Below are 144179 nucleotides of genomic sequence, written 5' to 3'. Positions count from 1 at the left end.
TCTGGCACCAGCCTACCTCGACATCTCTCACCACTTTTGCCCCACTTCTGCCCCACTTCCTCTTTCTGACTCCCCTCCAACCACCCTGATATTTTTCTTCTCAAAAACACCAAGCTCTTTTCTGACCTAGGTCCTTGGCATTTACTCTTCATTCTCAGTGGAACATGCTTCTCCCAGAACCCATCCCCAAGACTGCCGCCAACTCATCATTCCAATCTCAATGCAAATGCCATCTCCTCTGCTTGACGGCCCTAGTAGCATTCTCCTCTCACCATCCCTCTCTACCCTACTGCCCTACTTATCCTCTTCAGTTTTATATATTGCACTTAGTCTCTAAAACTATTCTGTTTGTTTACTTATTGTTTATTTCTTCGTCCTCCACTAAAATGCATGTTCTTTGAGACAGTGGTCAAGGTCATTCTCTTAAGGTCACTGCTATATCTCCAGTGTCTAGGATGGAGCCTGGCATCCAATGGACACTCAATGACTAGTTACTTAGTGATGCATAAATGACTCAATAAATGTATAAATCACTGCCCTCGAAAGTTAATGGGCCTGGTAAAATTAATAAGGAGTAGTATGACTCAGTCAAAAGAGCACTGGATCAAAAGTTTGAAAACTGAGAAATCTGCAGTAGATGATCACCTGCTTTAACATCTTTAATATTCATCTATCTATATTTAGTTGGGAGACTGGATAGATAGACATGAGAAGGACATAAACAATCCAAAACAGCAAAAAGCCCAAATAGAGACCTCAGAGAGAAAGCCATCAGGTCAGGCTGGTGTGGTCAGGGGACCCTGCAAAAGCTGTGAGATTTTCACTGGGCCTGGAAAGCTGGGTGGAAGCAATGGAAGTAGATTGAGGGGAACAGAAGGTCCTAAATAGCAAACTTGGGTCAGCAAATATGCAGAGGTGAAAAAACCCAAGGCATCACCAAGGGCTGGAGCAGATGAATATCACTCAAGAAGAGGGATGGTATTGAAGAGTGGGTCCCCACCAGTGTCCAAATTTCTTCTTCCTCATTTTTGAACACACCCAGCTCTTAGAAGAGGGATTAGCAATTACCAGTGAACCAACCATCTCCCAAAGAGAAACAGCTTGACTTATATAATGGGTTAGATGAACACTGACCTCCCTTGAAACCGCAGCCTGAAAGGTGATATGAATCAAATATCAGAAATTTGCTTTATTGCCTCTAGAAAGATATAAATTTAAATGTATTCCCTGTGTGGAAGTGAGAGGTTTGTATACAGAACCACCAACCTGTGGAAATACATTCTTTTATTCATTTGCCCTAATATTTTGGCTGTACTATAGAACTAATATTATTGTTTCTTTTTGAGAGTTAAAATGCTATCTCATTACCTTCAACCGCTATCATCAAGCCAGTCATAAAGTTTTAAAAAATATAATTAATTCTCAAACTATAAACTTTCCAAATAAATACTTTGATAGAGTAGGAATCATTTGATTAAACTGAGCATGTTGTCTAGGAATTGTGAAGTGTGTGTGTGTGTGTGTGTGTGTGTGTGTGTGTGTACAAAGCCAGAATATGATGAATAACACACTTGCCCAATAATTTATAGGTTAAAAAAAATTATTTAGAACCTAAATAAGTTCAAACTACTAGAAGTGGGATGCAAGCAGAGATGAAAAGGAAGCTCATTGATGCCAACTATTCCTTGTTTGAAAAGACTTTGGAGTTTGATCTGGAAAAAAGAAAGAAAGAAGACTTGATTCTATTGTTATTTTTTCAGAACTGATTAATTTCTTCTTACTGCACAGCTGGAAACACATGGAAATACGTAAGGGCTTCACTGCAGAAGGCTCAGTTGGAAGTAATTTGCCATTGAGCTAGTAAATTGTGAATTTCAGACTTCCAGTCCTCAAGTTGGGGCCTGAGATTGGTAATGGCCACCTTTTGGTTACAGAACCAAACAAAAGAATTCCAGTGGATCATTTCTCTGAGTATTCTCTCCTTGACTCCATAAGACTGGCAAAGTTGAGGCTGCTGTCAATAGGACCAATCTATTGGGTTAATCTGTGGTGCCTCTGGAGTCTGGTAGAAATTTCAGAATACTCTCAATGGGTAGAGCTACTGCCATTTACATCTGTACATCCTGATAATGCTCAAGAAAGTTCCAACTATCACAGGTCACAGATGACCACCACAGTACTAGGAAAAACACTAGGATATTCTTATTTAAAGAAGAAGGTCAAGGAAAGAGAAGGGGTAAAGAAGTTACTTTTCATTTATATGAAGTGGTAGAAAAACCTCAAACAAACCTCAGACAGATCTGGGTTAAATCCCAGATCCACTACTTACTAGATTCTCCTTTCAAATTCTGCTCTCACCATTTGTCTCAGGCTGTGTCTACACGCTTAGCAATGAAACACTGCTATTCCTAACTTTTACTTAAAATGATTGCTATGTGCATGTAATGTATGACATCAGTTCTCCAATCTGAATCAGTAGCTCTGCGATGATGATAAACTGACCTATCTGAAGGTTGCCCTTTAAAGGTTTTGCACTACCATTCAATCATTCTGAGCTGTCCAGCTCCAGAACAACAGCTACCTATTCAAAGCCAGTTCTCTTTCAGGGTTTTTTGTTTTTTTTGTTTTACTTTTAAGCCATCATAGTTTAGCTATTGTTCCCTGAAAACTCTGTGTAAATTCCCAACTCCAGGTCTTTGCTCAGCCCACTCACCCTCACACAATGCTCTCTCCTTGCCTGTGAAAGCACACTCCTCTGAGTCTGCATTCTTTGATCCATCCTTTTCCTCTTCCATTGGGCTTGTTGGTATCATTTAGGTCCTAGCATATGTTTCTTTTATTGTCAGTTATTTTTGTCCTTAATGGCAGAGACTATGGTTTTATGCTTTTTGATATTTTCATGACTGATGAGATACGCCATTCATAACGGGTGTTCAACATATTAATGGCAGCACTGAAAACAAACAAAAAAATTTGGGACTCAGATAGATCTGGGTCATATCCCAGATCCACTACTTACTAGATTCTCCCTTTCCCTGGCCTCCATATTCAATCATCAAGCCTTTTTCTTCTTCCAAAATGTATATTTAATCTAATTACTTCTCTTGTTACTGCCACTGTCTCTATTCATACCACCATCACCTCTTCAAGTTTTTTTTTTTTTTTTTTTGGCTGCATTGGGTCTTCGTTGCTGCATGCGGGCTTCCTCTAGTTGCGGCGAGCAGGGGCTACTCTTGGTTGCAGTGTGCGTGCTTCTCATTGCAGTGGCTTCTCTTGCTGCGGAGGGCTCCAGGCACATTGGCTCAGTAGTTGTGGTTCGAGGGCTCTGGAGCGCAGGCTCAGTAGTTGTGGTGCACTGGCTTAGTTGCTCTGCGGCATGTGGGATCTTCTTGGACCAGTGTTTGAACCCATGTCCCCTGAATTGGCAGGCAGATTCTTAACCTCTTCTCCACCAGGGAAGTCCCGCTTCAAGTATTTTTATGTCTCATTCCTCTTCCTTTTCAAGACCTCCAATAATATGCATGCTAGGCTGATTGCAGTTGTCCCACAGTTCACTGATGCTCTTTTCATTTTTTCTTGAGCTTTATTTCTCTGTGTTTCCTTTGGGATAGTTTCTATTGCTATGTCTTCAAGTTCATTTTTTCTTTTGTAATATCTAATGTGCTGTTAATCCCATCAAATGTTTTTTTGTGTTTTTTTTTGTTTTTTTTTTTCGTGGTATGCGGGCCTCTCACTGTTGTGGCCTCTCCCGTTGCGGAACACAGGCTCCGGACGCGCATGCTCAGCGGCCATGGCTCACGGGCCCAGCCGCTCCGCAGCATGTGGGATCTTCCCGGACCAGGGCACGAACCCGTGTACCCTGCATCGGCAGGCGGATTCTCAACCACTGCGCCACCAGGGAAGCCCTCAAATGTGTTTTTTATCTCAGGCATTATATTGTAGTTTTCATCTTTAAAAGTTTGATTTAGTTTTTTTTTTTTTTATATCTTCCATGTCTCCAGTTAACTTGTTCAATCTTTTTTCTAGCTTCTTAAACATAGGAAATATAGTTATAATAACTGTCTTTAATGTCCTGTCTGCTAATTCTAATACTATTGTCAGCTCTAGGTTGATTTTGATTAATTGATTTTCAACCCAGTTGGGTTATATATTCCTGTTTCTTTGCATGCCTGGTAATTTTTAATTGGATGCTAAGCATTGTGAATTTTATTTTGTTGGATGTTGGATATTCTTGAGTTCCCATAAATATTTTTGAACTTTGTCCTGAGATATTAAGTTATTTGGAAATTTTGGTCTATGCCTGACTTGCTTTTCAGCTTTGCTAGGTAGCCTTAGGTCTAGGGTTATTTTTTCCTCATTACTCTAACAAAAACCTTCTAAAATTCTACCCAATGACCAAAGAATTGTGAAGTTTTCCAGTTTGACTGGTGGAAACAATCACTATTCTTTGCCTTGTATGAGTGTCAGGTCCTGTTCTCTCTAATACTTCTGAGTGATTCTTTCTTCTTCCAGGGTAATTTCTTCATTCACATGTGCTGATTAGTACTCAGCTGAATATTCATTCAGAGAGTCCTCTCTCCTTGAGCCACAGACTGTAAACATTCTCAAGACTATAAGCTGTAGCAATTGTAGGGCTCAATTAAGTTTTTCTCATCTCTCAGGGATCTCTGTCCTTTGATGCCTGATGTCCAATGTGTTGATTTTTAATTATTTCAGAGGGAGACCATATCCAGTCTGTGTTACTCCATCTTGACTGGAAAAAGAAGTCCCAGAGTGCATGTGAACATTGCCTAATCCTCTCCCTCATAGAGATACTCTCTGGGGAACAGGTCTAAAGTATAATAAAATAGTAACAACAAGAAAAACATGAAAAAAAATAGAGAAAGAAGAAAATACAGTGAAATGCCACACCACAGTTATGCTGGAGTTGGATAGAAAAGAAAAGAGAAGGAAATTGCCTTTACTGATTACTACCTTATTTGGAGTATATGAAACAGGCCATGCTATATGAAATTCTTTTCTCTTTTGGTGGGGAGGAAAAAACCAAGGTAGAGTTAGTAAGGAAAAAGAAAGCCATTCTTCCAACCCATCCCTCCCTCTCACACCACACACACACACACACACACACACAGCCTCTTATCTCATTAAGCGATGTGACCCTCCTCACAAAGGAGGGTCATCAGCAAATACAGTGGCTTGTGAACACATCACGGGATGTGCTCATTATACCACAAAGACAGAGTAGGGACCAAGCAATCACAGGGCAACATAGAAAATTGTTTTATAAGCCGACTTTTACAAATTGATTTCAAAACTGGGGAGCAATTACCATTAAGCAAAATAATTTGCTGCCCCAAAGAGGGTAGGGCAAGGCAGTAGGTCCAAAGATAACCTAAACCATCATTAGAGAAATCCAGTTATTTAGTCAATTTTACTTATTTACAGGACTAAAGATTAATGAGTTCAGATACTCACTCAGACAGTAATTAGGTTTCAAAAACATACTATAACACAATCAATCATGGCTCTTGAACATAATGGCATTAGGGCAGAACCCTCTTTCAGCTCCAGTTATTAGCAAGTGATTGGTGAACACTGGGTGAAGCTGAGAGGTTACCCCAGGGCCCTGCAATAAAATGAAAGAAGACCCTTAAATAAGAAGAAAGTATATCTTTGATCCTTTGTCCTTCGCTTGGATATTCTGAAATATTGTGCTCAGGATGTGAGGTTTTATAACAGAACTTCAAGGATTGGTAGAATTTAAAAATACAGTTGGTGTTTCACTTGAAATATATCTTTACTTGATAATCCAGCTATTTACAGTCTTTTGAATATAATCTTTAGGGGTATTAACATTTTCAGATATTTTAAAAATTTACTTTCTCATGACTTTATGAGTAAAGATAACTCAAGAGTTTTATAAATACACTGGGACCTCATGGCACCAAAGAAAAAGCCAAAAAATAAAAAAACTAAAGAGCTTTAAATGAGGGAGAATTTTTTATTGTCTGCTTCTACTTAGCAAAGAACAGTTTCGCCTTTCATGAAACAGAGAAATTAAATAAAGGTACAAGTCCTACACCCATGGAATCTAGGATGAAGAATAGACAGGAGAGAAAAGAAAAAGCAGTAATAATTTGGAATAATTTTAGATTTATGGAAAAGTTGCAAAGATAATAGAGAGTTCCTATATACCTTTCACCTAGCTTCTCACAGTGTTAACATCTTACATGACCATGATATACTTGCCAAAACTAAGAAATCAACATTCGTACATTACTATTAACTAAATTCCACACTTCATTTGGATTTCACCAGTTTCTCCAATACTGTCCTTTTTTCCGTTCCAGAATTCAATCCAGGATACCATTGTGTATTAAGTCACACCTCCACAATCTTCTGGTTGGCAACACCCACTTAGTCTTTCCTTGTTTCCCATGACCTTGACCATTTTGAGGAATACATATTTTGTAGAACATTCCTCAGTTTGTCTCATGTTTCCTCATGACCAGACTGGGGTTGTGGATTTTTGGAAAGAATACCACAGAGCTCAAGTACCCTTCTCATTGCATCATATAAGAGGCTCTGTGGACATCAACATGATTTATTACTGCTGATATTCACCTTGCTCACTCTGTGAAGATGGGATCTGCCAGGTTTCTCTACTGTAAAGTCACTATTTTTTCCTTCCCATACTCTATTCTTTGGAAGCATGTCATTACATCCAACACCCACTTGAGAAGGAGGGGAATTAAGCTTTATCTCCTAGAGAGGGGGTAACTACTTACAGTATTTGGATTTCTTCTTTAAGGAAGATTTGTGCATTCTCTCCCACTTATTATTTATTCAATTTCTTTCCTCACTTATTTTAAATAAACATGCCCTCCTAGCTGCTTCTCTCTATATATTGGATTTTATGTCAAAATATAACAAGCACATTAGTTCATGCTGTATTGCAAAGACTCACCAGACCTCTTTGGAAGACACATCCTTGTCCTTCAAGAAGCCACTGTGCAGTTTATTAAATTTGTAATTTTATTCTTCAAATGCTTTTCTTGATTTTTTGAATGTAACGTTTATTTTTCTGTGGTTGTTTGTGCAGACTCCATGCATTTCCTTTTAGAATGTTAGGTCTATCTCTGAAGCAGTTAATTTTGTACACAGGCTATGGAATTAATCTAAGACTGTGTAAACTGCTGCTGTGTCTCCACAAGTTTCTAAGAACAGCTGAAAAAGAAAAAATATAACATTAGGATCATTCAATTCAGCAGTTGTTTGGTTTCCATAACAGCAAACAAAGGATTTGACTGACTTTGTCTAAACTAATCGTGTTTCTCTGTTTCAATTTGGATCTACAATTCTTTTTACCATGTGAATGCCCTCCAAAAAAAAAATGAAGAACTGACTTCTTTTCCTTTACATAGCTTCCTCTCCACTTAACTCTTCCCCAAGGGGAAAAAACCCTTTAAACCTTGAAATTTAGTCATGAAATAGACAACCTCAGAAGAGCATAGGGATTTGCATTTTATGTTTGGTTTATCTGAGTCCCGATCAACTGGTTTCCTGAGTGAGCCACACCAGATTCCTTGTGTCCTATGCCAGGCTCCTGTGAGTCACAAGTCCAACGCTGGTTTCTTACCAGCTTTTCCAGGGGAGAGTGACATGAGACCCATGGGTCCTCCTGCATTGCAGCTCCAAGAAAAAGTTCTGTCAACAAGACATTGATTTCAAATATGGGTAAAGGCACCCCCTCTGTGTGTCATCCTGCAGGAATATTACCAATGCTAACATGTGCTGTAAGCCAGCCTTTCCCTCATTCTGTCAACAATAAGAGCTTAAAGGAGGAACAGGAAAGGGTGCCTCCTTTAGGATGTAGGATGCCCGTCCAGTCCTTGGCCCCCAACTAGACGCGCTGAGTATAAAGAGGATGCAGACCCCTTTGTTCTTGTCCCTGCCCACTGATGTTCCTCCTGTCAAGAACCCCTTTCCTCTTCAGTTCTCAACCTCATTCATCTTTCAAGGCCAAAAACACTGGATCTCCTTTCAAAGTTTTCCATAGCTCATGGATTTCTATTCTTCAGAAGTTCTGAGTGTTCAAACATATGCCCTTTTTATTATATACTATCTCGCCTTTGCTCTTTCAAATGTGTTTCTTTTCAATCCAATCCAGCTTGTAAGCAATTTGAGGCTAAGGAAAAAAAAAAAAAACACAAAACCTCTTCCATGTTTTATCAGTTCTTTCTGCTAGAATGTAAACACCATGAAGAATCTTAAGATGTGTTTACTGCTGCGTTGGTTGCACTTTCCAAAGGACCTAGAAGATAATACGAGCTCAATAAATATTTTTGCAGGAGAAAAAAAAAACATGAAAGAATCTTCACAGTGCCTAGTGTATCTCCTGGACCCTATAGCCTATTGACTGTCTGATTAACTCATGCCTATGCTCAAGAGGATTAAGATCTAGAGTAGCAATAAGAGGACCATCTCATACATTTCCAGTAACCGGTAACTGAAAATATTTTATTTTATGTTTATAGAGCCATTGAAAGCCTTCTCTTCCAAAATGCTTTTTTATCTCATTCTCTGAGCAATTCTATGATATAGGTTTAGTGACTGATTTCTTAGCATTCTACCCTGGGAGAATAAATTGAACAACCCTCAATATTTTCGATCCATTGGCACTGACAACACCAAGCATTAGCCACAAAAGGGCTGGTTGAATAAGGAAAGTTAATTTCTGTATCTTTTCTTTTTTATTCTCGAAATGTGAAATCATAACAACAACAAAATCAGGAGTCTTTCTCAAGTGAATTTTTGGTTTAAAACACTAGCATTTTCTCTACATAAATTTTGTGTCTCCTACCACACACCTTGACTTGTTACCTGTCGGTAAGCAAGTTTTTGTTGATCATACCTTGTTTGCTGGGTTTTTTTGTTGGAGCCTTGTTCAAGCTTTCACATCTCCAGATGATCCAAGCATGGTCATTTTGTGAGCATTCAAAATTCTTCATATATTTAAATACATTTATATATTTATACTTTTAACCTGACAAAATGATTTTAAAGTGTAATGAAACTTCAAAGATATGTATTATATATTGCTACAGATACACATGGTTTCTTCTCAAAATGTGTTTCCCTAAAAAATGATTACAAAACCTCTCATTCAACCCTTCTGTGCAAGTGGAATTTCTGTGGATAAAGAAAACCAAAAAAATTTTTAATAGTTTATATAAGATTTGATCTGGTCAAAAGTTACATTAAAATTTAGAGTCTTGGGCTTCCCTAGTGGCGCAGTGGTTGAGAGTCCGCCTGCCGATGCAGGGGACACGGGTTCGTGCCCCGGTCCAGGAAGATCCCACATGCCGCGGAGCGGCTGGGCCCGTGAGCTGTGGCCGCTGAGCCTGCGAGTCCGGAGCCTGTGCTCCACAACAGGAGAGGCCACAACAGTGAGAGGCCCGCGTACCGCAAAAAAAAAAAAAAAAAAAAAAAAAAAAAATTTAGAGTCTCAAAGGTAATTTGGTGACAGTTAATTAACCTGTTAGGGTTTTGGCTGTGTGTTTATAGCCATAAATGCTTTACTGCATTTCCCTATTCGAGATTGTGGTTTATCACTTGACTTTCTCGTGTGTCCTTTCTCATTTCTTTTTAGCCTTCCCTTTTATCCCCCAACCTTACCCTACTCCTATATTCCTGGGATCTAGGACTTGTACCTTTACTGATTTACCTAAACCTCCACTTTAAATACATGTGTATTACATGGGGAGGATCTCCCAACCCTGTCCCATCACCACAAACTTATCAGAACAGCCAGCTGAATCTGGGAAGACCAGAGTATGAATATTTCTTTTTTTTTTTTTCGGTATGCGGGCCTCTCACTGTTGTGGCCCCTCCCGTTGCGGAGCACAGGCTCCGGACGCGCAGGCCCAGCGGCCATGGCTCACGGGCCCAGTCGCTCCGCGGCATGTGGGATCCTCCCGGACCAGGGCACGAACCCGTGTCTCCTGCATCGGCAGGCGGACTCTCAACCACTGCGCCACCAGGGAAGCCCCAGAGTATGAATATTTCGATGGATAATAGTGGTCAGGTCACCAGGATCAACCTCCTTCCAAAGTTAAGGGGACCAGCTGGCAGGCATGACAGGGGCAGAGGTACAGATCCCTGAACAGAGGCAGAAACTTACCTAGGAATCTTCGTGGTTCTATCTGGGTAGTCCCTGACTCCAAATTCCTCCCTGCTCCCCTTTCCATGCACAAAAAACTCAGATTCCAGGGCCAAATATGTTTTCCTTTGTGAAAAAAATTAACCCCTCCACCACCCCGGTGGATGCAAAGCCCGTTGACAAAGACAAATTAGTCGGGTGAGAATCCCAGCGTTTGGATTTCTCTCTGCTGAGGCCATTTGAAAGCCTTTCCAGACACAGCACTGACCCTTGGGCTGAAACTTATGGTCAGTCCTTCAGGTTATCTATTTGGTGACAACTAAGCCTGGGGCGGGGAGTGGAGGGGTGCCGGGGAAAGAGTGTAAGGAAGCGAAGGCTGAACTTTCATCTTCAAGGCATAAGAGATGAACTTCAGGCCACCAAATCCAAATCCACAACCTAATTGAGGCTGTGTCCTGGTTTGAGCTCTTACTCAATGTTCTACGCTTTCATATTTTAAGAAAAGTTTATTATGACAAGTCAATGACAGCACTTTTAGTAAGTCAATAAATCATAAAAGTATCATATCACAGAGATGACAGCTATGTAAAGCATCACAGGGAACCTGATATTATTTCAACAAAATAGCAACTAAAGCCTCTTGGCACTTACTGTAATTTGAAGTCAAGGTTTAAAAATATATTATTATTAATATTACTGAATGGGAAATTTTCTTGGATGGGGTACTGAGCAACAAAACAACTCATCGCAAAGTTTTGTGTGAGAGGGAATAAATTATTAAGTGGGGAAGGTTTCCAAAATGCTGCTTCTCATATTGATGTCCTGGTTATATTTTATAATTTGCTAATACCGGTGTGGGGGAGGGGAGAAACACAAACCAGATGAAAAACAGGATAAAAAGATTGTCGAGAGCTTTCCTTCATGGCCTCTTTCCAAGCATATGGAAAAAAGAAGAGATGTTAATTTTTTAATAAGGTTTGGATCATGGCAGAGTAGAGACTGGGGGCTGACCCAACCCTGTTTTGTTACTTTCAGAGTGGAAACTTCGAAGCAGCTGTCAGAGCTGGGGTGACAGATGTTAGCATGAAGGGTGCAAAGGCAACAACTTACTTCTCCTTCCAAACTGTGAAAATTATCCTGTGCCAACATTTTTTCTGTTCTTTGAGAGGAGAGGGCAGTGGAATGGCAGGATTAAGAAAGAATAATAAACCCTGATATTTGGATAGGACTTTCCCATTTCCAAAATGCTTTCATGTATTTTATTTCATTAGATCCTCAAATTAACTCTCTACAGGAAGCAGTTTGGGCTCGGCTCTAATTCTTTTCACAGAAGGCATAGGGAAATTAAGTAACTTTCCCCAAACTACACAACTGCCCATGGGAAAGGGACAATGCCCAGTCTCCCCACCATCAATTCACTGCTTTTCCCACTGTGCATGTTTATCTTATTTTCCGTCTGGTTTGTGTTTCTCTCCCTCCCTTACCCCGGTATTAGTAAACAATGAACCATAACCAGAACATCAATATGAGAAGCTGCGTTTGCGACCCCTTCCCTACTTAATCCTTCATTCCCTCTTACATTCAACTTTATGACAAGTTGTTTGTTTCCAAGCCTATGCTAGTCTCAGGTCACTATTTCTTTTAACCTCTGTTAACCTGGTAACACTGGGATTCAGTGATGCGGTGGCCATGGTGCCATCAATGGCTAGAGGGAGGGGTGGCCCCTCACGTGCCTCCTCCCCAGTCCCTGCCTCAGGGTTGGCTCTTCCGCTCCAGTTTTTGACCACAGAGGAGGGTGTTTCACAACAAGGAGGGCGTGGTGTCCAGAATAACATCCCGGCAAAGGAGGGCCTGCCTGCCCTTGGCTCCTGAGAGGTACTAAGAAAGTTTTCAGGGAGAGCCCTAGTTCATCTAACAGCCACCAAATTCAGGGAAGCCACTGATTTCCACAACTCTGAAGCGGAGATGCAGAAGGAAGTATCACGGAGTGAGATTTAGCCTATCAGTACACACTTAGACAAAAAGCCCCAATAATCAAAGTCAAGTAAGTCAAGCTGCTGTTCCCCCAAGTTATTCCTCCCTCAAGTTGCTTTTTGTGGCTTCTTTTCCCCTCCAAAACTACTCTAGAAAATCATTTCGTGGGGGCTTCCCTGGTGGCGCAGTGGTTGAGAATCCGCCTGCCGATGCAGGGGACACAGGTTCGTGCCCCGGTCCGGGAAGATCCCACATGCCGTGGAGCGGCTGGGCCCGTGAGCCATGGCCGTTGAGCCTGTGCTCCACAACGCGAGAGGCCACAACAGGGAGAGGCCCGCGTACCACAAAAACAATTAAAAAAAAAAAAAAAAAAAGAAAATCATTTCGTGTACATATATAAATCTATTTGAAACACACATCAGTCCAGAGCTGTCATCATCCCCGCCCCTGGAGGTGCTGACCCTTGAAGCACGGCATTCTCTGTTCTCTAGAATGTGCCTCCTAAAAACAATCAGAGTATCCTTTGCTTGATTTCCTTTTGTGGACCAGGCTTGGGGAACAACCTGAAATAATTCGGCATATAACTGTCAACAGCCCTGCCGGCCAAATCCGTGTCTTAACAGAAACAAACCCAAATTGGCAGAGAGGTGGGGAGCAGAGAGATGTGATTTCATCACAGCGTGATCCTCCCGAGAGATCTATAAAGAGGCAGCTCTATCGAGGTGAGGACTAACGAACCCAGACAGAAAGAGGCAGCAGGAAGAAGGGACAGGACACCAACACGCACACTAAACGAATCCCAGCAGCCAGTCTGAGACCAGCACTGAAGCCACCAAGGGGCTGGGTCTAGGACACGACAATTTTGGTGCTGGCACCACCCCTGGGCACCATGTCAGCTACACGATCCATTTTCCTTGTCTGTTTCTCTTTTTGCAGATCTGTGAAGTGAAAATGATAACATTGACGTCATAGCTTGTTGATTTCATATGATGGGAGGGCAGGACATAGCACAGTAGATATGAGAAAATGCTTTGAAGCCACCCGATGAGTTTTTGCTTCTACTTCTTAATAGCTCTGTGACTTTGGTTAAGTCTCATAAGCTCTCTCAGGCTCAGACTTCTCAAAAGGGGATAATAATGCCATATTCATGGGAACAGGGAGCAGATTAAACAAGATAATGAACATACAGCTGCTTAGCATAATGCCTAGCTTAGAGTCAGTGCTCAATAAATGGTTAAAAGTACAAGCACACTCACATATATCCTACATTTGGTCTGAGACCCCAAATAAGATTGAATATGGAGGAGCTTGGAATAATAGAAAATATTCTATTATTTTATAATTTACCATAAAAATTAATGTATGCTATTCTTATTAATATTTACCCTTTAAAAATCCAACCACTTTTTTAAGTGTCTTAGTCTTTGAGAATGTCCAATAGTTTTAATGTTATTTGATCAGAGCAGGCGGTATATATAATAATCGGCCCCAATCTCCTACAGTAGTATTAGTCACACCCTCAACATGGCCTCCTGGTCAACAAAATTCTCTTTCCCACCCCTTGACTTTGGGTTTTGCCATGTGACTTGCCTTGGCTTATTGGAGTTTACTAGAACAACTGGAAATTGGCTTGCTTAGCAGGCTTGCTCTCTTTATGTATGGCCATAAGATGAGCTTCCTGGAGCTGCAGGTTCCAGGATGACAGGAGACACATGAAGCAGACCTGAACCCAGATACAAATTAAGCCACAGCCAACCAAGCCTGGACCAGCCAACCAACACACATGTAGGCAAGAAATATTTTTTGTCTGCCACCAGGTTTTGCGGTAGTTTTTTATGGATGGTATTGAGGCAATAGCTGACTGATAAAAACAAAATAAAACAGCTCATCTTTAGAGGTAAGAAGGGAGATTGCTAGCCCTTCAAGATGTGTTGGCCCCATCTGAAACTTCTGTGCTGAGTGGCAGGAACAGAAGCGACTGGAGAAACAGGGTCCTCTGACCCCTTCCTGGTTGAGGGGGAGGGGAAAGCTCGGTTATTTTCTGATGATTCTCCCACAACACTCGACCCATCTCCACCAGTCTGCTCTGTGGATCTTGTCTCCACCTTAGTCAAAAAGTATAATATCATGGAATCTGAAGAATCAAGGGCTCTGCAAAGCAAATTAAGGCTTCTTAAAAGTAGCTTAGATCCCGTAAAATCTTTAAAAATCGTGAAGCACTATGTTGTACACCTGAAACTTATATAATAATGTAAATCAACTAAATCTTAATTTTTAAAAAAAGCAGCTGGGATCGAGTGATAAGAGGGACTGAGAAAATGCAAAAGGCAAAATTGTGAGGATGACAGAATCTGTTTTCAGGTCTCACTCCTACATTTCAGGAACCTAGGATGTCTCTAGATTAGCCAAATCTGCCCAGGAAAGAGTCCAGTATCACGTGTTTAAACCTTGATTTAAATGTAAATCTAGGGCTTCCCTGGTGGCGCAGTGGTTGAGAGTCTGCCTGCCGAGGCAGGGTACACGGGTTTGTGCCCGGGTCTGGGAAGATCCCACATGCCACGGAGCGGCTGGGCCTGTGAGCCACGGCCGCTGAGCCTGCACGTCCGGAGCCTGTGCTCCGCAACGAGAGAGGCCACAACAGTGAGAGGCCCACATAAAAAAAAAAAAAAAAAGTAAATCTATACTACTCTTCCTAGGGCTATTTTGATACCATCCTATATTTAATTGTGGAATAAAGTGTTTTTCTTATAAAAACAATATCAGGAACTACAATAAGGATGGGAACATTGTTTACTGGTTTTCCTAGGGAAGGAAAGGGAAAATTTCCCCCAAATCCCTGACAGTGTGCTACATATAGCCACCTTTGAGAACATGATCCAAGAATTAACAGTAAGAACATAGCATTGCATATACCCAAGGTATACTTTAAAGGTTAATAAATGATTCAGCATCATATTTCAAAGGTGATCATTTTGAGGGTGTGTAACTGAGACACAGAAAAAAGTGGAATGGTCATCAAATAAATTTTAAAGTCCCTGTCTTCTAGAACACTCTCTAAGATGTTAGGACAGGTAAATCTATCATCTCTGTATCATATGTTGGGAATTCCAGAGACTTCAGAGAGTAGAGCTTTTGAAGGACCAGTGATTGGAAATCTACCAGGCAAGGCTGTTAAATCTAACATCATAAGTGCAAATCTACTTAACCAGTAGTATTAACCAGTACTAGGCTCTTCCTTTCAATTGCTTCCTAGGGCCATGTCATATCACTCTCAAGGCATCACTGGGAGCCAGAGAGAATGAAAAACACTGCTCTTAAGACATATAAACTGAAAAGGAGACATCAACAGTTAAGTCATTTACCCCATGGTGACCTAGGCATGGAGCCCAGAGTATAACCCATGTCTGCTGATTTCTTTCCACAAGCAATGGATGCTCTAATGGCTACATAGGAAATCACAACTCAGGAAACCTCTGTCAACAGTAATCAAGTCAAGACCTAATAAACAGGTATGGACCACAGCCTTGGAAAAATTAGTTCTACCAAACTGTGTGAACACAGACTAGATCAAAGTGATGATATGCCCAGCGTTGTTCCTAACCTCAGAAAGTCTTTGGAGTGAAGAATGAATCAATGAATGAGTCAATCAGTCAATTAATTACAGAAGTGATCTCCATAACATACACCACACCAAAGTATATTTAGTGCCTATTTTTATTTTATATTTTTTATTTTTTTATTTTTTGCGGTACATGGGCCTCTCACTGTTGTGGCCTCTCTCACTGTGGAGCACAGGCTCCAGACGCGCAGGCCCAGCGGCCATGGCTCACGGGCCCAGCTGCTCCACAGCATGTGGGATCTTCCCGGATCGGGGCACAAACCCACGTCCCCTGCATCGGCAGGTGGACTCTCAACCACTGCGCCACCAGGGAAGCCCTAGTGCCTATTTTTAATTCCAAAGCAGTTCTATAACATCTCTGGAGAAGGATCAGGTCCTAGGGGACCCCATGCAGCTGCCACAACTGCTTACAATGCCCTGGCTTTGCACATAGGTGGCTGAGTTTGAGGCAATGTTACAGTATTACCACTGTAAGCACTGTAGAAAGTAGCCCTGCATCCACTCACACAAGACCCCAGAAACAGAATCCACTTAAATGAAATACACATTTTTGTTTCAATGTGAGCTTTGATTCATAAGTTAGAGTGAAAAAGAGCTTAAAGCCTATATCTATACTAGGATAACTCCTCTAGCCCATGAATTGAGGAAAGCAAACTAGGTCAACAACTCAAAATTGCCTTCCTTAAAAAAGAAGCACAGGCAGAGTTGGGCGTCAGGCTAGAAAAGTTGTGACACTCTATAATGTTGTTGAAAAGTCGAGTCTCTGTGAGAAGAAATATTCTGGAAGTAGAAAGTGAATTTTCATGAAAATATGCACTCCGTAGGGATTTTAACGTCTTGGACTTCCCAAGCTGTGCAGGGGAAGTGAAAACTTGTGAGGAGCAAAACATTGGGGAGTTTTTATTTGCAGCCATAAGTTATGCCATATGGTTGGAGAGTGATTTCTTATACGACGGGTAGGCACTTGAAATAACGTGGCTCTTTATTGCAAGAAGAAAGAAGAGACGAGTGGGCTGAATTTCTGTGTCATACTGCGCCTGCGGCAGAGGCAGCAGCAAGTCATCTCAAATCAGAAGAGTCAGAGGTGGCTGAAAAATTATGGCAAGAGTGACACTGGGATAAAGCAATAGGATGCAAGGGAGAAGAAATAATGGAAAAGCAGTGTAAGTGATTACTGGCCAATAGGCAGTGCATGGTAATAAATAAATAGGCAGTGCATGCAAGGGAGAGGGAGGAGATGAGGGGAGAGGAAGCTGGGGTCCGGAAGATCACTCAAAGGCAAAGAAGGGGCATTTAGGCAAGATATAAAATACAGGTGGAGGAGGTCCTTGACTGTTACAGAGGAAAATCAAGGCAGTGGAAAAAATGATAAGACAAGCAAAGGTGCAGAATGAACGCAAGATAAATTATAAAAGAGGTTGAAACAAACAAGACATTTTTAAGTACATAGGGAACAAAGGGTCAGGGAAATGGCAAGGGAAATTTACAGCCAGAAGAGGCAAAAAAAGAAAAAATTAAATGAATTCTCTGCCTGAGTGTTCATAGAGAACAAGGCAGATGCCAGAAACAGGAATAAATTTCCAGAAGAAAGAAGAAGAAATAGTTAAGGAAATCAAGGTCAATAGTAGAACCAGCCATCAAGAAATTGCCATGGTCCCAAGCCTCAAAAAACTCCAGAGACAGAAATGGCATCCAGCCCAGGGCCTGAAGGGAATGGTGGAAGAGAGCTCTGGAAACTTCTCACAGGGCTTTTGCAAAACTAGAAAGGGAATGGCAAGTGCAGTCCGGTGGAGGCGACTTGATAGCAACTGGGGATGACCCGCGATCCATTCTTGGGTGACCATGTGATGAGGACTAGTGCAGATTGGTGGGTGACACCCAACTCTTTCATGACTGGCATTTTCCCTTTGAAAAGCAGTTGTCAGTAAGTTCTGGTGTCAGTAATAAAATGGCTGGTATTTGGACACTCTAAAAAGGCCAGTTGTTGTCACCCCAGCTTTTAGCTATGGCACCAACAAACTGTTGACTAAGTGATCACAGTGCCTTTTGACCCTTGAGCTCTGGGAAGTCTTTTCTGATGTGCTTCCAGGGAGAACGATCACCAAGACAAGCAAGAGGAAAAAGCAAGGAGTCCCCAGGGAATTTGACTATGGCTGAGGTTGTGTACTAACCTCACTTCTCATTCACATCACATTTTCTAACCCAACTCTCCTCATGTCTCACTCTTAAATTTCTTTCTTTAATTCACTCTATTGTAAACATCTTTGCAAGCTGCCTTAAATGCTTTTTGAAAATAGCTGAGAATATAAAAAGGCTCAAAGAAAGAAGAGGAGAAAAGAGGAAATAGACAAAATGGGGACAGAGAGGGATGAGGGGCAAATTGTGAGTTCAATTCTTAGGAGAGATGATGTAGTGAAGAAACAAAAGCATTTTTATGAATGGGGAAGAAAAATGGGTTGGAAGCAAGAAAAAGATCTAAGAAGTCAAGAAATTAGGTAACAAGGTGAGGTTGAAAGACAGAAGAGTAAACTAAACTGTAAGAAATGAAGAAAGGATTTGAAGTATAGTCCTAAGTAGGAAGCATTCAGGGGAAGGAAGAAAAAGAAATATGATGGGAAGATGGCCTCTGATGGTTCAGAAGGAAAATTTGGAAGAGCAAAACTAGAGAGAAAGAAGTCAGTCATTAGCAGATTTGCACTTGGCTTTGAAGAGAGTCCTAGGAGACAAGTCACTAAGCTGGTGAGAGGGAAAATGAGCTAGGCATGAAACCAAAACAGCAAGCAAGGAGGAAGACAGAAATTAAGGATAATCGATTAGGGATAATCGCAAGAACTATATGCATCCCTGAAGGTGGGTGTCCTCTAATGAACTTTGGCCACAGCATTGAGTCTGTAAATATCAAAAGCTGCTTTCTGGGAAGACACACACACACACACACACACACACACACACACACACACACACACACCCCACACCACACCACACCATACCAGGAGCACATATGCATGCACAACCCACACAATGTGTGCACACACACACACATTTCCATCAAAATAAACCAATTTTGCCTCGCTTTCAGAAATAAAGATGGGTAATCTAAGAAAGTTGCTAGTGGGAGACACAGATTATTCTAATATTCTAGTTATTTGATTCCATAAAATTTAACATCCACAGTTATAAATTGTACACAGGAATGATTATAATTCTATATACATATAAATGATAATGGCTTTATTTACTAACTTGATCAAAAATACTTAGCTTAGACTAAGAGCTCACCAATAAGGAAAATAGTTCATAAATCCTAAGAAGTCAATTATTTGATTTCATAAAATTTCAAGGTTGAAAGTGAAGAATGATGGGGTCACTTAGGTCATTTCCCCATTAAAATACGCTCAGTTCCATAATATATGTCAGAATGGTATGCAGAGCTTTTATGTTGATTAAGTCAAATAATAGCCAGACAGTTATGTTTTTCCCCTCTTCTCCATGTGGTCCTGTTTTTGCACACTGCTCAGTCAGAAATGTCTGTACCTACTCCTTTATTTTCTAATCTTCAATGTGAAGTAAAGATCAGGAGGTTTTCACTCCTATTTTGTAATTAGGCAAATGGAATCCACGAATAAGGAACCATGTGAAATTCGAACAAGAAAAGAGTTGCCCCATAACCTAATGAAAAAGGAATCTGTTTACTCTAGCTGATGAAAATAAATTGAGTCTGGAAACAAGGTCCCTAAGATTTCTTCCTTGCCCTCTACTCTTACACATGCCCCAGGCCACACAAGAACACAGGATACTGGCTGCCATGGGTAACCCATGGCAAGATGTAGCCATAGATGCTTGTTTGCTTTTTGGACAGTGGAATTTTTAAATTTTTTATTCACAAGCCAACATTCCAAATCTCTCATTGAAGATGACCTACACTTTGTGAAAAATCAGAACTTCTGACAACACTATTCCCTCCGGTCAATTGCATAGGGCTGGCCACTTGAGACTGGACATGGGTCTCCAATTCCTCTCAGTCCCCATCCAGGCACACACCCATTTTGGTTGCCCACATGGCCGCTTGTAGTTCCTTGAGATTTTGACGTCTGAAGAAAGCATAAAGACCCCCAAACACATCACTCAGTCTTTCAAAATGAGGGTCAGCATTCTGATCTGCTTCTCTGAGAAGGCAGAGAACAGAAGACAGGTCAAAACTACCCAGCCATGCCTAGCGTTCCATATATATTTACAAACAACAGTAGAGCTACAGAACCAGATGACAGGGCTTAATTGGCCCCTGCCTCACTCTAAATTACAGAATAAAGTAGACTTCTGGTTTTTGACATTCCTTGACAAATGAGATTAAGAATTACATTATCCTTTGTTTTTTATAGTAATCTTTTTATTTATTCATTTATTTTTATATTTATTTTTGGCCGTGTTGGGTCTTCATTTCTGTGCGAGGACTTTCTCTAGTTGCGGCGAGCCGGGGCCACTCTTCATCGCAGTGTGCGGGTCTCTTCACTATGGTGGCCTCTCTTGTTGCAGAGCACAGGCTCCAGACGCGCAGGCTCAGTAGTTGTGGCTCACGGGCCTAGTGGCTCCATGGCATGTGGGATCTTCCCAGGCCAGGGCTCAAACCCGTGTCCCCTGCATTGGCAGGCAGATTCTCAACCACTGCACCGCCAGGGAAGCCCTATCCATTTTTATAACTTAACTACTTATTTTCTCCCCTTATTTTATTGTTATTTTTCTTCATTGTAGTATCTTAAACCTGATGTTGATAATCTTGCTAATAATTATAATTGCATTATGAAAAACTTACCTTCTAATGTCTTCTTTCAAATACTCAATATATATTTTAGTATGACTTTACTGAGGATTAAATGGATAAACTAATTTGTTACAATGCTAGCGTTTTTCAGCATTTACCTTGAAAAATAACACTGGGTCTTTTGAATGTAATGACCTGAAATTTCTAGAAGTAATTTGATGATCTATTTTAATTATTATCAAGTAGAAAGATGATAAACAAGTCTGAAACTCCTTACTTCATTAGGAAGTCTCATTCTGTACCCACAGGGAAAAAAACAGATGAAGCATCTGGGCCCTGACCCATGGTAACTTGACTGCCAGCAAGGCAAGCACTGGTTAGAAAAGGTCATACTTTGGAGTCTCGGGATCTATAAGCCAAAAATAGCACAAGGCACTGAGAAATGACTAGTCTTTTAACTCACAAAGGTGAGATACTGAATTCAGTGTAACCACATGCTTCCCATATAGTACAGATTCTTTTACTCAGAATTAAACACATATTCTTATACTAGAACAAGTTTTTATAAAAAAAAAAAAAATAGGCTGCAAACCAGAATGCGTCATAACTCCCTTACAAGTATAACTTTTCTACCCTACGCTCACCACAAACACACATATCCCAAACATGAGACAGGCAACATGATTTACAGGGCTTGGTGCAAAATGAAAATGTCAGACTACATGTTAAAAAAATTATTAAGAATTCAAGATGGTGAATGCAGAGCATTAACTCAGGGGAGGATCCCTTCTGAGCTCAGTGCCTTATACAATTGCCCAAGTCACCTGCCCTGAAACCAGCCCTGGTTGAAAGGAAGAAGTTTTGAAGGTTTTGAAAAAAAAGTAATTCTTCCTTTCATAGATATAAAACCATTTAGCCTTTCCTTCTGGATCCTCGGATCCAGCCTCTCTAGGACTAAAGTTCTACGATTTTCCTACCATTTTGCCTCTCATTGCCTTTATCCTTTCACTCCCTTCCTACAAAAACCCTCGGGCTGAGCTGAAGTCAAAGAGGAATCTTCCCCTTGGCCGTGAGTGGCGGTGATGGTGAGATGAGCAGAGCGATGGGCAAGTCCACCAGTTTTCAAGTGTTCCTGGAAATGCTGCTGGAAAGCCCGGCATCGTGGAATTTCCCCTGGCCTGTTTCAGTGGGTGTAACTGAACCCTCCCTCCTGTGAGAGCAGTTGTGATGGCCTCTGTCTCTGTACGGGAAAGGCCTAAATCTCTAATTACCTCTGCAGACAATAATACTAACACCAACGGCAAAACCATCACAAAGAAAAAATCTAGGACAAGGCAGAAGCAATAGCTAAGGCCTTGCGGAATCCATATAATTGATGTCCACTTCATGGCGCCAACTCACAAATGACCTCTCAGCTGGCAGTTACCTTCCCAGGCTTTTGTCTTCCACCTGCTTAGTGAGAAAACAGCCATAGATGACAGGAGTCCAGGATAAATCTGTCAACGAGACTTACAGGACAAAATCTCCCAAGAAAGGCTTGAGGAATCCAGAAAATAAATCTTTGTGTCCCAAACAGTAGCAAGGTTACCCAAGTTTATAATGTCTCCTTTTAACCCCTCTGGTATGGGTCTTATTGACTATAATTATCACCAACCTCAGATGACACCCAGCAGTAACACAAGGACTGCCCCCCACAGGCCTGCTTTCCAGGCAATGGCCACAAACATGCAGGTTTTAGACAAGGGGTTATGGTTATCTTCTACCTGACAGGTAAGTTGGATGCTTCAAATCTTTCAGGACGGTACTGGACATTGAAAATGGAAGTCAGGCATTTAGCACAAGCTGGAAAAGGATTTCAAGAGACTTAGAAGACAAGAGGGCAGCAGGGTCTCTGGCTACAAGATCACAGCATTTCCTTAGCTATCACCCAAGCATGCAGACTTGACCAGATACCCGCCAGTGATTCTAAAAGAAGTTTGAGGACACCCAGAAAGGTTCAACCCAGTCTCAGAATCCCCTTCAATTTCTTCCTTTGGACATCAAGGATGGTTCCAGCAATACCCAAGCTGCAAGAACAGTGAAAGTCAGCAGGAAGACAAGAGCCCCTCAAAAGGCTACAGCAGTTAGACAAGCACAGGAAAGGGTGGAAGAGTGTAGGATATTTAAGATTTCTCACTGCCTAGGAAATAAAGTTCCAGCTCCTACACCTGACACTCAAGGATCTACCCAACATAGCCAGTTTTCTCTTGACAACTGTGCCATGACGGCCACCCAGATGCAGCTCCAAAGTTACAGTTGCAGACACCAAGAGGACCTCAGAGTCAGTCCAAGGGGCCACAGATTCTGATACACTAAGGTTGTCTTACCCATAGCTGTCCATATATGTATATATATATATATATATATATATATATATATATATATATATATATATATGAAACTGCTAGAGTTTGTGTGAAACCCATATAGTAACAGTTCATTTAGAAATATTACTGAACTTTTCCTTGCCTTTAGTACTGAATGAGCAATTACTTTCTTAGAAACTTTTTTTTTTTAACATAAAAAAGTCCCTCTTGAGAAGTCGGGTCCTGTGGTCCACACAGACCCATTTCTTCAGCTAGGCCGTCTCTTCCCTGACATCGTTCTCTCTCCCAGTGCTGTCTGATAAAAATTTAATACAAGGGCTTCCCTGGTGGCGCAGTGGTTGAGAGTCTGCCTGCCGATGCAGGGGACACGGGTTCGTGCCCCGGTCCGGGAAGGTCCCACATGCCGCGGAGCGGCTGGGCCCGTGAGCCATGGCTGCTGAGCCTGCGCATCTAGAGCCTGTGCTCAGCAATGCAAGAGGCCACAACAGTGAGAGGCCCATGTACGGCAAAAAAAAAAAAAAAAAAAATTTAATGCAAACCACACATGGAATTTTTAACTTTCTAGTAGCCACTTTTTAAAACAAGAAACAGGAAAATTGATTTTAATAATATAATTTAATATATCCAGAATGTTATCATTTCAACATGTGATTAGTGTTTTCAAAATTATTAATGAGATATTTTACTTTTTTCATATTTTTAATTGAGGTATAGTTAATTTACAATGTTGTGTTAGTTTCGAGTGGACAGCAAAGTAATTAAGTTATACATATACATATATATATATGCTTTTTCAGACTCTTTCCCATTATAGGTTATTACAAGATACTGAGTATAGTTCCCTGTGCTATAGAGTAGATTCTTGTTGTTTACGTTTGTTTCATATTAAGACTTCAAAATCTCGTATGTATTTTATAGTGACAGGATATCTCAGTTTGAGCTAGCCATATTTTAAGCGCTCTGTAAGCACATATGGTTAATGGCTACCACATAGATATGCAATTCTATGCAGTTATACTTCAAGGTCTGGGTTCTTGCCGCTCCCATACCTTCCTACCGTCCACACTCTCCCTTCTACTCTCTCCCTTCCATACCTCTCTGCCTGCCTGCAACACAGCCATCCGTAATACGTAGTGTATGAACCATTGTATCCTGAGATCTCCAAGCCAATGGAGTTCTCCCAATCCTCATCTCTTCTAGCATTCAAGGTCTATGCCACACACTTACCCCAACAATTCTATCCAACCTGGTGTCATAAATCAACTGCTTCCTAAGTGTGGGTCATGTCTCCCCAAGAAGTTTGAAGCCCATCTGTGGATAGTAAATGTGCCTTTTATCTTTTTTTTTCTCCACAGCACTAAGCTGAATGTGGGACACACAGTCCCAATTGGCTCAACTGAATCATTTTCATTTTCTTAGACACTCTGCTCTATGTTACAGGAGAAGTAAGGTTTTTCTTTGCCAATGAAGAAAATATGGCAACAAAAAAACAAAGAGATGTGATACTCTTCCTTCAGGGGCCAATTTTCTCACTTTTGGATGGATACACTTTGTCATCAAGAATATCTTGTCCACCAGGACAAGTCCACCAGGACTTCCCTGGTGGCCTAGTGGTTAAGAATCCGCCTGCCAATACAGGGGACATGGGTTCAATTCCTTGTCCGGGAAGATCCCACATGCTGTGGAGCAATTAAGCCCGCGCGCCACAACTACTGAGCCTGCGCTCTAGAGACCAGGAGCCACAGCTACTGAAGCCCGTGTGCCTAGAGCCCGTGCTCCGTAACAAGAGAAGCCACCGCAGTGAGAAGCCCATGCACCGCAGCAAAGACCCAACGCAGCTAAAAAGAGAAAAAGAGGGGAAAAAAAAGGAATATCTTGAGACTTCCCCTGGCCTTCCTTTACACTACCTTAGGCCTCTCATCAGCATTCTCTGACTCCAGATTATGTATCACCAGAGTCTACTTTCAAAATACTTTCCAATGTGTGTTTCCATATGCCTTGTACTGCTTCTCCATTTTAGCCCCATTGAAATAGAGAAGACAGGGGCCACTTTGAGAAAAATGAGCAAATGGCAAGGAAAAAAAAAACTCTTTCCCCTTGGAGGTCTGAAGAAGAAAGGACATGGGGATGGAGAAGTAGGCAGTTATATGTGCCTGTGTCATAGACTTTGAATGTACAGCCATGGAGACCTTGCAGGAGTTAAGGTCTGTGGTGGATGGCCTGGTCCAGGAACCTTTGAGGACTTGACAGAGACTCACAGTGAATTACAGAAGCGGGAAGAATCAGGACCACGGGCTATGAAACATACCACAAATTCATCAGCTGCAGAATGCCTGGAGGAAGCAGCCAGCTAAATTAGATCTCAGCAGACACCAGTCAACACTCACCCAAGGAGAATCATGGGGCAACCCCTTCTCCCTGAACCTATGAAGATCTTTCTCCTTTACTCTGACATTTTAAGAGAGGATGAGGTGTAGGAAGGAATCTGAATAATAACTCAAAGAGATCATTTACCCTAGTGGACTAAGTTTTGAACCAGCCTACAAATTTGGAAACTATACTTTTTCTGCACATCTCAGTGTAGGCTGAGTGATTCTGTGACCCTGATATGGATGAAGTCATAGAATAGATGAACCTAAGATAACACAGTATGGAGTGCAGATGATGTGGCTGTGTAGGAGGTGAATGACTTTCAGACAATGCTCACATTCTCTAAAGACTTTGTAATCACAATGTTTACTTGAATGAAACAGCACTGGCTTTGAGCAAAATTCATTTTGGACATCACATTCAAATAGCGTTCACTGAGCACTCATGCTAATAAAACATGCTTCCAAGGCACCTACAGAAATCTGCTCTCAAGAAGGTTGTGGTGTTTGTCATGCAAACCTTGGTATAGATTAAATTAATGTGGTACCTCTCCATCATTTGTGGTTTGTTTGTGGCGGTGGTGACTGTTTACATTTTTAAGTCATTCTCGACTATAAAAGCAAAACTTTGATTTCTGCTAGAGCAACTTGCAAGCAATAGTAAACACCTAAGGAGCTATCTAGCTTTTCCTACCAGGTCTTCTTTCCTGAAATTAATTCAACAGATCCTAATGGTACTGATTCTGTTCTAGATCCAGAATTAAATGCTGGAAAGACATAGATGCCTTTCTGTTTGTTTTTTTTTTTTTGCGGTACACGGGCCTCTCACTGTTGTGGCCTCTCCCATTGCAGAGCACAGGCTCCAGAGGCGCAGGCTCAGCGGCCATGGCTCACGGGCCCAGCCGCTCTGCGGCATGTGGGATCTTCCCGGACCGGGACACGAACCCGTGTCCCCTGCATCGGCAGGCGGATTCTCAACCACTGCACCACCAGGGAAGCCCAGATGCCTTTCTGACATCTCTACTTGGAAGCCCCACAAGCATCTCAAATTGAATACATCCTAAGTAGAATCCACCCACACAAACCTGCCCAGAGAATAGCAGAGCCGGGTACCCAATGGGCTCAAATTGGAAACCCTGGCATAATCCAACTTCTCCCTTTTACCAGCACCACCCCACAGAAGAACAGAATAGTGCACACACACGGACACACATATCCACATGTGTACTGTGAAATTAATTTAACAAGGAGGCTATTAGACTCAGGGGGCTAATAATAATAATGCAGCTGCCGCCTATGCAGAATCTAAGCCTGTAAATACCTCAAGGTTACAAAATCAAAACCTAAGGATAACCAATTATAAACAACCAAGTAGGCTTTAAGCTGTAGTCAGTCAATAATTTTCTTGTTTTGCACCCGCCCTTTCTCTATAAATGTCTCTCCCCAGCTCCTGTCAGTGAAGCACGGCTGTTCACTTCCAGTTTGGTACTGCCTGATTCAAATCAATTTTTGCTCAAATAAACTCCTAAAAAATGTAATATGCTTCAGTGTATCTTTTAGCAGTACACACACACACACACACACACACACACACACACACACACACACACACGCGCGCGCGCGCGCGTGTGTCCAAGGAACCATTCCTTTTGGTCCTGTCTCCAAATCAGATCTTGTGTCTGTAGGAGAGTAAAAATAATTTTCCTTCCACCCTTCTGAGTTCTTGGCTGAGATGCCCTGTAATAAAAGATTAACGAGATGCAAAGCAATAGAAGTTTGTTAACATGTATACATCACGGATACATGGAAGATACCCAGGAACAATGAATAAACTCCCCAAGATGGTCCAAGCCACCAGTTTAAATATCATCTCGAGCTCCAGACAAAAGAAAGATGTTGTGGGAGAGGGGAAGCCAATTACATGAGAGGTGACCAGGAAAAGCAGAGTAAACAAGGCTGTGGTTGTTATGCAGATTTAAGTGGGTGCCTTCCGCAGGGATGTGTTTCTAGTGCTTTCAAGTCATTCTCTTCTTGGGACAGAGAGGGAGACAGCCTTATAAATGGAGATTTGCTTTATAAGCTGAGATTTTCCTTACAGAAGGGTAACTTCTACTGTTTTCCTAGCTTCTCCTGTGACTGCTGGCTCTCAAAAACAATCAGCTCAAAATAATTTGTATGTCAAGAGGCATATTTGGGGTGGAATACGCTGCCCCCCTTCTGTGCTGTCTTCTCTGTGCCATCTCTCAACCCGACCGCTCAGGTAGACCCTGGATGGCTTCTTGGACAGCTTCTGCTGCGTCCATGCTTGCTTCCTTCAGTGCATGCCCATCTCGGCACTCAAATGGGCAGTCAGATCATCTCACTTGCCTGCTTAAACCCTTACTGGTTTCCCAGGTCACCTGGAATACTATCCCAACTCTATCCCTGTCCTCCAAAGCTCTGCATCATGTACCCTGCTTACCTCCCCAGGGACTCTACTCTTTCCACCTTCCCAGCCTCACCTCTACTGTCCTTCTTCACCACCCTCATGTTCCAGTCATGTTGGTTTCAGGAGCTTCTCAGAACAGACCACATCCTTTCTACTTCCGGTCTTTTCCCTTGCTATCCCTTCTGCTTCAAAGGCGCTCCCCCTGTGGCATGACTGGGTCCTTCCCTTCCCACAGGTCTCAGGTTAAATATCATCTCCTCACAAACATCTTCCCTGACCTGCCTAGCTAAGTTTTAAACTATCACTAGCATTCTGTTTATTAAAAGCAAAATCACAGGTTGTAAAGAGTGGATTGAGTTACTGCTGACATATCATCATAGTTAAGAGCCTGGACTCTGCAGCCAGACTCTCTGGATTCAAATTCTGGCTCTGCCACTTCCAAGCTAGCTGTGTGGCCTTGGAAAAGTTACTTAACCTCTCTGTGCTTCCATTCCCTTACCTCTAAAATGTAAAAAAATGATAGTACCTGCCTCACAGAGTTGTTAGAGGATCAATGGGTCAATATACATGAAGTACTTCAGAGAATGATGGTCTGTAAGATGCATACTATGTCTATTTTTTCAAGAAATTTAAAAAATAAAATATGATGATGGCAAGAATCCTGTCTTTCTTTAAGACCTGTTACCGCCCCCCCCTCCAGGGCTTAGTCTCATGCCGAGCACAAAGCAGACATTCAATGAATACTCGTTAAATACATAAATAAATAAAAGAATGACGAGATGACATGATTTCTATCCCCCAAGAATTTTCAGGAGAGCCCAAGAGGTTACAAACTTGAACGTGCAAACAAATCACCTGAGCATCTTGTTAACATGTAGACTCTGACGCAGTCGGTCTGAGGGGAAGCCTGAGAGTCTGTCTGCATCTCTAAAACGCCAAGTGGTGCTGATCACAAACCGCACTTTGAATATCAAGGTTCTAGCTGACTGTCGGCTGACATAGGTCTAGAAACCAGCTTCTGAAAACTGGCTGCCAGAAACGCCTTCCTACTTCAATCCGTATATACCTACCTTAGAGTCACTTCCTCATAAGTCCACCCCAGAGTTAGCACCTTCTGGAAGTACTGATGGAGTCTCAGTGGACACTGCTTACGATACCACTCAGGTGTGGGGTCAATGATCATCCTACCTTTACTTCTGATCACCTGGGAAGGTCTGGAAAAGGTGTCCTTATGTATTTCCCCTTTATCATCCGCAGGCCATCGATATATTTCATCTGAAAAGACTCTTTTCTCTTTAAGGCTCTCTTTGGGGTCTTACAAGGTGTCGTAAATGTGTTCCCTTTACACCAGCATTTTCGGTAATTTATTCCAGATACTGGTCTTGTGTTATTTAACTCTTAAATGCTTTCAGATTTCAAATATGCTTTATATCAGAACATACAAACTATGTATGGTGACACTGGCATTTTAAGAACAAGAAGGTTAAAATTTCAAAAGCAACACCCTGATTTCTCGGACACGATGATGGTGTGATTTTTTTTTTTTTTTTTTTTTTCCGGGGCAGGGGGGTATGGGGCCAGAATTTCTCAGAACTGCTCAACGGTTGCCTCTCAAGGACTGCTTGAGTTTTAAATATTGCCCTTGCCTCTACTGTAGTGTGTGCTCCAGAAAGGCAGTCTTGCCCTTTTCCCAGCTCCCAACTGAAATAATCCCGGAGGCACTTTTGAAAGTAAGCATGATTTTCAGGCGACGAGACATTTCACAGAGCCACGGCTGAAGACTGCAACCTCATTGTATATCTTCTTTAAACAATCACAGCCTGCAGTGCCTAATTATCTGCTTCCAAAAGCATTTGGTTAGGCACACAACACATCTCAGTAATGGAAATGGACTTGGGTCTCCTAGAGCCAGTTCATAAAAGCAATGGAGTCGTTTTAATACTGTCGATTCCCTCTCGGCAGTATAGTCGAGTAATGTAGCAGAACTGTCTGATGGCCAAGGTAATAATCAGAAGAGATATAACAGATAGACACATCTACTGGCTGATATCATAGAATTAGCTCATTTATTCAGCTGGAGGAGTTTGGCTTGAGGACTCCCTGGTACTTGTTTCGCATGCCGCTCTCCCCTCCACAGCAACGGTTGGGCTATGCAGGATCAATGTCCAAATCCTTACCTGCTTCCCGGAACCATGACTCCACCTGTCATTGCAGCGAAATCTCGTTCTCTTGCCCACATGTACTCACAGCCTTTATTACTGAGCACCAATTGTTTTCATATTTGAGGATGCTAACTCTAGCTAAAAAAGAAAAAAAAGAAGCTGTTAGAATTTCCCTCCTTAGAGATTCTTCAGAACTGACAACCAAGAGTCCAGCTCAGCTGAGCAAGATAATGGGTTTTCCATTGTCAAGTCCTAAAGTCCTATCACGCCACCCTGCACTTTGGGAAGTTAGAAAACTCTGACGTACTGAAGCATATCTCACTCACTGACCTCCCACGGTCCTTGTTTTATCCCAAACAAACTTCCCTCCCAAACGAAACACGATGATTCATCATTGTTCTTACTGCTACTGGTTAATATCCATGTTAATTATTCATAGTTCCCTGTCAATAATCATGCCCCCAGGGAACCCGCTTCTCCTGGCTTCTATGCCTCTCCCTTAATCTAGAATTGAAAGAGATCAGCTACAACAGGAGGACTATACTAAAGTTTGATGTTTGTCCTGCCCCAGATTGTTAGGCATAAAAGGATAAACAGGGGTACCCTCCCCCTGTGCTCCTGAGTCTCGGGCCTGCTTTTACAACTACACAGGAAGAATCACGATGTCCATACTTCTCTAAAGCAAGCCAACAGATCACCCCCCAAGAGGGGAGTTAGGTGATTTTTTTTTCCTCAAACAAACATACTTTAAAATGGAGGTTACTGATTTTACAAGGAGAATGAGGACACAGCACACTCATCAGAGAGCCCCGGTTACAGCCCCAGCTCAGCATTTGCAAAGTATAATAGATATTGGTTGACAAAGATCACAAGCTGAAAGCCTGTGCATTTTGCGAAAGAATGAGCAAATATTCAGACTCAGTATTTGCTATCAATATTGCTTGGAAGTAAGAGGGAGACATCCTTGTTCAGAAGGTACTGGGCTCAGGGAAGTTTCTAGACAAGGCATCAGGTCATTAAGGCTAACTTCTTATAGCATCACTAGATAGCAGTGCATGGAACAGTCCCTAAAATAAAGAATTATCCTACCCAAAATGTCAGTAGGGCTGAGGTTGAGGAATCCTATCCTCTGGGATTATGGGAAGGAGAGAAAAGGATATTCTCACCCCATTCTCCACCTGGGACCACATTATCAGCATTTTTACTGGGACCTGGGTATAGCAACAAAGCCCGGCCTTGGGATTGGAAGATGAGCACTCACCCTGGCTGCTTTGCCACGGTGTGACCTCTGACAAATCAAAATTCCCAAGTCCTAATTTCAAGTGTTCTGTCTCTGTTGTCAAATATATCCTAGGCTGGGACTCCCAGACACGTTTACCATAACTCAAGCAATATCATAACGCATCTTCCATGTTTGTGAGTGAAAGAGGAGCTATTAATAATTATACTGGGTCAATAGGCATAAATCTGGATTGTCCTGGGCAAACTAGGACATCTGGCTGCCCTCCAGTGAGAAGAGAGCAGCAGAAACTAGCAAAGGAAAACCACTTTCTCTTGTGTTTCTCTGGTATTCTGTCCATTTCAGGAGACTTGCACGTTCACTAGCTTGTCTGGTTATTACATCCACTCCTTTACATAGAAAGTACCAGGATTGTTTTTACTCTAATTGAAGGGCAAGCAAACTGAAAAACAGACTGGGAAGCTGGGTGCCTATGTGTCCCTGGTCTCCTGATTTCTAGCCCAGTGTCCTACCTTCCGCAGAAGGGTCTGCCCTCCCCCAGCAGCGTGGCGATCTAAAGCAAGGAGTCGGGACGCCATGGTGGCAGATTTGTGGTCCATGCTTATTTCCTTAACGGCTTAACAAGCCTGTTATATGCATTAAGTATTGGCCGCATAAGAGAGCCTGTGACACCATCTTAATACTAACCAGGAGAGAAGCTGGTTAGCATTAAGCGCCAAGAGAGCCCTGAGCCAGGACAGACAGCCATATTTTCTTCATTAATGCTCAACTTCCTATAGCATCACTAGATAGCAAACCACATCCATCTTTACGAGCAGTTTAGGGAGAATAAAGGAAGAAAGACACGCATGGGTAATAGAGAACATCCTCACGCAGAAAACTGTCAAATCGGGTCACCTGATTTAGATCTGCTTTTCTTTCTTTTTTTCTCTGTATTTCATTTTATTTTATTTCATTTTTGCCATGTGGACAATAAATTTTTATTTTAATTTTATTTTTTTTTTAATGTGACTGTTCTTTTTTTTTTTCCTGATCTCACTTTATACTAGTTGCAAAACCTGATCTCTTAGACGCTGATCTAGAGCCATAGATTAGATTTTCCCCCTGCAGTTCAAAGTAACCTAAATGGATTATTCTCTTGATATGCCCTCCTGGCACAGAAGTCTCAGTGCTGGACCATATTCTAACTGCAGTGGCCACATAAAATGGTCTCACTCCTTTGTTTTAATATAGGGTTACCAGATAAAATACAGGATGACCAGTTACATTTGAATTTCAGATACATAACAAATAATATTTTAGTATAAGTATGTCCCAAATATTGCAGGGGACAATGTTTTGAAGTATGGTAATTTTCTCCTAATATAAAGGTGCCCTGACTTCCTCTGCAAAACTACTGTCCTCTGGCCTGGCATCATTTGAAATATGTTATAGTGCAGATGACCACAGACCCACTCAAAATTAGAGACCCTGAATTACGCAGAGCCATTCAAAAGAGGTTTTTCGAAAATATAGAGACCAAAGCTGGTGGTCATCGGTGTGAAATGGGGAATTTCTACTTTCCACTTGAAGTTATTAACCAAGTAATCATTGGTACTCTCAGGCTGACCTGAGGCTCAGGATTTCACCTAAGAGAAAAAAACGAGCTGAATGAAGAGACTCCATTTGCTGATTTGTAGTTAATGACCAAAGGCACCTTCCAGGGCTGGCCAGAGAGTTTGAAAAAAAAAATCTAGAAATAAAAAGAGAACAGTCCTGGTTCTGGCTTGGGTGGAAAAAAAAAAAATCTATCAACAGAGAAATCGTTGGTGATGTATTTGGGTGGGGAGTTAATGTTGTCTGTGGCAAAGGGCAAGCTTCAGGGGAGAGCCCCGTCTCCGCATGTAGGTGAAGGATGCAGTGAAATAGAGCGGTGAGAGAGGTACACGGGATGCTTTTTAAATTCTGGGTTACAGAGTTTGCAGGCAAACTGAAGTCTTTTGAAGTTTCCCCTCCTATACCTTGAGCAAATAGCTATCTCTCATGTCTAAGGAGAAATATGTATTTGTAAAAGCCTATAAATGGCTCATCTGGCTTTTCATACTTTTAAGAACACAAACAATATTTTAAATGTTTTAGTAGACTTGAATAAAAACCAGATGGGGCCTTTTTTTTTTTTTTTTTTTAAAGGTCTGAGCTTAAAAACATAGATAACATGGAGCCGTCGCCACACCCCTGCAGTAGAGGAGTAGACTGATTTCCAAACAGGGAAAGGGGATGGCTGGCAAATGAGACAAAAGTCCATCCTCCTTGTAATTAAATCACCCACAACTCACTTTAACAACGGACTCTTGATCCAATTCCGTTGTAGAACAACACGGGACCCGTGCTTCACTGATTTTCAAGGAAGTGCCTCCCCTGGCAGCCCCGGCCTCTCCAGGGTGGAGGGGCAGCCGATGGCCAGCCCTGGTCCCACACCACACTGTGTCCCTAGAGGTCTCCCACCTGCCACCACCAGGCCCAGGCCAGCTGAGGCAGTAGGACAGCCTGCTGCGGGTCCAGGGATGTGCCCGTTGCTCGCCTGTGTACGTTGGAAACCATCTCTGGCCACAGTCTTTGCAAACTGAAATCAACTCGGAACTTGAGCAGCCACTTACCTGATCCTGTTTGGAATCAAACTAGCTCCTCTTCTGTCAAAGACAACCCGAATTAAAATCAACCCAACAACATGAAACATGACATTTAAACAGAAACGAATCACCACCCACTCTCTCTCTCCTGCCTGGTTGAAGAACCCAGCTTCTTCAACACCAGTGGACAGCTGTCCCAAGGCAGCACTTCATTACCATTGTTTTATTTTTTTTTTTTATTATTATTTTTTTTTTTTGCGGTATGCGGGCCTCTCACTGTTGTGGCCTCTCCCGTTGCGGAGCACAGGCTCCGGACGCGCAGGCCTAGCGGCCATGGCTCACGGGCTTAGTTGCTCCGCGGCATGTGGGATCCTCCCAGACCAGGGCACGAACCCGTGTCTCCTACATCGGCAGGCGGATTCTCAACCACTGCGCCACCAGGGAAGCCCACTACCATTGTTTTATGATTCAGCCCCTTCCATCTTTCTGCCAGGGAAGGTTTGCCAGTCTGTATGTATGACGGGCACTCACATCATGGCAAGGCCCTCATCATCACCTGTGATTAAAGCTGAGAACCCCCTACGGTACATCTTTTAATGATGCTCTCAGAATTGTGATATCTGATCTTGCTTGTATGACATGTCAAAAGCGCTTTAATCTGCCCTGGGTTAAGGGCTCACACATCTATGCTGGTGTCTTTCCAGACAAACGGTGATTTTTCACTCCCTGCTCCAAATATTCATTCTTCTTTCTATTTGCCTCATAGCACAGAAATGAAAGAAGCAAAGAGAGTGTGTCCTCTGGAATCAGTTGTAACTATTGCTATTACACAGGTCATTTGGCCCAAATTGAGGCATCCTGCCTAGTTTCTCTATGGCTTGACTTTAAGGCAACAGAAAATGGAAAGAGGAGCTCACAAGAAAACAACGTGCTCTAGAGACATTTCCTCGGAGAGGTCACCAGTACAACCTGGCTATGTCAGGGCCAATTTTAGCCTATTGTTAACAGGCCCAGAGACAGAAACCTCCAATGCCACTTGCTTATTCAAAATGTCCTCCTGTTTTTAGTGTGGGGATGCTTCTCACAGCAGCAGTTGGGGACTAGGAGGTTAAGTGGCAGTTCTTTGCTGCATACCTGCTTGTGTTTTTTTAAATAAATGCATTCAATTGCAGGACTGGCGGTCAGCACACATCCCAATGTTTTTTTTGTATTGTTTTGTTTTGTTTTGTTTTGTTTTTTGCTGTATGCGGGCCTCTCACTGCTGTGGCCTCTCCCGTTGCAGAGCACAGGCTCCGGACGCGCAGGCTCAGCGGCCATGGCTCACGGGCTTAGTTGCTCCACGGCATGTGGGATCTTCCCGGACCAGGGCACGAACCCGTGACCCCTGCATCGGCAGGCGGACTCTCAACCACTGTGCCACCAGGGAAGCCCCCAATGTTTTATTTAGTAAAGGGAGACAGTATCACCAAGTTCTCCTCTCATCTGATTCCCACAAGCCATGTCACCCCGGGCAGAACAATTAAATCTTCTGATCCTCAATTTCCCCATCTGTCCAATGAGGAGGTGAAACTCCCATGATGTGATTGTTAAACATCAAGTTCTGATTCACTGGGGCTCCTGACCCACAATATTGCCTAAAGAACACAGAGAATGCCATAAGAGTATGTCTCATGCATGTCCTTTTTTTTTCTCAAAGACAGAGATAACCACATTTCCATCAGCACAAGTGGCCTAATGTGAAATATTTTTTAAACTATTAACCCCAGTCTATTTGTACTTCAGTTAGGTCCTATGGACATATCATAGTACAGGAATTACTCCAACAAGGAAGAGTGAAATCACTAAGCTAAAGATAGTGACTCAACTAATTAGACTCGACACCTGAGTTCCACAGAGAGAAACGTAGTATCATGTGTGTATTCCCCAAGTTCATCTAATAATTCACATAGAAGGGGGAACGTGTGAATAATCTGAAATGATATCACTAAGAGTCTGCACTCGGAGTTGTACTCATGAGGAGCTGTGATAGCAGAAATGCGGGTAACACAAGTGAGAGAATTTGGAGGTGAGCACTGCTGGAATTTAGTTTGCGGGAATAGACATAGAAACGTAGGATGACATTAATTCACTTAAAGCCCTCTACTTTCTCTAGAAAAACAATGTCCAGTAGGGACCTAAGTATTCTGAGAAGAAAAGAGCAAGGATCATTAAAATCCAAAGCACTATTTTTGCTTTTGCTCTGTTTGAAGTTCTTTTCCACAAGTTGTCACTGAATCTTAAATTGCATAGACTCATTTTCTGATACTGTGATTTCAAAAGGTGACTTACACAGTCTGAAAATTAGCAGATCTTTTAGAATAAACTGGCTTTCCAGATAAAATGCAAAATAACTATTGTAGTCAAATTATTTGTATGGACTAGAGTTTAGTCTCTGAAATTACAATAGGGTAATTGTACCTAAAAGTTGGAGAAGAATAAATTATTTAAATGAGTGAATACGTTAAGCTAATGTTATCAAATTTTAAAGTATGCAGTGGACTGAATGTTGGTGTCCCCCAAGAATTCATATGCTGGAATTGTAAGGGTATTTGGAGATGGGGCCTTTAAGAGGTATTTAGGTCATGAGAGTGGAGTCTTCATGAATGGGATTAGCACCCTTATAAGAAGAGACCAGGCAGCTTGCTAACTCTCTTTCCACTACGTAAGGATACAACAGATCTGATGAGAAGTGGGCAGTCGGTAAACTGGAAGAGACCCTCACCAGAACCCAACCACACTGGCACCCTGATCTCAGATTTCCAGCCTCCAAATCTGAGAAATAAATCTCTGTTGTTTATAAGCCACCCAATCTATGGTACTCTGTGATAGCAGCCTGCACTAAGATAGGGTGTATTTGAGTCTCTTGGCGATCTTGTCAAAATGCAGCTTCTGAGTCAGCAGGTCAGGGATAGGCCAGAGATTCCTCATTTCTAACGAGCTCCCAGAGGAGGCTGATGTCACTGCTTGTACCCAGACCACACTTTAAGTGACCCTAAGTGACCAATTTTTGAAGAATTTCACTGCAGCCATCTACACTCAGATTATTCTAAGGACAATTTGATATTTGTGGATTTGGAAGGGACTCAGCTGAATGCTGGGCTTCAGTTTCATCAGTAATTATTACAAGAAAACACTGCTATTCTTTCAGCTTTCTTGTTGTTTGGAATCAGGTCCTTAAAGTCTATAGTTGATGGAGATGAGAGAAAGGCAAGGCACATATGTGAAGAAGAGTTTTTATTTCCCCTACCCTTCTTCTTTCCCTCTAGCTTAACTGCACACATAAATTATGACTTGAGGAATCTGGCAGCATCGGACTGGGGGCAATAATGAAACATCAGGCTGCTGTCCTGAGAAATGTGTCTTAGGACCCCTCCCATCAGCCTCTGTGAGAAAAGAACTGAGACAGACCTATTGTTGAGGACCACAGCCAAGTCCCACTTGTGCACTCAGCTTTTAAAGTCATTGTCTGACTGAAGAAAGAAAGGGACCTTGGTCTGTAGGTGACCTGAAGATAAGTGAGATAATATAACTCTTATATTTAGAGACCATTTAATACCACCTTGGTTAGTTTCAGGTGTACAGCAAAGCAACTCATTTATATATATATATATATTTATTTATTTATATATGTTCTTTTTCAGATTCTTTTCCATTATATGTTATTATAAGATATTGAATATAGTTCCCTGTGCTATACAGTAGGTTTTTGTTGGTTATCTATTTTATATATAGTAGTGTATATCTATTAATCCCAAACTCTTAATTTATCCCTCCCCCACCCCCTTCCCCTTTGGTAACCATAAATTTGTTTTCTTTGTCTGTGAGTTTGTTTCTGTTTTGTAAATAAGTTCATTTGTATCATTTTTTTGTGATTCCACATATAGGTGATGTCATATGATATTTGTCGTCCTCTGTCTGACTTACTTCACTTAGTATGATAATCTTTTAGGTCCATCCATGTTTCAGCAAAAAGCTTTGAGTACCTACTATGTTCCAGATGCTTTTCTAGGAGCTGGGAACATAGCAGGAATCAAAAAAGACAGAAATTTTTGACCTTATATTCTAATGAGAGATACAAACCAAAAAACAAGTAAGTACTTAATTTAGAATAAAAGTAAAAAATACTATGGAGACAAATTATTAACAATAGCCAAAGGATAGAAGCAACCTAAGTATCCACTGATGGATGAATGGATAAACAAAATGTGGTATATAGGTGAAGTGGAATATTATTCAGCCTTACAAAGGAAGGAAATTCTGGCACATGGTACAACATGGATGAACCTTGAGGCCATTACATTAAGTGAAATAAACCAGTCATAAAAAGACAAATACTGTATGATTCCACACATATGAGGCACCTAGAGTAATCAAATTCATAGAGACAGAAAATAGAAGGCTAGCTGCCAGGGGCTGGTGGGAAGGGGAGAGGGGAGTTATTGTTTAATGGATATAGAGTTTCGGTTTTGCAAGATGAAAAAGTTGTGGAGATTGGCTGCACAACGATATGAATATACTTAACACTACTGAACGGTACACTTAGAAGTTCAGTTAAGTGGCTAAGTGATAAATTTTTTGTTACATGTGTTTTATGTTACGTCTATTTATTTAATGCTATGGAGAACAATTAAACAGAGAGGTGGGTTAGTTAGGCCCAGGGTGGTTTTAAATCAGGTGGTTTAAGAAAGGTCTCATTAATAAGGTGATCTTGGTGCAAAGACCTGAAGGAGGTGAGAGATTGGATCCCGTGAGAGAAGAGCCTTCTGGCAGAGAGATGGCAGGAATGACAAGGAGCCCAGGGCTCCCACCCTTTTGTCCCATCACCTTCACCAACTAGATGACTGACTTAGAGCCGCAATTTGCTCCCATCTAGATTGCAAGGCCGCTGATTGGTTCTGTTGGGAGACCTGCCAGCGAAGACCTGACAGGAGAAAGCAAGGATGCCATGAGGAACATCTACACTATTCTGTTGCTCAGGTAACACATCATTCCTTTTCAAGCTGTTTAATATTTAAGAGCTGAAGAGGGAGGGCCAGCAGAGTGCTATGCACTCTGGGTACCTAAGTCAGACTTTGATTAACTGGCGGACCAGAGACAAGGAGAGGACAGTGGAAGAGCTTGAGATCTGAACACAGCTCGGGCCCTGGGCAGAGAGAAGGTTCTAAGAAAAACCTGTTAGTCTAAAACTTAGGGATTACCTGGGAGACAGGAGGGTCTCGGAGAGAAGGACTGTCCCATTCTGGATGGATCACAGCCCTGCTCCAGCAGAGTACAACCAACAGGGTACAGGGTGACAGGCCTGGCACTGGAGCTTCTAGAAGTTCTCAGCCAGGAAAGGTACTCATACATAAGGCAAGGGTGAGGCACATGGCTTCAGACATCTAAAGGGAAGCGGAGAATCAGAAAGCCGTTGGTGAATATACCTGAGACATTCCTAGGGACTATTAGAAAGAATACAAGGAGGGCTAAAATCCCGTAAAATGTGGGTGCTACTTATGCTGGGACCTCTTTTATTGGTAAAAGCTCGGAAATTCAGTTTATTGAAGGAATTCATTTCAGGGTTTTTTGTGTGTGTGCTCAAAGACTAAGATTCCATGATCTATCTTCAAGTTCTTATCTTCACATATGGATCAGCTTTATTTTCAGTCAATTTCCTTATCCTGTGTGTGCTTCAATTTCTTCATAAGTAAAATGGGGTCAATGATACCTGGTCTCTTGGCATAGCTACAAGTGTCAAATAAAATAACGGAAGGAGGGACTTCCCTGGTGGCGCAGTGGTTAAGAATCCATCTGCCAATGCAGGGGACATGGAGTTCAAGCCCTGGTCCGTGGAGATCTCACATGCCGTGGAGCAACTAAGCCCGTGTGCCACAACTACTGAAGCCGGCGCGCCTAGAGTCTGCGCTCCGCAACAAGAGAAGCCGCTACAATGCGAAGCCCGCGCACTGCAACAAAGACATTTGCGGCAACTAGAGGAAGCCCGTGCACAGCAATGAAGACCCAACCCAGCCAAAAATAAATAAATAAGTAAATTTATTTTAAAAACTAATAATAAAAGAGGGAAAACTACTTGGGGTAACTAAACGTCCTAGCTCAATAAACAGTCATGATTATTATTATATTCTTTTCATTGTCATTTTGTTACAGAATTCTTCTTCCCCCCTCCACCCTGGAAAAAAAAAATCTGCCAAGAGTCTGAGCAAAGGAAGGCTGTAAAGTTATGTGTGCAGTTCATTTGTCAGGGACCTGCATGAGGAATTTAAAGCCTTTTGAAACATCTGTTGCATTTCAACACAGTAAGTGCAAATAACAGAGAAATAGTAGCATCTGGGTTAGAAATGAAAAATATCTGCTCCCATTTTAGAAGAGAGAGAGGGAGAAGAGAGAGAGAGGAGAGAAGAAATAAGATTGTTATATTTCGTAAGCTACAGACTGAGCAGGGGATCCCTAGGAATCTCGTTCACCTGCTGCTCTGGAAGCCGCATGATGAATGTGCCCTGTGCATCGCCAGCTGCTCCAGAGTCAGCTCTGGTCCCAGTGCACTTTGCTGGCTGGGTCAGCACTTTGCTCTGCGGGTGCTGAGAAGTTGACTTTCTCCGTTTTCTGCTCCCTCCCTCGTGCAAGCCTTTGCTCTAGGAAAGAAGGAGGAAATGGTCCATGAAGTTTCATTTGCCTTGAAACAAACAGAAACATCTTGGGAGATATTACAGGCCGTGGTGCCCACAGAGGGTAACAAAGAAAGGGCCTGTGGCCAGGCCAACCCACTGCCTTGAAGAAGCAGAGGAGGCTGATGGGCACACAGAGGAAATGGACCATTTGTGGGGAAGCAAACGCCTTAAAGAAAGAGAAGGACATCTCCTAAGTCTCGTAGGTTTTGTGTTCTTCCCCGCTTAAGAATGAGTTTCCTGGAGTTGTTTGGGGTCTGGCATGCAGGAGGTGGGCCCACAAGTAGAGGGCAGGCAGCCAACTCCCCACTTCTGTCCCTAGCCAGCCGTCGGCTCCAAGAACAAGACGTGAGGACAGGCAGCCGTCGTCGCAGGCAGAACTGAGCCTACAGCAGTGAGGCCAGAGACAGATGCTGATGTTGGTCTGGGAGCTCAACAGCAGGCACTGAGGTCTTTCCTGACCAGTCACAAACTCAGCTCACCCCAGAGTCCTTTTACCAGGCCCCTGTGAGACCTGACACATCCCTTCCCAACAGGCACAAGGACACCTTAATCATGGTTTTTGCTTCACAAGTTCTGCTTTGAAGCCACGCACTGTGCTGAACTTTTATGGTGGCTCTGGGAGTGGTTTCTGGTTATATTGGGGATTGTTTCTTTATTTTCTAAAGTTACCGCTGAATTTCCTTTCATTTCCTCAAAATAATTACTGACAAATGTGTATAAATGTAAAACTGGGTAAGTGATGGCACCGCCCCTTGAGTTTTCTCTCTCAAATGAAGTCCTCTGCTTTCCCATTCTCTTATTTCTGAAATGAGAGAGAGAGAGAGAGAGAGAGAGAGAGAGAGAGAGAGAGAGAGAAAGAAAGAAAGAAAGAAAGAAAGAAAGAAAGAAAGAAAGAAAGAAAGAAAGAAGGAAAGAAAGAAGGAAGGAAGGAAGGAAGGAAGGAAGGAAGGAAGGAAGGAGGAAGGAAGGAAGAAAGAAAGGGAGGAAGGGAAGAAAGGAAGAGAGAACGAAGGGAGGAAGGGAGAAGGAGAGAAAGAGAGAGGAAAAGTGAAGGGACAGTGAGAATACCTTTTTAAAAAGTCAGTCAACTAAATTCTTCCAATATTTAATGATGCTTTTTCTTCTGTGTAGGGATTGAAGGCTGAATTATGCCAAGGTGTGACAATTAGAAAAATTATGAGTCAGGGAAAGTTTACCTTAGCCTGATTTTATGCCTCTGATACATGCTTATATTCTAAGATCTGCATTTAGAAAGGGGTTGTGAGATATTAGACAAGAAGTTAGGGAAGCCACAAGACACATTTTTCTTTGAATCATATAAATGGCACTTATTTAACTCACAAAGGTGTCCATGTGAAATTCATGGAGGACTTACTAAGTACTACAGCATGGCAGCCACAGGGGTAGGTTTCATGGACTAGAAGAGAGAAGGGTCCACCTGAAAGACTCTGCAGGCCGCCAATCCATCTTCAGTACCTTCCTCCTCACCTTCATCCCTCCCCTGGACAAAGCTCAGGAGCCTCCCCCAACCACCCATGTCTCTGTGTCCTCACTTGCTTCTCTACAGTCCACTCCCCCACAAAAGTCAGCGATCTTTGAAACTACACATCAGAGGACATAACTCTCTTGCTCAAAACCCTCTGATAGGGCTTCCCTGGTGGCGCAGTGGTTGAGAGTCCACCTGCCGATGCAGGGGACACAGGTTCGTGCCCTGGTCCAGGAGGATCCCACATGCCGCGGAGTGGCTGGGCCCGTGAGCCATGGCCACTGAGCCTGTGCGTTCGGAGCCTGTGCTCCACAATGGGAGAGGCCACAACAGTGAGAGGCCCGCGTACCGCAAAAAAAAAAAAAAAAAGAAAAAGAAAAAAAACAGAAAAAAACCTCTGATACTGCTGCTGTTCAAGCTAGAAATAAAACCTGCACTCCTGGCCCAGGACCTGACCAGCTCCCACCTGAGTTCCCACCTGAGCTGCTCCCAGACTCTCTCCCCTCTTCCCAGGAAGAAAGGTGACCATGGTGCTTTTGGTTTCCTGTTCCTTCAGCAAACCTACCTTCTTCTGTCTTAGAGCAGTATCCTTCAGATACCTTGGAGATTCTTCTTGTAACTAAAAATGGGAAAACGATGCTGCTAGCCCAAGGTTTTGTCCACAGGATGAGGATGACTAGTGCAAGAGTCAGTTTCCAAAGGAACGATGGTAAGAAAAACCATGAACTCATATTCTGCTTGCCACCTTCTGAGTTCAGCTCATCGAAAGCACGAATCATGCACTTGCTGTTTGTGTCTCCCCTTTGCCAGAACGAAAGCCCCAGGGAACAGCAAGCTCACCTGTCTCGTATTCTCCCCACCTAGAACCATACTGGGGACGTAGTGGATACACCATAAATAGTTGAGTGAGTAAATGATAGGAAAAAAAGGACACTCGCCCATTACAATTTTACATACTTATTCACAGCTATTCCACAATTAGGTACAAGAATGAAGCATACAAATTCTAAGTTGGAAACACGTTTTCTCTCGCTTAAAAGATGCAGAAACAAAAATGGTGACCTTGGGCTTCCCTGGTGGCGCAGTGGTTGAGAGTCCGCCTGCCGATGCAGGAGACACGGGTTCGTGCCCCGGTCCGGGAGGATCCCACATGCCGCGGAGCGGCTGGGCCCGTGAGCCATGGCCGCTGAGCCTGCGCGTCTGGGGCCTGAGCTCAGCAACGGGAGAGGCCACAACAGTGAGAGGCCCGTGTACCAAAAAAAAAAAAAAAAAAAAAAATGGTGACCTTGCCAAGCCCTCATGAATCTACCAAGACAAGCCCAGCTTCTGGCACATCCTCTGGCCGAGGCATTTGGCGCACCCTAATTGACTACTCAAGGAACTGCTCACTTCCAAAGAAAATGCTTGACCGATGGCCTTGTCTTCATTCGAGGTAGTGATTTCGCTTTCTCAGAGGCATCCATTCACGGCAAGGCCACGTGGCCGAGTGGAAAGAGTTTTTCAGCAGAATCTGCAGTGGTGACTGTTGCTTGAGGAAAAAGCCTTTGAGTCTCAGGACCCATATCTGTCAATCTGCCTCAACTTCCCTCTTTAGCCTTTCTGGAGATGTTAGATGCCTATCCAACCCTGTGAGCTTGCCTGGGAGAAAAAGAAATGTAGCGTAGGTACAAAATGTACATAGCTTTTTCATGTTCTTATCTGTGTGATTAAGTTAATAGGTGATAGACTCTTATGGCAGCAACATGTCCTCTTCCTCTAGGAACATGATTTGATTATTATTCCCAGCCCACAGAAATCTGAGGTCTGAAAGTCAGTAAATCTGGGACAGAGACAGAGAGGAGCTTAGTTGAGGCTCTGGCCTTGTAGAAACGTAGCAGATAATTCCAGCCAAGAACCAGGTTGAAAATGTGGATTCAGTTTCCTCTCCTTGCTGAGTCACCTCTCCATGGTACAGCCTTGCAGTTTTGCTTGATTTGATACAAATTCTCGAAACATCTAATTCTTTCCTATTAAAAAGACCATGTAAAGAGAGACTACAGTGGTGTCCACGTGTCCCCCACTGTTGACATCATTTGAACCACCTCTTCCCTGTGATTGTGTGAGATAGCACAGTCGTCTAACACTTAGTCTCCTTCCACAATAAATCTTAAGTAGATGGTTGTGGCATCCCCTGCTCATTGCCCAACTGATAAGCATTGTTTTTTCCTTCATTGTTTACAAAACTCTGATTGTTTTCAAGCAGCAATATGCCCAGCTGCAAGTGAGATGCTCACTAGTGCAGCTTCTTGGAAGTTCAGGATGTTGATGTGATGCAGTTCTGGCTAATGGGATGAAAGTCAAAAGTCTATTGGGAGCCTCTGGAGCAGGTTTGCTTCTCCTGATGTGAAGGGGCAAATGCTGATGACTCAGTCCTTTTCTTCCTGTCTTGCACAGGAGGAGATAGATGTGGTGGCCACCTGGTGACCACCAGAAACAAGCATCAAGACAAGAACCCTGGTATGGAGGGCATAGCACAAAGGTAGAAAGAGCTCGAGTCCCTGATGACATCCCCGGGCAGCCAGATCCACACCAGAAAGTGCCTGCATCTGATCTTCTTGATATCTGAGAACAAGAAACATCTATTTGTTTATCATTAAAATTAATTCACTCAACAATCATCGTCAAAATCACTATGAAGTGATACGATGACCATATTATTTGAGAGTAGAGAAATTGTTCTGTAAATAGAAATAGCATCTTGGATCAATACAAATGAAGAGCCCTGAAACATCCCCTGCTTCCAGGGAAAATCATCTCCACCATTTAGTCTCTAGTCTTCCTGGTCTAAATACAGAGATCAGAATTATTCCTTAGACCCTGAATCCTTGACCCCTACGGCCTCACTTTTCCCCACTAGCCAATTCCTGCAGCTGTCCCACATCCACCCTTTATTATTTTTCCATCCATAAATCACTTGCTTTGTCCAGGTTTACAATTTTCCAAACTCTGCCCATTTCAATTAGTTGCCAGGGTCGCAGACATAACCCGGCAGCCGCGCCCTGTGGGCCGCTAACATCAGAGGCAGCTGGATTCCTGCAGGCTCTATTCCCATGTATGCCAACTTGAGTCCAGGACTAGATAATTTCACTCATCTAGAAAATTAAGGTGAATAAGAGAATAGAAAACTGGAATGGCATATGGTCTAGCTTCCTGAATTTGTGTGATTATCCATTATCAAATAGCAGGCACTGAGTTATTAAGTCTATTGACAGATGCAATGTAATTTTCTTCAAACAGATAACTGATCCTGGAGCTGATAAGGTCTGAATATGCAGTGCACGCTCCCTCATATTTGGATCATTCCTCACTTTCTTCTTTCAGTGCTCTATGTTATCAAATTACCGGTACCAATATATACACAGAAGTAAAGCAACATAGAATGCCTTTAATTTACACTCAGGGCTCTCATTTTCTTACTTTAGATTTTCTGACTCTGAGAAGCATTGCTTTCTAGTCTTAGGAGCAACAAAGATAAAAATAAGTGGGAAAATTACAACACGAAATGTTCGAAATTCTGGGTCTGGGAAAGGTTTGAAATAAATTGCACAGAAATGGGTGAGAAAGGGCTCTGAACTTAGACCAGTTTGAAGATTTCAAAGTTGAGAGTCAACACTGTTGTGATACTGCTAAATGTGCGAAGGGTTTGCCTTTTCCTTTTATAACCACTGGCAAGGATTTTCACATTCCAGTAATAAATCAACAGTGAAATGTAGCTCAAATTACAAAAGCAAAATAAAATCATTGGGACAATACCTGATACAAACCGACTGGAGAAGATATTTTGGAAACATTTGAAAAACACTGCTCTGAGTACACACAGTAGGCACTCAGAGGGCAGGCCGTTTTCCAGCATTTGGGAAAAACTTTCTAAGCTTGTGAAACAAATAAACGAAATCCTTCTTGTCTCACAATTTAGTCTCAGGCCCTAATTCAAAACTGTTGTATTTTTTTTCTGATAGTTCTTCCTGACTAACATGACTTTGTCAATGCTCTGGGTTCCGAAGAGCTAACAACAACAAAAAGAGAGTATCTAGGTGTTTGCTTAACAGATACACACTACTGTATATAAAATAGATAAACAACAAGGATCTACTGTATAGCACAGGGAACTATATTCAATATCTTATAATAACCTATAATGTAAAAGAATATGAAAAAGAATATATATATATTATATATAAACTGAATCACTTTGCTGTACACCTGAAACTAATACAACATTGTAAATTAACTGTACTTCAATTTTTTAAAAATGTGTGTATATAGTATACACATTATGATTAAGAACAAATACCGGAGATTACATGACCCCTTTGGGAGGAAATACGTGTTTTGGGGAGGGGGGAGTCTAGTTCTTCTTCGTTTGTGAAGATGTAGGTGAGACCCCATGCCTTCACTGTAGACACTGTAGATTGGGATTGAGTTCTTATGGGAAACCAAAATATTTTAGCAATTCAAACGTGTTGCCATTTGCTTGACAATAATTCACTGTGTACTGAACTCCAAAATAATTCATCAGTTATATCTGACTGTAAGAATATACTCAGATATAAGATCTGATAAGAGCCTTATTTAATAAACATAGTAATCATGATCTTGGGATTTCAGATATTCAGATTTCATCGCACCTTCGGAAGACACTCTCCAGGTATCCTCTTTGTTTTCCTAGCTACAAGCCTTTGATATTTGTTTGAGGATTTAGTTAAGATTTCCCCTTTTTGAAACCTACGAGGGAAACATTCTATTTCTTCCTGGCTGGTCATTTTCAAAGATGAAAGCAGTTAGGGGCTATTCATTTTCCCCAATGAGTTGAGTCTTTATTCTGTAGGAGTGGTGTTCCAGAGCACACTTCAGTTCTCAAACTTCTTCATGAAGTGTTGTTAGTGTAAAATAGCTTTTGGAATGACTTTGCTTGTTTCAGAATTCCTCTTCCCTCTTGAAGGGCCACATTCAGATGTGAGTTCGATGGAAGGAGAAAATAAAAATATTAATTACCCAGAGCTGCCTGAATCCTAACAGCCATGCTGAATCTGTGGGACACTGGTGGAGGATTCCAAGGAACATCAATATTTATTGTGAAGATATGTGTATTGATTGAGCTGTAAAATGATTCAAAGTAATATATGCCATCCCAATAATTGAACTCCATTCAAAAGAACACCAATGTAGCTAGCCACTATGAAAATTGAAAGAGATGATTTTGATTTATTAAGTTACTCTATGCAGCCACAAGATATTGAACAAAGAGAGGAAAAGTTAATATAAAACTATGGTCCCGCTGCCTTGCTGTTAGAAAGAAGGACCAGAGGCATATTGGGCATCATGAGTAAGAGGACTGAAACTGAGCAGGGGGGCTTCCCTGGTGGCGCACTGGATAAGAATCTGCCTGCCAATGCTGGGGACATGGGTTCGAGCCCTGGTCCCAGAAGATCCCACATGCCGCAGAGCAACTAAGCCCGTGCGCCCCAGCACTCTAGAGCCCGTGAGCCACAACTACTGAGCCCGTGTGCTGCAACTACTGAAGCCTGCGCACCTAGAGCCCGTGCTCCGCAACAACAGAAGCCACTGCAATGAGAAGCCCTCGCACCGCAACAAAGAGTAGCTCCCGCTTGCCGCAAGTAGAGAAAGCCCAAGTGCAGCAATGAAGACCCAATGCAGCCAAAAATAAAAATTAAATTAAAAGAAAGAAACTGAGCAAGACCCTGTGGGGGTCCGGGGCATGGAAGCCCTTCTGTCCCCCTCCAGACTCCAGGACCTTCCCTGAGTTCCAAAAGGTAGATTTGAACAGTTGCTAATCAGGGAAGGGCCGGGATACAGCGACAAGAGAAGAGCAGTCAAGAAACAATAGTGCAACCTCGGGGCAGGTTGTATGTGTGTATCCATCTCAAGGGATACACATAACAATGCCTTTAAGCCCTTTGTAGAATTAAAACCCAACAAATGGAGGATGTCACCATTCTTCATACCAGAGAAGACCACCTGAGATCACCTGAGGCCAGACTAAAGGAACCAGACAAGTTCATCAAGAAGATTATTTGAGACCAGATTAGAGGAGTACAGACCCTGCCCACACCCTGATCTCATCAGCGAGCCCACCCTTGAACTGTTGCCGTAAGACTCCTCAACAAACTCCCTTGGGTTGGGACACATAGTTTTCAAAGGCATGAGTCCGCTCTGTCCACTTTTGCCTGGCAAAGCAATAAAGCTATTCTTTTCTATTTCACCCAAAGCTCTGTCTCGGAGATTCAATTTGGCACCGGTGTACAGAATCTGATGTTTTGGCATCAGGATCTGGCCACACATTTTTAGAGAATGAGTGTTTTTTTGAATGAGCATTTGGTGGCCCTGAAGCTGACTGCAAGGCCACACCTTCTCTCTTGAATAGCCTTTCCCCTTCTCATGTCACCTCTCCCACAAGGGAGAGGTCACTCCAAATTTGTTTATCTCCTCTCTGTAGGTGGATATGGGTATAAGGGTAGGTAACAGGGATGAAATTCACATTTAAGGAAACTCTTCATACTCAAAATCATCAACTAGCCAGAATCCCTCCATACACTCCGTTTAAACACAGGACAAAGCCCATTTATCTCACACGCATTCAGGGAGGACATGAGGTCAGTTGGCATGTTTTAAAGGACTTTAAGAGTCTATATTGTAGTCAATAAGCGCATCTCAGCTTTTTCCATTCTCTCTATCTTCAGTTAATAGTGCAAATTCATATTCAGATGAGGAAAGCTGCCTGTGATATTACAGAGATAACTATTATTAAAGAAACATATAATCAACTTCATAATACTATCATTACTAAGATGTGAAAGTAAACAGAAAAGGTTTTCAACACAGATCAAAACAGAGATTTTATGAAACTGTCAACCAAAAATGTTAACCTCCCTAACATACCCCCATCTTATTATTTTTGTTAATTGGGGGTGTATGGGTTGAATGGTGGCCCCCCAAAATATATATCCACCAGGAACCTGTAAATACAACCTTATTTGGAAAAAAGGGTAGCTGCAGATGTAAATAAGTTAAGGATTTTGAGATGAAATCATCCATCTCGAGGTTATCCAAGTGGACTCAAAATCTAATAACAAGGATCCTTATGAGAAGAGAAGAAGAATTTGTAGAGACATGGATGGACCTAGAGACTGTCACACAGAGTGAAGTAAGTCAGAAAGAGAAAAACAAATATCGTATATTAACGTATATGTGTGGAATCTAGAAAAATAGTACAGATGAACTTGTTTGCAAGGCAGAAATAGAGACACAGATGTAGAGGACAAATGTATGGACACTAAGAGGGGAAAGCAGGACGGGGGTGCGCCAGATAAGTTGGGAGATTGGGATTGACATATACACACTAATATGTATAAAATAGATAACTAATAGGAATCTGCTGTATAAAATATAAATAAAGTAAATTTTTTTTTTTTTAATGAAAAAAAAAAGAAGAGAAAACACAGAGACAGAGAAAAAAGCCTTGTGAAGACAGAAGTGGAGTTTGGAAGTATGAGGCCACAAGCTAAGGAGCTCTGAAGCCACCAAAAGCTGGAAGAAGCAAGGAAGCACCTTCCTCTAAAGCTTTCAGAGGGAGCTTGGTCTTGCTGACACCTTGATTTCAGATTTCAGTCCCCCAGAGCTGTGAGAGAATAAAGCCACCACATTTGTAGTAATTTGCTGTGGCAGCCCTAAGAAACTCATACATGGTGCTTTATTCTATTTGATTAATTGCCACTCAATAAATGCAAATAAAGTATAATTAAAGATAAAGACTCTTCAATAAGTCATTTAACAAACACACATTAAGTGTTACCATGTGCCAGGCACTGTGTAAGACTCTGCAGATACAGTAAAAATTTTAAAAGATATTCCACTACAAGACCTTCATGGACCTTACAGTGAAATCTGAAAAGGTGTTTTTTCCCCAGTCTTTGTAGAACGAGGGAAAGAAATATCAGAGATTTTAAAGAGGAGAATATTAACTGGGGTGGGTGGATGGAGTTCTTTTGATATAAAAGTTCTGAAGGCAATTTTAATGTACAGAAAAGATAGTGTCACTAAAGAACTGTACAAAGACTTAGAGACATTCAGTTCAAACTTGGAGTTTATCAGTCCCCAAAGATGCAACTGTTTTCTACATTCCCTGTTAATTACGAAGGAAAGAGCAGTAAACCCAGACAAGACCTGAACCCTTTCCTAGGTAACTGTCCTAATGAAGCAGATCTTTTCCAACATCATATTCAAAGTATTAGAAAGTAAAAGTGGCTTCGAGTCTTCTGTTGTTTTTCTACATTTTCCAGATGATATTTTGCATTATGATGTGTCATCCCATGTTGTATCAATCACATTACAATATGTCACTTAATGTAACATACGGCAATATGATTGACACAATCTACTAGGGCTTGTCACAACATTGCATATCAACCGGGACATTTTTATGGGTTTTGTAAAGAAAAAAAAATTCAGCATATTTCACAGAACATTGCATCCAAGGTGTAGGGAGCAGGGGAGAAAAGTCTTCTTTGAAGATTTGTGCAACATTCCCATGGCGGGAACTGATAAACATCTGCTAAGCAAATGGAGTCAAATATCGTCCTTATACCCATATCAAATGGGTGCGATAAACTATTGCCAGCCTGTCTCAGGTTCGTGGTCACTCTTCCTGCTCCCTGTTCCTGCTTGCTGCATTTAATCTAAGACACCTTATAAGATCACCTTTAACAGAAGGAACAGAACTATCAAATGGAAGGCTCACATCTGAGCCAAAGGAGGCAGTAAAGGTAGGCATGACTTGGGAATGTTCTAGAAGCCATTACTGGTGCACGTGTGGCTGCAGGTAACAACACAAAATGACTTAATCAAAAAGGGGGGGCGGTTATTATAAGGACATGGGGAATTCTCAAGGAACAGGGGGTAGGATAGAACTAGATCTTGAAAGCCCTAGAAGAAATAAATACAAATTAATCAGTATTCTCTTCACACCCCTGTTTCTGCTTCTCTGTCCCACCTGCTTTCTTTTAATTTAATTAAAAGAAATTAAATTAAAGAAATAAATAAAAGAAATTAAATTTAAAAGAAATTAAATTAATTAATTTAATTCTTTTGGTCATTCTACTGCTCCCATTTGGTAGAATTCACTCCCCCCATGACAACCAGTTTTACAAATTAGAGTCCCAACCACAAGGAAGATGTTAGTGCGTATTTGTTGATTTCCTCTGTGGGATGTAGTTCCCCGCTCCTGACATTATTCCAATTCCCCAGCAGTGCAGTGGGTGAAGGATGGACCTTACCCCCACTCTAGAGGGAAACTCAAATTGGCTTCAGTCAACCAGTGGCTTCCATTTCCACAGCCAGTGACTGGTTCAGGGAAAGACACAGGCCTAAGTAGCTGCAGTTAGAGTGAATCCAGGGAAGATTTGTCTAGAAAGCTAGGACACAATCTCACTCTTCTCCTCCGTGTCTATCTGAGTGAGAACATGAGTTTGGGGCTGCTGTAAACTGCAACCATGAGGGGAGCCAGCTAGAGGGTTGAGCCAACTCAAAGGAAAGGAAGCCAAGACTTAGATGACATCATTTTTGAGTCCTCCATCAAATCACTCCAATAGCCCAAGTCTCTCCTTGAACAGTTTGGGTATGTGAGTCAACAAAATACCTTTATGCCTAAGGTGGTATAAGTCAAGTTTTCTATTCCTTGAAACCAAAGAAATACCAGCTATGTGAAAGACCAACTTACTATCTTCAGGAAAATCTCTAGCCAACCTAGCTTGAGCCAGCCAATCTAATCAGCACAGCAGGCGTACAGCCATAGCTGCTAGGTGCCAATGCTCATGGACCAGGTGGGAGAGCAGTTCTCAGAAAAGGCGGTGGGGTGACATCTTGAACAAAATCTATTACCAGTGAAGATATCCATTTACTGGGTGAGTGAGTCTGGATACGCAGCCCTCTGTGCTTTGGTTCTTTTCATTTTTAAGCTGGTTCGTCGCGTCTCTGCACTTTAAATCCTTCCTGACACGCCGATGAGGGATGAATTGGCTACTCGCTCTGAATAGGCTTCATACCTCGCAGATAGGTTCTCATAAGAACAATACATTCAGATGGCTTTTGACATTTTTCACAACTCTTTTCCTTCTCTCCCTCTGCTGCTGCTGTTTGTGCGTGGAGGAAAACAAGGAAAAAAATTTAGATTCTTCAATTTTATGATTCTACATTCCCTCCCCAACCCTCAGCCCAAGTTTCTATGGAAATACTCGTCTAAGGACATCCTTTTTCAGGGGTGGTCATGTGGCTCATCCATGCTGGTGGGAGTGCAAGTGGCTTAGCTTCTCTGGCCTTTCTGGGTGAATCTTTGATATGAGGTAACAAGATAATTAAAACTGCTCATACCCTTTATTGAAAGAACTCCTCTTGGAATTTAATAGGAAGCAAAAATCAGAGCAATGCATACAGATTTATGTTCACTGTACATACAGAGTTATGTTCATTCAAATGTTTTGCTTTTCTATTTTATTTTTTAATTGAAATATAGTTGATGTACAATATATAAATTACAGGTGAACAATATAGTAATTCACAATTTTTTAAAGGTTATACTCCATTTATAGTTATTATAAAGTATTGACAATATTCCCTGAGTGTTTTGCTTTCTTCAAATAATGTTTAAAGCCTGGCTCTGTTGCACATTGGATAGCTCATTGGTTTTCTAAAATAATAATTAAAAATTGGAAACAATTGAATGTTAAAAAACACTGACCTTGTTAAATAAAGTATCATTTTCCATGTGACAGGTTTCTATGAAAATGGAAAAATGCATGCGAAACATAAGTGAAAGAGGCAGTTACCAGGGTGTATATATAACATGACCACCATCAACCCACACACTCATACTCTAACTGGAAGAAAACTAGTCTTGACTGTGATTACCTTAAGGTTCTCAAAATAGTAGAATTATGAATGGATTTTTTTTACACACTTTTCCACATTTTCCAAATGAATCCACAGTGAATAGTATCACTTTTATAATTGGGGGGGGTATTAAGAGCTTATCCTATTTTTGTAGATGTGAAATATAGTTTATTCTCTGAATTTCAGTTTTAGAGACAGTAAAATGTGTCGACATAAAATAGTTTTGAGACAACGTCCATGCTCTGTACTCAATCATATTGAAGAAAATGTAAGAAAATAACTTGAAAAAAGACAACAAAAACAGACATTACCCACATAACTAAGGAGAGGTATTCTGTTGTTGTTTTTGTATTTCCTAGTTGAAGAATTTTATTTCTAGCAGAAGAACAAAGTGTTCACTTTAATTTCTACCTTTCAAACTCCTCCAAATAAAAGGTCAGAACAACTTCCTTTCTGCATCACTGTATTGTGGCAGCCGTATGATTTATAACTCTGATTATATTTTTGTCTCCTCCAATATGCTAAAGTGAGTGAGGTCAGAGATTCTGCTTTCACTCAGTTTCCTTGTTTTGGTGGCTTGAAGTCAAATTATTCATATTACTTTAATGCAGTTTTGTTTAGCTTAATTATATACTGAAAGTCTGGTACACATAATTAATCAATGTATTGCTAGTGACTGTTGAACAACCCGTATCTGTTGGAAATTTTATTATAAAATACCGGATGTTAGGGGAAGGAAGACAGGAACAGATGAGAGAGAAAAACCATGCCATCTTTTCCTCAGACCAGGGCTATCAAAGTGGTCATGTGTGTTGAGAGAAATCAATTTAGTTTTACAGATTTGTCCTCACTCTGGAAAATCCAACATATATCTTCCGTTCTTTTTTACATCTTTATTGTAGTATAATTGCTTTACAATGTTGTTAGTTTCTGCTGTATAACAAAGTGAATCAGCTATATATATACATATATCCCCATATCCCATCCTACTTGTGTCTCCCTCCCACCCTCCCTATCCCACCCCTCTAGGTCGTTACAAAGCATCAAGCTGATCTCTCCGTGCTATGCGGCTGCTTCCCACTAGCTAGCTATTTTACATTTGGTAGTGTATATATGTCCATGCCACTCTCTCACTTCGTCCCAGCTTACCCTTCCCCCTCCCCATGTCTTCAAGTCTGGTCTCTACACCTGTGTCTTTATTCCTGCCATGCCACTAGCTTCATCAGTACCATTTTTTTAGATTCCATATATATGCGTTAGCATACGGTATTTGTTTTTCTCTTTCTGACTTACTTTACTCTGTATGACAGACTCTACGTCCATCCACCTTATTACAAATAACTCAACTTCACTCCTTTTTATGGCTGAGTAGTATTCCACTGTATATATGTGCCACATCTTCTTTATCCATTCATCTGTCAATGGGCACTTAAGTTGCTTCCATGTCCAGGCTATTGTAAATAGTGCTGCAATGAACATTGTGGTACATGTATCTTTGTTCTTCCACCTGCCAGGCAAACACACCAAAAAGACCTGCCTCAAATACTTTTACATCCCTTTATACAGCTAAAAAGATGCTTTGTTTTGCAGGTCACACAGGAATACTGGGTATAACTGATGTGATTATATAATCCAGGGTTTTCCCAAAGCCTTCATCTTTGCCCCAGTATTCAATCATTACTCTTATACCTTCTCCATCATTTCATATGAGAAAGCAGGGGGGAGAAATGGCACCCCCAAATTTTTTCCCAGTAAAGGTCTTTTATTTTTTTGTTTCCTTAGACTTCATGGACTTTAAAAAAAAATTTATAACATCTTTATTGGAGTATAATTGCTTTACAATGGTGTGTTAGTTTCTGCTTTATAACAGAGTGAATCAGCTATACATATACAAATATCCCCATATCGCCTTCCTCTTGCATCTCCCTCCCATCCATGGACTTTTAGAGAACTCTATTTTAAGAATGTGAAAATTGACTTAAAATTTTTAAAATTTGTTTCACCATACATTGCCATGAGGAGCTGATAGACGTTAGCTTCTAGTGCCTTCTGAGCACCACTTTTAATGGTAGAGTTCAATTCATCCATCATTTGACTGCTTTTACTGGGAGCCAGTCACTGCGCTGGGCTCTAAGTTTCATTCGATACAAGATGAGGATCATTGTTTCTACCCTAAAGGAAATAACAGGCAAGTGGTGGAATAGCCAAATAAACCCAGGGCTACATGTAGTGAGATAAGTGCTCTCACCAAGGAGGAGAGGGGGCCATTCAGCCCCCCAGTGGTCCAGGAAGGCTTCCCTGAGGAGGTGACACGACAGCATTTCAAAAGATAGATACCAGGCAAACGCGAAGTTAAGTGCCTTAGTGAAAGTGCAGTCTTTTCATCTCCTGGTTCCTCAGTGATTCTAACAGCATTATTAACTCCATTCTAAAAATAAGAATCCTAAGTTGCAGAGAGGTTAAATGATGAACAGTGTCACATACCCAGAGGGTAAAAAGTCTGGCTGCAAACCAGTGTCCTGCAGACCAACTTTTGCCCTTCCCAAAGAGGCAAAACAAAGGACCCATCGTTTTGCTAGGGTGTGCAATGCCCACACAAATGCACTTCCCAGAAAGTGCATTATTTGTAAATAAAGATCTTTATTACCTCCCAGAGACAACAAGAAAACTTAAAGAACTGCTTCCTCCAAGCACTTTCCTCAGCGAAAACCAATGCAGCACACGTTAAATACCTGGCCCAAGACGATGATAACAGAGAAATTGGGTATCCCAAGGCACATGTTCTTTTCATTCCCCTGAAATGCTCATCAGTGTATGATGGGCTCCTGGGCACTGACCTGGTTATTTCTCCATTTTGCATAACCCCAACCTTGCACCTATGACGAAGTCCCTTTTCTCTTCTGTTTCATTGTTATGATCACAGCCACTGTTGAGTGAAAAATAAAATAGCTCTATGCTTACTTGTCACTTTATTTTGTTCTGTTCATTAAACAGGAAAGGGAGAAAGAGAGAGAGCAGAACTGAAGGCAGCAAAAAATAATTCTGTTAGGCAAAAGGCAACAAAATTACAAAAGTGGTCAGATTCCACAGAAGCCAACCCCAAAACGAAGAAACTGGGATCCGAATATGCTTCTAATAGAACCATTGGCTTTAAGCAGTGGCTGTGGCCAGAATGATTCACTGTCCCAAGTCCCGGACACATTTCAGCAACTTCAAGAAATAGAGACAGGAGCCGTAGTAGGATGCCTGGATTTGGTCACCAGGGCGGTGGTGATTCCCTGTCATTATTGAGCTGGGTGTTGAAGGTGAAGAACCCATCAAAAATGGAGCACATGCAGCAGAATGGGAGGTCCTGATGCTCTCAGCAGCACATAGAGGATGTCTGGAGTCTACTTCTGGGCTCCCCATAAGTCAGAAATAATCCAGTCTCAACCTCATCTGGTCCCACCTTCAAAAAGACTACAGGAAAAAGTAGCAGTATATTAAAAAGGTTTTTTTAAAATAAAAATGGTGATATCTGGCAAAGAAAAAAGAGTTTCCAGAGACCAAGAATAACATCTATATTGAGGCAATTGGCTTCCATTGTCTCCCCAATACAAATTTCATCTCATAGCTGTTGTTTGTAGCAACTTTACCGTCAAAAAATTTTAAGCAAATATAATTGAGTCAAACTGCACTTTGAACACAATCAGTTAGAAATGAATATGAACAAGATCTCTCAAATATTTGTCTTATTAAACAATTTGTGTTTGGAAAAACAAAACAAAACAGGAGAGGATTATTTACCAGAAAAGCATTCCCTGTATGTTGGAGAACCACAGCTCTGCCATCCAACACTGTTAAACATGAATACACTGCCGTGTAAACCAATGAAGAGACACTCTGCCCCATCTTTGTGGTGTCATTCATAGTTCTTGCTCAGCACCCAGACACTGTTTACTTCACTGGATGATGCTGTGTCTTTAGCCAAGACATTTTTACCCTTAACTTATTGGGCATCATTTATAATATGCTGATGTTTTATAATCCCTCTCGTAAGAGTTGAAATGCAACTGAAGCTTAGAAAAATGGAATATCATTCACTAGCTCTATCCATCCCAGAATAAACCCACACCTGAATAAAGAAGGAAGTGATCTTACTTACAAAACGGAAGTAGACTCAGACAGAGAAGACAAACTTATGGTTACCAAAGGGGAAACGTGCAGGGGAGGGATAAATTAGGAGTTTGGGATTAACATATACACACTACTATATTTAAAATAGATAAGCTAAACAACCAGGTCCTACTGCATAGCACAGGGAACTATATTCAATATCCTGTGATAAACTATAATGGAAAATAATATTTTAAAAGTATATATGTATGTAAAACCAAGTCACTTTGCTGTATAACAGAAATTAATGCAACATTGTAAATCAACTATATTTCAATAAAATAATTTTTTTAAAAAATAGATAACCAACAAGGACCTAATGTATAGCTCAGGGAACTACACTCAATATTTTGTAATACTCCATAATGGAGGGCTTCCCTGGTGGCGCAGTGGTTGAGAATCCGCCTGCCAATGCAGGGGACACGGGTTCGTGCCCCGGTCCGGGAAGATCCCACGTGCCGTGCAGCGGCTGGGCCCGTGAGCCATGGCAACTGAGCCTGCGCTCCGCAACGGGAGAAGCCACAATAGTGAGAGGCCCGCATACCGCAAAAAAAATAATAATAATAATAATCCATAATGGAAAAGAATCTGAAAAAGAATAAGTTTATATATATATATATATGATTCACTTTGCTGTACACCTGAAACTAACACAACATTGTAAATCAACTATATTTCAATTAAGAAAGGAAGGAAGGAGGGAGGGAAGAATGGAAGGAAGGAAGAAAGAGAGAGAGAAAGAGAGAAAGAAAGAAAGAAAAGAGGACAATAGCAGAAAGATATTTGGGGCCATAATGGGAATGGGGGAGGGGCGTGCACACGCATGCCCACGCGTACAAACGCTCCCTCCTTCGTGCATGTGTTAATCCTGACCCCTGGTCCTGGGGAAAGATAAAACATGATCCTCACTCATTTACAGTTAATCTCAAAGGTTAATTTTGTTGCCTCTACGCTGTAAACAAAGAAGAGATTTCTTTCCTGTCACAGGGCCTTTTGCCATCAGCGAAACAGAGAAGAAAGTCAGTGCGTCCTGAGGATTAAGGAGAGGTCGGGAGATCCGAAGGACCTGGTGCTGACAGATCTGCTTATTAAAAAGAGAGCTCTGGTGGCCGGGCTGCCGCTGACGGCCTGACACGGCCGGACTTCAGAGGACCAGCACACAATCAGCGGACTGTGCTGCTCTGAGGACAGCGGGCACGGGGGAGCCTTTTCTAATTTGTCAAAGTTGTATCTAATTCCACAGAACAAAGTTGGCAAAGAGAGATGAGCAGAATCCACAAATTATTGTTCATTCACGGAGCCCGAGATGGAGAGATAGAAGCCCCGCACAGCTAGGGTTTTGTCAAGTAACTCGACCCCTGCCAGGAGGCTTTGGGTAATTCCGCCTTGTGGGCATAACAGTTTCCCTTGTTTTTTGTTTAATAGGATTATTTCTCAGAATATTAAAAAGATAGCATCAACATCTTTCAGTGGCCCCATAAACTATTTCTGGAAATATAAAAAGAATGATTCAGGTGGTTTCGTTACTCCTGATAGGACTTTTGTTCTCTCATAAACTCAGAGGTGAAGAATGTGGTTTGGGGCGGGGTGTGCCTGCAGCAAACAAAACAAAATGGGAAGTTTTCTAGAAAGGTAACATTGTGCAAACTTACGTTGCCCGTTGAAACTCTTGCTTGCAAGTTTGGAAAATGAGGCTGACTTTCAAACGAAGACTTAGAAGTTCAAACTCTGAAAATTGAGGGGTTGTTCAGGGGGAAAACAGAGACGTCTTAGTGTCCTTCTAAGTTTCCGCCATTTTCTGGAATGGTGACCAAAAGAAGACACATTCTCCTGAAGAAAATATATTGAACAATCTGGAAGTCTCCAAAAAAATATGGCCTTCTTGATGGTAAGGGGCAGTACGTCTGAGTAGGAAAAGACACAGATCTGCCAGGGGCTCTGTTGACCCAAGTCTTTCCAGGAACCAGGGTGGTGAAGGCAAATGGTGGCCAGATCCACCCAAGTCAGTGGCTTTTCCATAGCAATACCTGAAGGGTTCTTATAACTCAGTGTTTTATAAGGATAACAAAAGGAAGGGATGGGGAGACTAAACTCACACGATGTAATACACCACATACCACCACTAAACAGTTCACCTGCACAAAAAATACAATTTGCAGATGGGTAGAACCAGAGTCTAAGTCAGGTTTAGATACCCATCCCTCCTCATCAGCTGCATAGACCCATGAAAGTACAGCCATGTCAGCAAAGGTGACTCTCTTCCAACACCGCGGGCCCAGCTGACTGCTGTTGCAGAATTTTTTCAACCAAACCCCTTTCCCAACTGTGAAGAGATTGACATTCAGGATCATCCTAGTTTTAGACAAGAAAAAGACAAACCTCCAGATGAAACATACCTGAAAAACAGTTCTTACTTAGAAACCCTTGGCTTTCTCCTACCTTCCTCCATCAAGCAATCCTTTGGATACAGGGCCAGAGGTTAAAGGAGAACCTTGCTTATTGCACTCGAGAGGTTGGGCCTTGGGAAAGCAGCCTGAAATAGAGGACAGGATGTGAGATTTTTTAATTAAAATCTATTTTAAATCCTGACTAGGGCATTTCCTTTCTATGAGACCTGGAGCTTGACTCCAACCCTACCTGAGCCTGTTTCCTCATATAAAATGGAGCTGAAAATAATGCTTCTTCATTTTCTGGGCTGATGTGAAAAATAAATGAGCTAGGATATATGAGGATACCTTGTAAAATATTCTATAAATGTTAGCTGCTGTGTTTGCTTGGTTGTTTGGCTTTGTTGTATCATTATTATTAACTGTTTGGGTTCATTAGCAAGTTATGTCCCTATGAGGTCAGCTTACATCACAGCAAGACCCCTTCCCCATTGCAATTAAACAGCATGTGAAGGTGGGACTTTCACATCCCATTCTTTGAAAACATAAAATAAATGTTTATATAAAAATCTACTTTGCCATTTTGACTGGATTTTTGGTCAAATAAAAAAATGTTTCAAACCAGGTGTGGAGTAGAACTGGTCGTAAGACTTGTTTATAAGAAAAACCACCTGCGTGGTAGTGTTTTGTGGTATTTACTTACCTTTCTCTCCTCCAGCTTATAAAAGGGTTTTGAGAAAGCTTAAAATATAAGACACAAATATCATAAAACTGAAAAATCATTAAAATGAGTAAAGAGACATAAGGAAAATAAAAAGCCAGTCTATGTTAAAGCAAATTTCTGCAGCTAAGCACAAAACTTAACAGTGGGGTTACTGACAGTCAAAATAAAATGGGAGTGAAGTGGCTTTCCTTTTTGTTAGAAAGCCTCAGAGGGAGAAAGGCATTTCCTAACTCTAATTCCAGAAGAGATTTTTCACAGGAACCTTCCCATGACTGATTTCAAACAACATAACAGTCTCCATAAGAGGTTTTCCAAACATGGTTATCTGCCCTACTGAGAGGGGCCCTGAGTTTGGAAACCCAATTTGGAAAAGGAAGTTAGCTATTTGCAATAAACAAACACTATTAACTCTTGATTCATTATATATCTTACTGTAATTTATATTTTCAGTAATGATGAACTTATACAAGTTTTACAATGAATTTATTTTGTGTGTTAAAATTAGCTAAGATACATTGAGTTCTCATTATGAGCCAGGCAAATGCTAAGCCCTTTATCTGCAATGTCTCATTTAACGCTCCCCAAAATCCTATGATACAGGGATTATTATTTCACTGATTTTACACAGGAGAAAATTGAGACCTACGGAGGTAAAGAATCTTGCCCAAGGTTACACAACGTGCAAGTCATCGTGGAGTCTGAACTTGAAGCCATCTCAAGGGTAATCTGCCAGACCCCTCACCACTGTGCAAGCCTACCTCACACACATTCAGATAGTCCTTACGAGGACTTTAACTAACCATCAAATGAATGCAAAAGTGTATTGGATTTGATCGGAAAAGCGAGTCGCCAGTCCACACAGATTCTATATTGTACATTAAGAATTTATTGGAGGTAAGTTTATGGAGAAAGAAAGGGATGTTATTTCTGGCCTGCCAGTGGCTGAGACTGAACAGCTGATCAGGGCACCTTAGGAGAAATGTAAGCACTTCATTTGAAAGTTGGTTCAGAAGTCCCCTGGACGTCCATTTTGCTTCCCTAGAAAGTCAAGTAGACCTTCTCCCCCTTGCTACAAAGTTTCCTTCCAGAGTTAGAGCCCTGTAATAAGATGTGTGATCTTTGCTTCCTGGTCCTTGCCTACAGTGGGGTCATAGCAGCAAGCTGGTGAGCAACATTCTGCCTCTCTCCGTGTACGTTGATCACCTCTAGTAAACAAATATGTGATGATTTTAACTGACTCTTCGTCTCAGTTCCCTCACCTAAAAAAATAAAAAATTATTATGAATGAGAACTATATCACGGCTCTTTAAAATTCTAAAATTGTATGATTCTATGACCCAGTCTTTTCTCCCCGGCAAACTCTTATCGAGACTTATTTTGGCCAAGAGATTAAGTGCAAAGGCTCTGGGTACCACTCACTTATAACTGTGTGTCTTGGCAAGTTATTTCAGTGTAATGCCTCAGTTTATTCATCTGTAAAATGAATGTAATAATAAGATCTACTTAATAAGGTTGTTATTAACTTCAAATGAGCTCGTAGCTATAATGTGCTTAGAGCCATGTGGATTTGCAACATAGTAAATGCTCAGTAAATCACCGTCCTTAGCCATCTGACTGGAATTCAACCCTTCCGCCTCTCCTCCCAAGACGTTATGCTTATTGTACACATTTTCCCATCTCCCATTTTCTAGGAGCTGTGACTTATCCCAACCTGACGCACAAATCATTCCCACCACATCCACAGCCCACCAAGCCATCTTGGAAGAAAAAAATGTTTTATGAGATTTTTTTTCCAGATATTAGCATTTCAGATGTTTAACTCCTCCGGATTTTTAATTCACCACGTCTCCTCCACCCCCTTCACTCGCTGCAAATACATTCACTCTTCATATGTGTCGCATGCACAGCACTTATTTTAGAAGGTACCTATTTGCAGACAGGGCTTGAGGCCAGTAGATTGTTATCCTTTGGGGTAGCCTCTAGTTTTTCTATTCACTTATGAGGACATTCGATAAATCAATATCCCAAAGTGTGAAGAAAACCAGAGTATGTTGTCTAGAATGAGAGGGAAAAAATTATACATTTTATCTGAACAAGGAGCAAAATGTGTGTCTATTATTCCATCATTCAAAGGTACTGTCTTTAAAATGCAAAAGTCATCTTTGACTTTTCTAACTGTCTAACTCCCTGGATCTAATTATGCTAAGTCCTAAGAAACTCTTCCTTCCTAAATCTCTCTCTCAGATGCACTCAGAGCCTGTGCGTCCTCTGACTCTCCCCAGCATCTCTCGCAGTCTGTTTCATATTAAAGTTACTTATGCACGTGCCTGTCTTCATACTAGATCTTTTGGGCTGGGACACCCTGGAGCCTGACTTGTCTTTGTATCTCCAGCAGCATCTAGCACACAATGTCTATACCACCCTGCACTTCCCCCTACGTGCACACACACACACACACACACACACAGACACACACATGCAAGTGCACACACAGAGCTGGTTTCCTCGTCCAAGCATTTTTATTCCTGTTTCTTTCACCCCCAATGCCCTTACCTCCTACCTTTTCTACATGGTGAAACCCTTCTTATCCTTCCAGCCCAACTCCTCTTCTCTACTCCTGCTCACACTTCTCCTGCAGGATTCCGTTGTCTGTATGACAGCACAGTGAGTATCTCACGCTACCAGACTTTTTCCAGACCCTACTGTCCTCCCTACCAGATTGTAAAGTCCTTGAGGGACAGAACCATATCTTCTTGATCCTTCTAGTCCTAACAGCACCTGCTACAGTGCTGTGGACCCTCAAAAGTACTTGTGAAATTGAACTAACTTGAATCGCAAGGACCAACTTCAAGAGTAAATGCTCCCTTTAAGCAATTATCCTGAATTTCTCAGGTCAATTGCCAGAAGAGTAGTTAGGACCCTTTGCCTATTTGTATATGTCACCCAATGGCTTGGACACATGAACGCTGAGCTGAGGACAAAGCATGGGCATGAATCAACAGGAAACTCATTCCAAGAAATCTGACTCCACTCTGGGTTGCACAGCCCAGTGGCAACATGAGAGAAGAAGGAAAAAGACCAAGCTCATAGAAATTCAAAATCAGAAACTTAAGAAATACCACAAGATGATAGCTAGTGAGAAGCAGCCGCATAGCAGAGGGAGATCAGCTCGGTGCTTTGTGACCACCTAGAGGGGTGGGATAGGGAGGGTGGGAGGGAGGGAGACCCAAGAGGGAAGAGATATGGGAACATGTGTATATGTATAACTGATTCACTTTGTTGTAAAGCAGAAATTAACACCCCATTGTAAAGCAATTATACTCCAATAAAGATGTTAAAAACAAAAAAAAGAAATACCACAAGATGAGCCACATGTTGGTTTCCAGTAAATCATCGGCAACTCTGCTGGGAGGAGCCCAAGATGCTGCTCCATGGCAGGACATCAGAGGGGCTCAGATACCCTAAAGAATATGTTCTGTGTCCTCATTAATGACATGGAACCTCCTGAAACACTGGCTCCTCTGCCCCTCAGGTAGCTTCAACCCTCATTTCTGAAACGTCTTCAGGAAGAAGGATATGACTCATCCCCCAAGAACAGAAGCCGTTCCCCTGCTCTCCAAAACATGATATTAATCTTCCATTTCTCTGTGCACTACAATTTAAAAAATCTGCCCCAGAGACATTTGACAGCTGGACAGCTGATTCTGTAATTCGTTACTCAGATGAAAAGAAAAGGTTGTGCGAAGTCTTCGGGTGGAATTTCCACCACTTCCCTTTTTATTTTATCGGATTAAAATGGTTTCAGTGTTTTTAGAGAGGGTTCCTCTTAAGAACATGCAAATTTATACTATCTTTCTGTGTTCTTAGGATCACATGCTCTGCTAAAAATCCACACTCCACTTCAGTAACACACATATAATTCTTCTTGACCTAGATGGAGCGGAATACTCACAGCAAATTGAGAATTCAGATTGGCTTGAAAGCCAAGCAAAGAAATCTAATGGCCTGCATGTCATTCCCACGTACAGGATTCTTGGGGACTTTTTTTTTAATTGTGCCTTCTTTTCAAAAGAAAATATGCTGCTCTTTCATTTCTTATTAGAGTCTAGGAAAGATCAGCTCCTAAAGGGAGAGACACATGTGGAAATCGCTTCCATGATGGCAATTTCCTGAACTGTTTTCAAAAGCTCTTTTTTGGCTTAAAGAAGCCCTTTTAACATTTTATACAAAGAAACTGATCAGTTCCATCATGTCATGATGAAATTAGAGCCCATATTGCTTAGCGGGACAGACCTTGCACACAGTAGCTCTCCTTCTCTTAGAGATGGGGTGTAATTGTCTTGGGGGAAAATCACCTCCCCAAGAGGATTTCAAAGAGGCAGGGAGGGCATGGAGTGAGAACAGAGACCTGAACCTCCCTTGTAGTAATTCAAAGATTCGAACAGAATATTGACTGTCTTACTGTGAGCCCTGCTTTGATTCCCACATTCGGGGAAGTCTTTTCGATGAGGGAATGTCTCGTTTTCTCTCTCCTTGTTTAATAGGAGCGAAATACAATTGTATTCCCTGAGGCTGAGGGGCTGAGGACTCAATGCATGGTGGGTCCTGGATTACCAATATAACTCTCCATTTGACAAAACCCCTCAGACTTTACCCAATCCCAAGACTTTTTTGACCTGATGGCAAATAAATCCCAGATCACTTCTCTGGTCACAGGATATCAAGGACAAACAGAAGTAGGTAAGAGACTTCCCTGCATTGAGAGGCTGGGTCTCCTTACCTACACCTGCCTCCCTGACATGAAGACATTTTATTTTGGTGACTGTCACCAAGTGCCCTTGCTCAGAAGTCACCAGGTTTCAGCAGTTCTGCTTATCTGTAGGGAATTTCCTTCCTGGTTCATGAAAGAAGATGGGAACTTCTGTTTAAAATGGTGATACGGGGGCTTCCCTGGTGGTCCAGTGGTCAAGACTCCGCATTCCCAATGCAGGGGGCATAGGTTTGATCCCTGTTCGGGGAACTAAGATCCTGCATGTCGCACTGTGTGGCCAATCGATAGATAGTAAGTAAGTAAGTAAGTAAGTAAATAAATAAATAAAGTGTAAAATGGAGATATGTGCATTAGCCGCTGAAATTTTCAAGACCATGGTCATGAGGTCATGGCCAATTATAACCTTCATGGGTCATACAAGCACTTTTGTCTTCATGGCCCCTTCCTCCGTGGGCAAAAATATTAAAAATTATAGTTTGCAACTGCATTGTTATAAAAATGCATATATTGCTATTAGATATTAAAACATTTTCTTCTATCTTCAATGTTTTTTCTTCTAATTTAATAAAAAGAAAGTAAGATATTTTCATGGGCCCTTAAAAATATTGTGAAATCCAGGCCCTGTACCTACTGGGTAAGTCAGCTCTGATAGCAAATACTTTTCACCACTTGGATGGTTCTGATTCTCAGATGCCATACCTGGACTTGGCTGAGTGGGGCCTCAATTTCTTTCAGTGTCAGATGACAGGACTTGGACCTCCTAACCTATGTTATCTCCTTGACTGTCCCCCTATCCCAGTGGAGTAAGTATTATTATTACCATTTTCCACAGACTCAGAGATTTTTAAGTGATTTTCCCAAGTTGCCTCATCTGGGCATTGATGGTGTTTCTTGGGAAAGTGAAGGGAACTTCACCTTCCCAAGCACCAACAATTCCCTGTTACCCTGTATTAGGTGTTTCACACACTATCCACCATTCGATTCCCAAGAGCCGGGAGGTGATCTCTGAATGGCCCATCCAAGCCGGCCAGTTGATGGAGAGCCTGGCCAGGGGTGAGGACATAGGTGTCACTAGGAAATGTTGGGAAAACCTAAGTCCAAAGGATAGAAGCAGGGCTCCAAGCAAGAGACCGAGTCAAGGACCTCAAGATAGAAATGGCATGAAATAGGAGCCTGGGGGAAATGGGAAGACTGGTGACCTATAGCTGCAAACAGGCCAGCATGTCCAAGGACCCACTTGTCAGAAAGATATGAAGGGGAGGCAAGATCATATCCCTCCCATTTTGCAGCTGTAAAAACTGAAGCACAAGGGGCTTTAGTTGTCTCAGGTCACACAGCTAAGTGGCAGATCTGCATTTGACTCCTAATGCCACGTTCACTCACAGGGCAGACATCTATAGGGACTCCAAATCTCCATCCTGAGCGTTGCCAGTGGCCTCCTGAGAATCTATCCCATCCAGCAATCTCACTCCTGGGCATATATCCAGAAAAGACGAAAACTTTAATTCGAAAAGATACATGCACCCTAATGTTCACAGAAGCACTATTTACAATAGCCAAGACATGGAAGCAACTTAAATGTCCATGGAGAGAGGAATGGATAAAGAAGATGTTGTACATATATACTATGGAATACTACTCAGCTATAAAAAAAGAATGAAATAATGCCATTTGCAGCAACATGGATGGACCTGCAGATCATCATACTAAGTGAAGTAAGTCAGAGAGAGAAAAACAAATATGTTATGATATCACTTGCATGTGGAATCTAAAAAAGTGATACAAATGAACTTATTTACAAAACAGACTCACAGACAGAAAACAGACTTCCAATTACTAACAGGGAAAGGTGTGGGGAAGGATAAATTAGGAGTTTGGGATTAACAGATACACACTACTATATATAAAATAGATAAACAAGGACCTCCTGTATAGCACAGGGAACTATATTCAATATCTTGTAATAACCTATAATGGAAAAAATCAGAAAAATATATATATATCGGAATCACTTTGCTGTACACCTAAAACTAACACAACATTGTAAATACTTCAATTTAAAAAAAAAAGATGTCCCATTCTTGGACATTTCCAACAGGAGTAAAGCCATTGCCTGAAAATGTGCCAGACTGGCCTCCACTAACTTGAATAATTGTGCATATATTCCCAAGACAATACTTGTGAATCAAACTTGTAAAGAAACCCATAGCCCTTGCCAGCATTCTATGCTCAATGGATACACAGAAACAATGGAGAAAGGTACAATTTCCCCTTTACATCTTTTCAAAGAAAAAGATGGGAGAAAGTGGAGAGGAAGAGGCAGAGAAACCTGACCATTCATTCTGCAGTAAAAAGAGAAAAAGGGGCCCTGGGCATTTTAAGTTATCTATATATTATGTGTTTGATATTTCCCAATCACTGGAAGCCTGCAGGATCCCTGTTTCTGTGGAAGGAGCTAGCTCTAATACTGGCTGGAGGGAAGCTGTCTGAATGAGAGTCCATTTCACCTGCCTCCCTCCAACCAGCTTTTCTGAATCTGGGTGGCCTGCCACCTGCCTGCAGCCCAACGGACAAAGCGCTACAGGAGTGGTCATTAGGATGGGCCGGCCAGACATGATGGCCACACAGAGCCGCACCTCAAACATTAACCCCATAAGGTCTCTTCCACTCCTGCCAAAAACCGATTTTAGAAATGAAATCCAGTTCACTAGGTTTGTTTCTGAAAAATCTGAATTTCTGTCATAGAATTTAAAATATGCATTTCCCCAAATGCTCTCTCTGTGTGTGTACCTATTTTTTCATACAGTTTTCCTAAGGGTCACTCACATATCTGGCACGATGTTCATTCTAGTTTCGTAACCATCCAGAACGCATCACCTGATTAATTCAGTCATTTAACTGCAAACCCAAGCAGGGAGAGGCCTTTCATCAATTGTCTACCCACTCTAACTCAGCTAACATGCTAAGTGATCTAGCTGAATCACTTGAGAGCTATGTCACATCTGGAAATACACAAATGCAGTTTTCACAAGTCAGACAAATCCCTGGAGCCTGGTAAGAACTATTTAAGAACCGAGAGGAGACACACAGCCCCATTCTCTACTGCTTTCAGGAAGAGAGGTGGGTTCTAGCCTGTGTCAGAGCGCTTTTCCTTGCACGATTGCCTGTTGCATACCGTTCCTGGAGAAAGCTAGCAGGAGGATGGGTGCATGGCCATTACAACGCTAACTATGAGAGTTTGAGAGCTCCCTCTTGGAAGACCCCACAAGACTTTGCAAAGTTAATCCTGGCTCAATCCCCGTATCCATGCCAAACAGAACCTAAGTGGTCCTGCAAACCAGACTTTTCAGCTCCCCTGAAATCTGATGTTCACTTGCTTAAGTATTTATTATACATCTGCTAGCATATGTAAATCTCAGCTTTGGCACTGGATCACGAATACAGGCTGGGAACACTTAATGCACTAACATCCACATAAAATAGGAAGGCGTCCACCACCAAGACGATCTACACAGAATCTTCTCAAGGCAGTTGGCCCACAGATGCTCAGCCTGCCCTGACACTGTGTTTACTTGATGTTCTAGTTGGGATCCAAATTCTAACAGGCCATCCAATGCCACATTAACTTTTCATAAGGAAAGCTTGTGTGTGTGTGTGTATGTGTGGATAAGGAGAGGGAATTGAAGTCATAGTTGACAACATCTGAAACCTTGGGTTGTGTCACAGCTGTTCCAATTGGCAGTCATTCCCTCAGCAATGAATTCTCGAACATCACATTTTTAAGGAGTCCATTTTCACCGTGCACTCCAGCATCTTACCATGCTCTCTTGGAAAGCAAAGTCAATCCTAGGTCACCATTTCAATGTAGTTTCCTTTGTACTAAATCCTACTTTCAAGAAAATTCTTGCCATGGTTCACTGGTGTTTAACCTATCATATAATATCCAGGTTTACTGTGTTAGAAGAAGCAGAACAGTATTAAGCTTTTTCCCACAAGCCTGGGATTGCATTTGACCTAGTAACCTGTATTAGATTAACATTTATTCTACAACCGCACAGCAAGCCCTGCACCTTGGTGAGCTACAGTTTATAGAGGACACTAACCATTTTTACAAGTGGAGCAGGAAAAGGGAATTGAATCTGAGGGAGTAATTCCAGGCAAGTATGTTGCTGCAGCAGTTAAATTGTTTATACGAGGAGTAGGGGAATTACTTCTGACTGACCTCTCTTTTTATCTGCTTAAAAGACAAAGTGCAGGTCTCCATCACTGGGGCAAACTCTGGGGAATGTAGCTTTAAAATGTATAGGAGCCATAGGGCCCCACCAATCCACCAATGAGAAGCAGCTTCAACGACAAAACAGATCAGGAATGTAAACAAAATAGAGTCTCTGGGATTAGGATGTTTTAACAGTAGCCAGGGTTCAAATGTTCTCCCATCCCCCCCTCGCAGGCCCTCCAGCTCAGGTGGGACACAAGTGAAACACAAGTTCGCAATGGGAATAGGCTTTCCCATCACAGATATTTTGATGGGATGGCCTCTTGATTTGCCTTGGCCCCAGCTCAGTGTGTGGCAGATTCATTAAGGAACAAGCCAGGCTTTGAGGGAGGCTGAAAATGGCAACGAGGGATCGGTGGAGGCATCTGTTTGGGACCAAAAAGGGGGGGGGGCTGAATCCATGAGGAAGCAATTACCAGGAAATAAAAATCAGAACTGTCTAAGCATCCACCCAACATAACAATGGGAGGAAGTCATCCCACATTATACAGTATCATATAATGAAATCCAATTTACTCTTTCAGTGAATGTCGGATTCATCAACATATCTGGGATGATGGCTGGGGAGTGTCCCTCCTAACGGAGTCCAAGGGAAGCTGTATCTACATGATGAGCTCCTCCAAGAAAGTCCAGGTGTTCGCTGAAATGAAGCAAGCAACCCAGCAATAAAAAAAGAGCAATGTCCTTACGCTTGAAAATGACACAGAGTGCTAATGCATCCCTCATTGCGTATCTCCTGTGGAAAAAGATGCACCGGGAGTATTTCACAATTCCAGCATTTCTTTGTCCACTTAACTTGGTAACTTCATCTCTCAGTTTGCAATGGAACCCACCATAAGTTTCTGGGTATTCGTGTATGCTCATTAGAAGTGCCTAAAAAAAGGGTTTATTAAACATTGTCTGGCCTCCTCCCCAGACACTGAAACAGAGTCGGCCAGAATGATGCACCACCTTCTGTACCTTTAACCTCTCCCACAGGGGAGTCTGATGAATGCTCTCAGCTGAGGACCAAAGTTCTAGAACCCAGGGAATGTGAAAAATCTACCAAATGAGGGTCTATTGAAGAGGCGTCAATCAGAGCTTAGTCACAACTACTTAGACCCAGCAGCACAGCCAAAGCTGACCCTGTTCTATTTAGGAATCAGCTCAATTAAAGGCTGATGAAGCATTGGCTTCTACACCGCAATCAATAGGTGCAATTCTGCAGCTGTCAATGTCATGTGGTAACTTAGTTCCGGGGCTGCCCGCCCTCCAAGATTTCCCTTCCCATCATCCGTGAAGGGAGGTGGGTCCTCGAGTCTTCATGTGTAAAGCTGTCACTCCTTGGGCCCCTCTCACCCAGCAATTTGGGATTTGGCAGGCCTTTTCAAGCTATTTCATTCAGAACAACAGGAAAGTATTTCTTGAGTTCTCAACCAGAAGCATGGATGACTTCTATCACCAGACACGCCAGAAGGGCTTGCTTTGTTGTTTTGTTTTCTTTTCTTTTCTGAGGGGCTAGGAAAGAATAAGGACAGGTAAGGGGGGGCTTCAAGGCAGGTGAGAAGGGAGAAATAAACAAGGTGCACCTGGGAATTTTAAAAAGCAGCAGTGAATTCTGAGGCTGGGACAAGAATGGAATCTGCCCTCGGAATGCCACCTACAAACAGGCCTGAACACAGAGCGAAAACGGTTCAGCTGAAGCGATACCTGTCAATAAGATGAGCACTGGGGTGAAAAATCCGTGTGTGCAAGTGCCCTACTTTTAAGCCCCTCTTCTCCCATAGATGAACGGGGAAGATTCCAGACAGCCAAAGGAGCCGGCTAAATGTACCGGATGGAATGTGATCCCCGGACTGTCCCTCACCTGCCGCCACAAGAGCCTTAGCCTTATTCTCCCGCCTGGGGTGTTCAGAGCAAGAGAATGACACCAAAGAAGGTGCTTTTAGGGACAGATAATCCTGCAGCCAATGTGCTAAAGGAGCTTTCACCGAAGTTCACCTTAATCCCAGGTGTTTTAATTCAATAGGTAACCTCACTCCTACTAGTTTACCCTTTGGGGAAAAGAATGGGAGAAGGATTGAAAACCCTGAACATTGCTAGTAGAAATAGAAACTTCCTTGGGCAGACATCGCTAAGGTGGTGTCATTTCAAAGTCACCACACGACTGCCTCCTAAGTACACATATGTGCCACAAACAGGCAAAGGTAGGTAAATGTTCACCCCCTTCTGTATTTATACCTGCAAACTCCCACCCAGATATACCCACATTTACACAATTACAAGGTAGATAAGTGAAAACGGTAGTAGAGCAAGGAAGTGCAGGGAATCTCAGAATTTAAACCAGAAAAGAAATATCCAGTTCAGAAAAAATGGTCCAATTCAACCCCTTCTTTTTTTCTTTTTTTTTTTTTTTGCAGTACATGGGCTTCTCACTGTTGTGGCCTCTCCCGTTGCGGAGCACAGGCTCCGGACGCACAGGCTCAGTGGCCATGGCTCACGGGCCCAGCCACTCCACGGCATGTGGGATCTTCCCGGACCAGGTCACGAACCCGTGTCCCCTGCATCTGCAGGTAGATTCTCAACACTGCACCACCAGGGAAGCCCCCAACCCCTTCATTTTAAAGATGAGGAAATTAAGCCTAGGAGAAGCAGAAAGTAACTTGCCCAAGGTCACACATCACCTCCTAGTAACTGAGTCTGGGCTGTAACCCCCTCTCCTTTCTTCTTGTTTGGTGTTCTTCCTGCAATACCACACCAACTCCATGAGGAAAAGGGACGGAGAACGTGACCTCAGACGTCGCCCTGTCAGTATTAGGGCAGGTCATAAAGCATCCGGAGCAGCCTCTCTGTGTGGTGTGCAGAATGTCAAGTTGTCGGCTGTGTGTAATGTGTCCATTTACCCAGAGTCTCTAGTCTTAATTACCTCTGCAAGATACAATATGGCATCACGCAGTTTTGGAATCTGTATCCTTCATTAACCGTTTCCCCATTAACCTTGACTGGAATCACATTCCCCTTCTAACCGGTAAGTTGTGTTCTATGTGTAAGCATTCCCATTTTCTCTTTGAAATCATTCTCATATTCTTATTTCATTGTAAATGGTCCTCCTTGCAATAAAGTGCCATTAAATGTATTTACTATTTGCTGCTTAATTTTGTCCTCTTGGAAGGAGATCAATGTCAGCTCCAACATTAGTTAATATACCTTTGAGCATACACTGTGACCTTTCTCCTGATCATGCCTGACTTCATTCTTAGATCTCATTAGACAGCAGAAATTATCTTTGGAAAGAGCAAAACCAGAAATTGTGCAGGTTTTGTGCTCAGCTATAGAGAAGAATTTGATTTAAATAGCCCCACGATGGCATGCGTACAGAAAATAAAAGAGGATGAAACTTCCAGCTAAAACGGACTGTTCTCTCTACCAGCAAGGCAGTATTACATGCACTGACCTGGACGTGGAGAGGATTTGAATGATTTTGTGTACCTGACTGTCTTACCTTGTATATTACAATATGCGAAGACTTCCATCAATACACACACAAGCTTGTGAGTTGTGAAGCTTGCCTGACCACACCCCAAACCAGGTTTACATCAGTCAAGGACTTATCAAGAAAGTGATGAAACAAAGTAATGATCCTTTAGGATTTATCAACCCCCTAAAGAGCCCTGAGAAAGTGGGGCAGAGGAAAGGAATTTTTTTTTTTTTTTTTTTGATGATTAGAAGAAGGTTAAAGTTTGGAATGGTTGAAGGATAGAGTCAGCTCTTAAGTAAAGCAGATCTGGGTAAGAAAAGAGGTCCTGAGTTATGTGGTTCCCCAAACCCCAGCAGTGAGGACACGTAACCCTAAAAACAAATAATGAAAACCAAAGACAGAGACATGTTGGGAGAGGAGGGTAAACCAAAGAGAAGTTGACGGAGAGACAGCCTAGCCCCTGGACAGTGACCCTGTGCTAAGGGGAGAGAATAGGGCCAGAGATGTGGCCCAGAGTAAGTAAAATACCCAAGCTCTTCCAAGCTCTATCAACCTTGCAGTTTTAGGCTCTGACTCACTCAGTTCCTCCCACCACAGACTCTGCTACCATTCTATAGTGACTTGGATGTAGGTGATTCTTCTAAGACTCTGGCCTCTTGGTCCCTTGACCTCTGGTTGCTAAGGACAATTTTCCTCTTTCCACCCCAGCCAACCACTCCTGTGCTCACACCCTGAACTAGTGATTCTCAACACTGCCACACATCTGAATTATTCGAGACAATTTTTTTAAATTACAATTCCTAGGTCCTACACTGTAGTCAGAACCTCTGGAGGGGAAGCCAGTCATTAGTATTTTTACCAGCTCCCCTGGCAATGTTGATATAGAGCCAGGACTGAGAACTAATGACACGGCTATTGTTATTATCAATAACTGCATCAATCATAAATTTTCTATTTTAAGCACTCACTCTACTCTCTCAGACTGGTCCCCAATTTTCAGCTGCCTTATGCCACCTCCAAAATCCTTTGACCCCACGGGGACTTCCCAACAACAGACTCCAACCTTCTTTGCAGTCTATCCAGCCTGTTCGTGCACCCATTTCTCTCTTTCCTCAGCTTGGAGTCCTTTTTCCATCATCATCTCTCTCGCTCATATTCACAAATACCCTGCTCCTTCTCCTCTGTGAAGCCTGCCTGACCACACTGCAAACCAGGTTTGCATCAGTCAGGGACTTACCAAGAAAGTGATTTAAAAAAGGGAGCATATGGAGAGAGTTTAGTAAAGGTATTGTTTCTAAAGATGTAGGCAGATAAAGGGAAAACAATAAAAGAGTGAGGAAGCATGACAAATCTAACAGCAGTGGGAAGCAGTTACCAACCCTACCCTTGAAAGAATAAGAAGAGGGAGTGATTTCCAAGACCTAAAAAGAACCCCAGCCATGAGAGGGCCGCCCCGTAGGAGCTGGGGCCTTCATAGAGGGATGTAGCCAGGCCTACCACAGGCCACTGGGGAGAGAGTAGAGAAGTAATACAAGCACCTCACTGCTTCCTGCCTGCCGGTCTCGTTTTGTGCCTGCCGCCATTGGCCAAACCCAATCCAGAGACCAAGGAATCCAGTGAGTTCTTCCTAAACAGCAGCCTCCCAGACACCAAGCCAAATGAAAAAGGATGGAGAATGGGTCCAAACAGCCAAATGGAGAATGCCCAGCACATGGTTAAGTTCACCTTTCTGCTTACATCTCCCTGGCATCCAGGCATAGCTGGAAAAATTACATAGTCACATTGATCAGTCTCACCTAAGACTAAGATGGCAGATGTCAAGTGGGCCCACAACACTGCCCAGTAGCCCTTCTATGTTAGCTAGTAAATTCGCGTTCTTACCACCCTGGAGGACCGTGAGTCCCTTCCCCTCCTTATACTCACCTCACTGTCTTCACCTGATATTTTACTAACAAAATAGAACCAACCAGAAAAGAAATAATTCATTTTCCTACCAAATCTACCACCCCTTCCACATCTGTTCTCATCTTCTCTACCTTCCCTCCCATCCCAAAGATGACCTGTCCCTCCTCCTGGCCAAGGCCAACCTCCACACTTATACAGAGAATCCATCCTCTCGACTACTCAGAAATTTTGCTTCTGGAAATTAGCTCCCTTTTCTCTCTCTTACATCATAAAAGAAAACAAAATAATCCTTTAAAAAAGCCCTTGCTTACACCCCCAGCCCCACTAGTCACCTTGTAATCCCATGACTGCCGAGCATACTAATTATGTATCTACTCTCCCATCATCTTGGGGAGCTCTTTCTCAAGATACCTGCATGGCTCACCCCTTCCCCTCATTCAGGTCTCTACTCATATGTAACTCAACCTCCCGACCACCCAACTAAAATAGACTCTCTGCTCCCACCCTGCCCTTCTCATCCTGTTAGCCTGATTAAGTTCTCTTTATAGCAATTATCACTATGTGAAAATACTCCATGTGTTTAGTTATGTTTTCATTTTTTGTAGCTTCCATTAGAGTCTATTTTTTAATGTTTTTTTTTTGATTGAAGTATAGTCGATTTACAATGTTGTGTTAGTTTCAGGTGTACAGCAAAATGATTCAGATATAGATAGATATAGATATATAGATGTAGAGACTTCCCTGGTGGTCCAGTGGTAAAGAATCTGCCTTCCAATGCAGGGGGATGCAGGTTCGATCCCTGGTCAGGGAACTAAGATCCCACATGCCTCAGGACAACTAAGCCACGACTACTGAGCCCACAACTACTGAGCGTGCCACAGCTACAGAGCCCACGCTCCTCAGCTAGAGAGCCCAAGTGCCACAAACTACAGAGCCCACACTCTCTGGAGCCTGCTCCACAAATAGAGAGAGAAAAAACCCTCATGTCACAACTAGAAAGAAGCCCATGCGCCACAACAAAAGATCCCAGATGCCACAACAAAGATGCCACATGCAGCAACTAAGACCCAATGCAGCCAAAAATAAATAAATAATTTTAAAAATATAGATGTAGATATATAGATTCAGATATATATATAGTCCATTTCAGATTATTTTCCATTATAGGTTATTATAAGATATTGAATATAATTCTCTGTGCTATACAGTAGGAGCATGTTATTTACCTATTTTATATATAGTAGTGTGCATCTGTTAATCCCAAACTCCTAATTTATACCTCCCTGTTTCCCCTTTGGTAACCATAAGTTTGTTTTCTATGTCTGCGAGTCTATTTCTCTTTTGTAAATAAGTTCATTTGTATCACTTTTTTAGATTCCACATGCAAGTGATATCATATGATATTTGTCTTTCTCTGACTTACTTCACTTAGTATGATAATCTCTGGTTTCATCCATGTTGTTGCAAATGGGACTATTTCATTCTTTTTTATGACTGAGTATTATTCCATTGTATATATGTACCACATCTTCTTTATCCACTTGTCTGTTGATGGACATTTAGGTTGCTTCCCTGTCTTGGCTTTTGTAAATAGTGCTGCTATGAACACTGGGGTGCATGTATCTTTTCAAATTAGAGTTTTCGTCTTTTCCAGATATATGCCTATGAGTGGGATTGCTGGATCATATGATAACTCTATTTTTAGTTTTTTAATGAATCGCCATACTGTTCTGCATAGTGGCTGCACCAATTTACATTCCCACCAACAGTGTAGGAGGGTTCATTTTTATCCACACCCTCTCCAGCATTTATTATTCATAGACTTTTTGATGATGGCCATTCTGACTGGTGTGAGGTGATACCTCATTATAGTTTTGAATCTCATGTCTCTAATAATTAGCCATGTTAAGCATCTTTTCATGTGTCTGTTGGCCATCTATACGTCTTCTTTGGAGAAATGTCTATTTAGGTCTTCTGTCCATTTTTTGATTGGGTTTTCTCTTTTTTTGATACTGAGTTGTATGAGCTATTTGTATATTTTGGAAATTAATCCCATGTCAATCAATAAATAAGTTCCATGAAGATCTTGTAGGTCTTGATTACTACTATATCTCTACTACCTGAGATAGTATCTGATATATGATAGGCTTTTGATGGGATCTGAGAAGGAAAAAGGAAAGGAGGGAGGAAAGATAAGAGGACTCAAGCACAGAGGCGAGTTGGTGAGACTATTTTCTTGCTGCTTCTGCAGAAACCAGGCTCCCAATGTGAAATGGCTCAGGTCTCAGTATCTTAGGGATGGGTCTTTTTACCCTAGTGATGGGTGTAAGCAAATACAGGGAAATGGATGTGTATAGTGAAGATTCCAAAGTCCTATGTTTGATCCTGTTTATAGCACTTCTTTTTTTAATTTATTTTTTATTTTATTTTATTTTATATGTATTTTTTATTGAAATATAGTTGATTCACAATATTGTGTTAGTTTCAGGTGTACAGCACAGTGATTCAGATATATATGTATATATATTCTTTTTCAGATTCTTTTCCCTTACAGGTTATTACAAAATATTGAGTATAGTTCCCTGTGCTATACTGTATGTCCTTGTTGGTTATCTATTTTATATATAGTAGCTGTTACTAGCACTTCTTAAGTGTATCACTTTGGGCAAGGTCACTTTACCTCTCTGTGCTTCTATTTCTTTATCTGTAAATGAAGAAGGATCAGGGAGGGAATAAATGCTGCAATGTTTCTGTGAATTTTAAAGCATTATGTAATTGCTTCTTCCAAACTATAGGATCCTGTTGACAGGATCCTATAGTTTTTCAACTCTGGCATTTTCCTCGTATTTTCAAATTAAACTGTTTCCTTGAAAAATATATGGCCAAGGCCATCACCCATCATATAGGAAAATCACCCAGTAGAGTCTCAGTATTTAACATATCTCTTCTTTCATAATTATGAGCATTTTGATTCTGATGGTCTAGCAGAAGTGTAAAAGCTATACTTTTTAGCCCCAAATCTTATATAGATAAACAAAGAGATAAAAACATACATAGAGTAAGGCACTATGGTGGGACTGCCTAGTGGGGCATGGAATCTAGGTTATAGAGTCCTTGTTTTCCATCAGCTTCCAGAACTCTAAGGAATCCTGGGGCTCTCAGGACATGGTTTGGAATCCTCTGGTCTACACACTATCCATTTGGGTGCTTTGAACTCTAGGTCAGCCCTTTACAACCTGATATTTTCAAGGGATGCAGAGGTCAGTGGAAACTGGAATTTCCCATATCTTAGAAAAATAAATACTAATAAAGGGAGTATCAAAGTGCCAACCATTAGACTGGGGGCTGCCAGGCTTTCCCCTCTGGACACTGTGCTGCCCAGGCTCAGCCATTTACCCCTGTAATAGAAATGTGTTTGCTGAACCCCAACTAGTAGCATATGGTTTCATAATTCATTAAACACCTTACAGTTAGTTGTACTCCAATATTCATTCTTCCTTTATTTTTCAAAACAATAGAACCCAATATTTTTATCTAGATACATGGCATAAAGGAGAAACTGTATTTCCAGCCTCCCTTGCAGCTATGCATGGCCATATAACCAAATTCTGGACCACAGAACGTGAGTGGAAGTGATGTATTTAATGTCCAGGCTGTGGTCTTAAATGATGATCACCCTCTTCCCTCTTTCCTCCACCTGCTTACCTGGATAATCAAGGTAGGGAACCATTTGGGATCATTCATATAAGGACAACACCCTAAAGATGGAGGAAAACAAATAGGAGTTAGGTCTTCGGACAATCTTGCAGAAGAGAGCTCTATGACAGCCCTGGACCTCCTGCTTCCAGACTATTATATAAAAGAAAAATAAAGTCTGTCTTATGTAAGTCCCTTTTGTTTAGGATCTCTATTTTATGTAGGTGAATGTTTATCCTAATTAATACAATAACCAAGGTCAGAATCAGGAGAGCATCACCTCAATCCAACGAGTCCTCCAGCCAAAAAAATTTCAGTTCTGAGATCAGTCACGCAGCAGGTAATTGTAGGCCTGAGGCAACCCCTGGGAGCTACCACCCTCTAGCATTCAAAATCTACCCCCTACTTCTCACCTTAAGGAGAGGAGTCACTGGAAAATGCAGGTGCAGAAAAATGTGCAACCCCAGGTCCCCTCTGTTCTATCTCTGCATGTTTTGCAGGGCCTGTGGAGGCTGTCCACTTCCAGGGCCAGTGGTCACGGCCAGGTCACAGTGCCCTACACTTGGGGAAGACCTTGGAATACGCTAAGCTCTGGTGAGAGAGACTTCTAAAGGTAGCAGCTGAAACAAACCAGGGCCCCTGTTTCTAACTATGTACAACCCCTCTGCCAGCAAAAGGAGGGCTGTATCACTCCCCACTGCTGAGCTTACCCACCCACCCCCAGCTCCAGCCCCGCGTCCCACTCCTCCAATACATCCTATCAGATCCTGCCTCCAGAAGAGATTTGTTTCAGACAGGAGGTGACCAGGGTAATACAATACATTTTCATGAAATTTTAGCAAGTTTCAAAATAATTATGGCCTGTGAAAAGAATAGTTTTAAAAATCTTTGTAGCATTCTTTGATAACTTCTTATGTACCACGTGGTTTTCCCAGGATTCTCCATTTGTACATTTGAAATCTCAACCAGATGCCATGCCTTAGAAGGATGGAAGGTGGAATGAAGCTCCCAAGCTGAACACAGAGACTGGTGACCAGACACCTTTCCCTGCCTTGACTCACCCCTCCCTGCACCCCACTCATTCCTCCCTATACCTTGTTCACCCTGGAAGATTACAGGGTGTTAGAACTACAGGGAATCTTGAAGGTCATCTGATCTAGTGGTTTTCCTTGCAGGAAAGTTACTCTTGATACAAATTTAATCTTATGTGGAATATTAAAGTTTAAGACAAATAAAAGCAGAAATTCACTAGAATATATTTATTTCATGAGTTTAAATATGCTATACATATATGGTATATACACCTTGTGTATATATATAGTGTAAAGTATATCTCTGAAAACTCTGAGACTGATTTGATGAATGTAAAAATTTGGAATAACCACAATCATATTGTCCTTAGCATCTGATTTTTATTTTATTTTGGTTCAGTTGCACAACACAAAGAATACTGATTCATCTGGCTAAGTAGTTGCAAGTGGTAATAGGTTTTGTATTGTTTTGTTTTAAATCAACTTGCCTTACAGCTTGGGTTTCTGCTCAACTAAATTCATCCAGAAGCTTACAGGAAAAGTAGTAGGAAATATCTGTTTCAAAGTTGAATTGTTAGTAACACCTAATAAATTCTTGAGTTTCTAATGGTAAAGTCAGAAAGGAAGCATTCGTTCTAGTTCTAATGTGATGTTTTCAAGATGCGAGAGAGTCAGTGGTGAGTGCACAAACAAGGTTTAAGCCATGGGGAGAACCAATGCAAATAAGCTTGAGCTGGCACTTAACAGAGTAGGTGCAAATGTACTGTGGTCATGAATGCACTTGTGCAATTTTATGTCAGTGTAGACATGTAGCAGTCATGTCAGAACTTAAGAGAGACAGACAGACCAGTGCAGAATATCAACATCCCTCACCAAATATGTACATCACCAGGCAAGGTTTTATTCTGATGTTCATTCCAGATAAGTTAACCTAGCAACATATTTTTATATGCTGATGGTCTTAGATAAATTAAAATGTGAAATAAAACACATCTGAATGCATGCTATTTTACTGCAGTGTTTTAAAACAGTTAAAATGTATTCTACAGGGGAAATTCAAATGAAAAGTTTGCAGAACTACTAAAATCCTTCCATGGAACCCTGGTCTGAAAACCACTTATGAGGCCCACATAAGTATTCTAAGTCCAAACAGGTAAATTTAGTTCCCTGAGTCATTGTGGCAGGATCAAGACTAAGGCCTGGGTCTTTGACTCCCATTCTAGTGCTCTTTCCACCAGACTGCTCTATGCCCATCACATCTCCCATCCAAGGGCATGTTCCAGACATGAGATCTAAATCCTGGTGGCCCAATGCAGGAAACCCATTTAGATGGGTGTGTGCCCAGGAATGCCTAACTATGACTATGAACTCTAAGGCTTTTACATTCTCTAAAATTGGGGAAATTATAAACCCAAAATGTATGGCTTGGAATTGGGCCTTCTCTTCATTTATGAGGCACTGGACATGAGATGAGTAGGGTGAGACCGCATAGCTCAGTGCAGGTGTTTTTTAGTCCATGGCTTCCTATGTTAGAATTTGATTTCCAAGCCAGTTGGTGAAGGTTATGGTACTTTCCATAAGGCATTGTATTCGTTTCCTAGGCCTTCCATAACAAAGTATTGAATACCACAGACTGGATGGCTTAAACAATAGAAATTTACTTTCACACAGTTCTGGAGGCTGGAAGTCCCAGATCAAGGTATGTGCAGGGGTGGTTTCTTCTGAGGCCTCTCTCATTGGCTTGCAGATGGCTGCCTTCTGCCTCTGTCCTCACAGGGTCTTTCCTCTTTGCATGTATATCTCCTAATCTCTTCCTATAAGGACACCAATTATATTGAACTAGGACCTACCCATATGGCCTCATTTTACCTTAATTACATCTTTAAAAGTCCCATCTCCAAATACAGTCACATTCTGAGGTATGGGGAGTTAGGGCTTCAACATGTGAATTTGGGGGGATACAATTCAGCCCATAACAGCCATAATGGTCAGTTGGGGTTGTCAAGTTCCATTAAGGGGATCAGAGTATGAGAACCAAGAGGGAAAAATCTGCCAGAGATTTGATCTCTCAATATTCCTCCTTTACCTAAATCTGGGCATGACCTTAGATGCTCCAAAGGAAAGGCTGAAACTGTGTTCAAACACCTCCTGAGTTTCTATTTCCGTGCAGATTCAAAGACACACAGATTTGAAAATCTCAGGATATATTTTTGGTACTTTTACTTTCCTAATTTAGCACTCTAGACTTAAATATTTTTAAAAAAGAAAGGGTTGAAGATTAAAGAAAGGTAGATTTTGGAGATTTCTAAACATCCAGAATACCTGCAGCTTGGAGAGTATGATAATCCATATAAACTTTACAATCTATGAAAATTTAGTCTTCTAAAATCAGTTTTGATGAACAAAACCTAATTTTGTTATTAAACAAAGGGCTTTTATAAGTGAATAAAAAGGACAAAGGATCCCATTATTAAAATAGGCAGAGGGCAATAACAGGTGTATATATAAAAAGAAATATGAATGGCTAATTTATACATAAATGGTGTTCAAGATCACTCGTTAATGAAATGCAAATGAGATTAAAATAAGATTCCATTTTCTACCCATCATTGACAGAAAGATTAAAATGTTTGATAATATGCAGTATTAAAGAAGGTATGAGAAAGTACACACTGTTGATAGATACATAATTTGGTAGGGAAATTTTTGCTGCATTTTTAATCCAGAATCAGCAGAAAAACTTATAGCATTTTCTGCATCAAAGAAAAGGTTTGTGTCTGAACTGCTAAGATGTGCCTGACCAGGGCTCCAGAATCATCTATCATTCAAAACCTGTCTCCCCTCACAAGTTTGGTCTTGATAGTTGACCATAAAAGAGAATTGTTGTGGCTGAGTATATTTATTTATAACATACTTCCTCCAAACTTTTAGATGTTCTTAGTGCCAAGTCAATAAAAAGAATCTTAGCTCTCCTATACTCATCCATAACCAAGTCTGGCATGTCTTCGTTTAAAATTCCTCCAGGACGAACCATCCCCATGTCCACTGCTCCATTCCCACTGATTCACAGTGGTCCATTTTACACCAAGCTCTACTCTCCACCAATATAGCTGCCACTAACTCCCCTCTCTACCCGCTGTACCTCAGGTTATTTCCTGCTTAAGAACTTTCAATAGTTACCCATTACCTATTTCATCTCTTTCAAAAATTCTCGGCTTCCCTGGTGGCGCAGTGGTTGAGAGTCCGTCTGCCGATGCAGGGGACGCGGGTTCGTGGCCCGGTCCGGGAGGATCCCACATGCCGCGGAGTGGCTGGGCCCGTGAGCCATGGCCACTGAGCCTGTGCGTCCGGAGCCTGTGCTCCGCAATGGGAGAGGCCACAACAGTGAGAGGCCCGCGTACCGAAAAAAAAAAAATTCTCAAGGGATTCAATTCAGTGATATGAGCCCTCCAAATATTATTTCCTATCATTTCTTTCAATAAACCTTCCAATCTAATTAGTCATATGTCCTCTTTATCCCAAACTCATACTCCTCTTCATTTCTGTGCCTTTGTCCCTATGGTTACCCCCACCTGTAATTTCTTCTCTCCTGCCTTCCTAAAGGCTATTTTTCTTCCAATGTCTAAAAATGAATTGTTTGATTTTACTGAGTATTATTTAGTGTTTTTATGATCCATGATTTCCCATGGCAAAGATCACAAAGTCTTCCATTCAATCAAACATTCACTAAATTTTTCTCTCACTTGGACACCTGTGATATACTAAACGTTCTGATAGGAACTTGTGATACAGAGATCAACTCAATGCAACGCAGACAGACAAAGTGGAAGGAAGGCACTCCAGGCAGGAGGAACAGCACGAACAAAGGCACGCAGCTATGGGTGTGGCTTATGCAGAAAATAACATCTGATGAAGATTCATGGTGGAGTGGGTCAGAGGAAGATGACTCCATTCTTACATGGAGTCTGTACATGTTCCTCAAGTTGCTGCAATAGGCATACTGGCACACATCAGAGGAAAAACCTTTAATGAAAGTGTGAGATCCCAGGATTAGGCACTCAGAAGATTCCTCCAGCGCCATCTTTCCGTGGTTTCAGTTGGGAAGGGTACTTATAGATTTCCTTCAATCATTAATGTGGCTCTAAGATTTAATTTTTTTAAAAAAAATCGGGAGTTATTTATATGAAGGGTAAGACTCTCGCAAGGCAGGACCAATCACGAGCTGGGACTGAGGATGGGGAAGGCAGGGGAGGGCTGGGAGGCAGAGTCAGCAGTGACCCGAGCACCAGGTGAGGTGTGCTCTCACCTTGGGAAAGAAGCCAGGCAGATGTGGGACAGAGGTTTTATTCTGTGTGGTGCCTTCCTTCAGGAGGTTTCAAAGCTTTATGCAGGCGCTATTGCTGTGTAATTTGCCAATTCCTATGTCCCTGCCCTGAAGCAGGCCCCCAAAGTGCCGGTCCAACCTGCTGTGGCCTCTGATCCAGGGCTTAGAAGATGCAGAAAGGGATAAGATTATTAAGAGTCACTGGGTCCGATCCATTCCACCCAGATGTGTAGAAATGTAATTTACATTTCCACGTACATCTTTGCCCTCCAGGGCCAAGAAAATTCCAATTCTGCCTTCCCCAAAGCTAGGTCTTCAATGTCCCAAATACGACAGTTTATAAAGTAATCACCATGCTTTTTTTTTTTCTCATTCTATCTGTTTTGCCTTTAAATTTAGGCTCTATGACTTCAAAACTATCAGTTCCATCTTCCTCTCCTTTTAGCTGGCCTTGGTCATTTTTTCCTGTCTTAACTGTTAAAAATCATATTTTCAGGGTCACTGAAAGGCTTGGTAATATATTTCAACCACATAATTCACAGAAACATCTGCCAGGCAACTTGAATTTTCAACAACCCAAACTAACCCAAGTTTACATTTTAGAAGAACATTAAACTACTAGACAAAATGTTCTCTCTACACTGAGTTTTTCAGATGTTTTCTAAAGCCATGCATCCAAGACGATGTGCAAACCTAGACTAGTCCCTTCTTTCATTGGAGATCTTCTCCTAAATAGCAAACGCCATTAATAATGCTTCTCACTGGGATAAATAAGAACATCTTTTCCACTATGACACAAATCTCTGAAACTAGAAATATTCAAACCTCAATAACAACAAAAGATTTCCCAACTTCATATTTCCTTTTTTTTTCTATTGTTGTTCCTGGTAGTAAAACAAAACAAACACACAAACAACACTTGTTTTTTGACTACATTTGACTACAAATGACTACATTTGTTTTCTTCCTGAAAGCATTCTTCCAGAGACATATGTGTTCCTGTTGTCACTGTCCTTTTTCCTGACTGCAGCCTGGTGTCTGGATAAATAATGACAAAAAAGGAGCTAGAGAAATTGCAGAGTATCTGCTCAACATGGTCTAAGCCCTTGGCAGCTGTTGCCTGATTGGCCTTGGATGGAGTGGGGGACTCAATCCCTACCTCATTTCCGTTTTTAGTGAAATTCTTTGGATAAGGACAAAAAAATCAAGTGACACAGCAGATTGGAGACAGGCTAGAGCAGGAATGGAGCATTCCCATACTAGAGCATATTTACACTCTAGGGAGAAAAGAGACCCAGACAACATAAATTCAGAAATCCATGAGCCCTGGGAATCAATCTCACGGTCATTGGCCTCTCCACTGTCTTTGAGTCAGTAGTAGCTGCAATCTACAAGACGTCTTTTAAAGCTGCACCTAATCCAGCTCTCCTGAGGTTTGGGGCTCACAGTTTACTCTTGGAGGAATCAAAGACCTTTAGATGGCTAAGGCGAAATAGATGATCGCTGCCCTCCAGCTCTGTGGGGTAGCCAAGCACCCTGCTCTGAACTTTATTAAAGCATTCATCACACCGTTGTAATTAATGTTTACATCTCTCTCTCCCACTGGACTGTGTGCTCCCCAAGGGCAGGAATCATTTCTCATCCATCTGTCTATTCACAGTGCCTAGCTCTGTTCCTGACACAAAGAAGACTCCCTACAAATGTTTGCTAGTGGACGGATGGCTGGCTGGATGGATGGATGGATGGAAGGAAGGATAGATGGATAGTTGAAGTAAGTCGTCCTGGAGTTTTTTTTTTTTTTTTTTTTTTTTTTTTTTTGCGGTACGCGGGCCTCTCACTGTTGTGGCCTCTCCCGCAGCGGAGCACAGGCTCCGGACGCGCAGGCTCAGCGGCCACGGCTCACGGGCCCAGCCGCTCTGCGGCATGTGGGATCTTCCCAGACCGGGACACGAACCCGTGTCTGCTGCATCCGCAGGCGGACTCTCAACCACTGCGCCACCAGGGAAGCCCGGTCCTGGAGTTTTTTGAAAAAAAAAAAAAAAAAGCAAACCCTGAAACAAACATACAAGAACAAAAAACAAACAAAAAACACTATCCCCTATCTTTGCTTGTAAAAGGAAATCCTTGCACTACGCTAAAATCTGTATTGAAGGACATTTTCTTGGGTAGCTTTTTCACATACTATTCAAATAATGTCACTCCAAATCATTCTGCTTTCTCTTTAGAGGAAAATTACTTTGATTAATTGTCCAACATGTTCCAAATATTTCCATACAAGATTCTGGGTGATCAGCGATTATTGGAAAGGCAGAAATCATTTCCCCCTTCAGTGTCAGGATGGCCAACAGCATCCAGCAAACATGAAGAAGGAGGCAGCAAAGTGAATGGGGGAGAGGACAATCTTGGGGTTTAGTTGGTTAGTCTCTGTGACAGTTACCACCATCCCACCCCTGACACCGTGCCTCAAGGGAGTTCCCCAGGCTCTATCAACTCTGATCTGCCTTCCCCACCCAGTAATTTATACAAACAACTCTTTACCCCATGAGAATAAAGCTGTAGGAAAGTCTAAGCACCTTTAAAAACCATATGGCAATCCTGCTTTAAACCAAAGATAATGATTTAACCTAAAGTAGATCCAGAACTTATTTCTGGTCACTACTAGTTTAATCCCTAGTGGACACTTTTTCCTGTATCCTCTTTTCTTTCCTAAGTATCTACCTCTTCCTTTCCCTTCAACCCATCTGCTTCATTCCTTCCCCCATGACCTATACTTCAACCCTGTCATTGGAACCTACAGTCTCCATAGACCTTATTTAACCCCGCTAATGGCCCTGAGAACTAAAAAGAGTTCTGACCTTTGGTCTAGGCACATAAATATTCATTGCTATTTATTTCCACTGCACTTTTATAAAGGGTTTCTCATGTTTCACTGTAGCCAGATATATTCCATGAATCCCAAGAAACCCAAGAGACATGAACCCAGATGGGCCAAAATATCAACACAGCTCCCCAAATCCTCCCAAAGCCTACGTTCATCACCTCCCAACCCTTGCACAGGGACCCTCAGGTACCATAATTTAGAGGGAAAATGTGGTTCCTATTAAAGACAATTGTGTCTCATATTTTGGAAACTTGTTTTTCCTTCTTCCTTTTTCCCCATTTCAAATTAAATATGCACTTTTGTGGAAAAAAAACAAGGCCCTTTCCATGTGAGGAGAGAAGAAGAACACGGTGGCTTTATTAGCCTGCCTGTGAGCTCACCCATCATCTGCATGACCTCATGGTTAATGGGAAGGGGACAGGGGACATGGGAGGTCTCATTGTGCTTTATTAGAAACACATCTGGGGCTTCCCTGGTGGCGCAGTGGTTGAGAGTCCGGCTGCCAATGCAGGGGACGCGGGTTCGAGCCCTGGTCCGGGAGCTGGGCCCGTGAGCCATGGCCGCTGAGCCTGCGCGTCCGGAGCCTGTGCTCCGCAACGGGAGAGGCCACAACAGTGAGAGGCCCGTGTACCGCAAAAAAAAAAAAAAAAAAAACAGAAACACATCTGTGCAAATGGTAAGCTGGGAACATGTCTTCTATCTCCTCTGCTGGGAAAATAGAAAAGGAACTCCCCATGCTCTCATTTAAGTTTCATGTATATCTTAGAAAATTATGGATCTTTTGATAACTAAAGTATAAAAAATGGAAACTGAAGAGACAGCCTGGACTTATAGGAGGCTGTTATTTTTATGATTGCTGAGTGTTATCTATTCAAATTTCCAGTGAATAAGGTTTCCATCACAGCATCAAGGGTGACAGTCTCCCCCATCAGCTTCTGTCTCAGGACATTTTGTGTTTCCTCTCTGGAGTCTGATTTGTAATCAAACAACCAGTAATACAGGCAGATAGAAGGGAAAAAATTGAGAGGGGAGGGAAGGGGAATATCAACGTTTTCTAACGTTTCTAAGCTAAATAAAGTTCCAAGCTACCCAGGAAACCTTTTCAACCGCTTCATGAAATCAGACTCCTTCTGCACTAAAGCCAGTTCAACACCATTTAGCATTTAATTGTTCTCTAAGTGCTTGGCATCTGGGTGCCTTATCTTCCCAACCAAACGGAAGGCTCACTCAGGATGGAGACCATGTTTACATTTCCAGCAGAGAGCTTGTGCGACCCAGCACAAGGTCAAGGCATGTCTGTTGATTGATGGCAAACTGTGCCTCTTTTGACTTCACTTAGTAAAACAAGATTGGCCAGAAATGATCACAGCAATGTATCTTATATTCAAGATCAAATTCCAGTGCTCATACTAAATAAGAAGTTTAATGAGAAAGTGCATATTGGAAGACCACAAGGGAATATGACCGTCAGAAAACTAGGTTTTTGAATAGATCGTATAGTCCCTTTGAGCTCTTATATTTTTCTGTGTACTGTCAACATTTGAGAATTTAATATTGTTCAGAGTTGTCATGTTATTTCATTTATGTTTCGCCAGATTATAACTTGATCCCCAACTTGAAACCTGAAATCATACTTTGGGATAAATGCATTTGGGATGATTTTGGAACAGGACCAAGAATGCTGGAATTATATGCACACAAATCAGAAAAATAACCAGAGGAGTTTTAAGCCACTGGCCTTTCCTTCTGATTCAGCTTTAAACGTTAGTCAGAACATGGTGGGGGATTTAGACCCCAAGAGCCCATAGGTGACTGCATAGAGTGGATGTAAAAGGATCAGTGGCTAGAAAAGCTGCCCATTTGTAGCACCTTTACCTCCTCACACCACACCTAGCAGAGACTTAGTGGAGAGCTACATGCACATATAGGGACAGACCCAAGAAAGAGCCAGGTAGAAAGCAGAGTCTAAGTTTTACAGCACAAAGACTAATACCTCTGGAGAGATTGAGAAGAAATCAAGTTGAAATCAAAAAATTAATGATTGCTAGTGGTGACAGCAAGCCAAGGGTCTGAAACCAAAGGAGTAGAAAGATACTGTATTAGTTTGCTAGGGCTGCTGTAACTAAGCACTACAAACTGTGTGGCTTATACAACAGAAATGTATTGCCTCTCAGTTCTGGAGGCCGAAGATCAAGGTGAAGTCTGAGACCAAGGTTGGCTCCTTCCGAGGGCTGTGAGAGAGAATCCGGTTTGTGCCTATTTCCTAGCTTCTGGTGGTTTGCTGGTGAACTTTGATGTTTCTCGGCTTGTAGAAACATCATTCTGATCTCTGCTTTCATCTGTGCATGACGGTCTTCCTAGGTATCTGTCATCCTTGTGTCCAGATTTCCCCCTTTTATAAGGATATCAGTTGGATTGAGTTACGGCTCACCTGATGACGTCATTTTAATTTGATTATGTCAGTAAAGATCTCATCTCTAAATAAGGTCACATTCTGAGGTACTGGAGTTAGGACTATAACATATATTTTGGCGGAGAGTGGGGAATGGAGAAAGATACAGTTCAACCCATAACTGACAGAAATTAAAAAGCAACGATCAGCGGTCAGCAGGACATTGGTCTAGAGCCCAGGAGCTCTGGTAGAAAAACATCAGAACCAATAATAATTGAAACCATGGTCTGGAACTATGCAAGAGTTCCTTAAATGTTCTTCCTGTCTTCAGTCTCTCTCCCTTTCCATCTACCTTCAGTAATGCCGCCAGGTTTCTTACTGTGCATAGATATGATCGTGGCCACCCCTACACCCAGAACCACCCATGGCTACCCACTGTTGCTGTTAAAGTATAGAATGTAAGTCGATTTGAAGGGCGAGCTCTCCTCATTGGCACCTTAGAAAGTTCAGGCCCAGAAAGAACAAAAGACTTGGCCAATCTCTCATTTGCCAAACGAGGGATCACTCAAATCTCAACTTGTGCCCCTAGTCTGCCCTGCTCCTTGAGTCCTAATGAAAATGAAACTCTAACTCAGATTGGTCAAACTCACACAGCGAAATTAAGTAATCACAGAGAAGACTATGTCTCCTCTTCCGTCCAGAAATATCCCCTAGATTGGAGCTAGGCAATGTGGAACAAACAAAACTGCAGCAGCCAGAAACCCTCTTCCTGGCCTCAGGAAGAACTATACCAACTATACGTTAGTAGTTACATTTCCCTCTGGGCAACTGCCTCCAGGGGGGCTTCCCAGGCTGGACAAGAGCAGGTGAGACACAGATGCGCAGAAGCGGGGAATGACACTGGTGGAGTCAGTCAGGTCAACAGGATGTCCCTGCTGGGCCCTAAGTGAAAATCCTCACCAAGAGAATCACCACCCTTTGGATGGGGCTAAACGTACACACCTTGCACCAAGATCCAAGCCAAGGCTGGTCCCATTCGTGTTTTTGCCCCGGCCTCCCCAGAGCATTTACCTCAGTGTCCCACACTCAGGGAGGAGAGTCTTGATAAAATACTGGTTGCTTTTCTTCCTTGGCCCCCTCACCTCTCCTTTCACATTTTCTTTCTCTGTCTTTGCCTCCACCTGTCATATTTCTTGAAGCAAATATCAGGACACTCAGTCTGGTTAGCATTATTTCTGATGAGTTGATTCATTCCCACCAAAAATCTCACTCAAGTGGAGGTTTTCACCACACTTAATGAACATAACTAGTGGCTTGACCTTGATGACGAGAAAAGAGAAAAACAATCAGAAGCTGAGAAGGAGTCTGGTTTCAAGGATGGATGCCATTTTCTTGTATGTACAAGGAAGTGTCCTGAACCCAAAGTACAGCCTTAAAATGTAGACAGTGCACTAGCAGGACCAGTCCAGAGTAAACTCCAGGACAGCTGCCAGTGCCTACAATGCTTTAGGGTGAAAGCCAGCCAAAGGTCCATAAATGTATCTGTTTTCAATTCATATTCACCGTGAAGGGGAAGGCATCACGGAAGACAAAGGCGACTCCATCCCGCAGGCTGCGCTCTGACGCGGTCCCCATTTGGAGGCTGATAATTAGGCTGGCTAAATCTTTTAATCTCAAAATTGGAAAACATGACTTTGCATGGCTCTGTAAATGTTAATGACCAGTAAAACCAGCTGTAGCACCACATTTGGTTCTGTTTATTAATGTGCTATTTTAGATGAGCTGAAGTAAAAAGAGATTCCATTATCCAACTTGAGACGCCTCCCCTGTGTGCAGCCACTTAGACAATGATTTTACCCTACCAGAAACCCAGATTCTCAATCTGCCCTTTTCCTTTTAGGGCTAAGTTTTGTTGTTGTTTCGTTTTGGTTTGGTTGGTTGGTTTTGGGCTGTGCGCATGTATGTGCGTGTGTGTGTGTGTGTGTGTGTGTGTAGCATCATTTTGGCTAAGAAGCAATTAAGTAAAGATGAGCAGTCCTGGGCTTCCCTGGTGGCGCAGTGGTTGAGAGTCCGCCTGCCGATGCAGGGGACGCGGGTTCGTGCCCCGGTCCGGGAAGATCCCACATGCTGCGGAGAGGCTGGGCCCGTGAGCCATGGCCGCTGAGCCTGCACGTCCGGAGCCTGTGCTCTGCAACGGGAGAGGCCACAACAGTGAGAGACCCGCGTACCGCAAAAAAAAAAAAAAAAGCAGTCCTTAGGGGCCAAGATAACTGCAGCTCATCTCCAACCCCCTCAATCAATCCTCCTTTACTTCTTGCTCAAAGATCTACATTTTTCAATCATGAAGATCAATCCTGTACTAGTGGGCTTGACCCACGGCAGAAACAAATACCTGTCCCACTAACAGACATCCAGGGACTGCACATTTAAAAGCCCAATCAAAGGTTGCCTCAGCAAACGCTTAGGAAGCACATACTCTGTCAGGCATGGGGTACAGAGCAATTCAATGAAGTAAGAACAATCCATCTATGCTTTCATTCAGCAACTACCTAAAGCCCTACTATATGCCAGGCACTGCTCCAGATGCTGGAGATACGGAGCAAAACAAGTCAGACCACCCTCTGCCCCCACAGAGCTTATTTTCAGTCAGTGAGACAGATCACAGATAAACACATAAACACTTAATAGAATGTTAGGTGGTAGGAGGTGCCATGCAAAACATAATAAAACCAGATGAGAAGGTAGACAGCGATGGGATTGCTACTGTAGATGGGAAAGCTGAGAAATGGACTAGAGTAAAGCCATGTTCTTGCAGAGGGAAAACATACAAGAGGCAAGGGGTGAGCGTTGTCAGCAAACGACAACAGGGCCATATTGATAAGGCCCTTGTAGGCCACTGAAGAGTTTGAGAGAGAAGAGTTGTATGATCTGATTTATACTATAAAAGAACCACTTGGCTGCTGGCTGGAAAAAGGACCACTGGAATTCAAGAGGGGAGAGGATGAAGGGACAGGAATAGAAGCAGGCAGACCAATTAAGAAGCTACCACGATCATCTCTAGACAAGAGACATGATGGCGGCTTAGCCAAGGTTGGAAGTGAGGGAGGGGGTCCTAAATGGCTGGATTCAGGATACCTTCCCATCAGTGGGATCTGATGATGGATTTGAAATAGGAATTTTTTTAAAAAAAGAGACAAGGGTGATTTCAGGTTTAGCAATGATAGAGGGACTTTTAGTTCATAAGACACTTTCACATATATTATCTCATTTAAGATTCGCAAGGACCTTGCTTCTCAAAGTGTGACAAGCAGACGAGCATCATCAACATCGCCTGGGAGCCTGTTAGAAACGCAGAATCTCAGGCTCACTTCAGATCTAGAGTAATCCATATACGCGTTAAAATTTGCAAAGCACTGATCTGAGTGGCGGAAATGATGGTGATGATGGAGGTGTTGAGGAGGAGGAAGAGGATAAAGCAGGCTCCTAGAGATTAAATAATTTACTAAAGACACACAGGATTGTAGGATTATGACTGCAAACCCTGTGCTCTTCCCATCACTCCATGTTTTTGAGATGTAAGTCCTTCCCTCGGAGGAATTCACATGCACTGTGAATGTGGGTGTGAACGTGGGAGGGCTTACAGCCTATCAGGGAACCAGAACCCACGCTAGGTAAAAATTATTGTCTGAAACATCATAGTTTCATTGGAGGTCATGGTTTAGGGATCACAGGACAGGCTTCAGAGAGGAGACTGAATCACCTGGGTTGTAAAAGTGAGTAGAATTTAGATAAGGAAGAGAGCAGAGAATGTGTGTGTGTGTGTGTGTGTGTGTGTGTGTGTGTGTGTGTGTGTATAGGGGGGAGTCACCGTGAAGAGGAGAGCCACTTGAACAAAGAGCAGAGCTCCTCCTGACACTGAAAAATTGCCCTCCCCATCACTTTCTGCCTACCAGACATATTGATCCTGAACTAATCAAGTAGAAAGAGTCATTGGGGAAAAAATAACAGGCTTAAAAAAATAACTCCCCCTCACATGATTACTGCTCCAGGAAGAGTGAGCTCTGCCCAGCTGATGGCAAATTTGCCAAAGGGCACGGTGGCCACACAGGGCAGGAGGGAGGGGCGAGGGTGTAGGAGGGCGAGCACCCACCGGAGAGAACCGGGTGCCTACCGCTGCTTGGTTTTAACCTGCATCCACTGTGCGTCTCCAGTGTAACATCTGGGCTCAGTGCAGACCTGATTTAATAATGTGTTGGGAGTTGGCATTTGCTGCAATCCCACAGCAGCAGTACATAGTGGCAGGGAAGATGTGTACGAGACCTATGCTGCCCCCCTTTTTCTACTTAGAAAGGCACATTAATATTTAATAGAAGAAAAATAATTCATGCAGATTTGAAAGCAAAATCCATGAAAAGGCACATTTAAAAAGCTGGGGGGAAATGGGTCTGTTTCAGGAACGCTGAATTCTCCCCCTAAATGAAAGAAAGGCTGGTGATTTATGCCCACAGAGGCAACCTAGACAAATTTCGCCCACCTGCTTCCTCCTGTATTTTGGTTCTATGGCTATAAACATCTCCTAACTTCCCACCCAGGCCTTGTGTTTCCGCCTCCTTAGTCTAGCGCTGGAAATTCACCAGCAAAGGCAGGACCTGATGATCAGCGTATGGGCCGGGGAGTTGGGGAGGAGCTGAGACTTCCTGTGTCATAAACATTTCTTAGGACAATTTTGGGGCCTGGGCTTAGGGGCCCCATTTCTTTTAACTACAGAACAGGTGTAAGAAAGCAGTTTTCTTGGGGTCCCTTAAGAAAGAACTGTATACAGTGGTACTGATCTGGGCGGGAAACAACATAACTCCATCCAAGGCAGCTGAGAGAGAGAGAGCACAAGGCTCATACCATTCGCATCCTCCTTCGGGTAGCGTTCTTCCTGAGGATTCCAGGCGGCCAGTGCCCTCTTGCTGTGCTTTCAACCTGCCCTTGACATTGTGACAGCTCATAGAAAGAAGAGCTATGCCTAGGGCTTTCCCATCCTCCCTGCACTTGTCAAAACTTACCAGTTTTATATCTTCTCACTGCAAAAGCCTGCTCTTGGCATCCCAGACTGACGGTTGCCAACTGATCCATCCTGTGTGTTCATCAGCTTATTGGTGTCACATCCAAGGAAGCACATTGGTACTTTACCAAGAGTCCTTTAGAAGTCAGGCCTTACTTTTAAATACTGGCCCTACATATATCTGGACAAAAATATAATTCAAAATGATACATGCACCCCTATGTTCATAGCAACGCCATTCACAATAGCCAGGACATGGAAACAACCTAAATGTCCACCAACAGATGAATGGATAAAGAAGATGTGGTGTATATATACAATGGAATATTACTCAGCAATAAAGAAAGAACAAAATAATGCCATTTGCAGCAACAGGATGGACCTAGAGATGATCATACTAAGTGAAGTAAGTCAGAAAGAGAGAGACAAATATCTTATGATATCACTTACATGTGGAATCTAGAAAAATGATACAAATGAACTCACCTATGAAACAGAAACAGACTCACAGACATAGAGAACAGACATGTGGTTGCCAAGGGGGAGGTGGGTGGGAGAGGAAAGGATTGAGAGTTTGGGATTATCAGATGCAAACTATTCTATATAGAATGGATAAACAAACAAGTTCCCACTGTATAGTACAGGGAACTTTATTCAATATCCTGTGATAAACCATAATGGAAAAGAATATAAAAAAGAATATATATATATATATATATATATATATATATATGGATTGGAATCACTTTGCTGTACAGCAGAAATTAACACAACATTATAAATCAACTGTACGTCAATTTAAAAATATTAAAAAAAAAAAAAGACTGGCCCTAAAAGGGTGACTTGCAGGTGTAGTAGCACGTTGGCAGGGGCATGTGTCAGAGCTTTTGTGTCCCTTAAATTACACCATGTAGAGGGGCCTGGCCCTGCTTCCTTGAACCATGTCCTATAATACGCTGAGGTGAATTTCAACCAAGGACCCCCCACCCAATCATCTCTCATTTCACAGTAGCCAACAGGGTGGGTTCTGGCCCCTCTGCCACACCAGTGTCTCTTCTCTCTGCATCCTATAAATTACTTCCAACAGAACTTCCACTTCTACTTCTTGGGCCTTAACGCCCCTCAGCCCATGACATGTGCCAACTTGCTTTGATGATGAGAGGAAAGGGAATTTTGGAAGCAGACAGGTGGGTCTGGCCTGCCCCTTTGAGACAGAGAGAAAATCCCCCAAGCAGAGGGCGAAAACAGCCCCATGGGCACGGGCGATGTAATGGTTAGTCCTTTCCCAAGCCCATAGCGGTAATTCCCAAGCCACATCACAGGTTTTCATTTAGCCCAAATTTGCCTCATTTCCTCTAAAATCATTACCACCATGATTTAATGTTCAGGGCTGAGACCAACACATCTTCTCCTCTCTCTCTTTCTTACCACGAGCTGCCCTCCCTTGAGGATGTAATGGAGACTTCAGCATGGCAGTCCAGTGCCATTTAATAAATGCAAAGCATTTACAGGGCAAATATGTGATGACATTTTTTTCCATGTTAAAGTAATTTTTGTGAGGAAGGGACCTTGGACCTTTTTTTTCTATGAATAGGCCCATTATAAGCTGCACCTGACCAAGAATCATTTTAGAATTGTTCTTCCCTGAGCTTTCTACTTAGCAAATATTTCCTGTTGCTAAATCACCCTAAGCTACATTTTTTGTCACTGTTAATTTGTTCAGAATAACTTCTATCCACTTCCTTGGATTCTACTTGGAAAGGTCCCTCAGCAAAGATTTTGGCTGTTGAAGAGATTTTTCTTGTTTGTTGATGTTGATGTTGTTGTTTTACATCTAGGAAGATGTTGAGGGAAATGACTTGGGGAGGTAGGGTAGGGTTTAGAAAAAGAAGGAAAAGTCAGTATCCCTAGGAGTTTTTGCCACTAAAGCAAAACTTATTTAAAATTTGCTTATTTTCTTAAAACCAACAGGAAAGAAAGAACTGTGCTCAGAGGGTGGGCTGTTCTCCAGCTAGAGCCTCAGTGGAACAATTTGCAGAGAGACTGGGTCAGCTCAGCCTGTCTCTGCCTCCAAGAAAAATACTCAGGGGAAAGCTCCTGCTTCTCTAGGGGGCCATATCAGCAGGTAACCACGGATGGAAACAAGAGTATTAATTATCCCTTCCTGTGTTTTATATTTTCCTATTTAACAACCATTGGAAAGCCAGACATTGATAAAAATGACTGGGGCTATTCTTAGTCAATTAAATCGCCACAATGTCAGGCCTAACATCTGTTCTATGAACCCCACAGAAATATGTGGCATTAATATTTAATTTTAAAAAAATAGCCCTGGTTTGGACTCAACAGCCATTTCACACTGTTCTCCCAGGACAATCACTTCAGATCTTATAACCTTACAGAATTTAAATACATATGGCTCTCCCCAGCCGTCCTTCTCCTCAGCATTCAAAGGGATGCTCAGAGGAAGCTTTGCTTTTCCTCTTACTGGACCACACACCTTCCAGTCCTACTGCGTTCCCCATTGGTTTCTGCTCAATGAAGGCAGCTGTCACAGGCCTGACCTTGGACCACATTCACCTAAACGGAAATACATCACATGAGGAGATAGCAAGCTCTGTATTCTAGAGCTCAGCCCCACCAGCTGCCCCTTGTCCCTGTGGGCCCCAGGGCTCAGTTGTCCCCCTCTGTGAAAGGCTGAGTTCACCAGGATATCTCTTCAGCTGCCATTTTCTTCTCTATCCAAGCCAACAGGAAGTGGCCTCCAAATGGTTCCAATGTACCTGGGCACCTGTCACCAATGTGCTTTCCCTGCTCTAGGGAATCTCCATTGCCATTCCCTTCAGTATCTATAGTACCTTAAGTGGGGTCCTAAGAAAAACCCATTGTGTAGACTCTTACCCCTCTCCTTCAACACTGCCATCACCTTTTCCTTTTTTCTTTCTTACCTGGAGTTTTATATACAGTGGGTGACAATAGTGTCAGCCCCTTGTTACTCATGGCAGCCCCAGGATTTTCAGATGAAAAACCTCACTTCCCAGAATGAGTACAAGTATCCACCCTTTTTCCCAACAGGCCTGTAGGGAAATCGCTTTCTCCAGAAACTGTAGTTTTTTCTCCCTTTCCAGTCAATCCTATTTGCTAGAAGCTCCTCCATAGACTCAACCCAAGTTTAGGAGAGTGGGATGGGAATTGTCAAGGCCATCCTTTTGGAACAAAAACAAAGCTTCTTTACACAAAGCCTGCCCGGGCAGAGAGAAGGAGGGGCAAGGTCCACACCTGGCTGGAGGTTAGAGCAGCTGAGGAGATGGAAACAACGCTACCCTAGGTTCAGATCTCGCAAGAGGATTTGTGGTCATGGCCTAAGTCTCGCTCCTCTTCCCTCCTGGGTTCTCAGCAACTGAATCAATCTACTCACGGATCATAAGTGAAAGGGGATACCAAGGCATTCGTTTTATTAATATCCAAACAAATGCTGAATCAGCCCCAAAGACTGGGTTGTCTGATAAAGCTTGTGGGGAGAGCCAGCTTCCTTCTCCAACTTCAAATCTAGTCCTTGGCACCTGTCTGTAAGAACAGTCTAGAGAACCTATCCTAACACATGGCCCAGTGGTAGGCAGAGATGCCAAAGTCTAGAGTGAAGATCTTGTTTAGTCTGATGGTCACGTGGAGACAGGAAGTACGTGTACCCACTGGCTCTGGACACAGGCAGAGACACCAAGCCACACTGAGCAATGACCTTTCATATACTCCCATGGATGGCAGCCTCTCAGCAACCCAATTAACGACCTCAACCCTCGGGGAGGAGAAAATGGAGTGGGGGAAATCCAAAGTGTTCACTCTCAAACTCCCTGTTTATACAGAATGGGGAAGAAGTCTCTTTATGAGAAATGTGAGGAGGAGGAGAAGAGCCCTACTTAGATATGATTTAAAGAAAGACAGATAGCTGGTGGGAAGCAGCTGCATAGCACAGGGAGATCAGCTCAGCTCGGTGCTTTGCGACCACCTAGAGGGGTGGGATAGGGAGGGTGGGAGGGAAATGCAAAAGGGAGGGGATATAGGATATATGTATATGTATAGCTGATTCACTTTGTTATACAGCAGAAACTAACATACCATTGTAAAGCAATTATACTCCAATAAAGATGTTAATAAATAAATAAATAAATAAAAATAAAAGAATACTGTAAACAAAAAAAAACAAAAAAAAAAGAAAAGAAAGAAAGGCCCCAGAATTCCCAGGGTCGATTAAGCCTTGGTTAGAAGGAGAGAGGCTCTCCAAGTCTTGGTATGACACTGGGGGAACAGTCCCAAGGAGAAGAAACCAGTCTCTGTACAATCTAAGAGAATTCTGGAGCCATAATCCACTTTATTTGAAAGAGAAAGAGAGAGGAGGCGCTGAGAGAAGCCACACTCTAGAATGGACCTGCCCCCAACCCTGCCTCTTTCTGCAAGCCCTCTGCTAGTGAGGAAGCGTCGGGCAAAGGAGAGGATCACGGGAATCCTTCATCTTCATTCCAAGAGTGGTAACAACATTTGGGAAGTACAATGAAAGCCTAATTCTAGCCACAGTTCAGGAAGATTCTAGTGATGGAGAGAGCACCCCAGAAAATAGAATAAACTCTTTCCTTTCACACAAAAATCAAAAAACAGGCTCTAGGATAAAAGGATAAAATGTATTCTGAGCTTATATAGTACATGGGATTACAACTCACTTTATTATACTGTACCGATAAATGAAAATTAGCCAAACAACTGTCAAGTGCAGAAAAGTGTTTGCTTCAGTTATCTGAATTTTGACAAATAACTTTTCAGAGTCACCATTTATAAGTGGCATCTTTCTGCAGTGATAGGATGGTATTATAATGAAAACAAAGCATCAGTGGAAATAAACATTATTTGAAAGTCTTAAAACCCTTGACAGTCTCAGTCTACTCTTTGGGATACTCCGATGTTGACGTCTCATGCATTCTTTTGTCTTGTCCCATAAAATGGGGAGTATCTAGATTTAAGAGGATTTTGCTCTCTCCCTCATATTTCAACACAACAATAGAAAATCCATCCCAAATTATGCCAAAAAGTCAAGTAGGTACAGAGCTGCCAACACAAGGGCTTGGCATCTTAATGTAGGTCTGGCACCAATTTGTAGCAGATGAGTTTCTGAAGTTAACATCAAAATCAGCTTTGTCAAGTTCCATTTTCCCATTGTCGTAAAGTATTTAACACCAATAATGCTTTATCTTAGTTTCAGTTTTTATTTTCCATAGGGTCCTAAATCTCTAACCTCAAGTTCTCCAGCCACAGCCTCTCCCAACCAAGGAGTTAAGGATCCTTAGACACTCGTAATAGCTGACATTACTGAGTATTCATTGGGTCTGAGTCATTTTACCTCATTCATTTAATACCCTGTCTGATGAAGGCACAGGTATTGTTCCCATTTTGCAGATGAGGAAAGACAAGTAGAAGGAAAAGATGCCTGCCTGATATCACAACAGCAAGCAATAGTAGAGTCAGGAATAGAACGCAGATGCCCCCCTCCATCACAGGACACGTGCTCTAGCCTAAAGCAACACGCGATCCTGTGTCCATCAACACTTGCAGAGGAGTCATGCTGCTATGCCCCAGGTAATCATCAGCTCAGCCTACAGAGGCTTTCAAGTCTCAACAATCAGGTTTGGTTTGCTCGGAAACTATACCCAGGTGCTCAGCAGGACCTGGGAGAAACTTGAAAGGGACTCAAAATGTACCCCTTTTCCAAAGGATAAAAAATCAAAGGGAAAAATGTTAGCAGAGACTCAGTTCTATTTTTTCACTCCTTGAGGAGAAACTAATGGCTGTCCATAAAAATGTTCCACTTCACAGGTGAGGACAAGATTGAACAGGAAGAAAGCAGTTTCTCCTGCAGTCATGCCAATGCAATATGCACCTCCCAGAATTCCTTGCTAGTGACAAGAGAGAAAGAGCTAGTTTCCATGTGGTTGGTTGTCTACCCCAGCGTCAATATGGTAACTCCTCACATTTGCATAGCATTTTGCCCTTTCAAAGCAGCTTCACGTTTCATCTCTACAGCCTTCCTTTTGAATGTACAGCAGGAACATTCAACTCATTTTACAGATGAGAGAATGCAAAGTCAAGATGTTGATTGGCTCAAGGTCCCCTCTCAGGGAAGATTATGACAGGATGTAAGAAGTCTCTGAAAAAAAGGTAAAAGAATTTTCTCTTTCCTAACTTTTCCCATGCCTCCTTTCTTGGTATCAAGGACCACTTCAGGCAAATGTTAAAAGAGAGTTTATTGTTGATAAAAAATTTCTTTCTGACATCTTCCACTTCTTTATACCTTTACTAGTGTCCCTCTCCTCTGGGGTCTCTGGCCTCAAGGTGCCCTCAGCCCCCATGCAGGAATCTGCCCAGGTCTGTTTGACTCTGACAGTGCTCCACGATCCAAAGTTCTCTTACTGCCTTCCCATCAATCAAAATAATAAGTTCTTCAGAGACAAGGGAGCCAAGCTAGGTTTTCAGAGGAAAGGAACCTAAAAGAATTAGTTCACAGTAAGGCATGGATGTTTGTTAGCCTCTAACATTTTCAAAAGTTGTGGCATTTTTTCGAAGATGAAATTGGTTAGCCCTCATGAATCTCCATTGCTCAACTAACTGAAATTCTCTACAGTAAAATGAAGAGACTCAGGCAATAAGTTGACACTCCTGGGTAAATGGCTACCTCATACAGGGTAAACTTCCTAGAAGTCTAAACTAGGAAATGATCATAGGATACATCGAGCTTCTTTCATGAGTTCTTCCTTTTCCTCCCCACTTCTGGACTTAGATATGTTAAAAGCTCGAAATTACAACCCGCATGAGGGTAGCGCCATAGCATTGGTAGAGGCCAGGACTCACAAAGGATGACTTATGGATGCCAGTTTCAGAGTTTATAAACCAGAGACTGCTCTTCAGAACTCCTTGGGACAGAGTAAAGTGATTATAGATTATCATAGTGATAGATTATCATAGTGATAGATTATCATAGTGATAGCTAAATGTCCCCCAAAAAATGGAGAGGAAAAAAATATATATAGTATATGCATTTCTGTACTTCAATAAGGAGAAAATAGACACCTAAAACATTTTCTAAATAATACCCTTGATTATTAAATAATTCTTATTTCTAAACAGGCTGTCTATATTTTTCAATCTTACACTTTCACAGAATTTCCATCTCAACTAGTCTACCAAAAACTAATTCAGCTGACCAAGAGATTAGCTGCTAAAACAAAAGCTGGATCATTTTTAAGGTTAATACTATGCAGATAGATATGTTTTTTTTCCTCCAAGGCTCAGAAACCACCTTAGGATGTTAGAATAGGAAAACAAAATGAAAGAAAACAGACTGACCCACCCAGATAGACTGAGAAGAAAAGTAACTAAACCAGGGGAGTAGCAATTACGGCTTCCATTTATTGAATGACACCATATGCCATGTGTTGAATATGTATATCTCATCAAATCATCCCAATATTTCATAAGAAGTATTATGTCCACTTTACAACAAATAAACAGGGACTCAGTCAGGGTAAGTCATCTGCCCAAGGTTATACGACGACCTCAAGATTAGAATCCAGGTTTGTCTGATTCCAAAGGCCCAAATTCAAATATTGTACTAATTAGAAGTCCATAAACTCTTAGTTCTTTGGACATATTCTCAAAGGTCCAAAATAATGATCCATGAAAATTTTGTTCTCTTTTACTAGAAAGATGATAGGCTTTGGGGCACGCCTAACTCAGAAGAGCCTTGCTCTGGCACTCTGGACAAACCCACTGCAAGCAGATTCACTGGGTGGATCCTGAATTCCTGTGAACTGCTTAAAAATGCTGATTAGCAAGAAACCATAGCAAATACACAACAAATACTTACTCTGTCCTAATTCAAACAATAATTGGATTAGATATCCACTTAATGCAGGTTTAACTAACAATGCAGTACTAACCTTTCCCTCTAATGAATGAGAAAGCTAATGGAATGAGTAGGAGATGCCTCATTGAAATAGGCATTTGAGGATTGCCTCCAGGCAGAGTTTGGGCTAAGAGAAAAGTCCAATTATCCTGAGCTAGCAAAGAAGGGCCTGAAGTTTTTAAAGCAATTTTCTACAGCATTCTTATGCAATCAGGCTTTCTCTGCATAAAAGTCATTTTAGTCAACACAGAGCAACAAATAATATGTAAAATTGAACTTGACATTGTATTTCTCAACTACTAAAGATAATGCACATGCTTTTATTTCAACACAAATGTTATCAATTACAAAATGAATTGATTTAACCTTTCTATATGATTTTTAATTTGGGGGGCAGAGAGTGTTAGATTTACATAAAAGCTATAAGCATAAGAATTTTTCCTTAATTTTATGTATGTACTTACCTAAAACAATTATTAGATAAAATGGTCCAAGAGGCTTTTTCTTTTTTCCTTTGAGAAGTGTTCTGTACATTCTCAAGTTTGGGAAACACAGGTGTCATATTCTCCTCAACTATATTCATAAAGAGAAAGGGAAGTATTTATTACTCAGTGTTGGGGAGGAAGAAATTTTCCTCTACTCTTCTAGATTATTCTGGCTGGTCCAAGAATTAAATTGACATGAGACAGATTAACAGGAGAAAATCAAACAGAAGTTTAATAACCTGTATCCATGGGAGAGACCAGGAAAACCGATTCACTCACCAAAATGGCTGAAGCCATCACCTTAAATACCATCTTCAGTTAGAGACAAAATTCTTAGAATAAATTTCTAATCATGAAATTTCAGGAATCTGACGATCAAGATAAAGTAGAATCTGAAGAGACAGAGATGGTCTTCCTGGAAAATGCTAAGTCAGTGAAGGACCTGCAAACCACCTTCTCTAGAATCACCTGGGAAGCTTGATATACTGCTAAGCTCAGTCCTACAGTTAACAAATCAAGATCTCAGAGAGATTGAACTGTATAGGCAATATTTGTATCAACTGAAATTTGAGGACCAATGCCTAAAATCATGTTATGTGAGCTACTATCTACTCTTCAGAATAGATCAGAGGTGACTAAACCTACCTGTTCACGGAAATAATTTAGTTTTGTTTGGGTTGTTTGTTTGTTTGTTTTTAGATATGGACTCCTGGTTTCCATCCTTATGGATGTTGATTTTACTCATCTGGTAGTGGGCATTTGTATTTTTAAAAGCTCCCCATCAAGTGATTTTAATGTGAAACAATTATGTTCTCAATTCATTAAGACAGTCTCTGCTTTCAGAATCAACTCTCATTTCTGTAGTAATTTCATCATTTGCATGAACCAATTAACAGTGTTACAGGGCTTCCCTGGTGGCGCAGTGGTTGAGAATCCGCCTGCCGATGCAGGAGTCACGGGTTCGTGCCCCGGTCCGCGAAGATCCCACATGCCGCAGAGCGGCTGGGCCCGTGAGCCACGGTCGCTGAGCCTGTGCGTCCGGAGCCTGTGCTCCGCAACGGGAGAGGCCACAACAGTGAGAGGCCCGCGCAACGCAAAAAAAAAAAAAAAAAAAAAAAAAAAAAAAAAAAAACACCACAAAAAAACAAACAAAAAAAGAAACAGTGTTACAGCATCCAACTTCAACACGTAACTGTGTGAATCCAACTCTGAGGCAGTAAAATCAGCTAAAATCCACTCAAAGAAAAAACAATTAGTAAATTCACAGGTTGTGGATTTTTAATTAGCTTTATCTTCACAGGTTTATTAATTTCATCAGGAACTATAGCTGATATTTACTTTTTAAAGAATATCTTCCGAAACGTAAACAATGAACACAGGCATTTGTTTCTGTACCTTCCCCAAAACCAAGCTAAAAATATAGTAAAGGAATAATTCACAGGGAAAAAGAAAAAGGGAGAAGAGAGTAGTGGGTAAAAGATGTCAAAAATATTTTTGGAAAATGTTAAGAGCATGGATAAATTAACTGAGAAATCAGAGTACCAAGTGCCCGTGGATGGAGAAGAAAGAGAAGTATCACACAGTAACTCAGAGACATTTAGCTATGTAGTCCACTTTACATACAGAAGAGAGACTGTGTCAAATAATAAAGGCAAAAATAGAATTTATAAGAGAGAGAAGAGAGAAGAAGGAAAAAATATACTGCAGACTGTCTAGGAACAGTGAATCTTGTTGGCACATTTTGGGGGTAAACTGATAGCTGGCAACTAGAAAAGAGGTAAAGCAGGATCAGACCCACTAAATTACTAAATTTAGTCACTTAGATTTTGTATCCTAGGGTGATTAGGATATTAAAGAAAACAACTACAGTTGGTAGGAGCTCTTCAGAAATTCTTGAGCTTTAGCTTTGTTACTGACTGTCTCTGATGGATGCCTCAAACATAGCTTTACCACCTTAGTTAGATTAGATCTGCCTCACTCTCCTCCTTCTAATTTCCCAGAAGTAAGTCAATTGACTCTGCAGAGCTAAGAAAGGAAAGGAAGAGTCTTGACTCTGAACAAAACAGGTACCAAACTTATAGGTGCAATTACACTCCCAGATCCTCCTCATCAGCCTCTGTATCCAGGCAACTATCCCTCCCCATTCTCTGAAAACATTTCCCAGAGAGACTCTAGACTCAAAGACAGAAGTGAAGTCCCTTCCATCACTCTCTGGTAAGAATGCTAGCAATCAGTCCCACACCACCACCTCCTCTTGAAGAAGATTGATGGATTCTCCTCTAGAGAAACTTACCCATAAATAAAACCAATACATACTGGCAATTGGCATTCCTCTAACAAAATGACCAGGTCTACCTGATCATTCAAGGGTGAAAACCACTAGCTGACAAAAAAAAAAAAAAAAAAAAAAGGAAGAAAGAAAGACACCAAACATCCAATCAACTTGGCACTAACTCACTTAAATATGACTAGACACCAAAACACCATGTTGATTTGAAACAAATAGACTGCTAGATGAAATATCAGTAGAGAATTGCAATTCAGGGTCTGCAACCTGGCAAGCCATGCGCAAGTCCCCCAACAGCAACGGAAGGAGACTGCTTTTATAGAAAGGAAAAGGAAGTGAGGAGGGCTATAGTAAACGTAGAGTCCATGCCTTTTCATTGGCTGAGTCTTTGCCAGGAAAGAAGACGTCTTTCTTCCTCCCGTTGGGCTCTGCTATTGTGGCAGGGTGTGAGAGGGCTCCCTGCTAGTCTCCCAACTCTATTTAACTGAAGTTTATGTTTATTAATTTTTTATATTAATATGCTTAAGAAAAGTCTCTAAAATGAAAAACAGAATAAACATGAACAAACCGAATATCAGGAATAATATAAGGGGCAGGAGAAAACTGAAAACAAGGACTATAATTGATATCCTCAGAGAAATGAGTTATGTTGCATCCCTATGTAAAAAAAGATGCTATAAAAAGGAACAATCAGAGAATAAACACAAGCACTTAAAAGTTTAAAATAATAGCAGAAAATTTAAAAATCCAGTAAAAGTGGTGGAAAAAAAGGCAAAAAATGGAAGAGGAAAGCCAAGAAAATTAGACAACTGGGTCAGAATTCCTAACAGTAAAATAATAGAAGCAACAGAAGGAGAGAACAGAGAAAATGAAAGGAAGAAATTATTAAATAAATAAAGGGAAAATTACCAGACCAAAAGATCATGAATTTCTATATGGAAAGAGCCCAGTGAGTGTTTAAAATAGGTGAAAATAGACCCACATTAAATCATATCATCATGAACTAACATTAAGGACAAGAAAAGATAGTAGACTATTTCATGGGCAACAGCAGGGGAGGGGGAATTAGGACAGAGCATGGCAGTAGATTTTCCAGTCATGATACTAGAAGTATAGACAATAAAGCATTTCTTAGGGAAAATTATTGCAGATACTTGCAAGCAAGCAAAATGTACCAGTTATCAATTTATTGCCTCTCAGCTCCAAACCCAGCCTTCTTTGCCCTATTTTGTGATAATGGAGATGAACCCTGAAACATATTTCCTCCAACACCCACTCAGTCAGGCTTCATCAATAAAGGGTGCTAGAGAGACATTGCCAGGGAGCAAATGAAGAGGCTTCTCTTGTGCCCAGTGTGAATTGTCTTCATTCAATGACAAAGCTTCCAGGAGCATGCAGAAGGCCCACTGTCACTTGCCCTTCAGCAAGTCTTCTCAGCATCCCAATGGATAGCATCCCAATGGATACCAACTGCACCCCATGGCACCCCGTAAGCTTTTCTGCCACCAGAAGCCAAGCCACAGTCTCTCCAGTGAGCTCTGAATCTCAGCCTTGGGGAAGGGGGTACCCTTCTCAGTTTGTTCCTCCTTTGGGTGCTCTCCTTCAGCCCTAGAGGTAGTAGCTACTCCCTAAATTTGCTATTCCTACATTCTTTAGAGTCCTCTCTTACCTTCTACTTGTTAATCATTCTCACTATCAAACTTTCCCTGTTTGATTTACTGATGTGGTTTCGGTCTCCAGACTAGACCCAGGCTGATAACATAGTCTCAACTATTTCCTTTCATGCATCCTTTCTTAGGAAGCACCTAGAAGATACAGGCCACAAACACCAGATAGAAAATCACAAAAGAAAAAGAGAGCAGATTCAGGAAGCAGAGGATCTAACACAGGAGAAAAGTCAAGGGAATTCTCAGGATGAGGCCTAGGGAGCCACCAGCCTGGAGTGTAGCGGAAGGACAGAACACCTGAGGATTTATGTCTCCAGGGAAGGAAAAATGGAACTGATACATCACCTGATGTGTTTGAAATAAGTATTAATTCCAGGAAACTGTACACTTTATGGTTTAGTAGTATAGACTGTTTACATGGTCAAAATAACGTAAACATTACTGTGATATACAATGTTGATTTATAATTTTTATTTATTTTAAATTTAAGTTAAATAAATTAAAAATAAAATATTAAAGTAAAATTAAATAAAGTGTTTTAAATTCTATATAAATTTGTGTTTGTGATACTGTGATTTATAATAAGAAATATATATTTGGTTTTCATTTCCATTTCTGGCACAGAGCTCCTAAAACCATAGGAACGTCCTAAGTGAAGAAAAGGGTTGATAAAGGTATGTTGTTGCGTTAATGTGGTGGCTTTGGAAAGCCCTGGGTAACCTAAGGATGAGGTCTGGTTGCTCGAGGAACCAACCTTGTGATTAGAGGGTTGCGACTTTCAGTCCCACTCTCTGACCTCCAGGGAGAGAAAAGGGGCTGGAGATTGTGTTCAATCACCACTGGCCAATGATTTAATCAATCATGCTCACATAATGTAGCCTCCATAAAAACCCAGAAGGATAGGTTCCAAGAGCTTCTGAGTTGGTGGACACATGGAGGTGCTGGGAGATGGCATGGATGCTCCGTGTCCCTTCCCCATACCTTCCCTTTGCATCTCTTCTATCTGTCTGTTTCTGGGTTCTGTCCTTTTATAATAAATTTGTAATCTAGTGAGTAAATGTTTCTCTGAGTTCTGTCAGACACTAGCAAATTACTTGAACCCAGGGAGGGGGTCATGGGAACCTCTGATTTATAGGCAGTTGTTCAGAAGCACAAGTAACAACCTGGACTCACAACGGGTTTCTGAAGTGTTGGGTGTTGGGGGAGGGAGGGAAGCAGCCTTGTAAGACTGAGCCCTTAACTTGTGGAATCTGACACTATCTCCATGTACATAGTCAGAACTGAGTTGAATTGTAGGACATCCAGCTGGTGGTGAAGACTTGTTTGGTAATATAGGGAAGTCTCCACATACACACTGGAATTGAAGTCAGGATTTTTGTATTTATATATGAATTTTGATTTATAATAAAAGGTACTGGTGGGAGAGGAAGTGTGAGCGTGTGTGAGTGTGTCGGAAAGGGCAGAGGGGCTGTGAGAGACCTAAATCCCTACCTAGTAAGAAGTCAACAGGTAATGTCTACATTTGGTAAATCAAAAATAGCACATAAAATATCATTTACGAATACGGTAATAAATACCAGCAGTGACAGCTAGAACAGTCGAAAGCAGTTTCCTCTGAGAAAACTGACTTGATGATAGGCCTAGCGGGGGGATCTGCTGCTTATTATCATAAGTCTTGTATGACTACTTGATTTTTAAAATTATGTACATGCTTTGCTTTGATTTAAAAACAGGAGAGATTGAAGCATATCTCTAAATCTTGACAGTGGCTACTTTGAGGTAAGGGATGATTTTTTTTTCTATGGGCATTCTGTATTCCTCAAGTATGTATTATTTTTGTAATTAGAAAATAATCAGTACATGTTAATATTTTAAAATAGTTTAACCAAATAAAGTTAAAACATGACCATGCATGCCCGGTACATGTGTGTGCTTGTATGTATTATGTGTGCGGACATATATGTGTACATATACAGGTGTATATGTACACATATGTTTATTTGTCATATACAAATACTTTAGATTCTTTCTCTCTCATGTGTCCAAATGTTCATTAAAACAAATTTTAAGCTTGGGGATATTTGCCCAAAGAAGTCCATTTTCTTTTCATGTTTCTCCTGGCCTTCCAAGATGTGTGCAAAGGGGGGAGTGTCAGAAGCAAGTTCCCCTCCTGGAGGTGATGCCTTGTCCCTCACTCCGGCTCAACTCACAACTGCCCTAGCAGTGGCCAACTGTGAATTCCCTCCTCTCTCCCCATCATCTCATTAAGACAGGTACTTCAAAGACTCCTTGGTGCCTAAATAAGTGGGTCAGGAGGGAACCACGGGAAATCGAAAGCTTTGAAATGAGGCCCTTAAGTGTCCTATTCAAAGGTGCTTAGAATAAGGTTGATAGAGAGATACATACATACATACATGGATAATAGAGAGATACGTAGATAATTGCAAGATAGATGGATTGATAGATAGATAGATACAGAGGTATGCCCACCTCTGCCTGAGAATCGATCCTATAGGTGTTTTCCATAGGTCCTGCAGAACAGAAAAGTCATGATTTGGTTTTTCTTTTTCAAGTGTGTCTGGCTCTACGTGAGAGGTATCGATCATCTTACTGAAGTCATAAGCAGCCTTCTCGGAGGTGGCTGGAGGGTGTGAGTGGTTTGGAACTGGTCTCAACCATCATCATTTCCCAAAGCAGTCACCCCCCACCCCACTCCCCGGTCCTGAGGAGAAAAGTGCCACGCTCCTCACCCACCATGCAACGTGTTGTCTGGACTGAACAACCGGCCATACAAGAATTTCTTCCAACATTGATCAGAACAGAGCACGGAGAAGTCAGGGAGATGGTCTCTGGTTTTGCAGGGCCACTGAAAGCTCAAGATAAGTCACTGTAGTGTGCTGTTCAGGTACATGCTCGGGGCTGCCTTCAGTGAACCCCAGCACCTGCTTTCATCAGCTGAACAATCTCAGCTGTTTTAAGTCCAGTTTCTCCATCTGTCAAACTTGTCAGTGGAATTGTTTCAGGATTGAAAGAGCAAATGTACTTGAAGTGTCTAATTAACGCCTGACAGGTCAAACATGTTCTGCAGATGTTTGCTATAATTTGTGATTATCTTTTATATACTCTATATAATTGCCAGAGTTGTCACAGCATCTACAGGAGCTCTGCGTGAGAGGCCTGAGAGGTCAGCAATGAAGGTATCATTACCATCTCCATTTTACAGATGAAGAGACCAAGGCTCATACGAGTGAGTGAGTTGCTTGGTTTTGCACACAATGAAGCCAGAATTTTCCTCCAGAGCTTCTAAATCCACTGCTGCACCTTTTCCTGAGCCTGAAGAAGCACATGCACTCCAGCTCAACATATCATGATATTGCTATCGAAATCTTGTACTGGTCTATAGTGAAATTAAAATCACCCAGGATCTTTCCATTGACCAGGATCTGAGTTTCTGACAGCCTGAGAGCTGGGATTATGGCCCAAAGGCAGACAAACTGGAGTTAGGTCCAACTCTGACAATGTACGTAGCCTTGGGAAAGTGATTTACCCTCTCTGGGCTTTGGGCCCCTAATCTGCAAATGAAGGGAGTTAGACTAGAAATCCATAGAGATTGCTAGGAGCTTTATCAGCTCTGAAATATACGATTCTTTACCCTATTTTTCCTCCATTAAACAACTTGGTCTTTGAATGACGGAGATGCCAGAAAAGATACCTCATTAAACCCAGACAACTCTTGCACCCTTTAACAGGCAGCATACTGGAGAGTAGTGAGCTAGTAACTAGATAGAATCAACCGTATCCTGGGAGAGCACTGTGGATGTAAATTCAGAAAGCCAAATCCCAACAGCAAGAGAGCATTTCTCTGAACCTGAAGAGTTTTCCCACTCGCTCTCAGAGGATCTGAAAGTGACTGAGGGATCCATCCAATGCTCTCATTTAACAGATCAGAGGACTGAGACAATGGGAAGCTCAATGCCTCACCCAAGATGACACAGTTAATTAGCAACAGGGATGTGACTCTGATGCCCAGGGCTCCAGGCTCCTCCCCCATGTTCATTGCACTGTGCTGTGCTTTATTCTCCAGGTTTAGAAAATCCACGTTAATGGTTCAGATGTCTCCCGGCCAGGAGACAAGCCGTGTAGAGATCAAAGCACATCTGTGAAACTAATGACAGTCTAATTCACTATTGGCAGAAATGTGAGAGATTTGGGAAGAAAATTGCAACAGACTGTTACAGACCGTTCTGCAGCACATTGTTGAAAATGGAAAAACACCTCTTAGATCACAAAGCATCATTGAGCGGGGGAGCCAACATTCCCTGCTCACTTCACATTCAGTTCCTTTGGATGGTTGGTGGATCCCCCAGACCAGCATGTTCCAAATGCACATCTGCTTCCAGGCTGGAGAAACGATAGCCAGGGCTCCACTGCACTCATCATAAATTTATTTTTTCAAAAGCAGAGTTAAGAGCTTAACTGGATAAACTACAAAAATCAAGTGAGCATGATGCAATCAATCTCTTCATGTTCCAAAACACAGCCATGGTCCCTGACATCTAGATAGCTATCTTTCCAGACTTCTCCCCTCTTTGCCAGCTGTCATCTGAGTTTAAACTCACTTCCTGCAAAGGAAGAACACAGCAGGATTCTTACTTCGTTGACTGAACAAGTTTTTACTGACCACTTTGCAGATGCCAGAGATGATGCTAAGTTATCTCAGGGGCTCATACTGTTGCCATTCTATCAATAGTTTCTGGACTAATTTACCAAGACCACCCTAAAGACCTACTGACCAACTTGAAACAGAACTCAGGTGTAGTGTTCAACAGCCCCAAGCCCCGACCCAAAGCCCTTTCCCCTTTCTGGTGACAAAACTTTATTCTCAAGAGTCCTTAAAGACCACATGATACATATTTTTAAAAAACATAATCATTATCTGAAAAGGTTGTATTAACAGTTGTACACAACACACACATAAGTATATAATATGTACATATGAATCAATTTAAATCTCAATTTTAGGTACTTTCTTTCCTTATTTAATTTTATTGTGAAAATTTCAAACCCACACAAAAGCAGACAAAACAGTATAATGAAATTCCATGTACTTGTCACCCAGATACAACAATTATCCACATTTTCCCTTGTTGCCTCTTCTATATTTCCACTTAAAAAATAATAATAATATATATACATTATATGTATATTACATTTCTTAATGATGCCCTAATCTAGGGTAACCATTCATTTCCATTTACCTGGGACAGTCACAGATTACATTTCTGGGTATCATCTAATATCTATTAATAAATTCCAGAGCCCCTTTATTTTCAGAAGTGACCTGGATTGGATAAATTCTGTGATCACCTTACCTGTAGGCAACATTACTGGTTTGAGACACTTAAGAAAATGGCTGTACCTTATACTATTTGTTATTCCTCGGTGCCGTCCGGCTCTTCCAAGCCCTTCCCTATACTTCTAGGAGTGGAAAGCTTGGGAACTACAATTCACAGATTTCCTTGCTAAACTCCACCATTGAGAGAACTTGACATGAGATTTGGAGGCAAAAGAGAAAGAAAAGCATTGCTCTCCAGCTTCAGCAGGCAAATAGGAATTGGAAGAGAGCGGATGACAGATGTGGATTTTGCCCATGGGTTCAATGCCACAGGCAGCCGAGATAATAGGGGGCAGCTCCCACCAAATCCCTAACTTCTGATTTCTTGACAGTGGCCTGACCTTTGTTCCCAGAGTCCAATCAGTATAGAGGCCACTGATTTCTCACATGAAACTTCTTCCATCTTGAAATGTCTACAGTGGATTCCGTCTCCCTGATTAAATGTTGGCTGAAACAGTGAAAGAGGGAATCCTTGCTCTAAGTATTGTCTCCAGGAGCTCCGAACCATACCGGGTGCTGATCACCATCCACCCCTGCACCCCAGCCTCAGCCCCTCCAGCCACATCAACAGCTGATAATTGGCCACGACCCTGCACTGTTTTCATTTCCACGTCTTTTCTCAGGCTCACCTGTAATTCCTTCTTCGCCTTAGCCCACTGCCCTTGGCTAACTTCTACTACTTGTACAAGAAACCAGGCAGTTCCTTCTCAAGAAAGTTATCTGAACCCTCACCTGGTTGTCTGTCCTGCTTCTGTGCTCCCACAGCAATCCAAAATCTCTATCCCCGGATTCATCACTGTGTGTTTATGTTTGAGATGTCTGCTTACATATCCTCACAAATGTATGCTTTGAATGTGTGTGTCCTCCTTGAGTGTAAAAACCTGGTTCTGGGGACTTCCCTGACGCTCCAGTGGTTAAGATTCTGTACTTCCTCTGCAGGGGGCGTGGATTGGATCCCAGGTCTCAGAACTAAGATCCCACATGCCGTGCAACGCAGCCAAAAAACAAACAAACAAACAAAAACCTGGTTCTGTATCCTCAGTGCCTAAAAGAGTTTGATCAGTAGCAGACACTCATAAAATACCTGGGAAATAAATAAATGAATGAGAAGGTTCTTACCAACTTCAGCAGCTTGAGAATAAAGAATTCTGCACCTAGAGAGGAGAATGTCCCCTCAGCATTGAACTCCATGCCCAGGTCTCTGTAGAATTACACTGCCCAATATGTATGTGGTGGCACTACCCCCTTGGGCTCTTTTAATTTTAATTAATTACTTTAAATTAAATAAAATTTAAAATTCAGTTTCCCAATTACACTGGCCACATTTCAAGTATTCAGTAGTCATCCATGGCTAATGGCTACCATACTGGATGGCACAGATAGAGGACACTTCCATCATTACAGAAAGTTCAGTAGGACAGTGCTTGTCTCTACAACTAGTGGAACAAGAGAACCGTCTTAAGAGACAAAGCTGGTAAAAGTCTTCTCATCTGGATACACTTGGAGATGACACATTTTTACAGGCTGACTCAGGGACAAAATGACCAGCCAGAATATTCAGAGACAAGCTAACAGTAAGGATGTGGGCTCTGCGAGGGGATGAGAATCCCTATCCTAGGTAACATTTATTGGGCAGCTGGTGTTATAGAAATCACTTCAATACATACTTGACACACACCTTATTGAAGAAAAATAACTTTATGAGTAAGTACAGATTCACTATTCATATCTACAGTTCCAAAATCCAAAAGCCCTGAAAACTATCTCATTTTGTCATAAGTTTGCCACAAACTCACTTGGCCATAAAATCTGACCTGAATTTTAACTGCTGTAAGCCTATTCCTAATCTTTATTTAATGTCAATAGTCACGCATGTTGCCCCAGAAATATTAATAGGTTACAGGATACCACACAGATTTTGCCCGTGCTGGGGGGGTTACTGTAAAATATGGCATATATACTAGTGTACTTTTCTAAAATACGAAAGAATCTGAATTCTAAAATACATCTCGCTAGCCCCAAAGGTTTCAGATAAGCTATCATGGACCCTTCTTTTTATTTTCCTACTTTACAAATGAGAACACAAAACTTGAAGAGGTTAAAATCATAGAGACAGTAAGTGGGCAGCGGAGATTTATTTAACTGACACAGTCTATGCCCAAAGGCCAACCCCTAATACTGCCTCCCTGAGCTGTTACTGAAATAGCAAATTCATAGCTAGCCTCTGCTACAAACATATAGCAGAGGCCAAGCCACAGAACCTGCAATTAGAGTAAAAAACTACATGTTCCGGAGAGTTCCTCAGGACCCTAACCAACCCCATAGCCACAATCACCACTGACGGCATTAGGATCACCATTGCTTAATACATAAGAGAGGCAATGTGTATTTCAAAGGAAACTAACTCCTGATATGAAGTTCTCCAATAAATTACAGTAATTATCATCCTCAGGACCCAGCTATTTAATTCAAAATACCTCAGCCCAGGGGGTCCTCAACAAGAGAGAAACAATGAAAAAAAAATCACTACCTCAAGAAGCATAGCTTCCTTAATCACAGGAGAGAGCAAAAGCTCTCTCGTGCTAAGAGAGGCCAGCTCAGTTTCCTTTTTCACAGCCCTGCTGAGAAAGAGAATGCCTGGGAAACCCTGGAAGCCCGCAGAGGCTTGCCAGTCAGCTTCCAGAGGGCAGCCTCGGGGGCACATCAAATCACCAGCATGGAACCAGCCGCCGCACCAGTGACAGGGCTCCCATGCAGAGCAATGGAAGAAGCGTCCAGGCATCCTCGGGTTTTGTTAAGAAATCATTCCAGAGCAGGAGAAGAGCACCAGTTACTTTAGCAATATTTTGCAGCATGGATAACCCTCTATCTGAATTGCTTAATTAGTTAATGAGGTTGAGGAGCAGTTCTTCTTAGGGATCATTAGTTAAGATTTAACACATGAGACTACAGTAAATTCTCATTTGTAAGAGTCAGCAGGTTTCCCTTCTCTGACATACCTCTGAATGCTCTTCTTTCTTTTTTTTTTTTTTTTTTTTTTTTTTTTTTGCGGTATGCGGGCCTCTCACTGTTGCGGCCTCTCCCATTGCGGAGCACAGGCTCCGGACGCGCAGGCTCAGCGGCCATGGCTCACGGGCCCAGCCGCTCCACGGCACGTGGGATCCTCCCGGACCGGGGCACGAACCCGTGTCCCCTGCATCGGCAGGCGGACTCTCAACCACTGCGCCACCAGGGAAGCCCTCCCTTCTCTTTGATGGCCAATCAGAAGCCATCGCAGTGAGTTGATGACACGCTGTCCGAAACCCTCACTTGGGGCCATCGTAAGGAGGTTTAATGCATGGAACTGAGAAGGGGCCGGTAAGGTCGGATCTAGCTGGGACTTAAACTCCTCTCTCACTCCTCTTATTTTGGCTTCTGGTGATGAATATAGAGTAGCCTGGTGCCCCCTGACACCCATCACAGTAAAAGCATTAGCGAAGTTTGTTCATCCACATCCGTTTTAGAACAAAGGAAATATGCTCTTGCGGCTCGAACAAGGAGAAGACTGCCTGATCCCCACTCAACCAGGGATTGGCACCCTAAGTCCAAGTAAAACGTTCCTGCCTCCCTCCATCTGGAAAGTTCTTTACCCCAAAAACCACAGTGAAAACTCACACATCACTCATGCACATGCCCTTGAGTCCTTCATGTAGGGAAATGACTTTAAAAGATTATATCAGTTGATACTTCAGGAAGCCATTAGTTCCAGATAAACACAAAATCTCTATTCCACGCAGCAAGTTCGGATGCAGGCGTGCAGATAATTAACTCCAGGGAAAGATACTACATCCCTCACCTGTAAGGACTGTGGGTCCACAGAACTCAGTTCTGCGTAACTCTGTGGGAGAGGTCGTTCAGAGAGCCGCCACTGTTGGCGAGTCTGCCCGGGGTCAGCCAGAGTGAGAGCCTCAGGACAGAAACCCGAAGTCCCAATGACGAACTCATGCCTGACCAGGATGCTTTATTCCAGCCGAGGCAGAAATAACAAAACCAACCCAAACCAAAGGACACACACTTCCAGACAATAACCAGCCTTTCTTTTGTACAGAGTTGTTGAGTTTCCTGCTCCATACGGCTGTCAGAAAGGAACACAGAGAAGAGACTTGGAAGATGCATCTGGTCTAAAGAGCTTGGATGGCTCCCTTTCCTACTCACCATCCCTCCTGGCCACAGCCTCAGGCCAAGACTGTTAGGCTCCTCTGAGCTAAAAACCAAAGGTTTAGAAACGTAAATCCCGTGGTGTTCACTATGATGATTTTCAAATGATGGCATGTAAAATGTGCTAGTGTAGGAATCAGAACCCATGAGGCATCATGGCAAATCTTTGAAGCTCTCTAGGTCTCATGTTCCTCACCATATGTAGGTTATGTCTGATGCAGAACATCGACTCTGAATCACGCATCTGAGCTACATTTCTCAGGCTCAAATCTTGACATTACTAAGTGGTTTTTTTTTTAATTTTTTAAAAAAATTTTTGGCTATTTATTTATTTATTGTAATATCTTTATTGGACTATAATTGCTTTACAGTGTTGTGTTAGTTTCTGCTATATAACAAAGTCAATCAGCTATACGTATACATATATCCCCATATCTCTTCCCTCTTGCGTCTCCCTCCCACCCTCCCTATCCCACCCCTCTAGGTGGTCGCAAAGCACCGAGCTGATCTCCCTGTGCTATGCGGCTGCTTCCCACTAGCTAACGATTTTACATTTGGTAGTGTATATATGTCCATGCCACTCTCTCACTTCGTCTTAGTTTACCCTTCCCCCTCCCTGTGTCCTCAAGTCCATTCTCTGTGTCTGTGTCTTTATTCCTGTCCTGCCCCTAAGTTCATCAGAAACTTTTTTTGTTGATTCCATATATATGTGTTAGCATACAGTATTTGTTTTTCTCTTTCTGACTCACTTCACTCTGTATGACAGACTCACTCCATCCACCTCACTACAAATAACTCTATTTCGTTTCTTTTCATGGCTCAGTAATATTCCATTGTATATATGAGCCACATCTTCTTTATCCATTCATCTGTCAATGGACACTTAGGTTGCTTCCATGTCTTGGCTATTGTAAGTAGTGCTGCAATGAACACTGTGGTACATGACTCTTTTTGACATTATTACTTACTTTGTAGCCTTGGACTTAGGACAGTACCCAATTCATAGTTCCTGCTATATACGTGTTACTATTATTGTTATGGGTAGCATGGGAATGAAAATATTGATCCTTCCTATACCATAGAGAAGTAATAAGGGACAAACGAGATGAGACTTTTGAAAAACATTTTAAAAGAGTAGGAAAATTACTACATAAGAAAATTCCCTACTATAGTTTCTATAACACTCTACTAATGTGGTATTTCATTGATTATAAGACACATTTTTTTTAACATTTTAACATCTCTGAAGTTAGATGCATCTTACAATTGACATAATTAATTTGGCAATCTTTTATTTCTAATGATACATAAAATAATGATGTCTTATAATTAATGGTATCTTTCCGTCAATGAAATAAGGTAGTACGTTTTCAATAAATGCAACTCAATTAGTTATTTGTGGATTCAGACCTCCAATCCTGCCGATCACAACGATTTAATTTACTCTTCAGATGGCTTCTTTGTGTGTGTGTGTGTGGTACACGGGCCTCTCACTGTTGTGGCCTCTCCCGTTGCAAAGCACAGGCTCCGGACGCACAGGCTCAGTGGCCATGGCTCACAGGCCCAGCCGCTCTGCGGCATGTGGGATCCTCCCGGACCAGGGCACGAACCCGTGTCCCCTGCATCGGCAGGCAGATTCTCAACCACTGAGCCACCAGGGATGCCCCAGATGGCTTCTTTTTTTATTTCAAGCTAATTTGGTCTCGGAGTACTGAACTCTGAGGTAGAAGGACTGGGGTTCAATCTCAACAATCAAAACAAACATAGGGGTAAGGAGTGGGGGGATTTGATCAAATGAACCCCCAAAAATCTCATCTAAAGAAAAACATGAAAGAAACCCAGGACATTTATGAAGATCAGTCCTAAAATAAATTCAGCTATGCATTATGGGATAAAAATGTCATTTCAAATACATGGGGAAAGGATAAACTTACTGATCAATAAATTGGCTGAAGACAAAAAGGCAGCTACTGCAAGGGGGAGAGAGGAAGTACAGTCTAAGACCCACCTTACTCCTTACAGCTGAACAAATTCCAACTGTATTTAAATGTGAAAATAAACCATAAATTATGTCAACGTCAAATACTTCCTACAGACCTACTATGGACAAAGTACTGTAGAGGACAAAAAAAGTCCCTCCTCTTATAACACATTCATTCCAATGCGTGGAGAATAATAAGTGCTGTGAAAACAAAGAAAGGCAGAGGAGACGATGACAGGCATTTACTAATTTATTCACAAGCCCTTCTACGGTACACAAATGCACTAGAAGAAAACATTTTTCAAAATAATCTTGAAGCACCATAGACATCCCTAAATATGACAGAAATGCATAGACACCATAAAGGAAAGCACTAATAAAGTAAATTTTGTTTATATTTTAAAATTTCCGACATGGGAAAAAAAATATATAGACAAATAGCAACAGGGCGGGGATGGGGGTAGGAATTGCAAAGTTAAGGAGAAAGGGCGCAATTTTCAAAATCCAGTTTAAGAAAGGAGAAACAGGATTCCAGCTCTGCCACCAACTAATTTTGTGAGTTTGGATAAATCGCAGTCCCCTTACTCCCCACACCGCGGACTCCAAATCCCCACCCAGAGACCAAGATCCTCTTCTGCACTAGCTCGTACACAGGGTCCTTCCGAGGCTAACACTGTGCAACTGCCTGCAAATCTCCAGGTCTGAAAAAAGAGAAAAGTTAAAAGGTGCAAGTAAAGAAAATGAAATTTCACAGACATACACCATCGATTACCAGGTAGGTCGTTTTGTTTGAATTCCTAAGCAATTACTCTGCAGAAGTACAATATGAGACTCCTTATTTGTAACTTAAAATTCTTAGGGAAGCATTATGGGTGAAAAGTCATTCATGTGATTCAAACCCAGAATCACATTATGAGCCAGTTCACAACCAGCGGTGTAAACCGTATCCCTCCGTTTAGGGAGAGAAATAAAGGGTCATTCAGGGGCTACCTTCCCCAGAGTGAAAATTATATTCCAGTAAATCTGGAAGGAGGGCGGCATGTCCACCGAGTGAACCCAACACCTACAAAAACCACAGAGGAAGTGAACGTGGAGGGCGGTTTCCGTCTGGAGCGGTGGGGAGGTGAGGTCCCGGTAGGGTCGCTGTGCATAGCGGGTCCCGCATCTTCCCACGAGCTTGCTTCACAGTTAAGCGACTCCGGGACCTGAGCAAGGAAGGGGATGGGCCCCAGCTGGCTCCTCATACTTCTAATCTCCAATGCTCTGCTTAACCCCGACTGTGTCACTTTTTACTCCTGGGCTTATCTGCAAACCCCAGACTGTAAGCAGCATCTCTCCTCCAACTGCTCCCAGCCTTTCTAACCCATGACGTCATCCCCACAGCCCGGGGAGGCTCCCTGAAGCTGCTCCCCTACCCTTGCGACCCCACAGTTCCAGAACAGTGGCAGGCACGTCGATAAAACACAGCCGTCCTGTGATTCGGGTTTCATTAAGCTTTTGAGGAAATCTTTTGCCGTAGACAGTTAGAAAAGGAAACAGAGCAAGGAAATAAAACAGCAGCTCATTAAAGCTTCAGCAGAACCCAGGGCTGAACTCTACTCACTTGAAAAGTGTTGCTTAGGGGTCTGCGGAAGTCTGCAGGCTCTGTGGGAAAGGAGCGCTTCTCCTGTGAACAGGAAATGGCAGTGGCGTTTAGATCAAGGGCAAGGCGTCACATCCAGGCACTAGGATATGAAATTAGGACAGTACGAAATTGTTCTAAGGATGTAAGTCCCTTACCTCACAAATTCCGAACCCCAGGGACCGCCTGGTTCACCTGAGACTGCTTGACCATCCCAAGACTCTTACCCGGCAGGCCTTCCCCTTTCTCCAAGAGATTCTGCCTTGAAAGGGTCTCTGAGAGATTCTTCCTTGAAAGAAGATACACTTTGGGGAAATAGCTTTTCACACAGACATGTATTGAGTCTACTCCTCACCAGGTGTCATGCTCCTTGCTCTGGTGTACGCTGCCCGGTTCCACGGGGATCCAGTTGAGGTCAGAAGGAGGGGCTCTGCTGAGACCTTATGAGAGCCTGTAGAGCAGCCTCTGAGATGAGGTCCCAGTTTTACAAGCTGAGGCTTGGAGCAAATGAAGGCACCCAGGTGCCTTCAATGGAGGAGCTTATTAAAGTGCAGACCCTGGTTCTGCAGGTCTGTGCTGGGGCTTCAGATTCTTCATTGCTAATAAGCTCTGGACCACTCTTCAGGCAGCCAGGCCCCAGGGCCTGGAGAAAGAGATGCCATCTCCACAGGTCACCACAGCCCTGGCCTTGGTGGGAAAGGGATGTAGCTGCCGGAGATGAGCAGAGCTGTCAAAGGATCCTCAGATGAGAACGCTCAGCCCCCTACTTTTTCCCAATTCCATCCCCTAAAGAGATTTTTCTTTTTTAAAAACCCAGTGATTAACCACTAGCTTGTTAGTTAAAGGCCTGAGGGACACAGAAGGAGGCTTATGCTCGCCTACTCAGTTCATTAACTGGAGTAACAACCAATTTCAAGGTGATTATTGCTATTATAAGCTCTGATCAATTTTTTAAACATGTTTCCAGGTTTTGAACCGAAAGTGGGAATATTAGAGCAAGGAGAGCAGCTGTGTTGAGCATTAGTCATATCCCCAGATTAATATCTGATGTCTCCATCAAAGGGAACACAGGACACATTTAGTTAGGGTTCTAATTGTACCTCCAATAAACCTCCACCAGAGTGAAATATGAGCGCCCATAATTTTTAGTTTCAACTTCCTATACATAATCCATCTGCCTGGACGGTCTCGAGCAAAGGCAGTTCAAGCAATTTGTTTCACTTGTATAAAGGAATAAATCAGTGCTTAATTATGTGAGGTTTATTATTAACAGTGCTGGCAATCGGACCATATGCCATGACTTCATCTTTTTACATCAAGAAAAAATATGAGAATATACTGATTGCTTTTATGATGCCTTTCCCCTCTCCAGAGTGGCGCATGGGGAGGAGGGTGGCATGCGAATGACCCAATGAGGAAAAGAAGGGGCCAGGAGACGGCTGCTCTGAGCACCCAGCGGGGGGCCTGGGACGCATGCAGAGTGGTGAGTGAACAGTTGCCGTGGAGCAGGGGCAGGGAAACTTCACACCATCCTAAGTACCGCTTCCCATCATGAGAACAAGCCCCTCAAATCTCTTTCCATAGGACCGCGATGTCTTTCCTAAACCAGCATCCAATCGCGAGCATGCAGCAGAGGAGAGGAACACGGATTTGTTGTCAGAGATGCGTGTCCAAATCTCTACTCCAGTATTTCCTAACTGTGTGACTTGAATAAGTGATATAACCCCTCTGATTTCCTGTTTCCCTAGCTGAAAAATTGGGATATCGGTGCCTCCTGTGCAGGGTCATATGAGGATTAGACATAATGGATGGATAACACCTGGCCTGTATTAAGTGTACAGAATAAGGTGACTATTACTATGAGAATTCCTCTGCTGTGGATAAATTGGAGACTGAGAGTTAATCGTATCCACATCCTGTTGTCCTTGGTGAACTGGTGACACCAGTGACAATAATTCAAATTGTGCTTTTACACTCTCGCCTTTAATGTCAGCTTCCAGGATACGGGGCCAATTTCTCCACCTCTTTTTTTTTTTTTTTTTTTTTTTTTTTTTTTTTTTTTTGCGGTATGCGGGCCTCTCACTGTTGTGGCCTCTCCCGTTGCGGAGCACAGGCTCCGGACGCGCAGGCCTAGCGGCCATGGCTCACGGGCCCAGCCGCTCGGCGGCATGTGGGATCTTCCCGGACCAGGGCACGAACCCATGTCTCCTGCATCGGCAGGCGGATTCTCAACCACTGCGCCACCAGGGAAGCCCTCTCCACCTCTTTAGATTGCTGTGTATCCCATAGCAAATCGGTGAACCTCTCTGAGGTCTATGTATATTATAGGTGAACCAGTTCATTTCCTTGTCTACGAACACAGGATGCTGAGAGGCTCTGAATGTATGGAGAAAGGGTGCTAAAGCCTTTGGGATCAAAACTAAAAATGTGCAGGCTTGCTCAGGAGCTCCGAGTGTGGCCCACAGACAGTTGCCCAGTTAGTGTACTTTCTTCCTTCTTCCTCAGTAAAAGAATCCAGTTGCAGATCTTAAGCTAAAATATGCCCTTGCAAGTGGGAGTGGCCAGTTATATGCAGATGGACACGGCTGAAGGGGAGTTCCAGAAAACCTCCCTGAGGGAGGGACACACAGCTGGCATCTCCCCCTTTTACCCTTCACTCCCCATCTAGGTGTGGAAAGATGAAGACTGCAATCCAGAAGCTATATTGGACCATGAGGCAGCCCTGCAGACGAAAGCCATATGCTAAGGATGGAGGAACAGGAAGATGGAAAGACCTGGGACCCTGATGACACCATGGGGTCACCGTATTAGCGTAGACTGCTTGTCTCTTCGTCTATTACACATGAGAGAAAAAAACTCATAACTTGTATAAGCTAGTGTTGTTGCCAATCTGTGTTACTAATAGCCAAATGCAATTCATTTTTGCATTTTTGTGCATGTCCTAAACAGACTTTCCTCACTCCCAAAGGACCCTGGAAGAACAGTGTTCCAGATCTGTGCTGGAAATGCAAAGAGCTGAGCATTTTCCAACCCAAAGTTCTTAATAAACCAGTATGTTTCTCATAGATGGCTGTAAATGTGGATGTTCCTTCCAAAGAGAAGGATTTATTTAATATCATAATACTCTAGATTGTCATAAACACCTCAAAGGCACACCTTCCTCAAGATTTCTAGCTTAACTGGCTCCACGTTCTGAAGCTTATGAAGTCACCAGTCACCAGCTCGGCTTTTCGTCCCTCACCAAGGCAGCCTGAAACTCTCTACTAGACACTGCAGCAAAATAAAACATTCTTGAAAATATTAAGGGCTGATGAACCGGTTTGGATTTTCTCCAATCCTCTAGACTTTCTCTCCTCCTGATAGATCTAAAGCAAAGGCCAGTCACTTTGAAATGAAGGCATTTGATTTGAGGCCATCACACATTGATTTATCTAGCAGGAGGGGCTTGCATTTTTCAACCCAGAGCAAAGAGCTTCCATATCGCTTTACGACCCCTTGGTGTGGGGCAATGGGTCTTGGCAACAAAATTGAATATACTGCCCCATTTCTCACTCCCATGGAGAGGCAACAGAGATGGCCTGACTTGAAAAAATGGCTATTCAGCGCTGGAGAAATATATAAATCCAAAGAAATCCAAATCCTACTTAGTTTCCTTCACCATACCGCACTTTAGGAAACTAAAGTAGAGAGAGAGAAATAAAGACAGAATCCATCTGAACTTTAATGAGTCATTCAATACCCATCCACGAACATTTCCATGTTGTCTTAAATTTGCTTATGTTATATTGTTGATATAGTATAGCAGCAATATAATCCATGGATATAGCATGGATTGACTGACACTTAACAGGTAGAAATTGACTGTTCAGCAACCTTCAAGAGGGCAAACAGGCTGGTTCCCTATTTCTGTCCTGGTATTATTTAAAATCTTTATAAAATTATAAAAGAATAACTTTTTTTAACATGGGCAAATGCAATAGCTGGGTCCAACTGTTCATATCTAGACAAGTAGACATAAAATTTACGATACCTTTATTTGATTAGAGAAAATGGTTCATCTGAACACAGACTGGTATATAACAGAGAAAAGTGCAAAGGAATACAAACACAAAATAAAGACACTGCTAGAAAAACACATGGCTGGAGAAAGGCAAAGGAGACCATTAGCTGCTCTGAATTCTCCAATGATAATACAAGACTGTATTAAATGAACTACCAGCTGGCTACTAATTCTTTCCCCAACCAAGGTAACAGGTAAACATTCTGTTTGACATCTAGAGCACACCCTGAAAGCTCCACGTTCTGAATTTATGGGTCAGCGATCCAGAATTCCACTTCCTACCTCTAGACAACCAAAAGGTGATTAGTGGGACCAATAGACCCCTAGCAAGAAGATCCCAGTCCTATCTTCCACAGTCTCTGGCCGGAATTTAACAAGGCATGAATTTACACAGCAAAGTAGATTTTTTCATTAAGTAGTTAATTAAACTCCTTTGAAAAATTGATCAACAGAGCTGATAAATTCAACCCAAATTAGAGCCTTAACTAATAAAAACAGTAGCTTTCAGCTCAAAAATACCAAACAAAAATCTTACAATGCCCACCTCCTCATGTACATTCAGACACACACACACATACACACACACACACACACACACACACACACACACACCATTTGGGCTATCAAATGCATAAAAATTGCTACTCAGCATGAAGGCCCATCCTAATGACTACAGGCCTGTCCCTTCTCTGTCCCCTCTCCTGGGACTGGGTACCCCCATAGACTCTCACCTACCCCCTCCATCACCCACAGACAAACACACACACACACATATTAATTACCCAACTCTATTCCTAAATTTCCTCTATGTGATTAAATAGGATGGAGGGGGACTTAGAACCTGAAAATGTGAATATAAGAGAAGCCAGATCTCAGTCTAATATGCACTGGAAGGCATGGAGAGTCTGGGCCACCTCTGCTTCTGGGGGTGGATCCACTTTTGGGTCAAATTAACATCTTCTCCTCTCTTCTACACTCATGTGTTCAGTAAATTAATAGCTCCCTGCCTTTACCTGGAAATCTCAAAGTAGAATTTCCTCTATGTGCGTCTTCGTGCTCCTTAGAACATATTAGGTTTCCCAAAACTATAATAATATGCTCAGAAATGGCAACAATATTTCAGAGGATGAATTTTGTAGCACTTGATCCTTAGCTCTCCTCCATACACAAACACACCATGTCTTAGTAAATTATATCAAAAATAGGCTTTTTAATACTATTTTCTTCTCAATTACAAAAAATACTTATAAAATATTTGAAAACTATAAGAAAACATACCAAAGATTTTATATCCATATATATATATATATATATATATATATATATATATATATATATATATATATTCCCTTGATCAGAGATATAGATCCTCTTAACATTTTAGTGTTTCTTTTTCCAGTAATTTTAGAAAAGGTATAAACGTGTGATTTTTTTTTAATGTATGTTGCTCAGTAGCCCATTTTTCCCCAAGGAATACATACTGAACATTTTTCTGTGGCATTAAATATTCTTCTACAAAGTTATTTTGAGTGACTGGATAATATTCTAGCATATTCCTTACCATTTAAATGAAAGTTTAAAAGTTTACTTTAAACCAGCTTCTCTTATTGAATATTCAGATTATTTCTAATTTTCTTACCATTAGAAACATTGCTTCAATGCCTGTCCTTAGAGGTAAACCATTGTTCACATTCAGTATGATTTTTTCTGGGACAAATTGCTAGATGTAAAATGATTGAGACAAAGGATGTGAACAAATTTAAAATGTTGATACATGTTGTCAAAGTGCCCTGTAGATAAACTGTACCAATCACACTCCACCATTAATATAGGAAATCATCACAAAGTCGGGGCAATCTCCCTATGTCCTCACAAGGTTTATTATGTTTTCTCTCTCTGTGACAATTTTTTAAAGGCATATCAATTAAAATTTAATTTTTTTATTGCTAGTGAGGATGAACTCTCACTATTCACTTGCACATTATCCATTTGTATTTCTTCTTTGTGAATTATTTATCTGTGGTCTTTACTCATGTTTCTATTCGAGGAAGAGAGTATTTGTCTCTTTATTTGGTTGGTAAGACTGTGGTACACATCAGTTTAGTAAGAATATGCACCTTTTAGCCGACATAAAGAATATGCATATGTTTTTCCCAGTTGTTTGCCTTTTAACTTTCCTCACAGTTTTCATACATAGAAATGTCGGAAGGTTTTTGTAGCCAAATATCCTTTTTATCTTTTTTAAAAGTTATTTTTATAAAGTTTTCCTCTGCCTCATATCATCGTTTATTATATTCACCATCTTTCTCTCCCATTACATTTATTGGTTTGCTTTTAGCCTACACATTTAATCCATCTGAAATTTATTTTGCCATCATGAAAGGAAAGGCCCTCTGCTCCATTCTAAATGGTTATCCACGAGCCCCAACTTATTCCACTGATAGACACGCATTCACTACTTTCTTTATACGGCACTATACTGGGGTTTTAATTTTAGCATAATGATTAAGAGCTTGGGTTTGGGAGTCAGACACACCTGGTTTGAGTTCATCTCTCCTACCCCTAAGATCTCAGGCCAGTTCCCCAACCTTTTTAAGCTTCAGTTTCCTCCATTGCAAAGCACTTAGCACAGGACCTTGCACATATTAAGTGCTCAATAAATATTAGGCAGCAGCAACGTTTTCAACAAGAGCTTGTAATGACCACCCAAATTCTACATCTGCATCTGATTTGTTGTCACCACAACACTGAAGAATACTTTGGGCAATTTCCCCAACAGCCGGAAGCAGCCTTCCTCACTTCCGCCATGCCATGTAGAGCCCAGTGACAATTCAAGAAGAGCCAGACTCACTGCATTTGTTCACAAAGCTCCTGGCCTCCCTTTTTCCTCCTGCCTATCAGAATGAACCACCACAGACCAACAGCAGAGCAGGAGGGATTCCCAACCACAGGTCAACACCTCCCCACCTGCAAAACACAGGCTCTGCTCCAGCTCCTCTTCTCCCTAATTCGGAGCAGAGCACTCGCTCCCCTCCATGGCTTAAAGGATTTATTTTTCCTTAAGGAACAACTCAGGTCATTATACTTGGAGAGCTGGATAGTTTGGAATCCAGGAGAAAAGGGAAGTGGGGGAGATAACTCCAGGGTAAGATACTCAGACAGTTTTCAATGGTTGTGCAATTAATTCAGTCAACTGTCTTGATCTCGGATGATTTCTAAAGACTAAAAAACCCCTAGCTGGCTACTAAAGAGCCAAGCACTTAAATCTGAGGCATAAATCAGATCTTGGTAATGAAGTTCCCCACCTCTCTCTTAAATCATTACATTCATTCTGACATTTCCTTAGCATGGAGGTGGGAGGCAGCTTGATGTATGGTGGAAAGAACTCAGTATTGGGAGTCAGACATAGCTGAGTTTGAAGAATCCCATCCCAACACTCACATGCTGTGTGAACTTGAACAAGAGAATGAGTTTGCCCATCTATAAAAGGTGGAGATAGGGCTTCCCTGGTGGCAGTGGTTGAGAGTCCGCCTGCCGATGCAGGGGACGCGGGTTCGTGCCCCGGTCCGGGAGGATCCCACGTGCCGCGGAGCGGCTGGGCCCGTGCGCCATGGCCACTGAGCCTGCGCGTCCGGAGCCTGTGCTCCGCAACGGGAGAGGCCACGACAGTGAGAGGCCCGCGTGCCACAAAAAAAAAAAAAAAAAAAAAAGATGGAGATAAAGCTCTAACCTCACAGAGTTGTGGTGAGGATTAAATCCCCTAACATAAAGATGCTCATGAATGGTAGGAGTTGTTAGCTATAATCATTGGCACTTCTGTATATGTTCTCTGAGTTAAGGTCCCAGGATTTGAAAGCTGGAAGGGAGATTGGTCCAATCATCTGACCCTTCATTCCACACATGAGAAATTGAGACTCACCAAAGAGGTCAAAAGATACTTCTCAGCCATACAAATAGCTGTCCAACCCCATCACCTGTCTTCTAGTCTAGTTCAGTTTAGCATTTATTTTAGCATCTACTATATGCCATATGATGAAGCATAAAATGAAGATAGAGCCTCTGCCCTAGGGTGGCTCAAATTCTTCCCCACTGGGTGTGCACTCTCCCCCATTACATCATAAATTCCTCAACAAGGAAGACTATGCCTGCCACCACCTTCTAGAACCCCAAGGGAGCCAAAGTCCTATGGTGCATACAATAGGGTCCCCACGCATTTTGGAAAGAAGAACTGAGATATGTCTTTATCGCATCATGTCAGGTCTGCTTCAGATGGAGAATATCACTTTCCCAGGTAACCTAGGGCCCACAGTACGTAACTTGTCTTATCCTCTAGGGTTCCATTCTCTCCTTAGCCTCTGTTCAGCCCCACAAGAGGAAGAATCAGACTCCGTGGCTTCCAGACCTCTCATCACACCATATCTTCTGTCTCTCTCTGCTAACCTAGAAAAATACATCAGATAATGTAGAACAGCCCACCCTCTAACAGGCAAAAGCCTCCTGAATGCATTCCCCCTCTAGGTACCAGTGGCATGAAGGCATTATAATTAAGTGCTTGACTTCATTATCTCTTCTTCTGAGCCTTCCCTGCTTCATCACTTTTATCCATCAGCCTTCGATTGCCTTTGCTTTCAATGTCTACCGCACTCTCAATTAATGCCTACAAAGAATTCTCTAGAAACCAGGTCTTTCTGGCCAAGTATGCTGGGGTCCAAGTGGCTCCTTCATTTTGGCAGATGGTGCCCATGACTTCCTGAGTCCTCTAGTCAGCACCAAGGAGATTGCAAACCACTTCCAAATTGCTTACTCCCTCTGTGCATATTCTCATCTTCTTTCTCTGGCTCCAGTTGAGAGAGCCATGGAATGAGGTCTCTCTGCCTCTGAAGAGGATCTACCTCTGCCCATAGCCATAATTTGATGCCTCTCTCTGGGATACATAGAGGGAGTGATTGAGCCAAGAGTTTATTATCAAGCTTAGCAAAAACATACAGTGAGGAGAGCTGAGTGCAAAACCAAATGTTCCAAGTGTTCCTAATTCCACGTATTTTGAAATGCCTGAAGCAGAAATTTTATGGAAGAGGGAGAAAGATTCTTCCCTGGTGGTAAATTAAGGATATATCTCTTTAGCTTTGGATCACAATCAGGCCCTTACAGGCAACTAATCCCATCCTCTCTTTATTTTCTCATTGTATTCTTACCAACAAGGCTGAGCTTCATTTTCATAGTCTAGGAAGCCTTGCTAAAAAGCTTCTGTGTTCTGAGGCTCCCTCTGAAACATGTCTTCGCTTCCAAGGGTAATGAACTCCTTGATAATAAACGCCACGCTTTAATGCACGCTCTCTGGTTTCCAGGAACTGCCTTATAATTACACGGCTCTGGATTGCATGTCAGAGGTTTGCTTCGCCTTTAATATTTTATGAAGAAATTCAGATTTTGACAGTAAAAATATTTAACCCAGAGGACCCAAAACCCAGACTATTATTTTGTAAAGTAGCCATCTAGCTGCACACTTGTGCATGGCTCGCTCTCCCCGTTGCATACTCACTCTCTTTGATACTCTCTGAACAGACCCAACCACATGCTGTCCAGATGGAAACCTGGCTGTATCATTACATTATATTGAAATAACCCAATACCACCTGTTTCTGTTGGGGCTCCTGCCAACACTTTCCCATAAAACATTTATTTTGCTAATATTTTAGTTGGTCACCACAGAAGGACACTTGAAGTTAAAGATTTACCATGTGTTGCAGCCACTCCGAACCAGGAGAGGCAAAAAAATTAAAAGCCCTTTGAAACCAGGCAGCAGGGTTCAAGAACAAATGTCTATGTATTGTTTCCAAAGGTGGATGCCTCACCTAGCATGATGTCATCACAGGCGTGGGGATTTCAAAACAAGGTTTTCTTGGCAATCTTCATAGAATGAATTATTCTAGTGTCTTTGGTGCTCATCCTTGGATCGTAAAAATAGTTTCCTCTCTGTAAGGAGACTTTCCTGCTTCTTGGCAAATGTTCCTTCTCCAAAAATGTTGCATTTGTAAATAAGTTATATGGAGATAGGGATTCATTTGACATATAGGAACACAGGCATGTATTATTTTCATTCCATCAACAAGAACGGGATGGAAACTGGTGTTACCTATTAAGAACTGATACTGAACCTGAGGTTAAAGTCATTAGGTGCCCTTGGAAGCAGATGCAATGAACTTCAGGACTGAGCACCCGGTTGGAATCCTTTGGCCAGGAGACATAACCTCAACAAAGTTGTTTAGGGTTTTGCTCCTCTTTTTCTGTCCCTTGCAACTACGTATTTGCTTGTCAAAAAATATAGAATTAAAGCCTAACTAGCCCAAAGATTGGGAGGCCATTGGAATAGTTTGCCAAGGGTGTCATTTGGAATTGCTTGCACCTACTTGCACCTTCAGAAGAAAGACCTAAACCGTCTACCTCCTGTGCTGCTGCAACGGAACCCAGCTTCCCTGCTGGTTTTAGCTTCCACCAGCAATACTATCTTCATTCTCTCCTATACGCTGAACCCCCTCTCCAAAATGAACCCTGGAGGACTAAGGAAAACACACAAAGAGATAAATGGAGTTTGGCTGCATATGCTCAACTTCTCCAGTCTTTTGGCTCACATGGTGCCTGGAATCTCCATGAGATTTTCCCAGAATTCTGATTCACTGCTAAGCGGTCTTCCTTTCTATTATTATAATTGGCGATGCAATTAGAAAGGTTAACTGCATGGCCTTTCTGACCTTTTCCCCTGAGTTAATTAGGAGGTGGGGTCTTCTGTCCTCCTTCTAGACTGACTCCTCACTTAAAATCAGAGGAAGGAAAAAGAAATGATGTTAGCCTGGAGTTCCACTCATGCAACATGTCCATTTTTCAGCTCATGGAGCTGTTTTACACCTAAGTGCCCACTTTGCATGGTAAAAATAATTTATATTTTAGATATTTGTTTTAAAAGTCAACTTCTAACATGTAATGACTGTAGATATAGATTAAGAATCACAAGTAAAGCAATGTACCCCTCTTGACAGCTCCCATTCATGTTCACATAGCCTCCCTGAAGACAGATAATCATATAATTAAGTGATCCATTGTTCAGCATATATGTGCTGTACAAAAGATGGCGATACAATGAATCCTGGTGTGTGCTTTGGTTCAAAGTAGGAAATACTGAATAATCACCATTTTTTATGAGAGCACTTGACCTTTAAATTGATATTTCCTGCCAACAGATTATAATTATTGTTCAAAGAGGTGTTGAATACAGTACAGATAACCCAAAGATGGCCCATCTGTTATTCACTGTTACAGTTTAGGTCCAACTGACAGCGTAAGCTGACTGCCTTAGAAAGAGCAGAAAGAGTCACTTTTGGCTTTCTGTCAATAGCAGCCCTGATTTTATTTTTCCCTTTTCTAAGATTGTGAATTTAAATTCCTAAGACCGACATGAACTCATAAATAACACTAGTGAATTTGCATCTTTCTACTTAAAGAGAATTTCAACATTGTGGAGGGCGTGAAGCAGGACAAGTGGTATCTCGGTAACACTGAGGCTGCTCCCCAAACAGAAAAGTTTCCCTTGAGTAGCGTTGCCAGATTCAGCCAACAAAAATACAAGATATCCAGCTAAATTTGAAGTTCAGAAGTGGGTATGTCCCATACAGCAAATTATTCATTGTCAACCTGAAATGCAAAGGTAACTGGGCATCCAGTAGCTTATCTGGCAGTTCTATACCTGAGAACTCAGTCTCTGATTCTGATTTGCCCTATTCATCTCTTTTTTACCATTTCTACAGAGAAAAACATCAAATGTGGGCAGCTACAGCAACCAACATCCCCAAGTTGCTGATGGCTGAAAACTAGGAGTGCTAAGAAGTCAGTATCCATCATCCTTCCTATTGTTTATTAGTTACTGATGGGACTGTTCCCCTTCTCGTGATTACACAGCTCTCTTAATCACTGCCTCAATTCCTGGAATCCTTTATCAAGAGCAAGGACAAGTCTGTCCCATCTGAACAAGGAAAAATGTGAAACTGATGCTAATATTTAAAAGCTTTTTGTTTACCGTGCCAGCATCTATCATGGTGGGTGCCTTGTGTGGATTTATCATGAGAAAAGCTCAAGGAGATGTAGCAGTTTCTGATGCAGTCAAAGCTGTTCTTTTTGAGCACTGGAAGTGTGCCCTTCCCTTCCCAAAATTGTCCTCCCACCGCTCAAAATTCAGACCTAAACCAGGGAAAAGGAGCTGCAATGTTCGGCAGAGAGCCTTGAGGCTGGAGGCTGCAGAGGGAAGATACCCCATGCTAGGGTCACCAGGGCAGAAAAGCATCCTGGCATTGAAACAGCAAAAACTCCACCTTCACCATTGGCCACCTTGCCTTTCCAAGACAACGAGCAAAAGAAAATCTTCCTGGCTCTGCCCTTCCCCCGTGCCATAGGGAGCCGCCATCGACTAAATCTGAAATGATAGCTTATCACAGGAAAGCAAAGCTAAGAATCCACATCAAAGCAGGAAACCAAGAGGCGGGGCCTGAAAACATGACTCTTTTCTTTATTGAACTATTACATTGATAAGAATCAATCGCGGGCTTCCCTGGTGGCGCAGTGGTTGGGAGTCTGCCTGCCGATGCAGGGGACACGGGTTCGTGCCCCGGTCCAGGAAGATCCCACATGCCGCCGAGCGGCTGGGCCCGTGAGCCATGGCCGCTGAGCCTGCGCGTCCGGAGCCTGTGCTCCGCAACGGGAGAGGCCACAACAGTGAAAGGCCCGCGTACTGCAAAAAAAAAAAAAAAAAAAGAATCGCAATTTGAAATGTTTCCGTGACACATTTCAAACGTTTTATAGTCGTCTGTACGTTCAGAGTTAAAACAGCATGTTCACTTCATTTTCTCTCGCAGGGATTTATGGCTCAAAAGAAACTTCAGAGCCCTTGGGTCGATCTCTAAAAGGCATGGAATGGTTTTGCTGGCCAAGTGGTTCTCAAAGTGTGGTCCCCAACCGGCAGCATTAACATCACTTGGGGGTCTTGTTAGAAATGCACATTTCTGGGCCTCACCCCAGACCTGCTGACTAAGAATCTTGGTTGTAGCAAGACCTCTCAGGGATTCCTATGCCCCCAGTGGTCTGAGAACCACGGCCCTAGCCTACTAGAGACTGCCAGAGTAGCTTGAGTACCTCTTCACTATCTGACCCACTCAGTGGCACTTTCAAGCACTGTCTGTAGAGTGTTCATCTCTCTCTGCCACTGTTGGAATTGGCATTTCAGATTTCTGTGCCAGACTTAAGAACAGACCATTAAGGTAGTTGTTTGCCAAATTAAGAAAATGGTCTCCGTTTATCACTCTTCACACCCCCTCTCCATCACACACACACACACACACACACACACACACACACACACACTGCCTCTGCCAATTTCAGGGGCTCTCCACCAGCCCCTCAAGCCCCCCTTTGGGGATATCCTGCCTTCCCTCTCCACACCCTCTTCTAGAAAATGCAGCCCCTGTAAGCTGAATTCTCACTCATTCCCCATTTACCCCTCTTCTGCTCCCATCTTTTTCTGTTTCCAAAGGGCCTTTTTCTCATGTACAACCTCACACTTTGTACCATTTTTTCATCCCAAACTCAGCATCCATCTCAGAACCTCTATACCCCAACTCTCACTACTTTCCCACTCTCACCCTATGCCCATTTTCTCTCACACATACTATCCCCTTTCCCACAGGGCAGCCAGAATCTCCATTTCTGGCTGCCCATTCCCAATTTCCACTGTTTTCCAGATGGCTCTTGTGCTCAGCCCCTGGAGGGGGATGGCCCCCCGAGACCCAATTCTCTCTCCCCTGCTCTGATATCACCAGTCTCTGGCTTATATTTCTGCTGTAATGGAAATATTTTTCTCTGAGGCCATGGTCTTCTCCAACTTTCATACTCCTCTCTTTTTATTATCCATCCACCAGTTCCCTTTTAGAATATATTTAAGTAAATAAGATAGTTGATTTGAAGGGAAATATTAGTGAGATCATTATTCAGGTGATCTGAGAATAAACCGCAAATTTTGGAGGTGGTAACAGAGCCAAAATATGGTGTAAAACACTGATGTAGCAGGAGGGAAGGGCATTTCAGGAAGCAGGAAATGTTAAATATTGTGAGGAAAGATCCCGGGGTAGAGACCAGCATGTTTCTTTTTTTTTTTTTTTTCTTTGTAACATCTTTATTGGAGTATAATTGCTTTACTATGTTGTGTTAGTTTTTGCTGTATAACAAAGTGAATCAGCTATATGTATACATATGTTCCCACATCTCTTCCTTCTTGCATCTCCCTCCCACCCTCCCTATCCCACCCCTCTAGGTGGTCACAAAGCACCGAGCTGATCTCCCTGTGCTATGCAGCTGCTTCCCACTAGCTAACTATTTTACATTTGGTAGTGTATATATGTCCATGCCTCTCTCTCACTTCATCCCAGCTTACCCTTCCCCCTCCCCATCCTCAAGTCCATTCTCTAGTAGGTCTGCATCTTTATTCCCATCTTGCCCCTAGGGTCATCATGACCATTTTTTTTTAGATTCCATATATATGTGTTAGCATAAAGTATTTGTTTTTCTCTCTCTGACTTACTTCACTCTGTATGACAGACTCTAGGTCCATCCACCTCACTACAAATAACTCAATTTCATTTCTTTTTATGGCTGAGTAATATTCCATTGTATATATGTGCCACATCTTCTTTATCCATTCATCTGTCAATGGACACTTAGGTTGCTTCCATGTCCTGGCTATTGTAAATGGTGCTGCAGTGAACATTGTGGTACATGTCTCCTTTTGAATTATGGTTTTCTCAGGGTATATGACCAGGAGTGGGATTGCTGGGTCACATGGTAATTCTATTTTTAGTCTTTTAAGGAACCTCCATACTGTTCTCCATGGTGGCTGTATCAATTTACATTCCCACCAACAGTGCAAGAGGGTTCCCTTTTCTCCACACCCTCTCCAGCATTTATTGTTTGTAGATTTTTTTGATGATGGCCATTCTGACCAGCGTAAGATGATACCTCATTGTAGTTTTGATTTGCATTTCTCTAATGATTAGTGATGTTGAGCATCCTTTCATGTGTTTGTTGGCAATCTGTATATCTTCTTTGCAGAAATTTCTATTTAGATCTTCTGCTCATTTTTGGATTGGGTTGTTTCTTTTTTTGATATTGAGCTGCATGAGCTGCTTGTATATTGGGAGGATTAATCCTTTGTCAGTTGCTTCGTTTGCAAATATTTTCTCCCATTCTGAGGGTTGTCTTTTCATCTTGTGTATGGTTTCCTTTGTTGTGCAAAAGCTTTTAAGTTTCATTCCCATTTGTTTATTTTTGTGTTTATTTCCATTTCTCTAGGAAATGGTGGGTCAAAAAGGATCTTGCTGTGATTTATGTCAGAGTTTTCTTCCTGTTTTCCTCTCAGAGTTTTATAGTATCTGGCCTTACATTTAGGTCTTTAATCCATTTTGAGTTTATTTTTGTGTATGGTGTTAGGAAGTGTTCTAATTTCATTCTTTTACATGTAGCTGTCCAGTTTTCCCAGCACCACTTATTAAAGAAGAGACCAGCATGTTTCTGCAGACCACAGTGGGCAGCCAGTATGGGAAAACTAAAGAGAAGTTTCCAGTAAAACAAAGATTTTGAACCTTTTTTAGGTCAAAGACCACTTTGGAAATCTGATGAAATCCAAGGACAGTCTTCCAAAAAAAAAAAAAAAAAAAGCCCAAACAGGCAAAAGTTTTCATTTAAATACAGGCATTGGGCATTGGGAAGGACCCATGAAGTCCAACGGTAGGTAAAGTCCAGAGACCCCAGGTGAAAAAATGTGATAGGTTTGGAAAGGTAGGTTTAAGTGCCACTCAAAAAAGGATCAATGTTAGAAAGTTCAAGAGAACTTGGGCTTCATCCTGAGTACAGGAAGGTTTTTGGAGGGATGATGTGTGTTTTAGGATGCCCAGTTTTGTTTACTGTATTTAACACAACTCATGTCAAACTTTCAGTATGCTTTTGTAAAATCCATGTTTTGATTTCAGAAACTACAGGCCAGCTATGTTGGCTTGAAGCCAGAAAAACTAGGCACTAACATATTTTGAATATGATGTCACAAATAGAGTACAGGAAACGATTATCACTGGGCAGATAAAAGTAAAACATCTTAAAAGGGAATATAAACTTCTTACCCTACTCTAGAGGCATCATGGTGAAAAGTTCCATGCATCAGAGAAACAAAACTCAGTAATGTGTGTAAGGAGTGGTTTGCATGTGTGTGAGGTTACAGAAAAAGCCACACCTGGATTACAAATGTACTGCTTCTGTCTGTAAGTGCTAGTCTACCAATCTTGAAACAAGAAAATTATCATTTTTGTTTCTTCAGTGTGATAGTATTGGTTAACACATATTAAGACATTGCTAGATGCCAAGCACTTCACATGCATTATCTTATTTAATCCCCTCTGTTACCCTATGAAGCCAAGGAGACCCAGAGTTTAAGCAAAGACTGGTTAAATCATTATCCTGGTGATAGTGATTCTGAAGGTGGTGTGGGCTAGACCAAGATGAAATCGGGTCTCTAGAGGTCCCATTCTGAACACCATCCTGGATCCAGCAATAGTTGTCTCTCCCAAAACCCGATGTGGCTCAAAATCTGAATTCCCTAGTCAGATTGTTTTCCAGCCAGACCCACAATCCATAATTGGATTACGCTGTTGCAATCTGAGAAACAGGAAAGTGCAAATGGTCGATATAATGAGCACTCATTAAACTCCTCAGAAAGAACAACATAGTCTTTCAAGGAATTCCTATAAGCAAGTTTCATTTGAAGACAAGAACTGAAAAGTTAGGCAGAGCATCAAGGACATGATCATTGTCTTTAGAGCTTGGTTGTTTTCCCCCAGTATTCGCTCCTTCACTTGTTTTCCCAGAGAAAATATGCAGGTACTCACTTATTAAAAATCAACTTGCACCCTGGTCTACCCCAGAGTAAGATCAAATGGCTACCACGGGAGTGAGAGGAAAATGGAGTCATTTCCGTGAAATTCCCAAGAGTGTTTTTTGGCTTTTAAGAGCAATGAAATCACTTTATGCTGGTAATTTATTATTTCCACCAGTTATTCAAATATTTGTCTACATGTTGAAAAATTAGCCCTTATTCAAACAAGTTACTGCTTTTAGAGCAAAAGCATGCTAAATATTCAGTGAAACTGGGACTCTAGCAAAAGCATCCACAGAGAGAGAAATCAAAGACACATGCTTTCTTTCTCCTTAGGTAAGCAAACTAAAAAATAATAATAATAAAAAATAAAAGCTTGTGCCTCTCTCTGACAGACATTGGGTTTTACAGCCTGGACTAGATGCCTAACCTCAAGGAAGGAGGTTGATTTCATCCGAACACCACTCACTGGACCATCACCCTGAGCTTCCATGCTAAGTGGGTTCAATCATTTCTGAAAATGATGATCCAGGCTGGTCTTTGTTTTTTCCCTGGTATTCTTAGTCTCAGACAATAACAGTATGAAGACATAAAGCTTAGTAAATGTAGATTGTGGCTGGTGTTATCCAAAAGAAGAAAAGTTTGTTGTTCATGCAGTTATCATGTTATAGATATTTTCTATCGCTACTGTTATAGTTGTCATGTTTATGTGGATAATTTCCTCCTTTCCATCCAAGTCATAGATGTGCCATTAGATGGGAAGAGAGGGGATGTAGAAAGCGACAGTAGGGTGCATAGGAGGAGGGAAGGACTATTTACTGGATGCTTCCTGACTTATTGTAGGGAACAAAGTGAATGCAAGAGACCGAAGTATTATATCCAGTAGTGTAACATTCTCCCTTCTAGAACTTCTGTGCTCTTGGTAAAAGCAGATGGAGACATGACTGAGATTGAGTAGCTTTTCCTCCTGTAAAACAAGGTCAATGATACATTATATACCTCTTACTAAACTAAATATTTCCATACTATACCCAGCAAGCAGTCCTTCAACAGGGAAAATCTTGTCGAAGGAAAAAGAGTTATATAACTTCTTCAAAATTGAGGGAGGATCAGAGAAAATGTGAAAATACTCAAAGAATTAAACTGTATAAATAAATACAATAATTCATACTAACAGCCTCTGAACCCTCACTCATACTGTAGCTGATGCCTGGAAGCCAAAGTTTCCGCATTAGCATCAAACACATCATCATCTAAGGGATTATTTTCCCCCATTGTCTGTTTATCCTCAACTACGCTCAGCATTCAGCACACAGGAAGTGCCCAATAATTCCTTTTTGAATAAACAGGAAATTACCTCATAGAACATCTAGCAAAGACATGGGATTCTTTTTAGTAATTATCAGGTTTTGGGATGTGTTAAAGTTATTAAAAAAAGATCTGGTTTGGGTCAGCAAGTTCAATAAATCGGCCCCATAAAAGAAGTTTGAGGAGAGCCTTTTCCATTGACCTTCTCTTCACTTAAAAATGTCTCTGAATTTGACAGTAGGTATCAAGAGATTTGGAAAAGGTCATGCCTCTTGCCCGAGTAGTTCAACTTCCAGTTATCTACCCCAAGGAAGTAATAAGAGGTATGAATAAATATTTATGCATGGAGATGTTCATCACAGTACTATTTAGAATATCCATGGACGTACATGTCCAGCCACAGGTCAAGTTTAAATTAATCTGGGATCAGGGTAGAGCCATGCAGTGGCATATCAGTGACCATTAAATGTGATGTTTTGTAAAGATTTTCAAATGGCATGGAAGACATATAGTGATAAAAAAGCAGGACACAAGGCAATTGACATACAATATGATCCCAAATCTACAGGAGAGAGAGAACTCTAGGAAGAGAGAGACACATAAAGACAAAAACAGAAGTTAATATTCCATGATATGAAAAGTTATGAAGTTATGGGTGATTGTTTTTCTTTCTTTTTTTTGTATTTCTAGTTATTATATATACCCAGATTACTTTTATAGTTAGAAACAATGGGAGTTTTTAAAGTCTGAGTTGTTAACTGTTTAAACCAGGTTCGGAAGTCTAATCATGGGGGAAAAAACATAATTCTAAATTCCCGTAGTTTCAGTTATAATGATTAAAACCAAGGTTCCAGCAACCTGCTACAACAGAATCTCTACAGTTTTCCTATGTTTTCTTCAAAGCTTCTATACAATCTCCCAAATATCCAACAACTTATGATCTGTGTGAAAACAGGAGCTAATAATTACAAGGACTTGCTCAGGAAGGGAAGGTGGCAAGGGGAGTTCAGGAGAGTCAGATCCCAGCCCTAGCTTCCCAATGATTCACTGGGTAAGAACCTTTACCCCTTCAAGCCTCCTTTGTGTCATTTGAGAGGGTTAGACTAGGTGACTTCCAAGCTCCCTGCAGCTTTAAAGTCCATGAAATAATTACCTCTTTTCCTGCCCTGTCCATGCCCTCCTAGGTGGTCACCACTGAATAAATTGCATTTGAAACAGGGTAGACCTCAACTGTTCCTGAGTGAAAGAATGACTGTCTGGTAACCCTAAAGGACAAGAGAGGCCAACCACACACACTATTCAACAGTCTTCCTCCTGCCTCTGAACCTAAACAACACAATCTGCTTAGAGTTCTGTTCTCCTCACAGGCGTGATTTTTAATGGACTGTATTCACTTTTATCATAAGGGAAATCAGATATGTCCTCAAGGACAAAGACCCTCAGCCTTTTCTGGGACACTGCTACCTTTGAGAACCTGTGGCAAACATTGACCTCTCTTCAGTAAAGTGTTCTTTCATATCAAATTTTTGCTAATCACTTTATGGACTTAGATAGCCTAAAGTTCTTAGTGGCCCTTGGAAACAACGTTAAAAATCCCTGGTGAAAGATGAATGGATAAAGAAAATGGGGCACATATATACAGTGGAATATTACTCAGCTATAAAAAGAAACAAAATTGAGTTATTTGTTGTGAGGTGAATGGACCTAGAGTCTGTCATACAGAGTGAAGTAAGTCAGAAAGAGAAAAACAGATACTGTATGCTAACACATATACATGGAATCTAAAAAAAAAAAATGGTTATGAAGAACCGAGGGGCAGGACGGGAATAAAGACGCAGACATACAGAATGGACTTGAGGATGTGGAGAGGGGGAAGGGTAAGCTGTGACAAAGTGAGAGAGTGGCATGGACATATATACACTACCAAATGTAAAATAGGTAGCTAGTGGGAAGAAGCCGCATAGCACAGGGAGATCAGCTCGGTGCTTTGTGACCACCTAGAGGGGTAGGATAGGGAGGGTGGGAGGGAGGGAGACGCCAGAGGGAGGAGCTATGGGGACATATGTATATGTATAACTGATTCACTTTGTTATAAAGCAGAAACTAACACACCATTGTAAAGCAATTATACTCCAATAAAGATATTACCAAAAAAAAAAAAAAAATCCCTGGTGAAGAAAATATTGACCTATTCAATAGACACCCAGACAATTTTAAAGTATGTTTCTTTTTCAGCAGGGACATAGAACATAGTCTGATGGTTGCCAAGGGGGAGGAGGATGGGAGAGTGTCAGACTGGGAGTTTGGGATAAGCAGGTGCAAACTGGTATATATAGAATGGATAAGCAACAAGTGTATAGCACAGGGAACTATATTCAATACACTGTGATAAACCATAATGGAAAAGAATATGAAAAAGAATATATGTATAACTGAGTCACTTTGATGTACAGCAGTAATAACACATTGTAATTCAACTATACTTCAATAAAAAATAAATTAAAAATAAAAGTATGCCTTTTTTTCAAGAATAGGATTATCTTGATGACTGCAAATGAGCCATATAACTGAGGAGGCTCTCCCAGGCCTTGTGACTTGGGAGGAAGGAAGGCACAGGGACGGCCTACTAGGAAAGTCTAGGAGTAAACAAGCCTCAGTACTGCAGTGAGGAGGGCAGGATCCCTGAAACTGGCCCTGGCTCCAGAGCCCAGCTACAACTCACGATGCTGCAACCATCTCCATGGCAACCTTATCCTTAAGAAGAATCATACCATGCATTGAGTGTTTACCATGTCTCCCACCATTATCTCACTTGATCCTTGCCACAGCACTCTGCATATTGTACTTTCATGGTACTTGATATATCTCCATTTACAAATGAGGAAACAGTATCAGGGAGGTTAAGAAGCATCCCCAAGGCCACAGAACCAGCAAGCTTCAGGAACAAATTTCTCACAAGCTCTGCCTGACTCTATTCCACCTGCCTAAGGCTAAACATTGCCAAGCAAGTCTCCTGGCTCAGCTCAGTGACTGGGTTGAATTAGTGTCTTAGGAAACGTTGATATAAGTTGAACCCAAGTGACACAGAGTAGACTTGTGGAAAGTTAGCAACAAGTGGCAGCTGAATGGTAATAAAGCCTTGATGCCCATTGCTTCCCAAAGGTCTGTTTGAAGGAGGAAATGAGGGGAGAGATTGGCTGGGAGTTCCTGAAAAATGGCATCTTTGATTTTTCCATTTGCCAAGTCACCGTTTCCCTGTCCAAGGTTGTGAGTGAACAGGCAGAACTGGGGGAACTCTATAGCTCCAGACCATCACCAAGGCCTTTATTGAAATCCCCAGGGCCAGGGAGCCACATGCCTGTACACAGCAAGCTTGGCTCTGAGTTCCAGTCCTCTTAACAAACCAGATGCCCTTGTCTCCTACTGACCTTGCTCAAAATCATAGAACTTCAGAAATGGAAAGAATCTCAGATGTCACTTGGCTTAACTCCTTTCTCTTTTTCATCACACCCACCCTTCCTCTACCCTGGACTTGACTTTACCAAGAAAGAAATTCCAGGGAGGAGAAAACCAGAGAGAAGAAACAACTTGGTTGAGATTATACAGATAATTGTTACAGAGTAGAAGCTGAACTCAAGTTTACTATGGGCCAAGAAGTATACTGATATTTTATAAATAAAATTCCATTTAAACTTATAACCATTCACTGAAGCAGGCATAATTATACCCATTTTAAAGATGGAAAATGAATGCCCAAGGATATAAATAACTCAGCAAGGTAAAACTAACAAACAAAATGTTATTTGACCACAGATCAGCCTAAGCCATAAAGCCAAAGCCCTTTTCAAAACAGTCTATTGGCCACTAGGGTTAAGCAAGAAGTTACCCTGGTCATAATACTGTGAGGTATATGTTGTTATGTTTTTAGTTCCCTCGTACTCTCCTTACCTCGGTGCTCTGTCTCTCAGTCCAGAGGATGCACACAGACATGATGATGGAAACCAAAGTGAGACCTCTTCCATGGGTGTGGTGAGGCAGAGAGCCAACAACAGAATTCAAGACCGGAACCATCTTGGGCTGGATATATGCCAGAGTGTATGGAAGACATGCTCAAGGGTCAGAAGAGACAAGTGGCATCTCAAAGATGCCAGAATAGCAGCAGATAGATGGAGATTAAAAAACAAACACACTTTCTCTGCCAACAGTAGTGTGTCAGGTGCTCCCATCCAGTGTAGCACCAATACTTGGGGAAAGAAGGGGATAAAGGAGAGAGAATCCTAAATTTGACAAGGACCTACAGTGAAGAGATTAAGTTTTCTGCATTATGCAAGAAAGAAGCTCAAAGTCAGAATAAAGTGACTTATAGATAAATAAAGATGGCATTTTTTACACTCCTAGGTGACTATGAACATTGATATGTGCTACTTCTCAAGATCTTTTAGTGACTTTAACACAAAACAATTATACAGTAGTATTGTCCCTGTAGTTGGGTTAAACTGATTATTCTATCATGCTACCAAGTTGGAAATGCTCTATAGAAGTCCTGGAAATTCTTTAAAACAATTGTGAAGTAGATTTTAGTTGAAGGAAGAAGGAGCCACCTAAAATGGCGTGTCCAACTCCCATTAGAAGCCTTTCCCTACCACCCTCCTCCCACTACTTATTGTTACAGACTTGAGGGGAAGTGGAAGAGAAAAAAGAAGAGGGGTTCAAGAGTAATTGGTTTTTACCTAAATGGAAAGGAGGAGCAGCGGAAATAAAGCTGTCAGAAGAAAAGACAGATTGCACTTCCCCATATCCTTCAAGAAGAAATGAAGATTTTCAGAATCCTTGACCAGGTATATGTCTAGATTTTTTTCTGCCATCTTTAGGAAGGCCAGTGTACAGAGACACATGCCCAATGAAATTAGAAGTTCCCCAAAAGAGGAAATTCTAGAGTTACCCTCACACCCTCAGAATAGCCTACAGACCCATTTATTAGGTCTTCATAAAACTAAGCATTTGAAACTTATTATCTTTGTGATCATTTCATTCACCAGTCTCCCCACTGAATAAGTCCCATGAGGGCAGTCTGTGGCAGTGTTATTCAGCAATGTGTCCTCAGAAATTCGCACACTACGTCACATAGCATGTGTTGCACAGTCATTTGTTGAATGAATGAATTAATTAATGCTACATTCCAGAAATTGGCAACATTCTGTTCTTAAATGCTTGCACTACACATGAAGTGGGATAGTGTTATTTGAAAGTGGACTTAGCTTAGTTTAAAATGAATATTGCAAACTCCAGAGCAATCATAAAATTTTTTTAAAGAAATATACTTGCTATGCAAAGAGATGAAATAAAAGGAAATCATGTAAAATGTTCAATTAAAAACAGAGAAATCAGACAAGCCAGGCAGAAAAAGAAATAAGGAAAAGAAAAGGTGTAATGAAGAGAAAAAGTTATGAATATGGTAGATATTAATCCAGATATATCAATAGTCACTGTAAATGTGAATGGCCTAAATACATCCATTAAAAGACAGAGATTATCAGAGAGGATTAAAAATAAAACAAGATCCAACTATATGTTGTCTACAATAAACCCACTTTAAATATATAAATAGATTAAATACTACATCCCAGTCTTCCTTCTCTCCTACACACACACACACACACACACACACACACACACACACACACACACACATACACACACCCCTGATAAAATAGAACTAAGAATGAGTTACTTCCTATGCTCAATGTACTAGATCCTTTGTGATTATTAATCAAGACATTCTCAGAAAGCGATTGAGACTTCAAATGATCTCATACCTTCTGTAAGCAGTTTTCCAAATCTGGAGCAAAAATGAAACAAGCACTTAACAAACTTGTTGAAGTCTTGCTCTTACATGCACAGCCAGGATTTAACATGCAGTTGAAAATTAGTTGCAGTTTCTTAGGAAAATGATGAAAGAAAACATGCAAATATGACCCATATGTTAGCTTTGATACTTGTCCCCCAAGGCCCTGTCACGTTGCCATTTCACACTTACCAAATGACAACCTCTCTTGCTATGTTGATTAAAGAAAACTGAAGTTTTTCTTACCTAAATGAAAGTAAGGGTGTTCCCACCTATTGATGCCCAAATTGGGCATATTATTCCCCCCCAAACCTATTACTCTTAATAATTTGCATGTTTTTTTTCTAAAAAAGAAACTGAGATTCAACTTTCTGAACCATATAATCTACTAATTGAAATAAATTTTAACAATGCATACAGAAAATGTGAAGGAGACAATATAAGCATTTTTTAATTTAAACAATAAATACCATATGATTAATAATGTGTCAGTCAATTTCCTGTTAAATTAGTTAATACTTGACCTTTGGGGTGGTACTCTAATTAC

This window comes from Kogia breviceps, chromosome 11 (assembly GCF_026419965.1).
Source record: "Kogia breviceps isolate mKogBre1 chromosome 11, mKogBre1 haplotype 1, whole genome shotgun sequence".
In the NCBI taxonomy this organism is placed as follows: Eukaryota; Metazoa; Chordata; class Mammalia; order Artiodactyla; family Physeteridae; genus Kogia; species Kogia breviceps.
The sequence above is the reverse complement of the archived record's forward strand: the minus strand, read 5'-3'. Positions refer to the sequence as shown.